The sequence below is a fragment of the Bos taurus genome, chromosome 21 (genome assembly GCF_002263795.3).
Source record: "Bos taurus isolate L1 Dominette 01449 registration number 42190680 breed Hereford chromosome 21, ARS-UCD2.0, whole genome shotgun sequence".
NCBI lineage: Eukaryota > Metazoa > Chordata > Mammalia > Artiodactyla > Bovidae > Bos > Bos taurus.
In genome coordinates, this window is record NC_037348.1 from 10,473,156 (window position 1) to 10,617,334 (window position 144,179).

The 144,179-nt window shown below is 45.5% G+C and overlaps 1 protein-coding gene and 1 long non-coding RNA gene across 5 annotated transcripts; both read right to left on the minus strand.

The window, feature by feature from the left end:
• Positions 1-35,801: 35,801 nt before the first annotated feature.
• On the minus strand, positions 35,802-73,497 carry LOC101907944 (uncharacterized). 2 transcript variants are annotated; one of them, XR_813935.4, is made up of 3 exons: positions 73,339-73,497; positions 36,749-36,894; positions 35,802-36,331 (listed from the first exon to the last, which is right to left on the minus strand). It is a non-coding gene; the product is annotated as an uncharacterized lncRNA (long non-coding RNA). The 2 variants fall into 2 exon arrangements; XR_813932.4 differs by having other exon boundaries at positions 36,749-36,898.
• A 15,723-nt stretch (positions 73,498-89,220) lies between these two features.
• On the minus strand, positions 89,221-102,069 carry NR2F2 (nuclear receptor subfamily 2 group F member 2). Of its 3 annotated transcripts, XM_024981611.2 has the most exons (4): positions 101,763-102,069; positions 95,573-97,172; positions 93,437-93,964; positions 89,221-90,715 (listed from the first exon to the last, which is right to left on the minus strand). In XM_024981611.2, the coding sequence occupies exons 2-4, from the start codon at positions 96,012-96,014 to the stop codon at positions 90,441-90,443; spliced, it is 1,245 nt and encodes a 414-aa protein (XP_024837379.1). In that variant the 5' UTR covers positions 96,015-97,172; positions 101,763-102,069; the 3' UTR covers positions 89,221-90,440. The 3 variants fall into 3 exon arrangements, with proteins under 3 accessions (XP_024837379.1, XP_005221767.1, NP_776827.1); XM_005221710.5 differs by lacking the exon at positions 95,573-97,172; NM_174402.3 differs by lacking the exon at positions 101,763-102,069 and having other exon boundaries at positions 89,223-90,715; positions 95,573-96,299.
• Positions 102,070-144,179: the final 42,110 nt, after the last annotated feature.

Below are 144,179 nucleotides of genomic sequence, written 5' to 3' on the forward strand. Positions count from 1 at the left end.
GTCCACTATCATCCAGAATTTGCTCAAACTCATGTTCATTGAGTCAATGATGCTATCCAGCCATCTCAACCTCTGTCACCCTCTTCTCCTCTTGCCCTTCATCTTCCCCATCCTCAAGGTCTTTTTCAGTGAGTCATCTCTTCATGTCAGGTGGCCAGAGTTTTGGAGCTTAAGTTTCAGCATCAATCCTTCCAGGGTTGATTTCCTTCAGGATTGAATGGTTTGATCTCCTTGCAATTCAAGGGACTCTCAAGAGTCTTCTCTAGCACTACAGTTTGAAGGCATTGACTCTGTATTATTCAGCCTTTTTGATGGTGCAAGTCTCACATCCATACATGACTACTGGAAAGACTGTAGCTTTGACTATATATATGCCCTTTTGTCAGCAAGATGATGTCTCTGCTTTTTAACACACTGTCTAGGTTTGTCGTAGCTTTTCATCCAAAGAGCAAGCGTCTTTTAATTTTGTGGCTGCAATTACCATCTGCAGTGATTTTGGAGCCTAAGAAAATAAATCTGTCACTGTTTCCACTTTTCCCCCTCTATTGGCCATGAAGTGATGGGACTGGATGCCATGATCTTAGTTTTTTGAATGTTGAATTTTAAGCATGCTTTTTCACTGTCCTCTTTCATCTTCATCAAGAGGATGAATTTACTTTTTAGTTTCTCTTCACTTTCTGCTATCAAAGTGGTATCATCTGCATATCTGAGGTTGTTGATATATCTCCCAGCAATCTTTTTTTTTTCCTATTTTATGCTTTGGTTTTCTTTTTTTTTTATTGAAGAATAATTGCTTTACAGAATTTTGTTGTTTTCTGTCAAACCTCAACATGAATCAGCCATAGGTATACATATATCGCCTACCTTTTGAGCCTCTATCCCATCTCCCTCCCCATCCCACCTCTCTAGGTTGATACAGAGTCACTGTTTGAGTTTCCTGAGACATACAACAAATTCCCACTGGCTATCTATTTCACATATGGCAATGTAAGTTTCCATGTTACTCTTTCCAACATCTCACCCTCTCCTCCCCCCTCCCCACGTCCATAAGTCTGTTCTCTATGTCTGTTTCTCCATTGCTGCCCTGTAAATAAGCTCTTCAGTACCATTTTTCTAGATTCCATATATATGCATTGCTGCTGCTGCTGCTAAGTCACTTCAGTCGTGTCCAACTCTGTGTGACCCCATAGACGTCTGCCCACGAGGCTCCCCCGTCCCTGGGATTCTCCAGGCAAGAACACTGGAGTGGGTTGCTATTTCCTTCTCCAATGCAGGAAAGTGAAAAGTGAGAGTGAAGTCGCTCAGTCGTGTCGGACTCCCAGCAACCCCATGGACTGCAGCCTACCAGGCTCCTCCATCCATGGGATTTTCCAGGCAAGAGTACTGGAGTGGGGTGCCATTGCCTTCTCCAATATATATGCGTTAGAATACGATATTTATCTTTCTCTTTCTGACTCACTTCACTCTGTATAATAGGTTCTAGGTTCATTCACCTCATCAGAACTGACTCAAATGTGTTCCTTTTTACGGCTGAGTAATATTCCATTGTGTACATGTACCACAACTTCTTTACCCATTTATCTGTCAGTGGACATCTAGGCTGTTTCCATGTTCTAGCTATTGTAAATAATGCTGCAATGAACAATGGGATACATGTGCTTTTAAAATTTTTGTTTCCTCAAGGTATATGCCTAGGAGTGGGATTGCTGCATCATATGTCGGTTTTATTCCTAGTTTTTTAAGGAATCTCCATACTGTCTTCCATAGTGGCTGTATCAATTTACATTTCCACTAACAGTGCAAGAGCATTCCCTTTTCTCCACACTCTTTCCAGCATTTATTGTTTGTAGACTTTTTGATGATGGTCATTCTGAATGATGTGAGGTGATATATCTCATCATAGTTTTTATTTGCATTTCTCCATGCAAATGGGAAGCAAAAGAAAGCTGGAGTAACAATCCTCATATCATACAAAATAGACCTTAAAATAAAGAAGATTGCAAGAGATAAGGAAGGACACTACATAATGATCAAGGGATCAATCCAAGAGGAAGATATAACAATTGTACATATCTGTGCACCCAACATAGGAGAACCTCAATACATAAGACAAACACTAACAGACATAAAAGGAGAAATTGACAGTAACACAATAATAGTAGGAGACTTTAACACCCCACTCACACCAATGGACAGATCATCAAAACAGAAAATTAATAAGGAAACACAAGTCTTAAATGATACATTAGATGAGATGGATCTCATTGATATCTTCAGTACATTCCATTCAAATGCAGAAGAATACACCTTCTTCTCAAATGCACATGAAACATTCTCCAGGATAGACCACATCTTGGGTCACAAATCAAACCTCAGTAAATTTAAGAAAATTGAAATCATGTCAAGCATCTTCTCTAACCACCATGCTATGAGATTAGATATCAATTACAAGAAAAAACTGTGAGAAACACAAATATATGGAGATTAAACAACATGCTTCTGAATAACCAACAGGTTACTGAAGAAATCAAAAGGGAAACCAAAAAATTTCTAGAAACAAATGACAATGAAAACATGACAACCTAAAACCTATGGGATGCAGCAAAAGCAGCTCTAAGAGGGAAGTTTATAGCAATACAGTCCTACCTCAAGAAACAAGAGAAACATAGAATAGACAACCTAACTTTATACCTGAAACAACTGGAAAAAGAAGAACAAAAAAACCCCAAAATTAGTAGAAGGAAAGAAATCATAAAGATCTGAGCAGAAATATATGAAAAAGAAAAGAAAGAAACAATAGTAAAGCTTAATAAAGCTAAATAAAGTTTAATATTAACAAAGCTTAATAAAACTTAATCAAGTTTAATAAAATTAATAAAGCTTAATAAAACTAAAAGCTGGTTCTTTGAGAAGATAAACAAAATTGACAAATCTTCAGCCAGAATCATCAAGAAAAAAAGAGAGAAGAATCAAATCAACAAAATTAGAAATGAAAAAGGAGAGGCTGACAGACAATGCAGAAATACAAAGGAATTTAAGAGACTATTATGAACAACTATATGGCAATAAAATGGATAACCTGGAAGAAATGGACAGAATCTTCCAAGACTGAACCAGGAAGAAATAGAAATTATGAACAACCCAATTACAAACACTGAAACTGAAGCTGTGATCAAAAATATCCCAGCAGTCTTGATTCCAGCTTGTGAGCCATCCAGCCCAGCATTTCTCATAATGTACTCTTTGCCCTTGAACAACAACAGCAACAAAAAGCTTCTTGTTTTGTGCTTATCTTGTTTCTTTCCACGGCTCTTATTTTTTCTTTTTCCTCTGAAATCATCTACACTGAAGCCCGCGCTATGTTTCAACCAACAAAATTTACTGAACATTAAAACAGATAAAAGACCAAAGAAGGACTTTAGTGTTGAAGTGTGTGATGGACAAGATCAGACACTTGATTGAAAGCAATTAACCTGAAGCACTATCATCAATATGATGACACTGTTTTAACTAAAAAAATCCACCTAGCGTGCTGTGCCAGAAAAATTATGGATGGAATCAAGTGGACAAGATCCCAGGCTTCAGATTATAATCCCATGCTGTTTGCTTTAGATCAATTGCAACAAGTCTTCTTTGGCATCACCCATCATTTCTCCATGGATCTTAGGTGCAGGTAGACCTGTGAACATCCTCAGTAATTTTTTCAGGTAGTCACAAACCCAAAAGCACATCCTGTAGTAAGGATGGAGACAAGGTCAGGACCCTTTTCGGGAAATGAGACTGTTTCATCCACTTTGCTTCCTCTCTGCCTTTGATGGCACAGCTCACCCCATAACATGGTATCCTTAGTGTCTAAGAGACTATCTTTTCTTTAAGAGCTCAGAGTCAAGTTCACAACCCACTACTAGTAAAGGAATAAGATTTTATGAAATGCCATGTCGTACTCCATCTGCGTTTCCTTTTTGTTTCCTTTGCTTCTAACTTGTTTTACTTAGCAATATTATATATATATATATATATATATATATATATATATATATATATATATCAATGCAGAGCTCCAAAGAATAACAAGAAGAGATAAGAAAGCCTTCCCCAGTGATCAATGCAAAAAAATAGAGGAAAACAATAGAATGGGGAAAACTAGCGATCTCTTCAAGAAAATTAGAGATACCAAGGGAACACTTCATGCAAAGATGGGCACAATAAAGGACAGAAACGCTATGGACCTAACAGAAGCAGAAGATATCAAGAAGACGTGGCAGGAATACACAGAACTATACAAAAAAGATCTTCATGACCCAGAAAACCACGATGGTGTGATCACTCACCTAGAGCCAGACATCCTGGAACATGAAGTCAAGTGGGCCTTAGGAATCATCACTATGGACAAAGCTAGTGGAGGTGATGGAATTCCAGTTGAGCTTTTCAAATCCTGAAAGAGGATGCTGTGAAAGTGCTGCCTCAATATGCCAGCAAATTTGGAAAACTCAGCAGTGGCCACAGGACTGGAAAAGGTCAGTTTTCATTCCAGTCCCAAAGAAAGGCAATGCCAAAGAATGCTCAAACCACCACACAATTGCACTCATCTCACATGCTAGCAAAGTAACGCTCAAAATTCTTCAAGCCAGGCTTCAACAGTACATGAACTATGAACTTCCAGATGTTCAAGTTGAATTTAGAAAAGGCAGAGGAACCAGAGATCCAGTTGCCAACATCCTTTGTATCATGGAAAGAGCAAGAGAGTTTCAGAAGAACATTTATTTCTGCTTTATTGACTACACCAAAGTCTTTGACTGTGTGGACCACAACAAACTTTGGAAAATTCTTTAAGAGATGGGAATACCAGACCACTTTACCTGTCTCCTGAGAAACGTTTATGCAGGTCAAGAAGCAACATGGACATGGAACAATGGTTCAAATTTGGGAAAGGAATAGGTCAAGGTGGTGTATTGTCACCCTGCTTATTTAATTTCTGTACAGAGTACATCATATGAAATGCCGGGCTCAATGAATCACAAGCTGGAATCAAGATTGCTGGAAGATACACCAATAACCTCAGATAGCAGATGATAACACTTTAATGGCAGAAAGTGAAGAGAAACTAAAGAGCCTCTTGATGAGGCGAAGGAGGAGAGTGCAAAAGCTGGCTTAAGTCTCAGCATTCAAAAAACTAAGATCATGGCATCTGTACCCATCACTTCATAGAAAATAGAGAGGGGAAAGCGGAAAAGAGTAACAGATTTTACTTTCTTGGGCTCCAAAATCACTTTGGATGGTGACGGCAGCCATGAAATTAAAAGATGCTTGCTCCTTAGAAGGAAAGTTACAACAAATCTAGACAGTATATATTAAAAAACAGAGATGGCACTTTGCTGACAAATGTCCATCTAGTCAAAGCTATGGTTTTTCCAGTAGTCACATATGGATGTGAGAGTTGGACCATACAGTAGCTAAGCACCAAAGAATTGATGCTTTCAAACTGTGGTGCTGGAGAAGGTTCTTGAGAGTCCCTTGGACTGCAAGATCAAACCAGTCAATCTTAAAGGAAGTCAGTCCTGAATATTCATTGGAAAGACTGATGCTGAAGCTGAAGCTCCAATACTTTGGCCACCTTATGCAAAGAGTTGAATCACTGTAAAAGACCCTGATATTGGGAAAGATCAAAGGCAGGAGGAGAATGGGGAGATAGAGGAGAGATGGTTAGAGAGCATTACCGACTCAATGGACATGAGTTTGAGCAAACTCTTGAAGACAGTGAAGGACAGAGGAGCCTGGGGTGCTGCAGTCCATGGTGTTACAAAGAGTTGGACATGACTTAGTAAAGAACAATAGCAACAACCACCCTAAGGTCTCATATAAATTCAGGGAAGGAGGAAAATAAAAGAAGCAGGGGACTAAGGGTCTGGGAGACTCCCTGAATTAATCCACAAGTGAATATCCAGAAATTACTAAGCCATTTTGAATTTCCATGTCATCTTGAAAAATCAAAAGCTGTGGTAAAACTGAATCATGCATTTCCACAAGGCCACATTTAACAAGCATCAAATAGAATGGCCTCTCTTTAAAACCTCCCTCCCCAGTTTGCACAGTCCCCATGACTCTCAATCATCACACTTGGTTGGCTCTGAATTATCCATCTGTAGTTCCCATTGAATCCCTGTAGGCATTTGGCTTGACCAATCCTGATCTAGTTCAACTTCTCCAACCCCATTCAGAAAAGTAAACAGTATCAGAGTTTAAGCAAAATCAGTTTGCAATTTAGGAACAGAATAATGTATTATATAAATGGTAGCTACTACTATATTATTCATTAAAAGGAAAAATAATTTGGGCCAGGATGTTAGTTTTTGAGATGCTTTCTGTATTATGGTTCTGCATATTTTTTCTTTTGTGACTATCCTCAATATGCATTTTTATCAGATTCCTCTCATATCAGAATGCTCTTTGGAAAAGGGAGACACAACGTGATTTGCTGCGTTTCACAGCAAACAATCAAAAAGGCCAACAATTTTGCTCTCACACTGACTGCATTCCATCTTGGTATTAGTCAAAGCATTTCCTTTCTAATAAATACCATGAAATTACACTTGTAAATGGTGTGCTTATGTCTGTGCAGAAACACAAGATGTTTCTAATGTATTTGTAATGTGGATATTTAAAGTTTCCCAGGTGATTCCATTTTATGCAAGCAGTTTTAGGAAACACTGATTTGTGAAGCCCCAGCATAATCCAAGTGCCCTCCCTCTGATGCCCCTGACAGATGACATGATCATTTTTGTAATGTCCTGAAACTAATCTAATTATTGGAAAGTCCTTGCTTATGGAATTGAAACCCACTACCTGCAGTGACTGTTTTCTACTTGGTTCCCTTTGAAAGCTCTTTGGGGACATTTTACACATCCCACCTCATCCGACCTTTGAATTATCTTGTTTCTAAATTGAGATCTATTGTGGCCACCATCCTTCATAGTTATATGAGATTCATCACTTCTGAAAACCTTATTCTGTGTCAGACATAGGACTATGAACTTTGGATCCTTAATCTCAAATTCTCAACAAACGAGAAAACTGGATTCTGTCACCTATTCTTCAAGTGGCAAAGCCAGAACTGGGACCAAGGCAGTCATGCTAGTAAAAGCTTTGTTGCTGTTCAGCCACTAAGTCAAGTCCAACTCTTAGCAACCCCATGGACTGCAGCTCACTAGGCTTCGCTGTCCTTCACTATCTCCTTGCGTTAGCAAATTCATGTCCATTGAGCAGGTGATGCTATCCAACCATCTCATCATCTGTTGTCCCCATCTCCTCCTGTCCTCAATCTTTCCTTTACAGGCCTGGAAACTTTCAGTGGCCAATGGTGGTGGTGGTTTAGTCTCTTGGTCATGTCCGACTCTTGTGACCCTGTGGACCCTGGACTGCCAGGCTCCTCTGTCCATGGGATTTTCCAGGCAAGAATACTGGAGTGGTTTGACATTTCATTGGCCAGATCTGGGCATAATTTTTTTTAATTGGGAGATTCTTGGTCTAAAATGCTATATTTTCATGTTTAGGTTAATAAGCAAAGCATTGCATAATCTGGTTTAGACTCAGACTTTTATCTGACTGGCTGAAAGATGCACCTTGGGAGATGCCAGCAGCAGCTTGCTAAAGGTATAATCCACTGCACACATCCACCTGAAAACACAGGGGTGGGAGATTACCTTGTCAGATTTTTAAACACAAGAGTCCTAACAGAATAGGGGAAAGGAGAGCCTTCAAGAGGAGCTGGTAGCAGACACTACATATGAGCTTTGACCATTAAAATCAGGGTTGCATTTGGGAATGTTAAAAGAAAAAAAGTAGGGGGAGGGAAAACAGCCTAGACTGTTCTGTTTGTTTTTTGGTTTAGGCTTCAATTTTGTTTTGTTTTTGCTAGCCCCTGTATTCCAGCCATTCCTTGTCCATCTTTGTTCTAAATATAGTGATCAGTTCAGTTCAGTCATTCAGTCATGTCTGACTCTTTGCGATCCCATGAATTGCAGCACGCCAGGCCTCCCTGTCCATCACCAACTCCCGGAGTTCACTCAAACTCATGTCCATCGAGTTGGTGATGCCATCCAGCCACCTCATCCTCTGTCGTCCCCTTCTTCTCCTGCCCCCAATACCTCCCAGCATCAGGGTCTTTTCCAACGAGTCAACTCTTCGCATGAGGTGGCCAAAGTATTGGAGTTTCAGCTTCAGCATCAGTCCTTCCAATGAACACCCAGGACCGATCCATCTCCTTTAGGATGGGCTGGTTGGACCTCCTTGCAGTCCAAAGGACTCACAAGAGTCTTCTCCAATACCACAGTTCAAAAGCATCAATTCTTTGGCGCTCACCTTTCTTCACAGTCCAACTCTCACATCCATACATGACTACTGGAAAAACCATAGCCTTGACTAGACGGACCTTTGTTGGCAAAGTAATATCTCTGCTTTTCAATATACTATCTATGCTATGCTATGCTATGCTAAGTTGCTTCAGTCGTGTCTGACTGTGTGACCCCATAGATGGCAGCCCACCAGGCTCCACCATCCCTAGGATTCTCCAGGCAAGAATACTGGAGTGGGTTGCCATTTCCTTCTCCAATGCATGAAAGAGAAATATACTCTCTAGGTTGGTCATAACTTTCCATCCAAGGAGTAAGCATCTTTTAACTTCATGGCTGAAATCACCATCTGCAGTGATTTTGGAGCCCCCGAAAATAAAGTCTGACACTGTTTCCACTGTTTCCCCAACTATTTCCCATGAAGTAATGGGACCAGATGCCAGTATCCTAGTTTTCTGAATGTTGAGCTTTAAGCCAACTTTTTCACTCTCCTCTTTCACTTTCATCAAGAGGCTTTTTAGTTCCTCTTCACTTTCTGCCATAAGGGTGGTGTCATCTGCATATCTGAGGTTATTGATATTTCTCCTGGCAATCTTGATCCCAGCTTGCGCTTCGTCCCACCCAGCATTTCTCATGATGTACTCTGCATAGAAGTTAAATAAGCAGGGTGACAATATACAGCCTTGACGTACTCCTTTTCCTATTTGGAACCAGTCTGTTGTTCCATGTCCAGTTCTAACTGTTGCTTCCTAACCTTCATATAGGTTTTTCAAGAGGCAGGTCAGGTGGTCTGGTATTTCCATCTCTTTCAGAATTTTCCACAGTTTATTGTGATCCACACAGTCAAAGGCTTTGGCATAGTCAGTAAAGCAGAAATAGATATTTTTCTGGAACTCTCTTGTTTTTCGATGATCCAGCTGATGTTGGCAATTTGATCTCTGGTTCCTCTGCCTTTTCTAAAACCAGTTTGAACATCAGGAAGTTCACGGTTCACATATTGCTGAAGCCTGGCTTGGAGAATTTTGAGCATTACTTTACTAGCGTGTGAGATGAGTGCAATTGTGTGGTAGTTTGAGCAATTTTTGGCATTGCCTTTCTTTGGGACTGGAACGAAAACTGACCTTTTCCATTCCTTTGGCCACTGCTGAGTTTTCCAAATTTGTTGGCATATTGAGTGCAGCACTTTCACAGCATCATCTTTCAGGATTTGAAATAGCTCAACTGGAATTCCATCACCTCCGCCAGCTTTGTTCATAGTGATGCTTTCTAAGGCCCACTTGGCTTCACATTCCAGGATGTCTGGCTCTAGGTCAGTGATCACACCATCGTGATTATCTGGGTCATGAAGATCTTTTTTGTACAGTTCTTCTGTGTATTCTTGCCATCTCTTCTTAATATCTTCTGCTTCTGTTAGGTCCATACCATTTCTGTCCTTTATCGAGCCCATCTTTGCATGAAATGTTCCCTTGGCATCTCTAATTTTCTTGAAGAGATCTCTAGTCTTTCCCATTCTGTTGTTTTCCTCCATTTCTTTGCATTGATCGCTGAGGAAGGCTTTCTTATCTCTTCCTGCTACTCTTTGGAACTCTGCATTTAGATGCTTATATATTTCCTTTTCTCCTTTGCTTTTCACTTCTCTTCTTTTCACAGCTATTTGTAAGGCCTCCTCAGACAGCCATTTTGCTTTTTTGCATTGCTTTTCCATGAGGATGGTCTTGATCCCTGTCTCCTGTACAATTTCACAAACCTCTAGCCATAGCTCATCAGGCACTCTGTCTATCAGATCTAGTCCCTTAAATCTATTTCTCACTTCCACTGTATAATCATAAGGGATTTGATTTAAGTCATACCTGAATGGTCTAGTGGTTTTCCCCACTTTCTTCAATTTAAGTCTTAATTTGGCAAGAAGGAGTTCATGATCTGAGCCACAGTCAGCTCCCAGTCTTGTTTTTGCTGACTGTATAGAGCTTCTCCATCTTTGGCTGCAAAGAATATAATCAATGTGATTTCAGTGTTGACCATCTGGTGATGTCCATGTGTAGAGTCTTCTCTTGTGTTGTTGGAAGAGAGTGTTTGTTATGACCAGTGCGTTCTCTTTGCAAAACTCTATTATCCTGGTGCATTCCGTACCCCAAGGCCAAATTTGCCTGTTACTCCAAGGTGTTTCTTGACTTCCTACTTTTGCATTCCAGTCCCCTATAATGAAAAGGACATCTTTTGGGGGTTAGTTAGTTCTAAAGGTCTTGTAGGTCTTCATAGAACCGTTCAACTTCAGCTTCTTCAATGTTACTGGTTGGGGCATAGGCTTGGATTACTGTGATATTGAATGGTTTGCCTTGGAAACGAACAGAGATCATTTTGTCATTTTTGAGATTGCATCCAAGTACTGCATTTCAGACTCTTTTGTTGACCATGATGGCTACTCCATTTCTTCTAAGGGATTCCTGCCCGCAGTAGTAGATACAATGGTCATCTGAGTTAAACTCACCCATTCCAGTCCATTTTAGTTTGTTGATTCCTAGAATGTTGACGTTCACTCTTGCCATCTTCTGTTTGACCACTTCCAATTTGTCTTGATTCATGGACCTGACATTCCAGGTTCCTATGCAATATTGCTCTTTGCAGCATCGAATCTTGCTTCTATCACCAGTCACATCCTCAACTGGGTATTGTTTTTGCTTTGGCTCCATCCCTTCATTCTTTCTGGAGTTATTTCTCCACTAATCTCCAGTAGCATATTGGGCACCTACTGACCTGGGGAGTTCCTCTTTCAGTGTCCTATCAGTTTGCCTTTTCATACTGTTCATGGGGTTCTCAAGGCAAGAATACTGAAGTGGTTTGCCATTCCCTTCTCCAGTGGATCACATTCTGTCAGACCTCTCCACCATGACCCTCCCGTCTTGGGTGGCCCCACACGGCATGGCTTAGTTTCGTTGAGTTAGAATACAGTGATAACCAAATGCAATTTCAACTTTAAAAATAACATAGCCCATAATTCCAATGAGTACCCCTCAAAATAAAGGATGAGAACTATAAGGTGGTCTGGTGTGTTCAACTAGTTTTCATCTTCTTTTTCAATCTTGTCTTATATGAGAGGGGCTTCCCAGGTGGCAGTAGTGGTAAAGAACCGCCTGCCAATGCAGGAGACAGAAGAGACATGGGTTTGATCCCTGGGTCGGGAAGATCCTCTGGAGGAGGGCATGGCAACCCACTTCAGTGTTCTTGCCTGGAGAATCCCATGGACAGAGGAGCCTGGTGGGCTGCAGTCCATAGCGTCACAAGAGTCAGACACGACTGAAGAGATTTAGCACATCTTATAACAGAGGTGTCATGAGACCTTATTCACTCTGGATATATGTTTGGAGTTCTGTGTCTCTTTGTCAATGTATTGACAAGTTAGCCTCAGAGACCTCACAGATTTCTGCATCTTTGGGGACTGTAATTTTATTGGAGAAGGATTTCCGTGATATGAATTTTCACTATTTGGAGAAAAGAGTCAAGCTTGTTGAACACTTGCCTTCCATTGTAGATACTATTTAAAATTCTGTCCAATGACTGAAGAGAAAATTAAATGTGAACTCCAATTTGTGTTTTTATTTTTAAATAGCTTACACAAATTGATTCCTTTTTAATTGAAAGTTACTTGGTTTGATTATGCAACCTCCATAACAATAACAAAGTCAGTTTGCAATCACTTGTTTTAGTTCATGTTTTGCCACTCTGCCATTATTGAATTAATTCACCTTCTAATAAAAGCAATTCCTAATGTTGAGAAAATACAGACAAGTACAGAAAAGCTTTATTAAGATCATTGTATTAAAACTAAATCCTTTTTTCTCATTAAAGAAGATAGTCAATTTAATTAATTCACATTAATCCCTAGTTGACACTAAATTCATCTAAAAATATACACTTATATAGATTATTAACACTAAGGCATAAAAATGTTTTAAATGATTAGTATATAGAAGAAATACACTTCTAAAGATTCAAGTTATTATATTTTAAAGTGTTCTATAGCTGAACTACTCTTTTGAGGCCATATTTTCAGTTTTCAAAGTATTTTTGATTTAGAAAAATAAGAAACCTGAAAGATACCTTTCCCAAAGAAAAAAATTAGAAAAATTTTACTAAGATATTGATTTAGAACTTATATTTCCTCCTAAATTAATGTAAAGTGATCCCAGCCTAAAAATCTAGCCCCAAATTATCTTTATATTCACATCATTAAAATTCTTATTTTGAGAAATAGCTCTATTTTGTGAAACTTCCTGATATTTTATTCCTTTAGTCTTCTAGAAAAGGGGAATTATTATAAGGCAATCAATAGTCCACCTCCAGAATTTTTAATCATTCTAGATTGTAAAGCTATTTTACTTTAAAACATCATTATGTATGAACTTATTTTAATTGACATTTTAGAACTGAGCCTAATTATAAGTACTGGATGTCAGAAAGTATATTTTCATTCTGGCTTTATCAATCTGTTTTCAGGCTATAGGTCACTTCATAAAGAATGTCATCATGCTGTGTTAACACTGATTTCAGACTGAGTTCTCATCTCAAGTCTATGCAGATCAACCCTCTAAAAGTTTAACTTCAATTCATCAACTCCTTTATACAGAGCTCAAAACTTCCACCAGGGCAAGGCAAGCCAAACAAAATAACTGTCCTTCCAAAGTACACTGACTTAACGAACTGAACTTTCACATCAAATAACAACAACAAGAAATAGACTTGTATTTTATCCAGCCTTTCAATTTAATGATAAGCTCTAGACCTAATTAATAGACTACAAGATGCCAATTTTCTTTATTTACCTTTTTTGTCTCGATAAACATGAGTGTGCCTGAATGGACACCTCTATTTTCCTTGGGGTTTTAAAGCTTCCTTTCATGTGTGTGAAAAATGGCTAAATATGTCAGGGTTTATCAAACAGAGCCTTGCTTTTTTGGCTGGTCCCCTTCGCCTTATCTAGCAAACACATTACCCTCTCCATCAAAATGTGGCAGTGCAAACACCGCAGTAGGCCGGCACACAGAACCGGAGCTACCTTTAAACAGCCTCCAGGCTCTTTAAACTCAGCTAGAAAGCTGATTAGGTCCCAGATCTTGGGCATTATCTTATTTTTGATAGCTGTGCTATGAAAAGCCAATAAAGAAAAAGCTGTCTAATAGGGAGGCAAGTTAAAGTGTCTGCTTACTTAAGAGCTGCACTTAAAAGGAAGGCTAAAAAAACGAGAACTGTGTAAACTAGTTTAACTATTTGCAAATCTCAAAGGGATCAATGTTTAAAAAAGAATGTATATTTTCCCTTAAATTTCAGCATTCACAGACAGGAAACCACAGATCACTGTGATGTGTTTTCCTTTCTGGGGACATTCTAATATCTTTGTTTAGTACCTTTTAGGCAACTTTGAAGCTATTATTAGTCCAAAAATGAGAAAACCAAAGTATCCTTCTAGCCCTATAGAACGATCATGAAAAGAGATATTGGAAGTTATGTTTATTTCACTAAAGTTACCTTTCTCTGACCTAAAAGAGTGAACTAATTAAAATGTGAAGATGCTTAACACTGAAGCTGAGTTTAAACATGTGAGATTCACTATTTTAATTACATAGGTCGATGACACATGCCATTTAAGAGTAAATATCTTAGTGGATGAGCAATGTACATGCCTGTTTATTGGACTCTTCGTGAAAAGTTCGGCTGCCAGAACTTCATGGATTTTCAGTGTGTATAGAGTGGGAAAAGACTGTCTCACACTATGGAGCAGGTTGAAAAGAAAAGATACGAAAGGGATATGGAATGGTGATTTAGGGAATTGAGGGGTGTGGTTCTAAGTGGCAAGGTCAATGTTAACACATGTAAGAAAACACTAGCTCCTGTCCGCCGTGTTTGTCATGATTTAGTTTGGGGAGTGGCATAAAATGAAACCTATTCATATCTGAGGTTCTGCGATCTAACAGTAACAAAGGCAAGTCATATTCTGTCTCCATGTCGGGTAACTTAAAGAGAAGGTGGGGGGGCATGCTGCTAGCAGCCTTTCTGGCACTCTGGTTTCACTTTAGCTCTGATCTCAAGTTACTCTCTGAAGTAGCAACAGATCAGCTCAAAAACAAAAAGTCAGATATTCCATAGTTGAGGTAATGCTGATGCTATTCCCCATTGAAACTGGTTTGTCTAAATTTCAGAAGTTGACATGTGGATAAATCCACACCCCTCTCCTGAATTTTATTATTTAATTCCATTCACCTCATCAAGATTCTAGTTATTGATCAATATCCTAACCTAGTATCAGGAAACATCACTTTCTGTTTGCCTTCTACAGTCGAACGGAGGACAGTGCCAGCACATACAAAAAGCATATCCTGAAACCCAGAGGATATTAACATAAGCTATGAAGGGCTTAGATATGTAAGATAAAATGAGGAAGGGCATGCTGACAGCCTTACTAGAGTGGCTGGAGAGATGCTTGCCTTTTTACAGACTTTTGGTGGAATCTTCTTGTTATTCGATGTACAAACACTTCAGTGGCAGTACCCACCACGCCCTGGAGTGGCACTTTAGCTTGGCATTTACGTGAAAGGCTCCTTAGTGTGTTTGGGGCCTAGGGAGACAGGGAGAAACATAGTGATCACTTTGCTCATTTGGGGACAATTTTGCACTTCAGTACAATGCAGATTTGAACACAATGCCTTGAAAGAACCATTTTAAATTTGGAGGACAGTCACAACAATCCAGGTGACCATAAGTAAAACTACTATTTTCAGTAATGATGTTAGTAAGACACTAATGTATACTATAGGCTATAATAATAGCAGATGCAAATCTAGATATAAGTATGTGGGGGGTACTGCTTTAAGAGCTTCTTCACACAGGTTAACACACTCCTTACAGCAATCCTTGAGGCAGGTACTATTATACTTTCTCCAGATGAGGAAACTGAGGGACAGAGAAATGAAGTGATTTGTCTGGGGCTGCACAGCTAAGAAGTGACTAAACTTCAAAGAAGTTCTTTTGTATTAATATAGGTGTCTCTCTGTGAGCTTACGAGCATGGTTAAAGGGGCCCCTTGAAAAGAAATAGGACCCAATTTATTTGAGTCCCCAGGAGACAGCCAACATGTGAAAGCATTTTCTTCCTTGTTGGGAGTGATGTACATTCTATTAAAGAAACATGGTGGTGGTAGATGGCTTTAAAAGATTTATTTTCAATGCAAACCAACGCAAAACTAAAACATTTTGGAAACATGGCTCCAAGTTGATTCACAAGGTATCTCAAAACTCCTTAGCGCAAGTGATTAAAATGTGTAGATTTGGTTCATCACAAACAAATTGGCCTTTTCTTCACCTTGCTTGATCTGCCTTCCTACCCCTTGGCTGCCTCTGAGTCAGAGATTAATATTTCTTTGTCATCCTGCCCTTTCTCCTACTCTCCAGATACTGTGTCTGTACTGACTTTTGATAATGGATGTTTTTCTCAGCAGAAAGATGCATCTCCTGGAGTTTTATAAATATTTTGGTTTTTGTCATCAAGCACCAACTAAGGGTAAATAGCAACATCGAGGGATAAAAATACATTGCTGAATATTATGCTATCAGCAAGGAAGATTTACCATCAGGGTCTCCTAAACCTGTTCCAAATAAAAGGGACATTCGATAAAAGGAAATATTAACTGGAATGGGAAGTGTGGATCACACTGGTTAATTTCTTTACCATCATTATAAAGTATACAATCAAGCCAAAAGGTACACTTTTGTGAATAATCATATTTAAGAATGAGGAAAAGTGAAGGATGGATGGATGCATGATGGATGGATAGATGAATGGGGAAGAAAGTGTTAATTATAAATGTTGGAATCCCTGCCATCACCAGATACATAATTTTTCCCCAGTGTTAACCTAAGAGCTGAAGGGAAAAAACCCTTTAAATGTGTTGCGTTATTGAGGGGCAACTATCCACTTGGCATCTTTTTTAAATCCTACCCCCACCCCAGCAGTGAAGCATTATGTAAATATGCAGTAAACCACTTTGGTAAAAATCTTCTCATCTGATCTAGAACAACAAAATGAGACTCTAATGGACAAAGAGATACAGTTCTAAGATTGCCTTTCCAGGCTTCGGGAGTCATTCCAAGAGTTTCTAAAGGACAAATATAAAAATAGCAAGCATAACAAACAACATTTCTATTACTAGAAAATAGCACACATTTTGAAATTTTGCTTTTACATACACACACAAAACCATTGCTAACCAGAATATAAAAATCCAAGAAGATGCACAAAAAATATGTCCCATTTCATTGTAGCAAAACATATATATTGTTTTTCAAGCTTAGTTTAGTTAGTACAAATATATGTGTACTCTGTTGCTGTTAGTTTAAAAAGAAGTCAAAGGGAAGTCTCCTTTTTATAAGAAACCACATAGGAAGTAATTATTCATGTGTCCTTCAATAGGTAATGCTAACTTCAGATCAAAAATTTCAGAACCACTAGGATGTGCCCAGATCATTGGGATTATTTATTTGAAAAGACACAAATATTAAGAAGTTTATTCCATACATTGAACAGGACATCACTTATTAAAAAATCTTGCCTTAACCACAGGGTACAGTGGGGACATATAGAAGTAGTAAAAATCTAGTCTACTGCCAAAGGATGCTTTGAACTCATTCCCAAAGCTACCTCAGGAGACTGTGCAAAAGAGCCACTTTGTCTGTCTTTCTACTGCTTCCACATCTCAAACCTGTTATTGAAAGAAAGAGAGTAAAGGGAAGAAAAGAAAAGCCCACACTATCTGACATTTTCACCACCACCACCCCACTTCCCGTGCCACCCACAGTTAAGGAAATGTTGGTCCAGCTACAAATTAAAATGAATAATCTGATCACACTTAGGGAACTGGGGTAAATAAAGGTTGTGTGCCCTGTAATTATACCAACTGAACCATCTCAGGAGGTATTTAAAATATTTGGGGGTTGCAGGTGGAGAAAGGTTTCTTGGCGGTAGTTGTTCATTGAAATCTCTTACAGGATTTTTTTGTTGTTGAAACCTAGTCTGTGATGCAAAACCTGCTGTGCTAAATTATGAACCAAAGGCTTTGGGGTGGGAACAATCAATCAAAATACCTGGAGTAGTGTGTAATGTGCATGCTCTTGTCAGCGTGAACAGGCTGCCCCTGAACACAGTCCCCCAGCAGGTTAAATAAATATGATACTATAGACAAACCGACAGGATCATAGGGCTGCATCAATCAGCTGCTGATAAAATACAATCTTCCTTTAATACACGCTGAGAAAGTTATTTAACACTTACAAAACCTATATCCACTTCTTGTCTTTTTTTTTTTTTAATCTTTTTTTAAAGTGCAACTCTTTTAAGGGCAAAAGGAAAAAGATGCACTATCCTGGAGGAAGGAAGAAGATTTAAGAAGAGAAAGAGTGAGGCACGGCTATTTAACTTGGTGGGGTGGGGGTGAGAGGGAACGGGGGTGGTACAAGGAACAGCGGTTGAGGGTGGAGAACTGTTCAGAGGCTCGGTGAGAATGCAAAACCCCACCTGAAGCTTTTCGATGGATCTGGAAAACGCGGATGCCTTGTTGAAACTATTCCCGCAGTGAAACCCCTGGTGCAAAACCAACCCACGCTATGTCAATTCCGTTCTTATTTCAGTTCATTTCAGCTCTGCAGTTTGTTGCATCTGGAGCGCATGAGAAACTATCCTGGATTAACTGGGGCGGGGGGCGGGGGAATAACTGGAGAGGAAATCATTTAAAAGTGGGGAACGGGAGATAAAAGTGATCCCATAGGGCTGATGGTAAGGGGGGAGGTGATAGAAGACTCCACAGCGATGACACCTGGGGGTCAGTCGAAGGAAAATAGGAAGACAGTTGCCCGGAGTTCTTCGCAGCCAGGGGATCTCGCCTGTGTGCTTGGTGACTTGAGAACAAGCTCCCCGCCCTGATCAAGTCCTCCCCTCTCTCCAGTTGCAAACAGGCAAAAAAGACCGGGTCAGTGGTGGGGGGCGGGGGCGGTGAAGGTGCCAGGACCCAGGCTTGGCTGTCATTTAAGTCGATTTTGACTTGAACCTTCTTGGGGCGTCTCGCCCTGCCCCCGTTTAGCCCCGGGGCGTCCCCTTATCCCGCGTGGACCCTCCACCCCCGGCGCCTGTGTCGGGCCAGGCGGGTAGTGTCGGGGTGCCTGGGGGGTAAGGATGAGGGGTCGCCAGAGAGAGGGAAAGGCCCGGGCCGAAGCTGACAAGCTATCTCTTAACAAGATTAATGTCCCATCTACAACTAAGCTCTCCGAAGTGCTGTCGGTACACCCTAAATACGGAGAGTGAGGAAAGGCGTCGCCTGCCACTCAAAGTGCCGACCTCTCTCAGCCTGTTGAAATCACTCGCCGGGGCAGCCCGAGGTGTTGACGGCCACGTTTGTCAGCGCGTCGCGCCTCCCGGGACCCTTCTCGGTGGCGACGGCCGCTCGGAACTGATCCAACCTGGGCGCCGGCGGCCGCCGCGATCGCGCAGCTGCTCCGGCGTCCACGCGCTCCCTCTCCTCCCGTTTGCCCAAGACCCACGCCCGAACCCGGGGGCAGTACTGGCGACCCAGCTCCTGGAGTCCGAGCGCCCTTAGATCAGTACTGACCGCCCCCTGAGCCCCCCGCCCCACCACGTCGCTGGATAGCCCTGGCGGCCTTTGCCACTCGAGCGCACGTGGGGACACGTCGAGACTCCGGGAACGCACGGGACCTGAACGCGCGGCCTGGACTGGCTTCCCCAAGTCCCTTCCCAGACGCCCTACCGAGCCGCGGTTCCCTTGCTGAGCCGGGTCCTCTGGGCGGGAGGTGGGGAGAGAATGGGGATGAGGACGGAAGGTACGGATCCGGCCAACCTTGACCCTGATTTCCATCCCCCCAAATTTGCGTGGGGTTCCCTCCATCTCCGGGCGGGGGCCCGTCCTGAACTGGATGCACCCGGGGCTGCCCCTGCTGGAGGAGGCGCTGGAATCCTGTAATCTTTTGGGGGTGGGGGGGACGTGGCGCTTTCCAGAGCTCTTTACCTGAAACTGACACCCGCAAGCACTCTCCCGGGGCCTGTTGGGCAGACGGAGTGGTAGGGCCGGGCGGGGGTCTGTTGGCGAGACACGGGGACATTTGTCAAGGGTGACCCAGCACCTCGGCTTCTGAGGCCGCGCCGGCGCGGGAAGCCCCGCGCTAATGTCATAAAAGGAGCGCGACAAGACGAAAGGCCCCTCTCGCCCCGGGGCCGCCACATGCTCGCTGGGTTTTACTGCCAGGGCTGGTCGAGGCTGTGGCTTCATTTCATATTCCATTAATATTTACAGCAGCTATTGAATTTCCCATTACAAAGTTCACCATACACACTGCTAATATGAAATTTTAATAGTAGTGTGCCCATTATGAAAAGGCCCACCATTAAGAAGGGAGGTGGGAGGGTCCTAAGGAGAAGTTACTCTAGGAAGTTACCGCCCGCAGAAGCCTGGAAACGCCCCCCCGCCCCCCCCCCCCCCGAGTCGTTAAATGTATTCATTTGCAGCTATTCCCAGAAAGACGTGAACGGGCGGGCATTTTATCAATATCGAAGTCAACAGTGAGGGAGGGAATGGAGTGGGTAAAAAGCTCGCTGGTTAAATCGAATCTGTAAAGGTGTGTGTGTGTGTGTGTGTGTGTGTGTGTGTGTGTGTGTTGGTGCTCTGCCCTCGCTCGCAGATGCCTCTTTCCTTCTTGGGGAGCAGGAGAGGGAGGAATCAGCAGGAGTCTCCGGGTGATGGCTTTGGGTTCTGGCTGCAGCCAGTCCTAGGAGAAGGGAGGGTGCAGGGTTGGCCCGGGTGTCTGGGGGGCTCTCTGCTACCAGCTTGCCGTCCCCACCAGCCCAAAGCCCCAGACGTTCCCAAAGCTGCAGCTGTGGGGGTGCGGTGGCCCCAGAGAACTAAAAGTCCCCGCAAAGAGCTGTGAGAGTCGCCTGTCTGAAACTTCTCAGGACTGCCACCCTTAAGGTCAGTGGTTTTACCACTGGCTTGGGAACCGAGGTTCCTTTTCCTCGTGTTTGTGTGTGACCAGGCTGGGGAGGATAAATGCTAATTTGGACTGAAGAGAGGAATAGAGAAAAGCAGATGGAGAGGGAGAATTTGGCCTGGGCCGTTGCGTGTGCTGTTGCACAAACCGGACCCCGGGTCCAGCCGCCTGCAGTGGTCCAGAGAAGCGCCAACTCGAGGCCCGCGGCGGCCGCACTGCCTCCCGGGCCGGTTCCGTCCCCGCCTCTGCAGGGCCGCGCGGTGGAGCGGCGGGGGCATGTGGGCGACCGCAGCCGCTCCTTCCAGCACCTGCGCGCCTCGCGACCTTGACCCCTCGGGCCAGCATCTTCTCCCGCATCCGGGCCCAGTCCCGCCTCTTGGGGCGCCTGGGGCGGGGGTGTGGCGTGCGATGTATGCCCACCCTGCCTTGGCCGATTAACCGCAGGTGCCCCAGTGACACCCGCTGCAATTCCCCCTTTATACAACTGCAAAGACAGTCAACTTCCTGGAAGACCCAATTGGTCTCCAAACTTCTGGCCTTTTGCACATAACACTTGTCCTAGGGTGGATGGTAAAAATGGAAGGGATAGCATGCCTACTTTATTAGTTGTCAGGAGGGCGTGCGATGCAGTTTCTCCAGTCTGCACCGGGCTTTCACACCCCCGGCCCACCCCCTCACATACACACACCATCCTCTGCCCACACCCCTGGGGTGTAAATTAAGACACTACTTTGAGAGCCAGGGTGGTGCTTAATAAGCTTCATTTCTGCAAAGAGAAGACAATTTCTGAATCTTTAGGTTACTTTTCAGCTAAAGGAAAATGATAGTGTCAGGAGGTAAAGATGGGTGACATTTCTGCAGGAAGATCTGATGTTGGTTTTCCTCCCTGGTTTTAAAAATCATGGCTATTATGATTATTCCCCCCCCATTTTGTCTCTCTCTGTGTGTTTTTTTTTACAGCCCCTAAATGTGTCATGCTTTGTCACATCCTCTGTGTGTGTTTTTAGAGAACATTTGAATAAAAGGCTCGATGCCAGGTATTGGTGACACAGGGGGTGGAATTTTCAGCCGCTCCACAAAGCGTTGGCCGCCTCTATTTGCATAAGGTCAGAGTAGTGCTTCTGATAGAACTTTAGCAGCATCCCTGTCTCTTAGCAACACCCTTGCACTCTTGGTCCCTGCATTAAATTGACTGGTCCCTTCCTTTTCTTCCTTTCATTGGGAGGCTTACAATAAAATGTCACCCTTCCAACCTGTGCCTGTCACCCAGTAGGTCATCTGTATCTTCCCCTCCCCCTCCCCTTCCCCTCCCCCCTGCTCCCCTTCTCCTCCCCTTTTCTCTCCAGCTCCAATTAGAGGATGAGGTGATTCGTTTGGTGGATTCTCAAAACTGTTTCATTTTATTGTGTTAATTAATATTAATACCATCTCTCCCTTTGTTATTAATAAAAAGCCCTCATAAACAGAGGCTAGATAAGGAGCAAATTGCCAGCACCTGCTGAACAATGGGCCTGGAGAGGGGTAATAAGGCGAGTTGGAGATAGAGAGAGCAAGGTTTGGGTCAGTCTCCCCATCCATTTAGTTGATGCGGGGTTGAGCACACCCTGCAAGCGCTTGAAGCGCTAGGAATATGCCAGGCAGCCCTCTTGGCTCTGGGATGGGACACAGTGACAGGATCCAGATGCTGATAGGTGGTGTTAATGGAGGGTCACGTTTGGACAATAGTATCCATCACTTGCCTCCTGGCTCTTCTGTCACGTAGAGTCATTTCTGACTACTCCATCACTCAGATTTGGGATAGATTCAATTATTGCCTTCACCCTGGCAACAGGATACACAAATCTATGCCCAAAGCACTAAGCAATCATTATTATTATTATTTTGACTCCAACTCTTCTCTTGTTCATTTTAAAAGAAGAAGACACCCCTAAGTGTTCAAAAATTCCTTCCTGTTTTAGCCTAACAACAGCTGGCGAGTTACTCAAGCCCCCCAGAATAATGGTTGCCTAATTAGTACGGAGAAACTTTTGTTTGAATGCCTGAATGATTATTCCTGATTTTTATAATATCAGTTGCCTAAATTAAATAGTCTCTGGATGTTTTCTAAAGTTTTGAAAGAGTTCAATTTAGGGTCTTTGAGCTACTTTAAAAGCATATAGAACAATGTTGCTTTCCTTTTGAGAAGTGTTTGCAACAGAGCAAAAACAGGAGTTGTATCCAAAAAAGGAGGGGGAGGAGGAAGAGGATTCAGAGAAGAGCTGGTTATATGATTACTGTTCATAAAGTGAAGACTTCATTTAAATCAGGTTAAAGGTAACAAAAATTAAAGTCCTGGGAAGCTCGTCAGAAGGAACTGAGAATCAGAGGGCTATCAGGAGGGGCGATCCTGGATTCTTTAAATGTTGTCTCTTTCAGGTTCAGAGAAATTGTCTTTTTTCTTGGACTAGGAGTGGTTTGTTTCCTGTAACATAGTACTCATCCCTTAAAGTGACATAAATAGGAAGGTAAAGCATTCTGCTTTTCCCTGATATTTGCACAAGATCCCAGCTTTGTTTTCTCCTCTCTTCCCCCCGCCTGGCACGCCCTGTAATTCTGGCAGTATATTGCTAGATAAACTTTCAGGTAATGGGGTCTGAGAAAGGTAATCAGGGTTAAAAGTCAACTGGCTCCTCTTTAATAATTCACATGTCATATTTCTTCCACTATGTCAGGTTTACTAAAGAAGATGGACAGGAGCTGAGGGGCGGCCACTTGAGTTTATTATTCCAGCCTCAGAAGTGAGGAAAACTGTAAAAAGAGATGCCCCTGCACATCTCACAAAGGGGCTGAAGCCGCGCCAGCCTCCCTCTGAGTTCCTCATCTCACCTTGCTCCCCTCGCTTTCCAGATCTTCTCCAAGCTGCTAGGGTGATTTGTGAAGACAGGTACAAAAAAATATCCCTAGGTAACCTCTTCTTACAAATTTGTCCTCTGTCCCCCATCACCAGTAACTTCATTCTTATTCACTCCCAAGGGGCGATTCCTTTCTTTTTTTCTCCCGGCCCCTGGCCACAATACGGAACACCTCTGCAGGGCAGTTTCACTTACAGGTAACGGCTCTGGCTTTAACTTACTTACCAATGACCTTTCTTATTTTTATAATTTTTTTTCTGGGGTGTTGCTGGAGACATTTTAATGTTCCTTCTACTTGAATCTCTCTATCCTCTTTCTTTTCAGCAGGGTGTACGGGAAAGTTTGAGATGTGCAGTTTTTCTTTATAGTCTCAACAATTCGCTGTTTTCAGAAAGGGGGTAGGGGACAGAGCATACAGAAAAGATGAGAATGTGTAAAAATCCATGAAGTTTTAAGCATATTTGAGTTTGATTCTGAAAGATGAATTGGTATATAACCCCATTCCAGAAAGCAAGACAGAAGAAAAAAAGAAACAAGGAGTGATCCTTATCTGTTAAAACTTTGCCAAATGCAAGAATGGGTATTGAGCTCAGTTTGCATTTTTCCTCTCCCTCCAGCATTTTTGTAAGGATTCCCAAATTACATGGACCAAGCCAAGGGGGTGATTTCGTTTACAATTTCTCTTTCCCAATCTTTTTAAAACCAAAACACTAGAGGAAGGTTTTCCACTGTGAGGGCTAAAATTTTTTGATATGTTAGTATTTTACCAAAAGAGTCCTACAATTCCGTAAAACGTGTAGCTGATGAGTTGCCAATGGACAGTTATTTGAAGAACAAGAATTCTATTTGTTTTTTTAGTTCTGAAGAAGTTTAAAACAAAAATAACACAAATAAATAGATCTCCGGGGAAATATGGTTTTATCTTCAAGGTACTATTATGGCTCATGATGACAGAAAAGTGACTAGCATCTCTCATTCTATTCATCTTGTGACTTCATGTCACACAAATTTTCTCTTTTCCAGGGGCCTTTCCCACTCATTTTCAACTTTGTAAAGAGCCTTCTGCAGCAGTTCCTCTGCACATGATGAGCACCCAGGACTTTTTCTGCAGGCTCAGCTGTTTTCATATGAACTTTCTCCAACTTCTGTCACAAATTTGAGGTAGAGGTCTGTCTGTGCATCCGAAACAAGTTGTTGGGGAGTGGGGAGGCTTTACTGAGAGTTCCAGGGGAGAGTCAAGAAGCAAAGTCTCTAAAAATCAGGCACACTGACATGAGGAAGAAAAATAGTTCTGCAAGAAACTTCCAGTAAAAGATTGGATCGAGGTGAGAAAAACGAAGTTGGGTTTGCACAGGTCTGTGGCACGGGGTGGGTGCTGTGGGGGGAGGAGGCATGTATGTTTAAGACCATCACCCCAAGAAACTGCCTCTCTACAATTTTAAGAGGTTGTTACATTTATCTGATTGGACCATCAGGCAAGCACTTGAGCTACTTTTCATTCACTTGAGGGGACCCAGCCTTCCATCAGGGGATGGGAAATGGTGAGGGATACCAGCTACATATTTGGTATGTATTTGTGGTTTATCTGCTCCCTCACCTCCTCAATAACAGAGGTTCAGAGGGTCCTCCATTTCTTATTTCCTTAGATTTTTTTTTTTTTTTAAGCAGGAGGGGGAAAGGGGAAGAAAAAGATCTGTAAGTTTGTTCATTTTAAATATCTGCCATAGTGTGCTACGTATTTCTGCCAGAAAGTTTGTTTCTGGCTTTGAGTTCAAATCCTAAAAATTACCGCACTTTGTAGGGAGGCTTGCTTCTGAAACTACTAACCACGTCTTCTTTAGATTTGAGTGCTAGAGATGGAATTTAGATAAACTTCTCTCCCTTCTGGGAATACGTTGCCCCCTCCTCCCCACTCTTCCCCTCCTGCAATTCTCTAGATAACTGCCCCTCCTGGAGATCAGCCGCCACCCTCAGACCGACCCACATCTGGCAAGCGCCGCTTCCATTCGGGGCGCTAGTTTTCTGTTCTGATGGAGGTCCTCCATTCCACCACGAGTTCAGAGCTGGACAAGGCTCTGCAGGTCTGAGCACTCACGAAGACAGAATTATTTTCCAAGGGCGATGACTGATGAAAAGCATCTGAAAGGCGGCCGGGGAGAAGGGGGTTGTGTTCCCCATTCTGCAGAATCAGCTCGGGTCAGCGGGACCCTGAGCAGCTGTTAGGACTGCGGGGCTGACTTAACCAGAAACCCCAAAAGGCGCATCTCCCACCTGGCAGAAAAAATTAGAACACTCCGTTTGAGGTCCTTTATTTCTGTTTTAACTAGATGGGAAGAGGTAAACTCCGAGAAAAACCGAAAGTGGAAGTGTATGGAGCACCACACAGGTTCTCAGAGGAACATCCCTGTTCTCCCAGAGGTTCAGAGAGAAACAGAACCCGAGGAGGAGGGGGAAAGTGTAGATATCCCTGCATGGATTCGGAAAACGCAAAGTAGCCAAGTTGGGCGGAGGGGCTGGCGGGAACCTTCTGGGAAGGTCGGTCGCAGCAGTGGCAGGACTCCGCGAGGAGGCGGAGGGGAGGTCGCAGGGGTCTCGGGCGGCGCGGGAGGCGGGGACCCCGACCTCCCCTTCCCCGCGCCGCTCCTCCCGCGCCGGCCGGCCCCTCAGATTCCATCTCCAGCCCTGCTAACACCTATCATTTGAAGCCATCTCCGCTCTGTCTCCCAAACATCTCGAGCATCTTTGATTCCGCTCGCCGCTCCTTCTTATTGAGTTCTGCGTGTCTCTCGGCAACTTGTCATAACCTGTAATAAAATGCCCTTTCTGGCGGGAGTTAAAGTCCAGAGGGCAGCCGTTCTATTTCCAACTGAGAGCCGAGAGAAGGAACCGCGGCCGCCTCCCTTTTGTCTGCCTCCGGGTTTAACTCCTGCGAGACCGGCCCCGGAACATGGGGCCCCGCGTGGATGCGCTCCGAGGACCCGGGTCCGGGGGTACCCGCCTTCCCAGCTCCCGGGCTCGGCCCCCCGCGCCTCTGCCAGAAAGTTCTGGGTCTGGGGGCTGCACGCTCATGCTGCGAAGGCGTGTTCCTCAAAATGAGAAGAGCCCTGTTGCACTTTGGGGTTCATTTTTTCATGGGAAGGGGGATTTGCCGGGAGGAACAGAACAGGATGGGAACAGATAGAATGGTACCCAGGTCACTTCCGTCAGCCTCCCATGAGCTTTTCGCGAGCCTGGTTATGTAACTGGTTGAAATCATGTCTTTAATTAGTCAGTCTCATAACTGTTTTCAGAAGCCTGAAATCAAAATGGAAAGATTTATTCGAGATTCCCTCTCCAGCCGGTGAACGTGAGGAGTTCACACGCATTGCCATTTCATCTCAGCAGAAATTAGGAGCTCACCTAGGACCCAGTTTTGCACCACCCACCCCCAGCCGCCGCCACCTGCAAAGGGCAAGGAGTTGGCGTGTCCTGTGTCCCGCAGGCCACCAGGTCCGTGGAGTTCCAAGCGAGGATGAGCGCCCCTGAAGGAGACCTCTGGCTTCCCATCCTTTTCAAATCTCTGGAACACCCCTCTTTGCCACCATTGTGTGTTTAGAGAGAGCTGCCGGTTTCTTACCTGCCTACCCCCGGAAAAGTCACCTTGGAATACCCTCATGTGCTGAGCCAGGGTGTCTTCAGCCATTTTTCAGTTCGTCCTAGGAGAATCAATGGCTGTGATGGCACCCAGGAGGAAAGCCAGTGTGGGGAGGGGGCAGGTACCTGGGAAAGGGGACCAAACCAGAAACCGACCAGCTGTCTTCCTGGTGCTTTATTTTGTCCTGAAAGTGTTAGTCACTCTGTCGCGTCCAACTCTTTGTGACCCCATGGACCGTAGGCTCCTCTGTCTATGGGATTCTCCAGGCAAGAATACTGGAGAGGATTGTTCCAGGAGATCTTCCCAACCCAGGGATTGAACCTGGGTCTCCTGCATTGCAGGCAGATTCTTCACCAGCTGAGCCACCAGGGAAGCCATTTTGTCCCGAGTTTGTTTAACAAGGAAGTAAGGAGTTTCCTCATAAAGATGGTGTCTTCATGGACATGGTCTCCCCTGTGACCTCTGGGCCCCATGTCCAACCCCAAAACTCTTCTTCAAAGACCCACAACTGGAGAGGTGCTGTGAGATTATTCTCATCCAGTTGTAAAGCAGAAACAGCCTATACTTGACTTACTCCAGGTGTGGTACCCTACCTCCTCAGAGCATGCCCAAGAGACTGATACCCTGATTCTGTCGTATGACCGAGGTTCCAGACTTCCTGTCTCCATCTCTCTCCAACTCACACCCTCTCTGCTAATTTTTTTCTGTACTGAGAAGCTAGTAAAACCTTAGAAACAATATCTTAAAACCCAAACCACATTCTGTTCCCTAAAAGAAACCTGCGGAAATTGACCAGCTGAACTCTGCAAGTGATCTCCCCTTTTTTTTCCCTAGGGGTGGAGGTAATGGTGGAGAGTGTGTGTCATAAACTGTGATAAGAGAGGGAAAGTAGAAAGATTTGATTTGAGAGTCTATGTTATTTGATATTCCTCCACACAGAACATTCTGTTCAGTTAAGGAAAAAAAAAATGCATTCCTGTCTTCTGCATCAGAACTTCTGGTGGGACACAGTGGGGAGAAGTTTAACACATGTAGGAAAATTTATGCAGTGGCAGCCCTTTATTCCCCAAAGAATAAAAATTAAGAAAAAATTAGCAAAAATATAGACAAATGCAATTGTTTAGCAGTCATTTTAGGAATACTCCAGTGCACTGCTTACTGCAGTCTCCCATTTCTCTTTGTTTATTTCTCGAGGTTGATCTCTGGGTCTCTTGTATAACCTTTGACACAAACATGTTCAAGTGGTAGTTTGCCCTCAGCCAGGCAGGAGCTGCTGCCTTTATGAAGGTGATGATTAGTGTCCCTTTTCATCTCTGGACAGGGCCAGACTCCTTTTCCTTGTGTGTCCTACTTTTAGAGAGACTATGAGGCCGTAGATCCTGGAAACAGTATGGGTTTAAAACCCTGTTCTGAAATCCTCGACATATTTGAAGATCCTGACAATTATAGTCCCATTCTCCCCAGTTAGCTCGTGGACTCTATTCAGAAGGAAGCTATTTGAGGGCATGTAAAAGCCAGTAAATTTCCCGATGCACAAAAGAAAATGGTGCTTTCTGCCTACTGCCTCTTTCCACTCGAAAGTGAATAATGCCCCAGTTACTACCAGGCCTGACTTGATTTATCTTGGTTAATAGGATTAACGTGTCAGCCCCTCTCAAGAATTTCCAAATGCAGATCTGGAGTGTCACTGACTCGCTGGTGTCTTTTTTCCTCTCTGATGGGCATAATGACGCACCTACAAGCAGAGGGCCTTTGTCCAGTGGGAGCAGACAGATTATCTGTCTCCAGTGAAATAAGGCGTGTTGTGGCCACCTTTGCCAAGACTCAAAGCCAGAACCCAGTCACTATAAAATAATTGTGTCACTACCTCACCAGTGCGCTGTTCGTGTTTCATTTATCTTTTGACTGTAATTGAATGGTTGAAAAGCAAAAATGTAGACAAATTCCAGCTGTATTGAGATCTATTTCTTCCTCCAGTACCTCGGCCCATCATTAGATACTTTCCCTCTCTGCACAGGAGGTCAGAGTGTATAAATATAAATTGCATTTTGCATTACTTCTAGATGAGTGAAGCTGTCAAAGCAATAATATGAGCTTTCAGTCCCACATTCTACCACTTCTTTCCCATTTTTTGGCCAGGAGGTCATGTGCAAATTGAACGTGACAACCCAGAAGACATGTCCAACAGACTCGTATTGTTACCCGGCTCAGCCGCCTGGCTCATAACAACATTAAACCCACATTAGTCTCCAGCCTCCGCCAGGGAGGAGCTCGTAAACTCGGGACCCAGGCTTCTCCAAAAGTTCACTTCAGTAGTGACATTTCATCGGAAAGTCGTAGGCAGCACTAACCTAAAATATTCTGCATCCAGGAGTCATGAAGTTGTCGTCCTTAGAGACACCAAGCCAGTGTCTTAACAGGACAAAGGACAAAGAACAAGATAAAGAGCTGAGAGCCCTCCAACACACAAATACACACACACACACAGAGGAAAATGCCCACGCTTGTATTTGAAATTATGCAAAATTTCCAGAGTCCAATAGTCATGCAGTTAAAAATCACTTTTGTTGTTGTTTGAACAATGAAGATGCCGTCATTCAGGCAGTTACCTTAAAATATGGATTGGCCTTGTACCCCTATTTGCAGGTTCTGCTTAGCAGTGTTTTAAAAAGCCTGTTGCTCAAGAGAAATTAAGGTTTTAGCAGCTTAGTATCACAGTGATTATAAGAGAACCCTCTTGAAACTATATTGCAGTGAAGGAATCAGGAACTTTCATCAATCTGAAGGAAGCTGAATGGCTTAGAGGATTGGTAATTGGCTATCGACGTGACCCGTTCATGTCTTGCCCAGATTGCAGTTAGCAGAGAGCTGTTGTTCCCTGACAGGGTGTTTGATGGTTTCTAGGAAATGAGTGGCTGTTTTCATTCCTGTTCCAAATGGACAGGTGTCTACATCAGAATTGGCAACCTGGTTGGCACGCTCAAAGAGTGGCCAAAGAGGGAATTGTTTATGGAGAATAAACTTCCCTCCCGCCTGTGATGCCTGCACATGCATGGGTGGGGAGGGGGCAAAATGGAGATGCTGGAGGCGGAAAGGTTGATTCAAGTCTGTGAGCGTAAGCTGGCTGAAGCCCTTTGGTTCCTAGTGGCGCCATATGCAACTGCATCTCTTCAGCTTTATCTTGTGCTTTACCACGTTGTGCTGTAAATGCACAAATAAAAATCCATGAAAGACGCTTAGGACGCTCTTATCAGTCTCAACAAGTAAAATGAGCCAAGAATTGTGTTTTTTCACACTTTGTTAAGTAAGCATTACTTTCATATATCTTTCTTTTCTCGACAAAATGGATCTTTTTTTTGTTCACCCCCTCCTCTGTAGGTCAGATAACTTGCATGTGTTTGGTACTGAATGTGAGGTAATAGAACCTGGTTCAAAGAAGGAAGTATTGCTCTTGTCCTAAGTGGATAATATTATATTTTATTGTATTATACCTAAGTGAAGACTCTCAAACCTATAAAAGTATTTATCTCTCCTTTCACTTCCACACATAATGCCTATTGTTCATGAAAATAATTTCTACTTCCTGAGTGTTATTATAAAATAGTATATGAGTCATATTCTTGAAGAAAAAAATCATTATAATACTTCAAACTCTGATGTTTTTTATTGTTTAACCTTTAATTTCACAAATATGAAAGTTAAAGTTTGGTATAAGATTTTTAAAAAAGAAAACAAAAGCTAAAAGACCTCAGACTATGAGACTAAAGCCACTGTTGTTGATACTGGAGATTTACATTTAATTTGGGGTAATTTTTATCAGTAAGAATGTTTAATTGTTCCAAACTTTAAAATTTAGGTTTCCAGTTGCAAGATTCTTTAATCCTTTTCCTTGTTCTAACTTTTCCCTTCTCTTCTTAATGAACTATTTCTGCAAATCTGACATTAATTTTTAGTTCATTTTGACCCATTGCTTTGGGCTCAGAAATTGTACCAACTGGACTTGAGCTCAAGTCTACCTCTTCTGATGAAGAAAGTGGATGAAATAAAACTCAGGGAAGTTGCCTCACTGATCCAAAATGAGTCTCAAAATCTGAAGGAGATTGTAGAATTGGAACGTATTGTTTCCTTATGGTTATATTAATCCACTTCTAGAAATAGAATCAAACCTTTCTTGAGCTTGCATGTAAGGATGGACCCAGGTGCCATTTAAAGATTCATCCTGAAAGAACCCAAAGGAACTCTGAAGCCAGCAGCCTCTAGCAGCTGCAGAAAGAGTCAGGCAGTTCTCAGAAAACTGCCTGGGAAGGAGTCATCAATGCTGGTTTTCTGGGAATATCACGTTGAATCAATGTGCGTGTGTGTGCTCAACCGCTCAGTCGCTCAGTCGTGTCTGACTCAGTGACGCATGGACTGCAGCCCGCCAGGCTCCTCTGGCCATGGGATTTTCCAGGCAAGAATACTGCAGTGGGTTGTCATTTCCTCCTCCAGGGGATCTTCCCAACACAGGGATCAAACCCGCGTCTGCTGCGTCTCCTGCATTGGCAGGCAGATTCTTTACCACTGAGCCACCTGGGAAGCCCATTGAGTCAATAATTCAATTCTATTAGGGTTTTGGGGGACCCATATATTGAAATAAAATTTCATGTTGAAAATAATATTCCATAGCTTGCAAGATTCCCTTACACCTCAGAGTTCATTGGTATAATCTTCTAGAAAGATGGGGAGTGGTAAGAACTGGAAATTTCCAATCGTAAATCATTTACATGTAATACAACTAAATAAAATCCTTGTCCTAGCTGATTCTATATATAAAACCAAACATTCCTTAAATGATTATATAGAAAACCAGTTTGTTCAGATAGCCCCTATACTTGAATCCTTATATGAGATTTGGTGTGTGTGTGTGTTTTTCTACTGTATCAACTGCCCAGTGATATTTAAAACTCTGATGTCTTTAGTTCAGCAAGGAGCCAAATGGAGTTGGGTTGATTCCATTCCCTCCAACATAACTGCCTCCTTCTGGAAAGCAAATGAGAAAATTTAATGAATAATGAAAATTAAAATGTAGGCAGAGGGAAGTGAGTTCTCTACCCAGAGTCACCACTGAACACCCACACAAGCAAGAGTTTGGCATTTGCCTGTCATCTGCTTTTCTGACCATAGGGAGCAGCTCAAGTGACAGGCACACAGATGGACGCCTTGTATGATTAATGGCATCAACCAGGCCTGGTGGTGAGGATGCTGGAGATGGCGACAGACATGAGCTTGTCCCCTTTTTGGTTTAATGGTCCTTCCAAGGTTTGAAGTTGAGAGGGATTAGGAAAAATTCCAGCCCCATTCTTTTTTACTAGAAAAATCTGAAGGCACCCCTCCTTTCTCCAGCATCACTTGCCAAGACCAGACCTTTAGTAGGAAGCTATACCAGCCTTCAGAATGGCCCACCAAAATTACATTCTCCTTCCACTTCCTTCCTTCCTTTGCTCCTTCCTCTCTCTCTTTCTTTGTTCTTTTCTCCTCCCATCCCACTTTGTTGTTTTTGTTTTGTTTGTTTTGTTTTGTTTTGCCTCTTTCTCCCAAGCATTGTCTTATTTCAGCAAGCTCAGGATACAAACTAGCCCACCAGAATGGGCTCTCCAAAATCTCTGATGAACATGCAGATTTGAGCAGGGCCCGAGTGGGCAGCGTGAAGCCCTATCATCACTCCCAACCTAACGTCTTCTGACTCTACCCCAGCCACCAAGCAGGTGGTTCCTGAGCATGGCTCCTCTGTTGCATCAAGAATACAGGAGACCAAGACTCCACCATTCAAAATAGGCCATAGCCTCAGGATCATACCTAAAGTTGAGAATTCTTTCCTTAGTCACTCAAATGTGTCCAGTTCTTTGTGACCCCATGGACTGTAGCCTGCTAGGCTCCTCTGTCCATGGGATTCTACAGGCCCAGTAGTGGAGTGGATAATGTCCCTTCTCCACGGATCTTCCCAACCCAGGAATCAAACCCAAGTCTCCAGCATTACAAGTAGGTTCTTTACTGTCTGAGCCACCAGGGAAGCCCCTATTCTTTCCTTTACTGGCTTTTAAATTTTAATTTACCTTGAATAGACATGTAAAAGGTAGGAAAGGGCAACAACACTTCCTCCTATCTCCCAGTCCCTCCCATCCAAGTTCACCAAAATCCTTTCTTTAAATTAATACATTTTTGGAGGAATTTTAGATTTATAGAAAATTTGAGTGAACTATATAAAGAGTTTCTGTATATCCCTTCATATCGCTTCCCAACCTTGCCCTGCTATTACCATCTTGCTTTGGTATGGTACATATGTTACAATTGATGCTCCAATACTGATACATTATTATTAGCTGAAGATCATAGTTTACATTAGGCTTCACTCAGTGTTGTATGTTCTGTGAGTTTTGGCCAATGTATAAAGACAAGTATCCACCATTAGGCATCACAGGAAATAGTTTCACTGCCCTAAATATCCCCTGTGTTTGGACCTTGATGTTCAGTGCATCACTGTTTACCATAGCTAGGACATGGAAGCAGCCTAAATGTCCCTCCACAGATGAATGGATAAAGATGCCATGATACATATACACAATGGAATATTACTCAGCCATAAAAAGGAACACATTTGAGTCAGTTCTAATGAGGTGGGTGAACCTAGAGCCTATTATACAGAGTGAAGTAAGACAGACAAATATAGCATATTAATACATATATATGGAATCTATGGAGAAGGCAATGGCACCCCACTCCAGTACTCTTGCCTGGAAAATCCCATGGACGGAGGAGCCTGGTAGGCTGCAGTCCATGGGATCGCTGAGGGTCGGACACGACTGAACGGCTTCACTTTCACTTTTCCCTTTCATGCATTAGAGAAGGAAATGGCAACCCACTCCAGTGTTCTTGCCTGGAGAATCCCAGGGATGGGGGAGCCCGGTGGGCTGCCATCTATGGGGTCGCACAGAGTCGGACACGACTGAAGTGACTCAGCAGCAACAGCAGCAGCAGCATGGAATCCAGAAAGATGGTGCTGATGAACCTATTTGCAGGGCTGCATTGGAGACGCAGACACCGAGAACAGACTTATGGACATGGGAGGAGGGAAGGAAGGAGAGGGTGGAAGGAATGGAGAGATTACCATGGAAACATACACATTACCACGTGTAAAATAGATGTCTAGTGAGAATTTGCTGTATGACTCAGGGAACTCAAACCTAGGCTCTGCAACAACCTAGAGGGATGGGAAGGGTGGGAAGTGAGAGGGAGGTCAAGAGGGAGGGGACATATGTCTACCTAAGACTGACTTATGTTGATGTATGGCAGAAATATTGTAATGCAATATTGAAAAGCAATGATCCTTCAGTTAAAAATGAGTAATTTAAAAGTGAGAAAAAAAAAAAAAAAAAAACTGTGTTCTACCTATTCATCCTTCTCTCTCCATGAAGCCTCTAGCAACATCTGGGGGTTTTACTGCTCTATAGTTTTGCCTTTTCCAGAATGTCATATAGTTGGAATTATGTACAGTACATGTAAGTTTCCTCCATGTCTGTCTACGAGCTCATTTCTTTTTATTGTCGCCTGACATTCCACTGTCTGGTCGTGCCATGGTGTGTTTATCCAGTCACTTACTGAAGAACAACTTGAAAAGGACTAAGTCTTGCCAATTATGAATAAAGCTGCTATATACGCTCATATGCAAAGTTTGGTGTGGACATAAGTCTTCAACTCATGTGAATAAATATCATTGCTAGATAATATGGGAAGAGTGTGTTTAGTTTTATAAGAAATGGCCAAACTGTCTTTCAACCCAATGCATCTCTTGTAGTTTTAAATGACATATTAGTTAGGTCCTATTACATAATAGGTCCTTAAGCAAACATGGGGACCTAGGCACTGCCAACAGCTCCTGGTGGACCCCAAGGCAAGAGTTGGGACCATTTGGAGGAACAAAGAGTCTCTCTTAAGACCATGAACTTGATCGAGCTACAGGGCTTCATGTCTTGCCTTTGTGACTTACTTGCTCTGTGACTTCAGGTAAGTTACTTAACCTTTCCATGCTTCTGTTACCTCAACTGAAATTAACTTGGTAATAGTGTTCTTGCCTGGAGAATCCCAGGGATGGGGGAGCCTGGTGGGCTGCCGTCTACGGGGTCAGACAGAGTCAGACACGACTGAAGCAACTTAGCAGCAGCAGCAGCAGCAGTACCCAAATGCTAGGGTTCAGAGGATTACCTGAGCTATCTCATGCATGTCTTAGTATCACTTAGTAAAAGTGCTCAAGAAATGTTCGTTATTCCTATATCTTATTAGGAAAACCAGTGTCTCTTCCATCACTACCACCATCACCCAATGTATAGCCAGTATATTCTTTAGTGACGATTTGTGTAACACTTCAGCCAGGCCCACCAAAGACAGAACAGTTGATATATTGTGAAATATGGTGAGCGAAAAAAAAAAATGTGCAGCAGCTAAAATACAAGGAAATCAAAACTAGAAAGGAAATGTCTTTAAGTGCAGAGGTTTTGGTCCACAGAATAAATCCACTCGTTCTTCCTTAGCCCTTGACTCCCAACACTGTCTTGTTGGCTCAGAACCCTCTCGGGTAAGTTCTTGATTATGAAATGCCCTCTCTCTGGTGGCCTGCCAAAGCCTGCTCCGCAGACTCCCAGGCTAACCTGGCACTGCTGCTGGTGAGAAGCCTTGTAACCCCGAGGGCCTGACTAATGCGTGTGTATTTTCCTTTCTCAGACAATTCTGCAGGCAGGCAGGAGGAGAGCCGTTCAGCAATCCACGTGGTAATTTCTTTTTTCTATTTCTTTGGGCAGTTCTTCCAGGATGACATAATGATATGTGCTAACAATGAAAAAAAGGCACCGTAGCTGTATCTCTTTATACTTGGGTTTACTTTGGAAATCAACAAACAAAAAAGAAATTCTCTCCTGTGCTTTCTTGATGAATAATCCATGGCTCCCACAATGCCCTCCCACCAGTGGGAATGGAAACATCTGAGGGCTTCTACAAGCTGATTTGCCTTCATGATATCAGATAACTAGTTTTCCTGTTTTAACTGCATGAGCAGGGTTTAGGTGTCACGAGGTCAGAGCGCATGGAATTTTTTTTTAAACTTAGGGTAAACAGTGAAACCCAATAACTTATTCAGGGCATATGGCTCAAGAACAAGCAGTCACTAATATGAGTCATATCGCATTAATAAAGCATGACACTAAGGGCATATTTGGATCAAAATATTTCAGAGTAACTGTAAAACTGAAATATGACAACAGAGCTCAGACTCCTACTTAGGAATTACAAAGAGGTAGGTTTGAAAAGTTGAACCGTAGGACATGTGGGTCTGCTGGAGTCTTCCACAGGGATGCTGACAGCCAAGCATTAAGTCTGTTTAGCCCATCAGTCCTGTGGGAAGAACAGGAAGAGGGCAGAAGATCAGAACGAGCAGTCTTTCTCAATCGGCCCTCCCACACCCACTCAAGTGTCTTGCAGCGCCTGGTAGAGCTTAATAGAGTCATGAGGAAAAGGAAGAACAAAGGAAAGAAGGAAAGAATTGGCCACAAGGAAAGGTCTCCCACTCTGAATTTGCTTTGGCTGTTCTGAGGTGCAGGGAAATCTTTCTAGATTTTCTAGAACCTTCTGTGCTTTAAGGTCTGGCCTGGTGAGTTTGGGAAATGATTAACAGCATGGTATCAAGAATCAGACCATAGAAAGCAACTTGAAGTTCTGACTCCACCCCGCACTAGTCCCATGACACTGAGCAGTTCCTCTCTAAACCTGGGCTTTCTTGGTTGTGAAACAGAAATAATAATAGTAACGTACCTCCTCCAGCTGCTGTAAGGATCACAGAAAATCACAGTGGGTGGCCAGGTCTCTGATGCATAGTGAGTGCTCAATCTAGGTCGTTACCACACTATTGTTGTCATCATTGCTATTTTGAGTCAACTACCCCAGTTATGGACACCTTTCTATCTGGAACAGGAAACAGGCAGGAAAGAAGTTAGTAGTAGCAGGGTTCAGGCGTGGACTCACAAGCTGAGCATTTCAGCATCCTTAGATGCCACCAGCTGTGCTGCTCCATTATTTAATTCAGTTCCGCAAGTGTGTTTTGAGTTCCTTCTCTATAGAAGATTCAGGAAAAAGTTCTAGGAGTGTTCTGGGATCCAAGGGACATAGTAATGTTCCTGCCTCACAAAGGGGTATTTAACAAATGTGCCTGTCCAGTTAGTGATGAAATTGGACATAGTCTTTCAAAATATCAGATTAGCCTCTTTGAATCTGAATTAACACACACATAATCCTGACCCCTATTCTCCTTCTCCCCCAAATATAGGTAGATAGATAGATATAGATATAGTATTAGTATGAAAAGTGAAAGTGTTAGTCACTCAGTCTTGTCTGACTCTTTGCGACCCCATGGACTGAACACCCTCCCCTGCCCCCGCCCAGGCTCCTCTGTCCATGGAATTCTCCAGGCAAGAATACTGCGGTGGGTTGCTGTTCCCTTCTCCAGGGGATCTTCCCAATCCAGAGATCAAACCTGGATCTCCTGCACTGCAGGCAGATTCTTTACCATTTGAGTCACCAGGGAAGCCCTTTAGTATAGTATTAGAATCATAAGTATAGTAGAGTATTATAGCTAGTATTAGTATAGTATAAAACAATTTCAGTTTTATTTATTTAAAATTTCAGTTTAAAATCCCTTGTAAGTTAAAATTTAAATATCAACTAACTGCATTAAATATGTCTAAGCAAAAGAGGTTTTTTTCCTAAATATCCTTTGAGGAAAACAGGGTTCCAAATGTTTAAACACTGTATTAACCTAAAACATGGTTGATCCCATTTAGGACCATGGTTGATCCTGGTCCCATTCTGCTTGTCTCTGTACCCAAAGTATTTGTCAGCTTCAGTGAGAACATGGATGAGTCATGCCTCTTTAATGATCTGGCATATAACTTCTGCATCAATGTTTAATATTTTTGGTATAAAAGCATATTAAGGTCAGAAACTGAATGGTGGTCCAGGACCCTACATTGACTCTCCAAACCAAATTTCAGAATATAGTCTTACATCAGCAGACTAGAACCTATATCTTAGATATCTCTCCTAACCACTTGCCTTCATTAGGCCAAACAAAAACAAAATCAGGGCATCGACTAAGGTAGATAAGCAGGTCGGTAAACCGAGATGTTGAGCTCATTCGTGAAGAGTATGTGGAAGAGGATGGGGGCTCAGATGGCCTTCCTGATGTCCAGCAAGTCACAGCTCCACATGGCAGAACTGTGCTGGGCTCCCAGGAGGCCCAGTCTAGCAAGGTGTCTTTTTCCTTGCAGCTGAATGGCCCTTGTCTCCTGTCAGTCGTGGAGACATGGATGGACGGATGGAGTTGCACAGGGCCTTTAGTCTTCAGGTGCAGTCAGGGCAATTATTTTTTGCACCAGTAGGAGGATGGGCAGGGGGATCTTGACTCTGACCTTTATTTTTTAAACTTTATCTTTAATTGGAGGATGATTACAATACTGCCATGGCTTCTGCCCCATGTCAACATGAAGCAGCCATAGGTGTGCACATGTTCCCGCCCCTCTGGAGCCTCCCTCCCACCTCCCTCCCCACCCCATGCCTCTAGGTTTTCACGGAGCACAGGCTTTGGGCTCCCAGCAAACTCCCACTGGCTCTCTATTTTACATATGGTCATGCATACATTTCAGTGCTGCTCTCGCAAATCATCCCACCCTCCCCCTCCCCCACTGTGTCCAAAAATCTGTCCTTTATGTCTGCATCTCCATTGCTGCCTTGCAAGTTGGATCATCAGTGCCATTTTTCTAGATGTGTTTCATAGATATGTGTTAATATACAATATTGGTCTTTCTCTTTCTGACTTAACATCACCCTGTATGATAGGCTCTAGGCTCATCCGCCTCATTAGAGATGACTCAAATGTGCTCCTGACTCTGATCGTTAATTTCCACTCATCAACAGACTGATACTCCCCCTGCGTAGGAAAGCAAAAACATCAATTTTTATGACAGTTGTGGCTTTTACCAGCAAAAAAAAAAAAAAGTTTCCAAGTTAGAATGAAAAGTACTACATACCTGGAAAGGTGTTTTCTGTGGTATCTCTCAGCTGTATGTGCCTGATGCTGAAAGGAGTGCTCTTAAAGAAAAAAAAAAAAAAATCTCTCTGCCCCAGGTGAGCCTCTGTTAGTTTCCAGAGAGAGTAAAGGCCATTACACCCAGCTAGTCTGCCAGGCTCCCCATATCCCATATTGTGGTCCCTTTCTAGGGAGGGGGATGCATGGATATAAATGTTTGGTATATTCTTGAATGTCTAATGTCCTCTTTTCTGAAGTTCCAAAGCTACTTCAAAGACTTTATTGTAATTATTTGAACTCAAACTAATCTTGATGAGATTTAGGGGAAAGAACACTTTCTTTTCCCCAAATAGCTTCCCAGGTACTGTTTTTAGTTTTGTTTCCAAAGCAGTAGCTGGCCCCCCTCCCCCGAGCCCTGGTGTCCTTCTTCACCAGTGAACTCTTCCCTGGAACCCTGCCCTGCAGCAACCCAGCCCTCCTGCCCACCCGGACTTCCCTCAGCTTGTCTGCCACGAGCTCCGTCTGTTTTACAGATGACCTTTTCTCTTCCTAACTCCATCTTCTTCAGGCTCGCTCCTGCGCATCCCTTGAGCATCAGTTTGAACACAGCTCCCCAGAGCAAGTCTTCACGTCTCGGACAGTGGCTCTTTACCCATGCTCCCGATTCCTGGACGATGACCTCTCAGGCACTTCATGCAATTGCTTCTTGAGTGCAGTTTTCCTGCTCTGAGTTCAGACACTATTTCTGTCTTACTATTGTATCCCAGAACCCAGGACCATGAGTACATGTGGTAGGTGCTCAATAATCTTTGATGGAAATAAAAGAGAGAGACGATAGGAAAAGAGAGAGAGAGACAAAGAGAGGGAAGGAAGGAAGGAGGGAGGGAAGAATGTGAGAGAAGGGGCAAAACAGCACCACTGCAGGGGCATTCCTGGTTTGTCATATCTCCTGCTAACAGCCTCCCCCCTTGTCTTTTTCCTCTTCCTCCTCTGTCATATTCTCATCATGGAAACACCATTAAGTAAAGCAAAAGTAAAATCATCCTTGCCTCAGTATGTACTCCAATTTGATGTGGGGTTTTTTTGGTCCTTCTGGGTCCTGCCTCCATGATCTAAACATACAATTTCAAAGCCAATTTATTCAACAAGCACAAAGCATCTTGTCTCTCTCATATACACCTCAGTAAATAAATGACAAAACATATTTTGTTAAGATACAGTTTTTTCACTTAAGGTTTGAAAGTCTTACACAAGTTTTCTTGTCATCAGATAAGTCCAATTTGATAGTGGCATTACAAAACTAAGACACTAGAAATAATATTATTTGGGGGTGCAGGTGAAGATGAGGTGTATCCTGGCAAAAATCTAGAGAAAAATGTGGAGTTTGAATAGTTAGATATTGTATTATCATTTGATTTCACGAGTGACTAATACTTGAAATCTCCATTTATTTAAAGAAATAGATGCCTAGTGTTTTAAATAAAAAGAAGGCTTGACCTCCCCCCCTCCCGCCGCCATGGGATGTAGAAATTAGAACAAAGATGTGTCGAAGCCCCTTTAGATCATTCTTTATAGGATAAAAAAAAATCCCAGGGTGTATAACGCTATAAAAGAGAATATTGCACTGTATGTGGATATGAACTAGATAAAAATTTTTCAAAGCAACTTTTTGTTGTCTTCCATGAATTTCCCTTTTTTTGTGTGCAGAGAAGATAGATATGAAAGAGCACAGTACCACAGCATTATGGAGGAGAGTCATACATGTTCATCTGCGTCACTGTCTCTATTTCTCACTTTCTCACCTGCAAGTATGTAGTTTAGGGATGGCAGTGCTCCAGAGCAGGGCAAGAAATTGAGTGCAGGGTAGATTCACCCATGACGAGAGATTTCAAAAGTTACAATTACAGAGTCAGGGCTAGAAAATAAGAGAGATTTACTTAGGCATTAAAGATAGGTACTGGGCAGTAAAACTGATACATCCTTATTACATTGTCCCATAAGAGACTGGGCCACTCGGAGAAGTTTATGCTAAGGAAATTTAAAGCAAGTTAGAGGAAATACTTCTTCACCTAGTAGAATTCATTCTGAGGAATTTGCTGCCAGCGGCAGTCATAAAATCAATCACTGGGTTGCATTTTTCCAAAGGGTAGAATAATATATGACCCACTCTTCTGACTAGTTGGGGAAGATAAAAGCAATCAATTCGCCTGCTTCTGGAAGATCACAGTTGATTACAAGTGGGGTCAGCAAAAAGATGTCCCCCACACTTGATCAGGATAATTAAAAACTGTTTGCCCATGCTCACATGTCCTAGAAGAAATGTCGAAATAGGATGCAAAGCTCAAATGACCTGATCTAATATGACAAATGTTTGTTGACAGGGACCAAAAATTAAACAATGAAAAAGAAAAAAACTATTCCAGGAAATAATTATAGATATTCCTAAAATATTTTTCATAAAAACATTTTTGTGATACTATAAATACGACATGATGCTTTTGTTTTTGAATCTGATTTGCTTGACTAGTACTCTCAGAGTAAATCTGCTAAGTTTGAAAACAGTTAGCAAGCATGACTTTCTTTTTCCCAATAGAGCATAGAGTTTAGTCAGAAGTTATACATACACTAGAAATGTTAGCAAGGCAATGTTAATTCTGAGGTTGTCCTGTAGCAGATCAGTAACAAACCCCTGGATAAAGGCATCTCAGTTTAAAATTAGCTTCTTTTTTTATGGAATTTGCTCCACTTTTTAAACTTTTTTTTCTTGAAATTGTAATGTATTTTCTAGAATTTCACATTTTGCTACAACCCATGTATCAAAAGTCGTATTCACCCTAACATATGAACTTCTGAACAAGACACCCAAAAAACCATTGTTGGAAGTATGGCTGGAGCCTGCATTTTCATTTGGGGACAAAAGAGTGTAATACAATCTACAAAAAAAAAAGAGAGAGAGAGAGAGTGAAATTGTGATAAAAATTGCAAAGTAAAATAAAATCCTGAATAAGTCATACTAAAAGCAGATCTTGAATTTCAACAAAATGTAGCCGTGCTGAAAAGGCAAAGAAGAGTCATTGTTGTCACCTCCTGGAAACCAGGAAATGTTACTGACTTTAACGGACAGTGACCTGTCTAGTTTCATTACTCATGTTAAAAAAAAAAAAAAAAGAAGTAAAGATAAAAGGTGTCTGGAAGTTCTTTCATGATAAACCTCCGTAACTTGCAATGGTAGTTATAAGTTGAGCTTAAGAACATCATTATTTTCATAACCATGTCTTATTAAAACATTATCCTGCCCCAAAGTTTCAACAATGAAAGAGTAAATGCCATATATGAATTTCAGGAGAGTTTTCTATAGTTGCCATGGCACTGTTGGAAGCTCTAGAGGAATTCCTGAATCGGCTCACGGGACAGCTTCCTGCTACAAGCACTCCTTGTGGAGGGGACATTCCCTAGAGCCAGCCTCCCTCAGGTTCAGTCCCAAGGAAGCCATCCGCTGAGTGCCTTGGGCAGGTCATATCCCTCCCCTTGTCTCAATATCCTTCTCTATAACACGGGTACAACAGTAGTACCTATGCCACAGGATTGTTTAAATCGATGCAAAGTAACTAAAACTGTGCCTGGTATATCAGAGTGCCCAGTCATTGTAATTTTCTTTCAATCCCTTGAAAATCTGGGCTTTAAAGGGAATCATCTTTCCCCTGTTTCCCCTTTGGCTCAGCTGAGAAAAGAATCCTCCTGCCATGTGGGAGACCAGGGTTTGATCCCCGGGTTGGGAAGATCCCCTGGAGAAGGGAAAGGCTGCCCACTCCAGTATTCTGGCCTGGAGAATTCCATGGACTATGGTCCATGGGGTCGCAAAGAGTCGGACATGACTGAGCGACTTTGACTTCACTAATCTTTCCCCTGGGAGAGAATGGGACATCAGAGGTCATTTCTTCCTTTGTGGAGTTGGGTGTAGGAATGGGAGAAATTTCCAAGGTTACACTCTCTCCTCATTCTGGTCCCTACCCTTTTTTCTGCCTTCTCTCCTGCCAGTGTGAAAAGTGAAAGTATCAATCACTCAGTCATGTCTGACTCTTTGTGACACCATGGACCGTAGCTTGCCAAGCTCCTCTGTCTATGGAATTCTCCAGGCAAGAATACTGGAATGGGTTGCCATCCCCTTCTCCGGAGGATCTTCCTGACACTGGGATTGAACCTGGGTCTCCTGCATTGCAGGCAGATGCTTTACCCTCTGAGCCACCATGGAAGCCGGCTTGCTCCTTAAATTCTGAGCTCCTTAATCCTGCTAAATTTGCTCACTCCTCACAGTCCTTGCATCTCCTCTGAGCCCAGAATAGTTGCCTCTTTTCTCCCCCACCAAATCCTGATGTGGCTGATTCACACTCATCCTCCAGCCCTCTCCTTGGATGTCATCATCCTGGAGAATCGCCCCCATGCCAAGTCTATGCTCAGTGCTCCTGTCCACATGCTCATAGCCCCCCTCTTTTAGTCACCACTTCTTATTTTCTGCTGACTCTCTGCCTCCACCATTACACTAGAAACTCACCTTGGCAGATAGTTGGATCCGCCATGGAGCAATGCTCCTCGTCGCTGAGCTACAGTTCTGACACACTGAGGCCACAGAAAGCATCAAGACCAACAGGAAAGCCTGCCCCTTTTCAGGAACATGCTTCCTATTTCCCTTTGCATTTACTCTACAAAATCACTCACTGATGAGGCTCTGCTCAAAAAAAATGGATGTTTTGGCTATCATATTCAAAGCCAGTGTTACAGAAGAACCATGCTGGGGCTTCATGGAAATAATTGGCCTACCTTTTATAAAACAAACACTGGGAAAATCTATAATGCAGCCTGAATTGGGAAAAGTTCACAACAAAGTAACAGGGGAGAAATAACTTTCTTTGAGGTTTGTTTAGTCTGAAAAACAGGACTCCAATGGGTGGTAGTGTTGTTTACGTTAGTCTAAACTGTTTAATCATATTGCAGAATTTATACTTATCTCCTAGAATATGCAGGATAGTATTAACCTTATAATCTATTGAGTACAAATAACAAACACTTGGCTTTATAGTGGATGATCAGAAATGCAAAAAAGATAGATCAAGCAATTAGATGCAAGCATGGTGAGGTAAAAGACTGATTCAGGCAATTTGCTCTCACGTTTTACCCATACCTAAAAGATGTAGTTAATAGAGACATAAGCGTGGAGCAATCCACATGAATGATTCAAATCTTTATTTCTCTTTGTGAATGAAGGTTAAGTAAGTGCTTAGAGATATATGATGAGAACAATACCTAGACTATTGAAGCATGAATTTACATACAGAGCCTTTGCTAAGCACTGTCCATGTATTATTCTATCACAAGAATCCTATGAGGTATGCAATGGTTAAAACAATACAGTTGAATAATTTGAGGCTAAATGATAAAGAAACTTGCCCAAAGTCATACAACTAACAATCAGCGGTCAGTCTTAAAACCCTTGTTCATTTGACTCCTGAGTTTTTTCTTGAACCTTCCAGTGAACACTACAGCCTTCACCCAAATTCAGATGCAAGATGTAGTGAGAAAAACCTGAGGTCTGGACTCCAAAAACTCACAGTAGTCATCAGTTTGAGCAGATCACTGAGTCTCTGTTTCATTAGTTTTGACAGGAGAGAAGTAATACTCTTATCTGTCCTTCCTGCCTTCCAGAGCTCTCATGATGATCAAGTGAGATGGTTTATGTGCAAGAACTTGGGAAGCGGGGGTGTGCTATACAAGCATCAGTTGATAGTTTATTTACAAGCATAGCCTGTTGATGGATTTGTATTGATTTAGTTGGTATTTAGGGAATATTTTATGTATGAGGGTTGCAAATGAGTTCCACCAAAACCAGATATGACAAGCAGATGAAAAGGATGGTCTTAGCCCACAGAGATAAGTGGACATGATTTGTAGAAGGAACTGGTTGTCCCATGACTGCACTCCAGGCTTGAGGCACCAGTAATTGGCATTTTTTGAAAGTTAGAACATCAAAGATAAGGTTCCTCTTCTGAAGGCAGTTGTACTTGGGATCAGAGCTGCTTACAAATTAAGCAAAGGTAAATCCAATTGAATAACAGGGATCCTGGGGATTGAAACGTGATCTTATCTAAAGAATAGACTAGCATCTCCATGTTTATTTACCTGGAGAAGACTGATCATTTACAAACTTTAAAAATTTTGTTTTATAGCTTATAGACCCCCCCAATATATTTTTCTATTAAAAAATTGTGAAAATTATTATCAACTTCTATTACATGTGTAAAGCTCTGGGAAACTGTAGTGTTAAAGAGAAGAAGGTAACTTGAGATCTGACTTCATCTGTCAGATTTTTCCACCTGTCCTTAGCATCCTAGCTCTCTTTGCTTTCAACATAAAATAACACCCATGGTGGTAATCATCTATTTTTCTCTCCTACATTTGTTGAGTACTTGAGAATATAGTTGAGAACTGCAATAGATATCTGTAATTTTTCTCTGCCCAGCATCCATTCTTTCTTTATGTAATAGAAGGTGGATTTTCTGTTAAGATACCACCTCTTTTCTGTATCTCAGTGCTTAAGGTTTAAATAGAGCTGACTCCACCCACTGGGTCCAGCAGTTGAATGATAACTGAGACCTGATCAATCAAAACGATGGTGACTTTTCCAAAGCTGGGCATGAGACCCAATCAAACCTATGGTTATTAACCCTGAAATGTTTGATGCAACAACTACCAAGAAAAAAAAAAAAGCTAAATTACAAAGCTATAATCTTTGAGGTACTAGTGGCCATCTTTGCTGCCACTTGAAAAGAACCTACTTGAGAATGACATCAATACAAAGCAGAACCAAAAGATAAAAAAATAATTTCCTAGGGGTATTATTTGCACACTTAGCTTTTCCCTTTTCTTTTCCATTACCAAAGGTAATATATTCTTTTTTTGATCAAGCCAGTTTCTACCCTGGTTCTATTAGCTGCAACTGGAAGCAAGCATTATTATTTCTATTAGTTGCAACCATTAGCCCAAGGTTCTATTAATTGCGACCATTAGCCCAAGGAGATGTATCAGTTGTACAAAGTTTCTACGTATGACATATACTGTCTATCAGTACTCTGATAGCTTCTAAGGAATAGAAAGTAGATATAGAAAGAGAAATTGTAGAGCTGAGTTTACTCCGTTTGTTTCATATTCCTCTTTGCTCTTGATTATCACAGAATATTGAGTAATAAGTAACAGCAAACATGCGTATAGTATATGGAATTTGAGAGGCATACTTTTAATCCCATGTCTTAGTTATATTATTATTCCCAACTAAGGAAAACATAACGAGCAAAAAAAAAATTTTTGTATTTCAGAAGAGTATTGGAGACATAAGTTGAGCCTCAATGTAACACCCTCCACATGTCAAAGTGTGTTATATTTTTCTCAACATAAGAATCTAGCAAAAGCATCCAAGGTTAAGAGTCAAATTATGCTCCTCCCCCTACCACGGAAAAGCTGCTGAAGCTTGGAGAAAGTAACCTAACTATTTATTTTACACCACAATGCTAGGAAAAAGAATGGAAGCAAACCAGCTTGTGCTTCAGTACCAGTTTTGAAAATCACAGCTTTGAATTTTAGTCCCAGGGTCACCACTAACTGGCTGTGTGAGCTTGTATGCATATTCTCATCGCCTTGGGTACCTGTAAAATTAAGTCAGTGACATGCAACCTCCTTATTTCTCATACATTATGTGTAAAGCACTTGAGAAAAGATACCTGAAAATGACTTCAGAAGTTTCTGTCTAAGTACATACAGAATATTGTTACTACTTGAGTGTAAAAAAAAAAAAAAAAAGTAGCTTTTGCTTAAGTAAGAAAAAGAAAACTCTCTACTAGTGAGATATGGCCTGGAACTCCTCTAAGCCACAAGAAGAAAATAAACTTTGCCTGGCATATGATTGAAAAGGATAATTTAAAGATCACAGCAAGGTCATCATTCTTCATTCACACCTGATGATTTATTCTGCATATGCTATGTGCTGTCACTTCAGTCATGTCCAAATCTTTGCTACCCCATGAACTGTCATCCACCAGGCTCCTCTGTCCATGGAATTCCCCTCCTCCAGGGGATCTTCCTGACCCAGGGATCGAACCCGCGTCTCCTACGTTGGCAGGCAGGTTCTTTACCACTACTGCCACCTATCCGTGTGCCATCATTTCCCAGAGAGGAAGGGGTTAACTGCTGCAAAAATAACCGCAGAAATAATAGCTGGTACCCAAAGACCTGAGTTCTAGTACTGACTCTGTCACTGGCTTATTTTGTGGCCTAGCACACAGCCCCTTCTAGCCCTTGGTTTTCCTGAAGGGATTAAATTTGTAATGTGGGAGACAACACGGGCACTCACCAGTATCTGGCTTTCCGCTGCTTTCCAACCACACAAAAGACTGTACTTTCTAGACTCCTGGCAGTTATGCTTAGCCAGATGACTAGTTCTGGCCAACAGGGTATGAGAAGAAAGACCAATGCTGCTTCTGGTCATGAAGCCTTTGAGTACTTTCTTCCCCTGCTGCAGCCACAGAGGATGCCATTAATTCAAGTGAAAGCATTAGTCGCTCAGTGGTGTCCGATTCTTTACGATCCCATGGACCATAACCCACCAGACTCCTGTCTGTGGAATTCTCCAGGCAAGAACACTGGAGTGGGTAGCCATTCCCCTCTCCAGGGATTAATTCAGGGTGGTCCAGTAACAGATAGTAGGGCCGCCCTCATCTTGGGCTCTGTGCAGGTACATGGAACAGAATCCCCTTGCCAACCTGCCACTGATATGTAGAAAAAAAAAAAACCTTCATTCTGTTAAATCACTAATACTTTACTGCTAATTTGTTACAGCAGCATAATCTAGTTTATCCTTACAAATAAAATAATTTCCATGTTTTCTCTAAACTCTTATTGATACAATTGCCATGCAATATGTTTTCTATGCTGAGATAATGGATTTAGAGCAAAAAGAAGCAATGAATCCCACAGATCTACTAGGATATTTTTCTTTATAAGTTGCAAGGAGAGATAGAGATATAAAGATAAGGAAAAGCTCCATGGAGTTTCTCTGCCCCTAGGAGGGGGCATTCTACAGAATTTTCTCGATTATGCTTTCCAATTCCTCCCACCAGGACTTTTAAAAAGTTAAAAGGTGTGTTTTATCTTACTAAATATCAAAAACAAATGGGAGTCAAACTTGGAAGACACGTTAATACAAAAGTGAACAGAACAAAAAAACAAACAAAAAATAGTGAACAGAACAGAAATGTAGCTTTAATATCATTAGATGTTACATTTAATTTGTTTGTCATATTTATTTGCAGATGGGTCCCAATATTCTAGTGGGATCTACCTATGAACTCACTTGCTGGGCAAACTCCAAAGTGCCTCTACAATGAAATCACACAAGAGTAAGAAGAAAAGCAAGGGAGGAACCAGCATAGCTCCAGGCCCATTCTGGGTTTTCTTCTCTCCTCCCGGAGTAGGAGGAGAGAGAAGGAGAGGAGAGAAGGGGGAAATTGAGGCAGATTATAGGGACGGGTGAGACCAGAAGAAGGAAGTGGCCAAGTGACAAAACTTAACAAGATAAAGAGAAAAGGAGAAGAGAATACGCACGCAAACGCAGACAATATCAAGCATGGCCAAGACGAGGTGACGCAGCCAGCGGTGAGTGAACCACTTCTTCACTTGTCTCTCAGTAAACAGCCTTGAAATCTTCTGGCTGAACTATTTCTGCAATGGCCCAGGTAGCTCAAACCTCAGAGTTAGCCCTTAGAGATATGCAAGACCAACCATCAAGGTCACACTGATGGTACAGGAGGAGCCTCCAAATGCATCTGGTCTCTTCAAGAAGCCAGTCAAAAGCTAGAACCTAAGAAGAAAGAACACCTAAGCAGAAAGCCATATGGAGCAGAAAGCACAGTAGCATGAGTGTTCAGCATCTTCCACAGTGTCCATCCTCAAAGACTGTAGACGTGTCCATGCTCCCTTTATCTCATCTTACCAGGCTCCTCCTAGAACAGCAGATGAATCCAACCATGTCCCAATTATACTCCGTGACTCCGTATTTTCAGATGATCTCAACATGTCACACATGGTAAAGAACCTCATAGGGAGGTTCATGTGTGCAGTCAAGTGGCTAACCGCGTAGGAGACACGACAATTCGTCGTAAGGAAAGGAAATAACAATTTTTAAAGGATTTACTACATTCCAGGAAGTGGACTAAACCTTTCACCAGTTTCATCTGTTTTAAAATCGTGCATCATACTCTTTGCTTGCTTAATGTGTGGATGAGATTTCAAAGGATTAAATGAGTTCCTTAAGTTCTCACAACTGGTAAATGGAATAGGTGGGGTTCTGAGGCAGATGATCTGACCCAAAAGGCAGCTGCTCAGGGCACACATCACACCCCAGAAAGGATGAGAGGCCACGTTCCCCCTCACTGTCCACACTCACTGTTGAACGTCTCACACTATTTATATCCCTCGATTCAGTGATGGTCTCATTCTCACCTATGAATACCTTGAGTTTGTCAGTGTAGAGAGAAATTTTGTCCTTCTCCTAATCCTTCACTTTTCTTGGTGACTTGTGTCTCCCCAACCCCAAACCTAGTTTTCAACTGCTTTAAACAGAGAGAGCTTCCATAACTACTTCTTTTTAAAAGCTTGGCAGATGCTCCAGTGGGCTCACAATATTCCACAGTGGAAGAGTTGTTCATTGACAAACAGCCATGAATATTTGTTGAATGACTCAACTTTTAATAATTGAAGAGACCCTTTCCTAGAAACACTCTGAAGCTAGTTAAAAGGTTGTTAAATAATAGGGACTGCTAGGGAAGGATCTAAATTCAACTTTTCATTTATTCATTTTAATTCATGCACTCCACAAATATTTTTTAGCCTCCTAGACAGCACCAGACACTGTGCAAGTTACTTCTGAGTGACGTACAAGCTATCTATTGTTGTACAAAATTAGCCCCAAACTTGGCAAGCTGCACAAACACTTGTGATCTCACACAGTTTCTGAGACTCAGGAATCTGAGAACAGCTTAGTGAAGTGGTTTTGCTTCTGGATCTCTTGTGAGGATGCAGTCTAGCTATTGGCTGGAGCTCAGGTCATCTTAAGACTGACTGGAGCTGCAGACTCTGGCTCCAAGTTCACTCTCCTACTTGTTGGCAGGCTCAGTGCTTCACTGGCTCTTGGCAGAGACTTCAGTTCCTACTCCTGTGGACCTTTTTGTTAGGCTTCCCAGAGCCAGAGATCCAAAAGAGAGAGAGCCTGCACCCAAATCAGAAGCCACCATTACTTTTTATTACCTAATTTCCAAAGCAGTTCTTTGTCACTTCTGGGAAATAGGTTCCATCCTTCAAAGACAAGCATCAGAGAATTCATGTATACAATTTGAAAACCATGGAGGGGAGTTGATTAGAAAGGAAATTGCTAAAAAAAAATTTTTTTTCATAGCTTTTTCATTTTTTTTACTAATTACAATTAACATGTGACATTTTGTAACTTAATTTGCTGCTAATAAACTAGATATAGCCATGTAATTTCTTTTAATTTTATTTTATTTTTAAACTTTACAATATTGTATTAGTTTTGCCAAATATCGAAATGAGTCCGCCACAGGTATACGTGTGTTCCCCCCATCCTGAACCCTCCTCCCTCCTCCCTCCCCATACGCTCCCTCTGGGTCGTCCCAGTGCACCAGCCCCAAGCATCCAGTATCGTGCATCGAACCTGGACTGGCAACTCGTTTCATACATGATATTATACAGGTTTCAGTGCCATTCTCCCAAATCTTCCCACCCTCTCCCTCTCCCACAGAGTCCATAAGACTGTTCTATACAACAGTGTCTCTTTTGCTGTCTCGTACACAGGGTTATTGTTACCATCTTTCTAAATTCCATATATATGCATTACTATACTGTATTGGTGTTTTTCTTTCTGGCTTACTTCACTCTGTATAATAGGCTCCAGTTTCATCCACCTCATTAGAACTGAATCAAATGTATTCTTTTTAATGGCTGAGTAATACTCCATTGTGTATATGTACCACAGCTTTCTTATCCATTCATCTGCTGATGGACATCTAGGTTGCTTCCATGTCCTGGCTATAATAAACAGTGCTGCGATGAACATTGGGGTACACATGTCTCTTTCCCTTCTGGTTTCCTCAGTATGTATGCCCAGCAGCGGGATTGCTGGATCATAAAGCCATGTAGTTTCAACCTTTTCATAGCAGACCCATAAAGCATCAATCCCTCAAGATATCTGTATCTTTAGATGAAGAATATCATTTTCCATTCACATGTCAGGAGTTACACAGACCCAAAGTTCTAGTTCCTGGAGAAGGGCATGAGAACCCACTCCAGGATTCTTACCAGGAAAATCCCACGAACAGAGGAGCCTGGTGGGCCACAGTCTAAGGGGTCACAAAGTATCAAACATGTCTGGAGCTACTTAGCACACATGCATGCATCCAAAGTTCTAGTTAGGCACCTTAATAGCTCAAAGTGAATGAGGAAAACAAGATGACATAGAAAAATCTATCAGAAAGATCATCAGGGAACCTAGAAGCTGCCATCTAAATGTATTTCCAAGTGCAATTCATTTAACTTTTCAATGGTCTGACTGTGTTTTGACCCTCTGCACTCTTTCAAAGATTTAAATTTTCACCATTATCTTCCATGTCAAATAATGAATTCTGAAGCAGAATTTCCATCTGTCAGTTTACAGAATGCTGCATCTCATTTCATCTCTGCATTGAAATCAAGTTCCCCTCACCTTTCAACAGCCAAAGCACCACTTCATCGTCAGCAGTGGGGAAAGCCACAAATCAATTAAACTCACCGTGGATTTGAGAGTACCCATGAATTGCACTTACAGTGGTCGTACAAAAAAGATGGCAGCACAGGGTTCTCAACAAAAGCACGCAAGTCAGGCAATGGCACATTTGGGGTCAGTGACACTTTCCCTCTTTGTCCTGTCTGTCACTTGAGCAGGGTTCTTCATTTTGTTTTCCTATGGCCCACTGCCACATCAGCATTTGCAATAGTCCACATCGCTTTATTTAAATCGAAGAAGCAAACCACACGCAGGTTTCTGAAGAGCCGCGTGTGGCTAAGAAAGCCTGGGGTTGGAAGGCAGCGCCCGTAATCCCCTCCCAGAGCTAAAGAGAAAGCTACTCCAGAGAGGGTTCCAAACACAACAAATACCCCTTCGAGCTCAATTTTGCATTTCGTTTTCTGCTTTAAAATCTCTATTGGCTGCACATCTGAGAAGGCTTAAGAACATAATTTATTCCATATAAAGTTCCCAGTAATTTATGCTCACCAAGTTGGCAGCATGGGAAGAAATTTTTCATTGGCTACCATGGAAGATTATTATAGACCTTCTCATGTAAGTAAAGATAGCACCGGCAGCCATACTTTATTATTTTTCTTCATGTATTTTTTTATTGAAGTTTAGTCGATTTACAATGCTGTGTTAATTTCTGCCAGACAGCAGAGTGACTCAGTTTTGCACATACATGCATTCTTTTTTGTTATTTCCCATTATGATTTATCTTGGGATACTGAAGACAGTTCCCGGGCTATACAGTGAGTTCTCAGTCGTTTCAGTTGTGTTGGACTCTTTGTGACCCTGTGGACTCTAGCCCACCAGAATCTTCTGCCCGTGGGATTCTCCAGGCAAGAATACCAGAGTGGGTTGCCATACCCTCCTCCAGGGGATCTTCCTGATGCAGAGATCGAACCCAAGCCTCCTGTGCCTTTTGCACTGCAGGCCGATTCTTTACCACTGAGCCACCCGGGAAGCTTGTGCTATACAGTACGGCCATTCTGTACGTAATAATTTGCACCTTCTGACCTCAAACTCTCAGCTCTTCTCAGCCCCCTCTTAATAAATGTGCATTAATTTTTTAAAACACCATCCTTGTAGAGAAGGGGGACAAAAAGGAGCAAATGTAGACAAATATGGGAAACCTATTGAAAATGTGCTCATTTCCCCAGTACCCCCCATCCTGCCCCCATCTGGCAACTCCCCCGATCCTGCAGCACAGAATGAGTGCAGCTCACTTTTTCATCAAAATTCCACTGTAACTCAAAAAGCAATATGGCTGGAAGTCTCCTGATCCCTACATGGGAGTGTAGTTTTTATAGATATTAAACAAAAATCTCTAAATTAAATTTGCCTTTATATATCCTTTTAAAATATAGAAGCCCCTGGCCCCAGGCAGCTGCCTTGGCAATCACAAGTCTGCTCTCTATGTCTGTGAGACATAGGTTCATTTGAGGCAGCCACAATTTAAACAAAAGGAAATGTACTAGCATCTCCAGTTTTAAATTCAAATGATTTTTATCTTTTTAATCTATAAATTTATAATTTCCTTTCTTGTTATTTCTTAGGAATGCACACATCAAGAATAATAAATTGATATGTTAGTTGTAATAATTACTTAGATTCCTCTCTGTAGGCATATGGATATGAACACAGTTTTCTAAGATGGAAGAGGTTACTGTAACATATTGGTTTCCTATCAGAATCTCAAAAGTGAAGTCTCTACTTTCTATAATCTTCACAGAGCCACCAGAATGCCAAGGGCTGGCAACTGACCTAAAATTGGATTCCCCATCCTTTGCATTTGTATCATATAATCCCATCTGAATCTCTTATCATGGGTTTTCTGGAATCATATTTTGATACTGCTAATAGGAAAGTTTGACACTCTCCTTGCCCTGAGAGGTCCACAGCCCTCAAAATTTTGCCTTTTTATGAGCAATGTAATCAAGATTGGATGATACTTGTATTGTACCTCAGCTGTACCCAGTATCACTGAGATGATTATCAAGGATAGAACAGCCTCCTCAACTCAAAGCAAAAAAAAAAACAAACCATAAACTTCCTTCCTGAAATATTCTACTGCCCCATTGAGCTAGGAACAACAATGAACATAGTGCTCAAAAATGCATTCTATTTCACCTACGAATTTCTTTGCAATTTGAATCCTAAAAAAAGAATTCACAAGACAGAAGATGGTGGGGAGGAAATTTTTTTTTTTTTTTTAAAGGAAGAGTGTATTTAGAAAAGAATGAGAAGATGTCTTGCCACTAAGCCAGTGGGAATTTGAAATTACTCCAAGCCAAGGAGCCAATAGACGGGCTAAAACATAAGGTAGAATTCAGAGGGAGCTGATCATGTTTTGATCTCATTTTATGCTTTTCTTCATGCTTGTTTCCAAGACCTAATTGGTGCCTATGTTGGAAAATGTTAACACAGAGCAGCAAAGCAAAAGAAGGGCATCAAAACATCTTAGATTAATCCTTCTTCCAACCTAGATTTTGCCCTCTCCCTGAGTAAATGGCCATAAGATATTGACTTTTAAGAACCCAGATGATTGCCATTCCTTGGGTCATCTAAAAGTTATACAGAAGCCTTGGGAAGAAGAAGGTATCTTAACCTTTCTTTAGTCCAGCTATGAAAGGATCTTGGCCAATATACAAGTCATACATGAAATGACGAAAACAACAACAGCAAAACGTATGCCAAAAGTGAGTTTTGGTTGTATGAAAGTCCACCACGACTCTGAATGGTAGGAAGACCAGCTCAGAGAGAACAGTTAAGTCAAAGCATCATGCTGAGAATAAGGAGAGCAACAAATTGGACAACGCTGATGTGAAGCCTCTAGTACAGTGGTTTTTCAATTTGTGGCTCTTGAGTGTCTTGTAAGTGAGCGTCCAAGGTCAAGGCAGGGGGTACAGTTTCATAACTATTGTGCTCAAATCTTTCACTTCAACAGGCTAGTTCTACCACGAATAAAAACAAGTTATTATCAGAACTAGTTGTTCCAGTGATTACTGTGTGCGATCACAATTAAAAACCCAAAATGATAAACCTAAAAAGATATTCAGAGTCTCCATCATGAACACAAACTAAAAGCCAACATCCTTACACTTGCAGCGTTCATTCATTCAGAATGGACTGAGCTCTTTTTATGTGCCTGGAGCTGTGCCAGGAGCTGGGAAGTAAGTGAAACAGTTCAACTCCCAGCCTCCGAGGGGCTTCCAGCCCCAAGGGAGAGAGAGACACAGAGAACTAACCAAAACAGCATGTTTCATCTGTTCTGAGAGAAGTGGAAGCTCTGAAGTGGAAGCCGACGGTACCCATACTTCTGGCACTCGCGCAAAGTTAGGAATTCATTCTGGAAGGATTTTTTTTTTGGGGGGGTCACTATCCGCCTTATACTAATGTCCTCTGATATTTCCACAACCCTATCCATGTCTGTGTGTCCTTCTCTCTATCTTAAACCTTCAGGTAAATGCCCAAGGGACAAGGAGTTCCACTTATTCACTCCAGAAGGGAATCTAAATGTGGCTCATCAGTTAGACTAAAAAGAAAACCATCTCAGATCCACTCCTCCCCCCATGAAAATGACAGGGAGGCAGAAGACACACTCTACATAAGAACTACGGGAGAAACCTCCAGCTTCTTTATACAAGCCCCAATAATCAAGGAACAGTGAACCTGAGTGTCCCTCAGAGAAATAAGAACCCTGGTCTGACCTTCCCTACCTTTACTCTGTGCCTCTTTCCAGCTGAAGTTCCCATTTCTCTCTCCTTCCTCTCCTTGCTCTGTCCTACCTCCCATACTTGTTGAATACCAAATGAAATCACCTATCTTGGACATCTGTCCCAAGCAGTTCTCTTTCAAACTTCCAAAGCCCCTTGTTCACATTGTCAGAGAGTATTATGCCCTGTTTGCTTGCCTCGCTCGTGCTGCAAACTTAAAAACTCCTCCAGGCCAGGGCCCATGAGTTACTAATCTTTGTGTCCACAAGTGCCTCATACCATGCTGGGAACATCCTACCTGCTTAATAAGTGGGCGTTAAGTAAATGCAAAAGTGAGAAAGTCTCCATGGTGAGCAGGAAGATAATCACTCTTCCTCCTCCTGGATTCCTGTATTTTCCATGCTACACTCATAGCCCACCCATGCTTCCACCTCCTCCCAACACTGACGATCCACTTCTCAAGCCAGGAAGCTCTAAATGCAGGAAACTGTAAATCCAGAAAGCCTGCAGTGTCAACAGGTAGGCACAGCTGATCTTGACTTAACAATATTCCCCTAGGACTGGCTGACCCAAGCTGACCATCTCCTTCCAAATAAGTAACACATACGCGGGAGGTTCCTTCCTACAAGCTGAAGATGTGAATACTATCTGTCATTTTTCTGTTTTGAATTTTTTAAAAAATGACTACCTCGGTACACTGATTTTTTTCCTACATCGACATTAAAAATATTGGATGCTTAGACTCATGGGGATGTAACTTGTATGTGTATATGGAAAGAGAGAGAGAGAGATTAAGCTGAGTATTTTCTTAAATTCACTTCATCCTCATGAGAAAACTGAGAAACAAACAAACAGAAAAATCTGAAAAAGAAAAGCAGAAAAGGTGAAGTCAAATACTACCCACACCAATTTGGCAGGAAAGTTTATAGTTTTTGTTGTGGTTATGCTTAAGGCATAGTATGTTTTTCTAGATGAAAAAAATAATCAATTCTAAAGTCTGATTCCTCATGAAATCCACAAAAAGAGCGTGGAGATAGACTAAAAGGAAAAATGGGTGAGATGCTTTCCTTAGTAACTTGCAGTTGTTCAGTCACTAAATGGTGCGGACTCTGTGACCCCGTGGAATGCAGCGCTCCAGGCTTCCTTGTTCTTCACCGTCTCCCAGAGTTTGCCCAAACTCATGTTCATCGAGTCTTAGACAACTCTCTGCTATACCTTGAGGACATTTTCCTGGGATCCCATGAGGAAATGGGACTTCTTAGCAAGAGGGAAGTTCTCGTGACTGTGTTCACATCACTGTCTTTCCCCATCAGAACAGGGAGCGTATCAGAATGTTTGAAATGAAACTATTTATTCCGATGTTGCAAATCCTACTCTTGGCCTCCATCAATCTGTGCTCCAGCTCCCAAGATGAATATGCCCAAGTATCTTAGGTGCTTTTTTTCCTTTTCCCCCTCCCATCTTTCCCTGACAAATCCAAGTGCTCTTTTAACAAGCTCTTTAAAAGGGATAAGGTCCCAAGCTTCTTTTGTGGGCACACGTAACACAGCAAGCACCCCCTGATTCACCTTTGAAATCAGAAAGCACAGAGGCATATTGTCTCCCGTCCCTGGAAGCAGCAGGCTGTGCCTTGAAGGGGAATCGCTGGCCCACTAGCTTGCTACCTGTCAGCTGAAGGGTCCACGGGCTAGAGCCTGCTAGAAAACCCTTTCCTGACCCCCTTGGCAAGGACAGATGACCGGGGAAGCACCACTTTTTCCCCGGGAGAAGCTCCATTTACCCTCCAAGTGAGCAGCTTTCTCTCCTAAATCCAGTGTGGAATGGAAGCTGACTTCCAACAAGTTGGCCCGGTTCCATCCAGGCCTGGTCTTTTGCTAGTGGGCTTAACGTAAGGTTCTTAACTTCCCTGAAGCTCAGTTTCTTTAGCAGCAAAGAGGAGACAATGGCAGTTCCTAAGTCCGTGGGGAGGTGGGGTGGGGCGGCTTGTGGGAATGTTAAGGTGCGGTGCTTAGCCGCGAGCAGGGCTCAGGGCTCGCTTCAGTCTTATTTCTTCTTTTTTTTGTAGGTCCATGCCTTTTCCTAAAGAATCTTTCTAGCTGTTGGCAATCAACTTTATTGCGCAAAGGTCAATATCCGGGGAAAATCACTCCTGAGCAGTCTAGAGATGGGAGGGTCAAACCTGCAAAGTAGATATTTCAACTGGGCGGCGAGAGTAGATAGAGCCGAACAATGCAGCGGGAACTCAATCGCTCACAAACCGAGCCTTGACTGCGCTCCCAGGTGAAGGGGAGTCTCGTACCAGCCACCCCCCTCCCCCGACCTTGCTACCGACCCTGGGTGAGCTGAACGAGCGCCCTTGACGCGCACCCTCTTAGTGCCCCCGCTTCGCCTCGAACCGGAAGGAGGCAGGGGCGCACCTCTTCCGTCTCCAAGATGCCGAAGCGCAAACCTAAAAGCCCGTAGTTTTCGGCAGAGAACACTGGGTACCGGTTACAGATACAGGAAGAACCTGCTCTTTTCTCCTGCCCTCAACTGAAGCTTGAGTCCCTTTACTCCCAACACTCCCGAGGCCTCCCCATCAAGTCACTTTACCGAGTTCGTGTAGATTTTTATCCCCTCCCCAACTCCATCCCAAACTGATCTCAGCTTCAGGAGGCCTTGGAGGACCAGGAGGCATGGCATTCCCCCACCCCCACCCCATCTCCTGGCCACGCAGGAGAGCCAAAGAACTTGGTTCTGCCGAAAAGTAGACTTAGGCGGCTAAGGGTTGTGTGTGGCTGGGGCAGGGTCAGGCGAATGCACTCCCACCTTGCAGGACCCCAGAGCACATCCCAGGGCTGGATGCCTCCAGGAGCACTAGATTTTTGGTTCCGGAGGAAACGTTGAGTCTACCAAGGTGGGGGGACTTAAGGGGGGCGCTGAAGATTTCCCAGGAAAAGAGAAGGTTAACTGAAGCCACAGTGATGAGTGAGATAGATGCCAACCACCCTTCCCCCACCGCGGCTCCTTCTTACCACCACCACCTCAAACATACACACACACACACACACACACACACACACACACACACACACACACACACACGCCCCTGTTCGGTGAATCCCAAACTAAGGCCATAAGACTTTCCCCACTCAGTGGCTCAGCGCCAGACCCCACAGCACTGTTTCTCCCTCCATCCCCAGGAGCAGTTTCTCTTTCTACACTGTTCTGCCCGCTGGTTTCAGTCCCAATTCCTCCTGGACAGTTCGTTCAGCCTGATTCCTACCGCGCACAGCACTGGGTGGTTGGGGGAGCCTAGCGTGGCCACTAGCATCTCAGTTTCTCTGGCTGACCTGGGTAGATGAGGCTCAGACCCCTGGGTTAGCAGCCCAGTGCGCTAGTCCCTCCCAGCCACACTGGGCTCACCTCCCCAGGCCTGCTGAAACACAGCCCAGCCTCTAGTTCTCACATTTCTCTTTTCGTAGTTTCTTTAAGCTAGCCATAAAGGTCTTACATGGTGGGTAAGGGTGGGGAGATCCCCTTGCACTCCTTCTACACACACACATTTTCGCACACTTCTGTCAACCTGCTACTGCCCAGGCCACTGAGCCAAAGGCTGTCCTGGAGCAGAAAGGGGTGGGGAGGAGGAGAGAGGGAAAAACCAATTAATCAAGTTTGCTCTCTCCACCTGGAGAGAGGAGTCAGCCTGGAGGGAAGGGTACCAGGGGAAAGAGTTGGCTGGCCCTGAGGTCTCAGCGAGGCCACTGCTGCAGGGTAGGAGAAACAGGAGAAGAGTTGGAGGAATACACCTTGAAAGAGGAAGGAGGCCAGGGCTGTTACCAAGAGACTAGAGGGAGGTGATGAATCCTGGGGCCTCCCAGGCTTTGCTGCAGCCCCACATGGCCAAAATCAGAGGCTGGGGAGGTCCTTGGAGTAGGGGTGGGGGGAACACACGATGGGGCATCTCAGCACGGGTCCCCAAACTCGGGTGCCTAGCCCTGGGCAGGAAACTTTCCTCTTTCTCAGGGCAGCAGGTACCCAGAGACGCCAGACCAAGGCTGGGGGAAGGGCACAGGCCAAGGGAGTGCTGTCTGAACCACCCTTGGCTGCAGGCAGCGCGAGAGAATCCGAATCCAGTGGAAGAGTGAAGGCAGAGGCCTTGGTGACGCTCGGATTACTCTGGATTGCATGTTGCTTTTCCCAGTTTCTACAGTTCCAGGTCCTGTCCTGATCTTTTATTCAGACGAGGCTTCGGGTTCTGGCTCTCGCCGGGTCCCCAGCAACCCCAGAGTATTCGCTGGACTGGGGAGGTGCCCCGCCTGGGCTGGATTCACTAGGGCCCGGGTCCCTCCTGTTCCACCTACGAGGCATCTCCCATGTCCCCAGTCCCCGAGGGGCAGCTCTGCCCGGCGGGCGGCCGGTGGTAGCAAGAGTAGGAAAGGCAGCCGCAGGCAGGCCGCGCGCAACTTTTTTTTTGAAACGCATTGCCGTCCCCCTGAAAGGTGTTATAACAGCAATTCAATTACCGTAAATGGCGCGCAGCGTCCTCGCAGCTGGGAAGTCGGTAACGAACTGTGGCCGAGGCGTGTAAAGGAATGGGGCTAAACGTACGCTATTTATCTCCCTCTCCTCTTTCTAATATCCTCTCTTTCCGCCTTTTCTTCGCTGTGTACTCATCATAGCTGGACCACAGGTTAATTAACTCCAAAGAGCTTAGTCTATCTGGACAGAAACACACTGAGAAATTGGCAGGAGATCCTGAAAACTGGAGGTGGGATCAAAAAGACCACCTGAAATTCCCTGCGTTTCCCTACAGGTCTGCAGCCTTGCCTTCAAGGAACAGAGTTCCAGGCGCATGTGGCGAACCGCCGGGAGTGTGGTCACCTGTGCGTGTGTGGAGTAAAAATATTCATGTCTGGTTTTAGATCGAGGAGCCGTGCCCACGAAATCCCACATGGCATGGTCTGCAGGCACCCAAGGAGACGTGGGGTCTGTTGCTGGTGTGTCGCCACTTACAGGCCACTGGAGACAACCCACACACTCGCCATTTGTGCCCTGGCACCGTGTATTTCCGGCTAAACTTTAAGGAGCGGTCCATGAAATTAACAATATCAACAAAAATGAGGCAAAGTGTTGGGGGAGGCAGGAGGCGAGCGGGAAGAGCTGCCTGCTTTCCGGAGTGGCGCTAAATCATTACAGTACTCCATATGTTAAAATCTAGAGGGAGGGCCGGAGGAGGGGGAGAACCCCTCACAAGGCAGCCTGGCAACCATTTAAATAAAGGTAAAATTAACATTTGCTCCTTTGAAGTTAGAGTACAGACAGCTTAAAAGCGGATTTTATTTAGTGGATGTCATATCAAAAGAGGCAGAAAGGCGTTGCCTCGCCTGGAGTTTTTAGTTTCATATATATATTTTTAAATCATTTTTAGAAAAGGCCAAGACGGCAACATGGGAATTCGAGTGCTTTCTCCCCGTCCCGCGGGGCCAGCCTCTCCCAGCCACCACGGGAGGTTTCCAACAGTGGAAACGCCGAGTTTTCCAAGCTCGTGGTAACACAGCCAGAAGATGCCTCTGGTTGCTCCCCTTTTCCCTACCCAGCTCTCGGGAAGGTTTGCGAGTTTCACTCCTGGAGAATGCCAAGAGCGTGCGGCCTGGCAGAGGGGTCGCAATGGGGCCCCGCCGTGCGCGCCAGCCTCCAGCGCCGCTGGGCTCCCTCTCTGAGCCCCGAGCCCTCCCTGCCCTGGTCAGCGCCCCCCACGGCCACCCTGTTCGGAAGGGTCCAGCAGCTGCGAACAGGGGTGCACTCTCAGGGTCTCCTCACTCGAGGCGGGACAGGCCGAGGAGCGCGGGGGGCCCAGCCCAGGGTTTGCCTGGGGATGATCCCAGAGCAGGGTGCTCGGCGCACGCGCTACCCTGAACGTCTCGAGATCTGGCTCAGGGGCTACCAGGGGCTCTGGGGTGGTTTTCGGCTTTGTTTACTTTAAAACCTAGAGGCGCGGGTTCCTTTCCCTCTCCCTGAAGCCTCTGACCTGCACTTTGCAGTTCTCCGCTCTGCCGCCCCTTTTTTTCCCCCAAGGCGAGACCAGGACGGGTTTCCCCTGTCCATAGCTCCCAGGGCTGGAGACCTTAGAACGTGGGGACCTGGAAGTCACCCGCAGCCTGTGGTTTGGAGCGACCCCCTCTTCTCCATCCCTTAAGTCCCTGTCTAATAGGCTGCTGAAGGGGCACTCCGCGCGGGTCCTTGGCGGGGCCCGCACTCGGGAGTTTCAGCTCCCTTCCAGGCGCTCTGTGGTGGGCAAAGCGGGAAGTCCTCAAAACCGCGTCCTCGTGGTGTTTCTTGATGGAGCCTCCTGCCAGCTCTGCAGGCTGCAGGGAAGACCCCCGACGTCCCAGTCAAGGCGCCCCTAGCCTTCTCCGGCCCAGGTGCAGCGGGGATGGCGGTCACTCGGCGCGCCCGCCGTGGGCTTGATCCCCGCCTAACCCTCGCCCCGCCGGGCCCCGGGCGCGGCTCCGGCTCGAAGGCGGCGCCGTTTCCTTTCGGCCGAGGGTCCTCTCCAGCCTCCCTGGCTTTCTGTCCGTTAGCCCGCCGGCCCTTTTTCCAGCGCTTCTCCTGGAAGCCAGGACAAGGCCCCGACGTATTCAAGGCACAAAACCCCCGCTTTTAAAGCCCGGCTGGGAGCCTCAGTCCCTCGTAGGAGACAGAGAAAGGGCAGATTGAGAGCCCAGGGGGTGGCCCTCTTGCAATGAAAAGGGTCCCCTTCGTTTGCATCTCTGGTCAAGTGTTTAGAAGTTATACTCAGGGCTGCTGTCTATTCCTTTCCTGTGGGTCTGGGAAAAGATTCAGACATATATATATATAGGACATGCCGATCTAGAAGAGCCGCTGCCCTGTAGATATAAGGCCACTGGCTCGCAAATCTCCGGGGCGGGAGGTGCCGAGTGTCTGCCAAGGGTCTGGATGTGAGATTTGAGGGGCACTCTACTTTTCCCCCGCCTTTCTTCCGGAATCCCAAATCCAGGGGGTCCGCAGCCGAGTGCCACCCCCCCCCCACCGCCCCCCGCCTCGGCCTGGTACAGGAGAGACAGTGGCCACAGCTGAAGCCTGGTTCCCTCCCCAGCTGCCACCCCGGTTCAGCCCCTGCTCCCCAACTAGAAGGGGCTGGCAGCCGCTGCTCGGGTGGACAGAAGCTAGAGCAGTCAAGGATTTGAACTTGTAAAACCAGTTAGAGCAACTCTTAACACTTTTCCCTTTCTGCCCACCTGTTAAAGAACACGTGTTCTTAAACCGTTTGACTTGGTAATTCAGAGAACAGGAGACATTCTTTACTTTGGCCTCTTCCTCCTCTGTGAGGTCACTGCTCTTAACGCATACACTTAAGAGAAGTTCTTAGGCATCTAACTTCTGCTCATCTTGGTCTCAGACTTAATGAAACCCAACCATGATTTAAATTATTTCCCAAAAGTACCTTGTTGTTTGTCTACGTTAGCTAAGTAAATAGGAAAACTGGCAAATTGATGATGAATCAGCCATTCTTTTTTGATCTTCCTAAAGTTGGCCAAACTAATAGAAATTCATTTTACATGACTCCCATTTTAGCATAACTGGCATTACTTCTGCTTGTTCACAGTCTTCTACAGCTGGGACTGTCGAACCAGCTTCTTCTACTCAGCCTGGTCCCATTTCAGACTTCCTTAGAACTGTTCTCATAGGATCCACCGTCCCTGTTCCTTTATTTTCTCCCTTCACCAGCCATGGATCAATCAGAGAGACAATTGATTTTCCTGAACCAGAAAATGCTGACATCTTGAGGGGTTGGATTAAATCTGAGTGAGCACGAAATCCCACAAAATATGAAGCAGCCAGGCCAATCTCCAGGTTTAACAAAGTTCTGTGTGAATATACATGTATATGTGTAAGTGTGTACTTATGTTTATCCACCCCAACTTGCATAAGGTTGACAGTGGGAAGAAATTTTACTGTAATGTAGGGACACAAGCTGAATGAGAAATCATCTTAATAATCTGGATAAATGAAGAGAAGACCCAGACCTACATGTCTAGGAGTAAATCGCTAATTATGAAATCCAAAACTCTTGAGCTAGGGTCCTATGCTTGCCAGAAAATGGTCATTTTTCCTCTCTTTTATTGGAAATAGGATCCTAAATGCCTTTTGACGGAAAAGAAGTTACGAGACAAGATGCAATTTTCTCTTTCTTTTCTGACAACTCTGTCATCCAAAGGATCACAGCTATGTCAGGGTGTCTGTCTTGGGAAGAAAAAAGGGAGGGGGGGTGGAGAGAAAGAGTGAGCTAGTGAGAGTAACCCTGCAGCCCGTGGCCATCTTTGCATCAAATTTTTCCAGACCTCTATTTTTGATTGTGATCCCACTGATCTGAGTTTGAAATGCAAGCACAGTGAAGCCCCTAAGCCTTCAATCGTGTGAAATTTTCAAAAGATCTCTAGAAGCAATCTCAGGCTGCCTGACCCCTGACAGGCGCCGATCTCTTTATTCCTCTCTCTGTCGGCACTTCATTTGTTGGAATATCTTTCAGATTTGCACCTCCAGATGACAAACCTGAGTGTTTATTATGTGTACATGAATCGGAAATCTTCAAGCCCGCAGAAAAGCACCATCTTAAACATAATATTTAATTTCCCGGCCTAAGTGTCTGCTTCTTTATTTGCTTTTCATTAGCTTAAATATTTTTTCCAGATCTCCCCATGTGTCACTTTGATATTTAGATGATTCTATCTTTTAATCATCATTTCCCCCTTGGAAAAAAAAAATCCCCTGTCGCCTGCGTCTGCGGAACTCACACTGCCACGTCACTGTGCGGCGGGCAGCGAGGCCGCGAAGCTGGACGCAGAGCCGATCGGAGTCTGGGGGGCACCTCTCCGGGACGGGTGGGGGGCGGCGGTGTCACAGAGAAACGTTTGCCTTGTAGCCGGCAGCCAGGGCTGGGCTGGGCCCGCTGACCATCTCGTGTCTCATTCCACCTCTCCTCCTTCAAGCCTGTTTAGATGATTCTTCTTCTCCTTTCTCAAAACAAAGCCTCAGGTGGCATGGAAAGGTGCTTTCACCGCTGGGAGTCGGGCCCGAGCTGCGTCTTGAGCCTGGGGCCAAGTTTAGACAGCTCACCCCAGTCATGCGGGCACTCCTTCCGGCCCCGCACCCCCTCCCACCAGGCTCTCTGTGGGCCCCAGATCTTGGGGGTCCGACGGTGCTAGAGGCAGAGGGAGTGTGGGGGAGGGCTTCCTGGGAGACGATTGCTTTGTTAAACTTCCCTCTGTCGAATAATTCCGCGGATAAGATTTTGGGATGGGGACGTTGCCCACCCTTCCCCCAATCTCAGCCCCAGAGTGAGCTTTAGAGCCCAGCCATGCACTCAGGTGGACTGAGACTCACCCTACCCTGCGTAAGCGGGAGGTTGAATCGCCACCCACAAGCCCAGTCCCAGGTCGCGGAGGTGGTGGGCTGAAGCCTGAACGCCCCTCCCTCTGTTTGGATAGGCCCTGTTGCTATGATTAACTTATTAAACCCCCTCGTAATTATTTTAATTCGACTCGAAAAAATACTTTGGGCGGCAGTTACGATGTGTTTGTATTTATTCATCCCCCCCATAAAACCTGTGTTAAAACAAATGTTACTTTTCTCTCTCTGTACATAGACCCTCCCTATTTGAAATAGACCGCAGGGACTGCCATTAGATCGAATGGCAAGTCTTTATGGAAAGTGTTTTGCATAATTACATACCAAAGCCAGAACAGTCACCTCCACATTTTATGGGTCACAAACCATCAACAATTGCCACATTATTGTCCACGAAACCTTAGTCCCTTCATTGATGGAGCGGACTCCATTGCTAATCTAGAACGGGAAAGGATGGAAATTTCTTCTAATAAGAACCCGAGAAGATTATGTCCCCACTGACAACGTGTTTACATATAGTTATAAAGTTCAGAGGACCGACAGGGGAGAGGAAAGGAAATCGGGGGAAGCCTGATTAAGAGCCACGCATCGGTCTAATATAGATAGCGCATCAAAAGGAGTGTCTGAATGTCCTCCCCTTTCCAGATCCGACCCCTTCCTACCTTTGTCATGCAGTAATTAAGATATTCTTATTTAGACAGACAGCGTCTCTAGTAACTGAATAATATTAGCTCCTTTGATGTCAAACTTTTGACAGTTATCACACCAGCACTGGGCAATTTAGCACAAATGCCCTCCTTAAAAAAAAAAAAACCACAGAAAACCCCCATTGGCTTTGAAGAAATCTAATAAGTGTGATCCTTATCACCAAATGATCTAAATCGCTGCCGACAGGCCGCCCAGCTATAAATTACATTTGGTGTTACATAATGAAGCCGAATTTGGGTTTTAGCTCATTGAGGCAGTGTTGGTGGGAACTGGGACGCACCCCCCCCCCCTCTGCAATTCCTGTGTCCCCATTCCCGACTCCCAGAGCCTCTGTCTACTGTAAGAGCAAAACCTCACGAAATCGAGGGGTCAGGGCAGAGATGGGGGATCCAGCCGAGGCGCGGGCGCGGAGCTCAGTGCCCTCGCTTCGGCTTCAGAGCGCAGGGCAGGTTCAGCCAGCCACCTACTCCCGGATGCCACTTCGCCGTGGCTTTCAGAGCTCGGGCGCCAAATTTGGGATTTGCCAGATGGCAGGATTATCTTCGCGTCTGTTATGTGTGTGTGTGTGCGCGCGCGTGTGCGTGTGGAGTGTCTCGGGTGGGGGCGAAGATGAGGATGGAAAGCAGAGCCGGATCCGCCTTTGCCCGAGCTGCCTCTAGCAGCCTGGCCCCGTTCCGGGGCTCGGGGCAATCTCCCGGCCGCCCCGCCGCAGGCAGCAGGCGGAGTTCCGCCACCCCCCGCCCGTACAGACCGAGGCCCCAAGGCCCAGACGCGCGGAGCTAGGGGAGGGGTGAGGAGAGCGCTTCCCTCCGAGGAGAAACGGGGGCGGGGGGGGGCGGGGCAGGCGAGTTGGAAGTGAAGGGGGCAGAGAGGGCTGGGGGGGAGGGCTGAGACGGCGACGGTGACACCTGGAAGGCATTGTCCTTGCGAGCGACACCTGTCAATCTCCGCTCTGGGGTCCCGGGGCCGGGGGCGGGGAGGCTGATGTCATCGTAGAGTCCCTTCCAGGCCGAGGGCGGGGAGGACTGGGGGAGGCGGGGGCGAGCGGAGCCAGGAGGCCTGGGAGACGGGTGGGGGAGGAAAGAGGGAAAATAAACAGCAGTTGCTCTCTCTCGCCGCGTGCTCTGCTCTGAATTTACACGGCCGTCAATATTCCAACTTTAGTTATTATTTCTCATCTCGAAGGGCCTGCCTAGCCTTGTCACTGGGGAAGGGGAACTAGTCCAGGGTCACACTGCATCCTCTATCCCTGGGAGCACCCCCTCATCCCAAAAGCCTGGAGGCGGACTGACCCTCCTTCCAGACCCAGCTCCCTCTTTGCCCGGCGGCTGTTCCCCGCCAGAGGCTGCGGGCTTAAGGAGGAAACACTTGGGATGAGTTGTGAAAAGTCTTGTGAGATTGCAGGGGGTGAGGGGAGAGTTAATTAACGTGGGGCTGGCTCAGCCAGTGGGAGAGCGGGCGGCGGCGTGGGTGGGCGGGCCGGGTCGAACGCGGGGATGCGCTCGGTGCGGGGTGCTTGTGATCTGGGGGCCCAGCTTGGAGGCCTGGGCTCGGGGGCGGGGGGGCGGAGGGGGTTGGCGGGGGCCGGGAGGAGCAATGTGAGGGGTCCTCAGCGGGGGCTGCTGGCGTGCTCCGCGGAGCCTTCGATTGGTCCCGGGGAAATTCTGATCTCCCACCTACCGGGCTGGCACCCGCACCCCCCTTAGCGCTCCTGGACTCTTCCTCTGCCTATTCTTTTCGGCCCGAGCTAATTAGCAGCCTGCCAGCGGCCTGATTTATGGAAACGCTCGGGCGGGCGGAGACGCGCGGCGAGCAGCGGCCCGGTGCCTCGGGGCGGAGAGGAGGAGGAGTCTCAGCGGCCCCCTCCGCCCGGCCGGAAACTGGGAGTTGCTCTCCCCGCTACCCACCCTCCCACCCCGGCGAGGCCGGGCGCCCCCGCGGCCCCCGAAGCCCTAGCCTGGGAGGCCGGGAACCCTGGCGCCAGCGGGGCGGGCAAGGGGCGGTGGCCGGCGGGGTCCCTGCCGCCGGGTTCCAGCTCGGCTGACCCGGAGGGCGGGCCAAGCGCGAGGATAGCCCGAGATTTGTGCGCCCGGGTTGGGGCACCTCCTTCCCCACGATGTGGTCTGCAGAGAAGGAAAAGCGACGGGAAGGGGGAGAGGACGCTGCACGGGGTCGACAGCAGGCCCCTGGCGGCGGAGGGCGGGGGCGTCTCAGGCTCGGGTGGGCAGCGTGGAGCCACCAGCCCAGCGTGGCCCCCACGTCGCTAGTGACTGTCCCCGGGAAGGGCGTGGTCCCTTTCCTCTCCCTTCCCCTGGGTCTCATCCTCAAAGTCGTGTGAGTCGGAGCCTCCAGACTAGAGTCGGAGCCTCCGGACTAGAGTTGGAATTTGGAGCTGGGTGTAGGCTGGGGAGCGGGGAACCACAAGACAGGTCTAAGAGCCGCCCCTCCCCGCACTTGCCCGCAAACTCCGGCGCTGTCTCCTCACTGGCCTTGAGTTGCCCCCGATGACCCCGAGAGAGAAGGAGAGGCGCTCCCAGGCTTCCCAGTGGACCCCAGAAGTTGAGGATGGAGAGAGCAAGGGGAGGCGAGTTCGGGGGACAAAGTGCAGGGACCTGTTGCTGGCACTCCCTCAGAGTGGCGCCTCTCCCGGGGGGACAGGGGCAAAGGAAACGGGGGAAACCTCTGGGCCCTCCTCGCCCGGGAGAATTGTTGGAGGAAAGAGATCCTGGCAGACCCAGAGAGCTGGAAGCCCCTGGCATGCTCCTTCAGACTTTAAGCGGGCGGGGATAGGGACTGGGGGTTGAAATCATTGGGAAGGGAACCAATCCTCCCAAGCCTGGGCCCAAAGTTCTAACTGTAGGGAACTTGAGATGTCCAAGAAAATGTGTCAACTTTCTTTTAAAACACCCTACCAGTTCACCTTCCTTAGAACCGCCTCTCCGACTCTCTAACTGGGGGAGGTGAAGAATTAAGACCTTTCTCCCCATCGCAAGACCACTGGATGCCTGTCCCGGGGGGCTCTGTCTTTTCCAGGTTCCCTCGTAGATAAGGCCATTTGATGTCAGTGAGAACCGGAAGCGCTCCCAGCGCCACCCACCCAGGGCCCCTGGGAAATTTAGTTTTCTGCTCTTCTTCACCTTCCAACTTCTGCTACCAGTTCCAAAGGGTTAGTAATATCGGGGGTCAGGCAGGCCCTGGTCTTTCTGAACCGCGGCTGGAACCCTCAGCTGGGTGGGGAGCTGGGCTGAGCACACATCTCTCTCACGCATAGCGTTTAGTCCCCTGGGTGGTGGCCCCTCTGAATTTCTAACCGTGCTGAGGGCTGAAGTCACCTGCCCAGACAAACTGCGGTGGCCGAAATCTGCCCAAGTCTAAGCGGAAAGAGAAACCCATCCCCGTCAAAGTGTTGCCTTTAGGCAGCGCGGGTGTCAGGACTGCTGGGTCACCCAAGGGCCAAGCTTCAGTCTCAGGGCCTCACCAGGCCACGGCTCACAGGGCAATCACAGGCCGATTTCAGAATCTGCAGCCTGCCCAGCAAACGCTGGCGGTTAGGCGCCCAAGTAATATTATTCATTCGTCATTTTCAAAGTTGATTTATCGCAATCGACAGGTTAAAGCCTCATCTGACTTCATTACTTTTAAAAGCTGTCTATTTCACAACTGTCACTTTTCATCGCTTAACTCAAATAAATACTTGAAGAAATGAATTGGAAGAGACTTTTAGATCATGTTTATAATTCTTGGTCGCCACGTTAACATTCTAATGACCTGACCCTCTGAATTTCTGTAGATTCCTAAATCGGACCGAAATTTCCTGCATTTATATCAGAAAATGTCAGGGAGGGTGAGGGAGCCGGAAATACGGACTAAAGGAAGTGCAGCTGGCGACAAGTCGGCGACCGCGTGCAGCTTCAACAGTCTCCCCAATGGGGGCGAGGGCCTAGGCCAGGTACCCAAAGCCCCTAGGTAAGGGGGCAACGCTCGGGGCAGGGCTCCGGGGAATCAAAATGCTGAAAAGAGGGCCCAGCCTGATGTTTGCGCGTGGAGCCCGGGTCCCAGAGAGCCGGGGGCAAACCGCAGAGGAAGTTCACGCAGGATAGAATTTCTGTTCACCGTGACTATTTATGACTATTATTATTTCTGACATTGTTTCCAAACTGGTTCTAATGGGCCCCACAACCGCAGGTTGAGCGTGACAGGGTGAAAGGCATTTCCTGCCCGTCGTCTTTGACTTAGAGCTGTGAGATACCCACGGAAGGCAAGTGTGGAAACGAAATCGTGTGGATGGAAATAGTTAAATAATTTGAAATAGTTTCTTCTTCCATTTTGCTGTCATTTGCCCAATGCTGGGTCTTCTGGAGCTAGTGTTAATCTCTCTCTCACCCACCAATTCACAAGGAACCAGCTCTCAGAAGTATTAATAGGTTGGGGGTGGGGGAAGAAGGGAACACAGAAAGGAGGGGGGAACACCACAGAGGGGAAAAGTTTTTTTAAAAAGAGAGAGAGAAAAGGAAAAGAAAGGAAAAAGAAAAACCTATCAAACTGGAAAACTGCCTAGTTTGGGGACAAACCAATAAGGAGTGCATTACATTTTCTTTCCTGTATTTTTTTTTTCTTAAAATATATGTATGTGTGTAAATGAAGAAGAAGAAAAAGAAAAAGAGAAGGAAGGCTCCCGAGCCCGGGGAGGAGCTGCCTAACCCTCCGCAGTGTCCGGGCCAGAGTTGACCCCGCGCGCGCTCACCGGGCCAGCGGACCCTGCGCCGCCGCGCCGGCCCCGCCCGGGTCCCGCTGCGAATACGAACTTCGCAGCCCCCGGGACCACGGCGCTCTAAACGCGCCCCGGCGGGGCCCCGCCGCGCTCCCCGACCCCGCCAGCTTCGCGGTCGCTGCCGTGGGCCTCCGCTCACCCCGAGAACCCGCAGGCCGAGCGGGTCTGATCGCTCCCCGCCTTTTGGCGCCGAGGCGAAAGGGAGGCGGCGGGAGTGACGCTCGCAGGCCGCGGTCTCTGCGGGAGCGAGGCCGCGGCTCTCGGCGCGGACGGCCGGGCGCTCTGCCGCGCCCTGGAGCGCCACCTCGCTGCGGAAACGGGAATTTCTCGGCCGCCCCGCGCAGCCTCCCGCCTCATTGGACCGTCAAGAGTTTTCCTTGCATCATCTAAACTTGAAGACAAGCCGAAACGCACAGGCCTTCTTCCCACCGATCTGTGACCAATATACCCCGCAATGTCTGCACTGGGCGAAAGGGCAAATCATAGGAGAAAGAGGAGCAAATATACAGCTACAGCAATACCGAATCTAAGTGGTGATGCTGCTTTCATAGGAAACATAAATGAGCGGTGTCTTCTTGGAGGCCACGGATTTGGGCCGTCGTGTGTTCCAGGGCCACTCAGCTGTGGCGGCTGCGAATATCTCCCAGGAGGCGGGTGCTTATGAAGTCAGACCTTCCCAATTACGATTTCCACCCATATCCACTCATTCTCATCAGATGAACATAAAGAGGGGCTGTGCCATGCCTGTCGCCAGCCTACTGGGACCTTGTCCCCTCCCCCCCCAACCTTCAGTTCTGCCGACAAAATAACCACAAAATGCCGCCCCTAACTTGTACACCTGTAGGCCAGTGAAAACAGGAAAGGCAAGAAGTACAAATCACACAGCAATTCTCTTCAAGGTGCAAGTTTGACCTTATTTTATCCGGTTGGTAACTTAACTGTTTTGTCCTACTCTTAAGCTCACACGACTAAAAATACACAGAAAATTTAACTCACTTATATGTGTATTTGTTCAATTTGTTGTTTCAAAGCGCACTGCCCCAGACACAAGGTGGTTAGTAAAATATTTCACAAAACAAGATTTTTTCCTGTTAAAAGTAGAGTATCTACTTTAGGGGTGATTAGTAAGATATTTCACAAAACAAGATTTTTTTTCCTGTTAAAAGTAGAGTATCTACTTTAGGGGTGATTAGTAAGATATTTCACAAAACAAGATTTTTTTTCCTGTTAAAAGAGAGTATCTACTTTAGGGTCCTGTGAAGATTTGTGTGGTTTCTTTGTTTTGAGGCAGGTACAGAACCTTTCTCTAATTTAGTTCTGACTGCAAGTTTGTTTTTGTTTAAAGGAACTCGGTGGCTCCCACATAGAACAATGGTTGGACTGGGGACTACAGGGTTGGGGGAGACTGTGCTCGTGGTGGTGGGTGAGCCCTGGCATTTCCCTGCCTGAGCAAAAGCAACATGGAGAGCCTTTCCCGGAAACTCTGCCCTCTCTGAGTTGGCAGGGTGAGTTCTCTAAGGGCTGGCAGGCAAGGAGGGAATGCTCCTTCTCCCTGTAACCAGCACTCCTCAGTGAAGATTAGGGGGCTCTCTGAGGGCCCTTGCTCGAAAATTATAGGGCTGCATCAGGAAAATAGCCACGTTGGCTTGCTGGGTGGTTGTTCCTTCTCCATCAAACCAGGAAAGATTCCTGAGAGACCCGATGGGAAAGAGGCCCCAATTTCCTAGCAGGACTTGAATGAGAATTCCTCACCCCAGCCAGCTGAGAAAGGGTGGCGCAGCCCCTGGGAGTTCTGGGGCTTCCTCACCAGAAGGGATGCTATGTTGGGGTAGAAGGGAGTAGCTGAGAGACCCTGGGAACTAGGAGATAATTCCTATCAGGGTTCAGGGGTCCACCGAGGGACAAGGATGAAAACAGAGGAGAAGAAAGCAGAGAAAATGATAGGCTTGAATCTATGTACCTCTAATTCTGAGAAGTCTCTAAATTGGAAAGCTTTTTCTTCTTTCTCCTTCCCTCCTTATCTTCCCTCTCTTCATTTCTCTCTCCTCCCCCTCAGCTTCTCACATTCAGATTTTCTGTCCCCCCCCCCACGTCGAATAATGCCTGGAGATGAAAAATGATTTTTATTGCTATTACACTTCCTACCGCAAGATGCAGTGCAAGGCGGCAGAGTTTGTATTACAACTATGTCACGGTGTTTCACTGATGCAAAACATGTAGCCAGAGGGTGTTGCTAATGACTCCTGGATTAGAGAGAGATTGAGACTGGAGAAGGAGAAAGAGAGAAAAAGAGAGGAAGGCAGGAGAGGAATTTCATTAGAGGAAAGGGGAGGGAGTGTCACCATATAATCAGGTCTAATAATCTCATCAGGATATTTTCGGATTTCGAGATTTTAAGAGTGTGAACTAGAGAGAGCAATATCCTTTTAAACACCATAAAGGTGGTTGTTGTTGTTGTTTTTGCATGTTAAATAACTATTAATTATGTTTACAGTCAGTTAAGTGAAGAACTCTCCTCTGGAAAGAATCAAACTTCGGAAAACCCTTAATATCAGATTAAAGGCTTTTCCAGGAGCCGCCCCGCTTGAGGGAGGTGGGGACCCGGTAATCAACCCGCAGTGTGTGGACCGCTACGGGGCCTGCGGAGGCTCACCGCCCTCGCCCGCGGTCGTGCACACACTTGCACACTTGCCCGGGACGGCCCGTCCGGGCCCGGGGCTCAGCCTCTGCTCGGTCTTGGCCAAACAGTCTCTCCGGGCTCGGAACTCCCCGGCGCCCTCCCCCGAGACCGGCTCTACTTAGGGAAGCGGGAGGTTTCGAGGTTCCTACCGTGGCCCGGGCCGGTCCCACCGCCCTGCGGTCCGCTTCTGCCCCCCGGGGCACAGCGAGGAGGGCATCCCCTCGGGGCCGCGGCCCTTTGAACTCGTGAGCCCCGGACTCCCGGCCGGCGGCGCGGAGCTCGCTCGGGGCCCGGCTGCGGAGCGGAGTGTGGGTGGCGGGCGGGGTGGAAGGGGAGTGGGGGAGGCGGAGGGGCGGGGGGCGGGAGCCGGGCGCTAAGCCTGGAAGCTTGGCTGTTTACCCAAACGATTTTCCTTTCAGGCCCGAGACACCAATGAGACAAGATCAAGCTCCCCTCTTCGGGGGGGGGTGTGTGTGTGTGTGTGTGTGTGTGTGTGTGTGTGTGTGGGCTTTGTGAATGGGGGCTCCGGGGTGTGTGTGTGTGTGTGTGTGTGTGTGTGTGTGTGTGTGTGTGTGTGTGTGTGTGGGCTTTGTGAATGGGGGCTCCGGGGACGCCGACGAGGAGGGACCAGAGGCCGACCCGGGCGCCAGCGCCTCCTCCCGGGGGCTGGGAGAAGCCGGGAGGAGGGCGAGGGGTCTGAGCGCATCGCAGGCGCCCCTGACGCTCAGTGTGGTCCCGATGGAGGGAAGCGAGCGACAGGGACACAGGCCGCGGAGAACCAAGGGCCGCATTCGCGAAGGCCGAGCCGGGAGGCGCCTGGTCGTGTGTGTGTGTGTGTGTGTTGGGGGGAGCGGTGAATAATGTGAATCACATCCTACTTCCAGTCCCTAATTTCCGATCCCTCCAAAGCCCCAATCTAACTCCTTAGGCCACTGATTTCTTCCCGACTCCCTTGCTTGAGATCTATTAGCTGTAAATTAGGCCAAGGTTTTGGCGTTTACGGTACAACGCAGGCCATGTAATCCGCGCCGCTAGGCTTGAGTCTGGGTCCATCCTTGCTCCGAAAAAAAAAAAAAGATTAGAAAGCAGGAGGGGAGGGATGGTCTGTACTGACAAGGCATTTGCCATTTTTAAAGGGCTCCACATCCAAGGATATCCATCAGCCTAGGGGGAGTGGGGAAGAGGCAAGGGACGCGGATGGGGCAAAGTCCCGGGCTCCGCGCAGCAGGTGAGCGCCCTCCTGGGCGTGGCCCCCGCTGCAGTTCCAAGGGGACATCCGCCGCCGAAACGTCGTTTGCAAAATAATAACAAGAATATTAGAGGTATTATTGATAATAAGAATCAGGAAGGCGGGGTGATATTTAATTGAGGTCTTAAGATGAAATCCAGCCTGAAGGTGTCTTATGTATATTTAGTGGCAGGTCTCCGACAGCTCAGCCCAGGCCGATGAAAGGCTTACCCAAGAATGTGTTTCTGGAAGAAAAGGGTGTCCTTCCGCTGCTTCTGACTCAGCTATTATTGCTCCTCCTGTCTCGGCCTGCCCCTGCTCCCCCCCAAACCCCACACTGAAGGTCGTCATTTTTTCTTGTTTGCTTTAAAAATCGCACCCCCCCCCCCCCACCTTTCCCAGCAAGTTTTTATTTAATAGAAGTTCCCATCTCCTGGCGCTGACCCGGGCAGAGCTCAGAAGAAACCGGGTAACACTTGGTTCGGGCCTCAGTGTCTTGGGTTCACGGTGGTTCAGACCTGGACAAACACACTCGGAGAGGGAGGAAGGGCGGAGGTCCCCGGGTGTTCTTCCCGTGTGTTAGGGGTGGAGGGCTGTGGCTCTGGGCTCAGAGGGGCCGGAAGCAGCTGTTGGGGATCTAGGTACGAGTTGGGGGCTGGGGGACCGCGGCTGTACTGTGGTTGATTCAGAATAAACGTGTATGAGAGAGGTGATGCTCACGGAGGAACCGGAAGTGCCTGATAATGCTAAGAGCCACAGCTAACATTTACTGAGTGCTTACTATGTACCAGACACTGTGTCCTTCCCCTGGGACACCTCGCAGTGGTCAGGGGTAGGCCGCAGACGAGGGGGGCCCGGAGGGAGGGAGCAGGTAGGTAGCCAGAGAGGTGGGAGCCCGTGGCGGCGGATAAGAGGTTCCTGCCTCGCAAGGCGTCTTCTGCCCGAGAGGAGGGGTCGCGCGGGGCAGCGAGGCCCGGGGCCCAGCCGGCCTCCCGCCCTGCTTGTGGTCCTCCACATCCGACCGGCCCCGCGCGGCCACGCACTGTGCGGGGCCCCCAACCTCCGGCCGGAGAGAAGGAGGGCTAGGAGTTCCACTGATGTGCCCACTTCTTCCTGCTGGAATTCAGGAGGCAAGGCGACTGGGTCGTGAGGAGGGCGAAGACCTCGCGAGGCCCGGGGCGAGCGCGGGTCGCGCCGAGACTAGGCCCGCAACCAGGCCCGAGGCCTCCTCCCGCCGCCCAGGCCCCGGGCGCGGCGGCGCTCCGAGCGAGGTGCGCCTCCCTCGCGGGGCCGCGGGCGCTGCACCGGCTCCGAGGCCTCCGCCTTCCTCGCGGCCCCAGGCGCGCCCAGGGGTCGGAGCGGGGCGCAGGCCCGGCCGCTCTCCACGCCCCACCCCGCCGGGGCGCCCCGGCCTCCGCTCCCAGGCGGCTCCGGGAAAGAGGGCTCTGGCTTCCCCCTGCACGGCCTCCCCTTCTCACCCCACCAAACCAGGGGCTGAGACTCGCCGGTGACCCCGTGCCGTGCCCCGCAAGGGTGGTAGAAAACAGACGCTGCGCTCTGCAGACAAAAGGCTTCTGCGTGCAGGCTCGGCTGGAGCACGTTTCGCACCCGCCTCCACCTAGGCGGAGCAGGTGGTCGGGGTGGTCGGGGTAGAGAGCCCCGACTGATCCCAGAAACGGAACACCTCCGAGGCCCAGGGCATCGGCACGACCCGGGTACCTGCTCCCAAAATACCCAGTCTGCCCCCGCCCGCCCCGATTGCCCCCACCCAGCCACCCTCCTATAAAAGGGCGCCCTGTTCTCTCTTTTTTTTTCTCTTTTGGCTTCTGGACTCATTGCGAATCACCTGGCAGCAGGGAAACACCGGCTCCTGATATCGACCAGCAGAGGTTACTTCTTTCTCTAAAAAACGACTCTAGCTTCTTCTACTAGACCCGAGGGAAAATTCACATTAAGAAACAAAACAAAACAAACTTTAAACCCTCTCTGGGTGCGAGACGTGGTGGGGCGCGCTGAGCTTCCGATCTCTCCACGCTGACTCACCGCCGCACCTGGAAAGCTAGTCCTGAGAAGAAGAAATAGTCTTATCCTGCAGTCTATCATTTTGGTATTACAAGTAACAACCGTGGAGCGAGAAATACCCCCGGCCTAAGAATATTGATAGATGATAGTAGCGATATTCACAATCGATCCTTTAATAGGCAGACGTCATAAATCATGTTCAATTCCCTGACAGCACAGTACTTCACTTAATAATATAATTAAGATGAAAACTCTGGAGGTATTGGAGGCAGCGGGTATTGATAGCTTCAGAAATTGCATTCTGAATATGATGATGGAAGGGAAAAGGACTTTTGGAAAATACAAACCCCTTCCCAAAGGATGGGGTTTTCAGGGTGCTCTCTTCTGGGCAGCCCTTTTGACCTTTTCGACCCCCAACGCTCAGCATACACCTTTTCCCCCCAGCAGCAATCCCCATCTCTGATTGGGTAGACGGGGTAGACCAGGTCTTTCTGAGAAAAGATGTAGAGGAAAATAAGGAGAAATTGGGCTTGGCTTGGGTGAATGTCCTGTGTTTAGGAATCCTATAGAAACCCATTCCTTCAGCCTGAATCTGGAGGGGGAAAATGTTTAGGAGAACTAGGAAATGAAGCTGTTTGGTTGTCTCAATAAAATTAATTTCCTCAACAATGTTTTCAAAAGTACACATAAATCACTGGACATACGCAGGTTTAACTGCCTATGAGCATTTCCATCATTGCTCTCCAGTCAGAATCATGGACCTCAGGACGGAAACCAAAACTTCACTTAAAAAGTAAAAGCAGAGGGGCGAGGTCCTGTGAGTGTGATGATTTGCTCCCTGCTTCATGAGTAGAGCTGATTTTAAGTGCGGCTAAAATTATTCCAAAGGACAGAATATTAATCAAATCAATCAGAGCTGACAAATGAGAAATATTTGAAAGTCAGGGGTAATTTACAACTTTGTTATTAGTTAAGAATCGCCTGCCTTGTAACAGTAATTAATAACACTTAGGAATGATTTGGAAATCCCCCTCCCATGCTCTTTATTTTCCTCTGTCTCTTAAGGAAGGAAAGAGAAAAAGGAAGCAAATGAGTGATCACTAGAAACAGGAAAAACACTGAATCGTTTGTGGGGAGAACAAAACTGGATAATATAAAAGAAAAGGAAAAAAAAGATTAGCCCCATGGGAGGCCATCAGGAAATAAAGAAAATACAGGAGGAGGGATAGTAAATCAGAAAATGAATTCTGTAACCATACCCCATGAGCAGGCTGGCTAAAGGTTGAATTTCAAATGGCCCAGAAACCCCATCAAAATGAACAGTGCTGCTAAAAAATCTTGAAAGTAGCTCAGCTCTGAATCAAGGCAGAGCTCAGGGCATTGTCTGTTTTGTTGTTGTTAACAATGTATTTCTTTATAGCCCAGGAGCAGACGTGTGCAGGCTCTTTCCCAAATTCTATCCCTGGAGACCCGACTGGCTTTCATGTTTCTGATGTTAACTCTCCTCTTGGTCATTGGCAATCCCCTCCCCCCATCTTAGGTTGATTATTAGATTGTCTCAACCCCACCTAAACAACACACCAAAATAATGACTTGTTGAAAAACTATAAATCATTTCAGTGTCTGAGCTTGGAAAACCACTTCAGTCAACAGGCTTGCTGCGAGAAGGTAAAGAAATCCCCAACCTTCTGCTGAGGAAAAGCTGCTACTTCCCTGAAGTTTTATTTGTTAGATGGGGGAATTTTTCAGGCTGGTTTAAAAAAAAAAAAAAAATGGAGAGGGGGGAGGAAAAAAAAAAATTTTTGGTAAACTTTATCTGGTCTTTATTATAAGCCCCAGTGTTGTCTCATTGAGCTCAGGCTGGGTCTACACAAGGTAGCTAGAGATTGAGATTTATTGGTCTCTAAATGAAAAGATTCATTTGATATAAGAGGTTAACTCAAAGTTCCTATACTCTGACTAGCTTCAGCAAATGTCTCTGTCGAGTCAGCACAAAAGCAGTTCAAAGAAATCTGAAAAACACACACAGATACAGACACACAAACACACTTGCCCACTTAAGCCGCAAATGCAATTCTCTTTTCTTTGTTGTTTCTCTGTCATTACAAACCTTCAGCTTCTTTCTAGGTGGCTGGGATGGTTGGCTCCCCCCACGCACATGCAGCTGAACTTTGCCATTTTGTATCTTTTCCTTTTACTAGCCCTGAATGAAAGGATAAGGGGAGGGGGAGAAAGTAAAAGAGGAGAAGTGAACTAATTCAAATAAAGCAGAATCCGTTTGTAAATGAGGTGCATAGAGGAAAGGGGGGGGGGCAAAGAGAGGGGCGGGTGGAAGCTAGGGGCTCTAGGATGAAAATAGGCAAACTGTCTAAAAATGCATGAGATGGGTTTTCAGAGATTAAAGTCCAGGAACCCAATAGGAACCTGGCAGAACGTGAGGTTGTGAAGAGAGGTCCAGGAGAGAGAGCGAAGGTGCCAGAGGCTTTTAGAAGGGAACCGGGAGGTGACACACGGAGGGCCCGAGCTCCTGGGCTAGAAGCAAACTATGGACATGCTAATGAGGGAAAATTAACCTTTGGGTTGGGTCTGTGACATGGGCCCTCTGCTGAATGCCTGACCCAGGGGCTGCAAGGCGCTTCACTCTGCACCAGCGCAATGAGATAATCGCCCTGAAATCCACCAGCCTTGGTGCACACAGGCGCGGAAACACTGTTGTGGAGAGGGCAGAGTAGCTAGCAGCTCCTCCAAAGAAAAGGAAAACAGAGGAGAAGCCACCAGAACCACGGCCAGGCATGAAGGGCAGACCTGCAGACCGTAGGTGCATCTGCTAAGTCCCAAGCCCCTCCAGGCTGGCACATAAAAGAAAGGAGCAGGGCCTGCAAAGTAAGAAGTGTCTTCCTCTCTCTTGCTCCCTTCTGTCTCCAAAAACCCTGGATAACTGGGCCTCGGTGAAGCAACACAAGGGATAAATGGATTTTTATCTCCAGGAACGTGGCCGGTGGGCCAGAGGATTATTGCTGAGACCAAGGAAGTATATTGGGGAGGGAGGGGGCAGGGATGGAGAACAGAAAGAAGTTGCAGAGGACAGACTAAAACAGACCAACAGAAAAGAAATTCAAAGGGAAATTTTTAGAGTAGAGTGGCTGTGGTTACACGTCACAGACACTGAGACAGTAAAACACACACACACAGGGATTTTATTAAACAAACAAGCCAACAACCAAACGCACATCAAAAACACATTGGCTCCTGCTGTCACAGGGAGAGGGGATTTGAAATGATTGCGGGGTTCTGGTAGGGACCCTTATGGCCTTTATTGCAGTCTCTCTCTCTCTCTCTCAGGGTGTTCCAGAAACCCTGAAAGCCTCGATGGAGAAGCGGCCTCCCAGAGGCTACGCAGGGAGGACTCCCCGTTGGAGGTGGAGGGGTCGTGTTTCCAAGTAGAGACGTCAACAAACCGCAATCTTAGTGACACTGACAGCACAAAATTATGTTTAATGTTGTGAGGGGGAAAGGGGAAATATAAAATTAGCACAGAGAAAATGCTTCCCAGACCTTCCTCACAATTAGGGCCACGGCATGGGGGTGGGCACAAGGCAGGGTGGAAGCGGAGGCCCAGGCGCAGCCAGGCCACATTGCTGAGTCCAGGCAAAGGTCCCTCTCCACCCCGGGAGGAAGAGGAAGGCTTCTGGAGGGAGGCTAATGACATCCCGTCCCATCCCTTCCCTGGGTTCAGAGCCTTTCTTTTGGAGAAGCGGGGAGGTTCTGGATGCCCCATCCCGGTGGAAATGGCCGTTCACGGACTGACCTGCACAATCCCAAGAGCCACAGGGGTTTCAAATCAGTCATGAAGCTGGCCAAGAGCTGCCCAGCCTAGAAAGCAGAAGAGGAAGTGGGCGGCGGTGGGCTGGGCTGGGTGGACAGACACAAAACCTCAGACACCCCCCTCCTTTTCAGAACCTGGGGTGTCTGCAAAGAGAAGATGCTAAGGGGAAGTAAGAACTATCTAATAAATTAGCAAGCTCCCCTCTGGAACTTGCCAGCAGCCCTGCCTCGGCTGCCTGGTACAGGTGAACTGGACCTCCCACTTTCTAATGATGCTCCAGGTCTCCATAGGCACCCCCAACCCCTGCCAGGACCAAGGACAGGCAGACTGCCACCAGGCAGTCAAGGGGATTGGCCCAGAGAGAGCCAGGGAGGTGGAAAAGGTGTCATTTTCAAGAAGGAAGCAGTTTCTGTTCAATGCAGATTGTTTCCTAAACTGCTTATTGAAAGAAGCAGAAGTGTGAGTGAGAGAGAGGGAGTAAGAGAGAGATAGAGAAAGGAGGAGTCCCCTATTCTCATCATGTTGTGGTTATAAAGAATAGAATTTTGTCTTTGTCTGGAAACCACTGTATTACTGTGGTTATTAAACAAGCCGGCTTCCCTTCTTAGTGTCAAGGCAAGGAGAGAGGGATAAAGAGAAAGGGTGAGCAGACAATTCATTTTCAAATAATACAAATTAAAAGTAAATGTGTTTTAAAAAAATTAAACCTGACTGATAAAGGCAGATGTGAGATGGCAGTAAGAGAGAAATGGGAGGAAAAAACACAGAAAAGAGTCTGAATTTTTAAAAAAGATCAATCTGTGCAGAGTAATCAGGAAAAACAGCCTGGGATGGAAAAAAATAACTGCCATTTCCTATGGGGTAGCTCCATGACCTTAGGAAAAATGGAGAAGCAGCTCTACCTTGGGGTGGTAGTTTTACACTTTGATTTTAGCAACAAGTATCAAAATATCTGAACTAATTGATTGTCGAGTTCCTTGGCCCTTCTCCAAACAGCAATATAGATTTAATTGTATGTTGTTTAAAACTCCATTTCTCGAACAGTGTGAAACATGTAATAAAAGTCATAAACCGTATCGGAGATTCCCCCCCACCTCCAGTAGCATAAATACCCGACTGACACTTGGAAATCTTAGCTAATACTTTTAATAGGCTAAAAAAAAAAAAAAAAGGCATCTGAGAAGGGTAGCCACATAATAAAATCTAAACTGTTAATCCATTTTAACTCATTCAAAAAGAACCTGTGGTTTTTGCAGAGGAGGGGTCGGGGTGAGGAGACCCCACGTCAGAGATCTGATTTGTTCGAACTCGGTTCAGCTAAACCACACTCCCCTGAAGCAAAGCAAGTAGTGAGTGGCTTTCCAGAAGACTACAGAAGGATCTCTACCGGGGAAAACGGAGCTGAAAGTTGCCAGCGAACTGCCTGGCCTGAGCTCCCCTCTCGCTCACCGAGGCGGGGAAGCCGGTCGGCGGCCGTGGCTCTCCGCAGGCCTGGGCCCGGCTTCCCCGAGGCAGAGAGGGGGGCCGGTGGCGGGCAGGAACGCTCCAAAGTGGCGTGGCCAAGTCCCCCCGCGGCCCCTCCCCGGCGGCCTCCCCGCATTGTCCGCGGTCATCCCCGACCGCCCCACCCCCACCCCCAGCGGCTGCTCGGGTCCCCAGGCAGCACCGGCGCCCCCCTTCCCGGCCCGGGGCATCTCGGAGGAGGAAAGGGAGAAGGGGAGAGCCCCGGCCACGCCTGCGATGTGCTCCAGGATCGGCCGCAGTCCCGGGTTCGCGGGCGCCATGAAGCCAGCGGCGGCGCGCGGGGCGGGCCGGGCCCTGGCGTGGCCACGCGGGCCGGCTGCTGGCGGAAATCTGCAAAAATCCACGTGAGCCGCCCCCTCCTCCAGCCGCCCGCGGCCCCTGACACGGCGGCATTGAAGCCGGCCCGGAGGTCCCCGAGGTCTCCGAGTGTGACAGTACTCAGCATAACGGGTAGATGGCACAATTTTCTAACATTTAGAGAGAGGAACCCACGCTGGGAGCAATAAGTCCATTTAAAAGCCCTTTATTTAAAAGGAACAAAGATAACTGACAAGCGAAGTACAGAGACATCTCAATGAAATTTCCAAAGAAGAAAGAGAAATCAGAGGCCAGAGCAAATGCGAACCGGGCTTGATGGAACAGGCCAGCACTTTTCCTCCCCTCTCCAGAAGAAAGATAAAAAGACAAAAAGAAAGAGGTGGTGGTCAGTGGGGGTTTGTGCACGTTAATGATCACAGTCCAAACCAAATTCTATAAAACCCACAGCCACAGAAACTTTAAAATGGCCGGGTGGGCTCTGCTAGGGCAGGTGGGAGAGAAGCTAGATCTGTTCAGGGGAAGACACTCTGAAGTTTTGCCCTCTGCCTTAGGGGCTCCATCCTAACCTTTTAGCCGCCTCTGCTTTGGCTTGGCTGGTCTGGGGAGCCTGGGGACGGCAGGCCCGCCGGGCACCCACTCTGGGCACACCGGGGCCCTCTGAGGACCTGGCAGCCCAGGCCTCTGTCCTGGAGCTGCCTCTCCTAGAATGGTGCCCAGGGCCCAGCGAGGATCCGAGGACCTAAGATGTGCTTGACAGCTGGGTACTCGAGAACCTAATCGCAGGAACAATTGCTCTCTCTTCAAAACTGAGGAGCGAAAGGCCGCTCATTGATGTCACCTGGCAAAACCAAGACAGCCCACATTTCATCGTGTGCTCTAACACTGCCATCATCCACTCCCCATGCCCAAACCTGCAAGCCGGGTCCCCCACTCGTCCAAAAGGTGAGACAGAGACCCGAAGGCCCAGAGGAGAGGCAAAAGGCCAGGAGAGGGGCGGTGCCCCTCTGGTCCTCCGGTGGCGCTGGCCCCGGGCGACCCTAACCGCCCCCCTGCCATCCCCGCCCCAAGCAGGCTGCGGAAGAGGTGAGGTGGCTAATGCCCGCAGGGGGTCAAATGATTGTATTTGGGTGGGTGCTCGCAGACGTATTTGCTGAGTAAACCTCCCTTGCTGAGTTGAAGGCGAATCCCCGTTGATAAATCCATCATTACCGTTCAGATTCAGGGAGGCAGCCGCGCCACTAAATTCATCTTACATTCGTAGCGCTTTAATAGACATTTATTAAATGCTTTTAGAGAGAGGCATGGGGCGCGTGATTACATCCTAGTTATAGACAGAACATAAAGACCCACGTTAACACCCATTTGCAGGAAGGAAGGAAGAGGTGGGGAGGGGGGAGAAAAAGCAGAGGGATGGGGCGAGGGGAGATGGGGCGGGCGGGGACACAGTGCCTGGGCGTTATTAGCCGGGGCTGCCTGGCGGGGAGCGAGGCAGGAGCCGCGGGAAGCCTCCGGCTGCGGAGCGGAGAAGCCCCCGTTCGCCTCGCAGTTCCCTGGGCTCCCGTTCGTCCCGCACCCCGACCCCGCTCCGCCTGGGGGGCTTGTGTTCTCAGTCTCAGCGCAAGGGATGCTCGCGCTGCCTCCGCTGACCCTCTGCGGTCCCCAGCCCCCAACTCCTCCTTGACTGTATCCTAGGCCTCTCCAACTGACACTCCTTGGAGCAAGCCAGGGAGAGGCGGCAGGGAAGCCCCGGCACTTGAGGATTCCGAGAGCGCCTTTAAAGCGTCCCCTCCGCCCCACCCACCCCCCAACCAGTTAGCCAGAGAGCTGAACCAGGCCTCCCTCGACACAAAGCAGACCGGCGCCTTGGCCACGGGGCGGGAGAGCCCCGCTCGCTCCAAGGTGTCCCTGGCCCGACCTGCTCGGCCTGTGGAGCCCTCCTCCGTCCGGCGCCAGGAGGGAGCCATGCCACCTTTGCACCTCTGACCATCATCCCGCCTGGGGACCTGCCCCAGGCTAGCCTCACGGCCCTCGACCTGGCCCTCGACCTCGATCTCAGGGAGCTGGGCCTGCGGGAATGCCTGGGCCTCCAAAGGGCCTAACCCTTCCTGAGCGCCCCAGGGCCTCACCTAAAGGCCCAGTCCCCGGCTCCCTCAGTTCTGCGCGCCTCCTCGCTCCCCGGGGACGCGGCCACCAGCCCAGGCTGAGGGCAGCCTCGGTCAGGGCTTATGGCCCTCCCGGCTCTTGGTGAGGAACACTTCCGCTACCTCAAAGTTACCATAAGAAAATAAATACAAGTGACACTGTGCTGGGCCAAAGCTCATTAGTTCGTTGTCCAGGCCTAATAAAGAAACAGAAGCGCAAATTACAGAGTTCAGCTTCCACACACGCTCTGTCACCCGATATCAGCGGACGGCGAGCCTGATTCCAATTGCTCCGAACTTGCTGCGCAGTTCGGCCCCCACCCCCTCCTCGCAAGCAGGAGGTAGGGTGGAAAAATATAGTTCCAGAGGGGGTAATGATCAAGCTTTTCCTCTCGGAAGCCTGCGCCACCTCATTTCCCATCAGTAATCCCAATAAAATTAACGTCGTGGCTGCAATTGAAAAGAGGAGGGCCCGCGACACTCCTGAAATAACACACTCTCCCCCAGCAAAAGGTAAAAAGCAAAACGGCCCTTTGTTCAGCTAATTAACGAAGGCCCAACTCCGAAAGCAGATGTGTTTGCTTAGCTAATCACAAGCATGTTTCTTTCAAGGAACGTCATTTCGAGGGGGCCGCTCAGGGGAATGGGAAAGGGGGACACAGCAACCCCCCCACCCACGTCCTCTCTGCCTCAGGGGTCTCTCACCCCCAGACTGAGATCCAGAGGCTAAACCAGGCAGCCCATCTCTCACACCTCTCTCCCTCTTGGTCCAAGCCCAGAGGCCCACTAGGCACCTCGGGGCTTGCCTGAATGCCAGGCCTGCAAGACGCAAAGGGGGAAAAAAATGAAAAAGTTTTAATGACACAGATGCCATATTAAATGAGGCAGTTTTACAGTTCACTTTGAATAAGACGCTAACTTATTACAAGTCTGTTATCAGAAGGACGATAAGATTTATAACTCCAAGAGTCAGCTTTTCCCCTTAATGACAATGGATGTTAAAGAGAGGAAATCTGTTCTCTATTAGAGGAGATGAGAGTCCCTTCCCTGTTTTCGGGCATTTACAGATGCGTCCAGGAGGGCAGATACCAAAGTCCCTTTGTGTCTCCTTGTGAAAAATTCGGCCTTTCCCCTTTGGCTATGAAACCGGGTCTCCTGGTTGGGTTAGCACCTCGCTCAGCCTTTCAGCTTGAGCTTGGCAGAAGGAAAAAGAGCGAGCGAGAAGGGCAGGGAGATAGATAGAAGTGGGGATGGAAATGGAGCGGGTGGGGGGCGGTCTCAGGCCTTCACGCAGGAAAACTATTTCCCCCTCTTTCTTTGCCATACAAAAGATAGCTTTCTCCTAAACCAACACAGTAAGCAAACTTTAAAAAACTGGGGTCCTATTACAAACCAACGCCCAGCACTAACTGCTTTAAAATTACTGCATAATTAGATTTAGTTGAATTTCACCATTAATTAGGCAGCCGCACTGCAGGGAGCCTTTGAAATCTGAGAAAATGGGAAAAAATCATCTGAAGCACGTTTTTTAAACCTAACTTCAATAAATCTTGACGAGGCCCGGAATTCAGAGAGTAACCTCACTCCCCTCCCAGGAGGCTGAGGGTAAGGGTCTCCAGGCCTGGGCCGGAGCTGCAGTGGGACGTTCAGGGCGATTTCCCCCGTCGGCGGAGAGCTCAGCCCGGGCCCAAGCCAGTCTCTTAAGAGGCCCTCAGGAGACCCTCTATGGGCGGCCGGATCTGTCCCACGGCCGACCTCCCCTGCTCTCAAACCTGTTCGATAAAAGAGATCCTCCCCCGCTACTGCAGAAGCGCTCCTGTCAGGGGCGCCGTCCACGCCGGCTCGTGCGCTTCTAGGGCCTGAGACCCCCGCCCCCGCAGCCCGCCCTCGACCCCTGAGCGCCCCCAGGCAGCCCTCCACCCGGAAAGCCCCCTTTCCTCCAAGTTTGCCACGGAAGCAGCAAGTTAGCTGTGCCCACGTCCTGCGGGGGGGATGGCCGGCCGGTCCCCACACTCCACCATCCCGCCCCCACCCCACCCCAACAACTCGGAGAGGCTCGCGGGACGACCCCCCAGCTGCAGCCCCTACATTAACGAGCGCGACGACTGACCGAGGTTTGTTCCTATGGCCTCGCCCCCTCCCCCTCCACCACTCATTGAAGACCAGCGGTCGTGGAGGCCGACTTTCTCTCACTCGGTTCTTGCTGAGGGGGCAGACCTGGAATAACCTCTCCTGGTCATGAGGGGCGGGGGGCGGACGGAGAAGGGGGCCACCGCGTCACCAGCGTGTCCCCTCGCAGTTCTGTCGCTCTAACTACAGGCACCACCGAGGCCCGCACTTACTCGCCGGGGAGAGTTTGAAAAGAGGGTTCTCTGCCTGCAGAAGCAGCGGCCTTTTGCCCCCACCCCCCCCCGCCCCCGCTTTTTTTTTTCCCCCTTTCGGATACCCAATGTGTTTCCCATTAGCCGGCCCCGCCGCGCCTGGCAGCCCGGCGCTCGCGGCGCGCTGGGAGACGCCATGTTGGCTCCGCTCACAGGACCCAGTCAGGAGCGGGGCTTCGCGGCCGAGTTTCGCACGCGCGCGCGCCCCCCGCCGCCTCACGCGCGTCCCGGGAGGGCGGCCCGGCGCGCCCGGCACCCCGGGCCTTCCGGGGAGCGCTGACGGGGCCCCGCCGCGCGTCGGCGGGGGGCGGGGGCCGGGGGCACCTCTCCTGCGGCTGCTCCCGGCCCCCGGCCCGGCGGCCGGCCGGATGCTCGCCCCGGCATCCCGTCTCCGCGGGGCCGGCCCCGGGCGCAGCCTGCGAACTTTGAGCCCCGGCCCCTGGCGAGAACTCGCTGCTGAAGGGCCGAGGCCGGGCGACCGCGAGCCGAGCGCACGGGCTAGGATTCCGCAACCCACCCCCCTCCACCACCGTCACCACTCCCCTCCCCAGCTCGGTCTGCCCCCGGGTTTGTTTGAAAGTGGCGAGAAGCAGCGGTCGCCCCTTTCTCTCTCTCTCTCTCCTCGGACCATTGTTGCATTTCGCGTCTAACTGGGTTCTCTCACACACCCCCCACCCCCGAGCACCAACAGGAGGAGGGGCAGCGGGGTTGGGAAAAGAAATAAAGCGAGCTCAGATCAGATGGGGGGGGGGGTGGTAAGGGGAAAAAAAGGCAAGGAAAAAGAGACACTTAAAGGGAAAGAGTCGCCATGTTTAGCAGCTTTTTAAAAAAGATCTCGTCAATTTCACACAGAACGCACTCGCTGGGTCCCAGCCCTCGTCTTTTGTCCAATTCAGTCGCAGCAAAGATCTTTTGTTCTAACTCAGCGTGAAAAGAAAAACTTTCTTTAAATGCTATAAACTTAAACCAAACTCAAGACTCTAAACAGATCCTCCTCCGGCCACTCTAAACATATACAAGGGGTTTTGTTTTAACCGTTTGAAAAATTTTGGGTCCTGTTTTTCTGCCTCGCAGATCCCAAGCTACATTGCTGAAACTTAGAGAGTGAGAGAGAGAGATTTCCAACGTCTAGAACACATGCTTAAAGCAGAATAAAACAGGGACTGTCTTTTGCTTTGAAAATCATAAATTATAATTTAATGCCAATAATAATTTACAACAAATGGCTGTTTACAATAAACTAACAAAACAAACAAGGCAAAGGGCCTGTGTTTTACTTATTAGAGAAAACTTCACACACTCACATGGATAGCACTTGCAGGAGGAGAAAATAAACAACAACCTACGAACCTCAATCTAGAGGTCAGCAATGTTCTGTCATAAGAACATACTTAGATTTATGTATGTATGTATCTACAGAAAGAAGCTGAGGGTCAGATGGAGAACTCCGCTCAGATGCACAAATCAGACAGATTTTTCTGGTCTACATGTATTGACTGGAACTGAGTATCAAAGTTTAATACACTTTACAAAATGATCCCTTTTCTTTCACATCCCCTTACCCACCACCCCCTTTTAAAATCAAACCACAACACAGTGATGTATGATGGTGGTGTGGGTACTGCAAAGCCTCAGTAAGAACAAAAATTGCAAGCTCCCACACACTGAGCTTCCTTCAAACCAGGACAAGAGAGAGGGAAAAGGAACAAACAAACAAACAAACAAACCTCCAAAACAAAATAGTTAATACTTCCAAATCCACACACCCTATAAAGTTTCCTTCTTTCTTTCTCTTCTTTTTCTTAATTTGGCTTTTAAGGACAAAGGATCCCAAGAGTAGTACAGATTGTATCTACACAATCTGAAATGTCAGAATGTCGCTGTGTTTTTATGTGCAGAACTCCAATGGAAAAGATTCCCTTGACCTGTGGTCATGCTCTCACAGAAGGAACGTACAGGGGGGAGGGGAAGGCAGGCCAACTGCAAGTTATCATATATACATTAAAAATAAACCCTTCAGCCACTCTAAGCTACATCACTGATTTTGAAATCCTCTCAACAACCACCCTAGATGAGAACCACAGAATATTTTTAAAAATCACGCCTACTTAAGGAAAAACTCATTGCAAACAACTGCCTTCTATTGACAAGGCTGGATTAGCTTGCTTGAACCGCCCTCTGCGTAACTGTCAGAAATGTACAAAACAGTATTTTTTCCTGATCATAAAATAGATACTGATCTCCAGATTTCTAATACTTTTCACAATACCTTCCCTAAGCAGGCACTTAAGTGTGACAAATATAAGGGCCTTTTTTTTTTTTCCTGGAAAATCCATTTTTAATTAAAAGAAGGATTAGGTGAATAGGGGTGGTTTACTATATCAGTATGGCACTTCCTAAACCATAGATAAACCATTAACTTCAGCTCCCCCACCCCATCACACCCAAATTAAACAGGCAAATACACTAGTCTACCTTTGAACAAACTGGCTGAGGGAAGTGAACAAATAGAGCGAGCCCCTGGCCCAGCTCAGAGAGAGCTAGCTCACAGGGGCTTCTCGATGGAAAGACAGTGGGGACAGCCAAACAGGTTTCAGATATCAAATAATATTTTAATTTCTGAATACTTTCAATTTCCTTGGAATATAACACACAAAGACTCGACCAAACAGTTCAGTTATTATAACTTTTACAGTATACAGAAATGTTGCACTTAAAAAAAAAAAAAACCTTCAGTTTTTTTTTTAAAAACACAAACTGTAAACTCTAAGATACTGAATCAATCACGTTACCTATAAGTGCCAACAGTGTTATTTTGTCATGCTGATTTCAATGGTATTTTTTAAAAAGGGAAAATATCAACAATTATAATACAAAGGGTTTGCAAATATACAAACAGATATAGGATTTTCATAACAATTCAAGAACTAAGCGGGACCCAATTCAAATTACAAAAGTTCACTTTTTATTCAAAACCTCAGCATGTGTCTTGGACACATTCCTTGGCTGCCAATAAATTCCACAGTTCATTCTCTTTCTTAAAATATTTTTAAAAAGCTAGGTTTGTCATGGTGTCTTTTGGGGAGCGGGGGTGGGTCAGGGTAGGGGAAGTTTTTTAGTGTTGTATGTGGTTCCTCCAGTTCTCAAATTAGAGTGCTCAACTTCATCTAAAATTTTTGGTCACCACTTGTAAGTGCGTTTCCATCATCTTTGAGTTGCCTTTTAAAGTTTTATGTCTTCCTATGATATTTTCATGGACTCAGTTTTAATTCTTGCAGAACATATATTTTAAGGATACACAGTTTTTAAGAAGCCAAGATTATATCAAAACTTATTATAGAACCACAGAATAAACTGGTTTGGAACCAGAAAAGTACAAAAAAGAACAGCTAGAGGTACATAGACACAGGACAATTAATAATTTGGGAAAAAAAAAAAAAGACTTACTTTCTCCATTCTGCTAATTTTCTCCCAATCTCCTTAAATGCACTTTTAGCAATATTTTCCAAAATTTACCCAAAAAAAGAAAAAAGACTAATTTCCTTTTTATACAAAAATGATAAGTAGCAAGTTGTTCTGACCGACACAGGAGTTTTTTTTTTTTTTAATGCATTCTGTAAAAGTTCATTCGACAGTCTTTTTTTTTTTTTGGAAATTCACAGTCCATTAAATTCTTCCCCTCTCTTCTTTTAGCAAACTTGTAACATCCTTTTATATCCTTTCTTAACAGAAGGAATTTAAGCAAACAAACCAGTCTTTTGCCTTTTCTTTCTCTCTGTTTCACTCCCCCTTCTTATTTTGATTGATTTATTTATTGAATTGCCATATACGGCCAGTTAAAACTGCTGCCAGACAGTAACATATCCCGGATGAGGGTTTCGATGGGGGTTTTACCTACCAAACGGACGAAAAACAATTGCTCTATGACTGAGGAGGAGACCGTGCGGAGGGAAGGGAGGCGAAGCAAAAGCTTTCCAAATCGTGTTGGTTGGTTGGGGTACTGGCTCCTAACGTATTCTTCCAAAGCACACTGGGACTTTTCCTGCAAGCTTTCCACATGGGCTACATCAGAGAGACCACAGGCATCTGGAAGAAAGTTTAAAAAAAAAAAAAAAAAGAAGAAGACGACGAAGAATTCAGTCATCAGATTAAGAGGTTTGAAATGGGTCACATGAAGTGTGTGTACAGTGCTCTGTCAAACTGCCCCAACCGGAGCTGGAGCAAATGCCTACGGACTGAAAACTTGGGGGCTGGGGAGGGGGGAACTGTGTGAGATGGTCCTGGGATATTAGCTTTAAAACAGAACACAATTCAGTGTACTGCAGGCTTTCTATGTCCCACTCCTCAGGCTTGGTGACCGGGAGGCCCAAGCAAAGTGCACCGGGTGAATCCAGCTCAGGTCAGTAAACAGACTGACAAACAGATGAAACCAAAACTACCAGTGCTCCGCCCCTCCTCCTCTGTAAATAATAGTTTGGCTTATAATTATATAGTGGGGGGGGGGGGCAACAACCTGGCCCAGCCCCGGGTAATGGCGCCCACGACCCAGCCTCAGATTCTCCCCAAAGAGGGCGACTCATTTTTCTCCAGTCTTTGAAACTGATTTAAGTGGCCCTTTAAAACTGATCTTGTCAGTTTAGCCTATTGAAGGGCAGCCATGCAAACTGTGATCTCTCTGTTCATTTGAGCTGTTTCTTTTCCCTCCTTTTCTTCTCTCTCCCTTTTTCTCCTACCCACCCCCCTGATTTTTTTTTTTTTGGTAAACCCAGGTCCCTCCGAGAAGAAGAAACCCCCTCCCTGTTATCTTCAGGAAAACACGTTTCTTTTTCAGATATGTGAAAATACAATAAGTGCCTTTGAAATGAGAGGCTTCTCAGTGAAGGCGGTGCAGGTTGTGACCTGACCTTTGGGGGCTCCTCAGGCAAGACTAGGGCTAACACATGCATATTGTCAATCCTTAAAGCAGATATTCAAAAAAAGCCACCACTGAGTCCACCCCAAGAACCAGAACACACATACAACCTCCTCATGTGTGGATCTAGGGCTCTGCATATCTACAGAATGCATAGGTGTCTGTGATCAGAAATTAAAAGATCTGTTTGCATTGGACTCCTCTCCGCAAGTGCACTGTCTCTCTCAGAATCAGATAACAGGGACCTTTATCTCTTTGTGAGGCCATCTGCATTCTCCACACAGGCCTCTACATTTTACAAACACTAATAAATTAAACTGTTACAAGAGTATCAGCCATTTCTTTCCCTGGAAGACTAAGGTAAGTCTAAGAGCTAACAATGAGCTCAAGAAAGGAACCACCGCCTGGATGGTCTGGGAACATGGGCTGGGTGTTGGGTTGCAGGAAGGGTTGAAGGTGACTCTGGGTTAGGGGACGATCCTGTCTGTACATTTGCATCAGGCAACCGTTCTAGTTGTGACAGGTCCCCCGAGAAAAATAATCCAGATCCAAGCCTCTGCATACAGCCCTTCCTTGCCCAGACACTGCCCTTTAATTGATTACCTAAGGACTTTCAAAGACAGAATTTGGGGGTGACGGTGGAGGGGATAGACTTTATGCAAAAAGAGGTAATATATAAAAGAAAGTGGGTTAAGGACTCAGAACCTACGACAGACAGACTCAGCTCAAGACTTGGGTCCCCAGATTTCCTTGGAACAATAAGGAAGAGACTGTGGATCTTTTTGTCTGCTACAGGAACTCCTCAGCTCTCCTGGTGTCCTGACTGCAAGCTGCAAAACCTGCAGTGGGTGACTAGGTTCCAAGCCCTACCCAGGTCCAAATTTTGTTATCTTGAACGGGGAGCCCCCTTCCTCTCTGAACCGTGACAAAGGGGGTCAGCTGACAACTCGGAACAAGCATGTGGAAGGGGTGATTTCCACCCACCTGGGCTCTGCTGAACTCAGCCTGGGGGGCCAGCCAAAAGGCTCAGGTGTGGCCCAAAGTGGTAAGCCAGACACCTTCCATGATCATTTGACCTCCAGAGTTAATTAACATTAGATCTATTACTCACACAGGTTAAACTACCTGCAAACTAATTAGATTTCATAATGCAGTCAGTGATGGTTTTATATCTCTGGCAACACTCATATCCAGCCCAAGTTGGCACACACTTTGGGGTGTTTAAAAATTGCCTTAAGTGTTTGCCTGGGCGGGGGAAACGACAGACCTGAGTCTTGAACCCCCTGCAGACATTCTGAAGAGTGATGATGGCCCCTTTCTTCCTCCTGCCCCTTCCTGACAGCTCTTTCCCCTCTCTGGACAGTCTGCATTGTTTTAAGAAAAAATATGCTTTTGAAAATTGCTGCCCTCAGGTTGGCCGGGCCTGGAGCTCCAACTTGCACTGAGTTAGCAGGCAAACTTTTCCCCCTCCCGCCAGGGGCAAACCTTCCCCTGAGGGGCTGATACCAGGACTGTTCCAGCGCCTACAGGCATCTCCCGGAGGCTCAGCCCGGGTGACAGGAGAGCCATGGGGGTAGAGGAGATTCCCGCTCAGCTGGCCCAGAGTGCCTGAGGTGAGGGAGGGAACAGGAGCGTGCATCCTGGTCTGGCGGAAGGGCAACAGGCCTGCGAGGCGTCCCCATGGCCCATTTTGAGACAGTCAAGTCTGAAGCATCCTTCCCGTGGCCCAGCCTTCCTCTCCTCTCCCCAGAACAAGCCTGCCGGAGCCCCACCGCTAGGCAGAGTTCCCATTCCAAGTTTCCCTCGACAGTGTGGCTCTGGGGGCTCCCAAGAGTTTTAGGCCCTAACTCTCAGCTAGGAGCCCCCAGGCACGAGAGAGCAGGGTTCCTTCCTACCTGAGGTGAACAGGACTATGGCCTTGAGGCAGCTGTACTCGGCGGAGTCGACGTGCAGCGCTTTTAGCTTCTCCACTTGCTCTTGGAAGATCCGTATGTGGTCCATAAAGGCGACCACCCGGTCGGCGGACATGGGCGAGGCGTGGAGGCCGGCGGCGGCCAGGAGCGGGGCGACGTGGAGGGGCATGGAGCACTGGGCCGCGTTCAGAACGAACAGCTCGCTCCAGGTGAGGCGGAGCAGGGCCACCTGGTCGGTGATCTGCAGGTCAGGGAAGAAGGGGATGTTCCGGGCCCACTCGACGGCGCTGAAGAGCATCCGCGCGGCCAGTTCGCAAATGTTCTCGATGCCCATGATATTGTTGGGCTGCATGCACTGGCTGCCGAAGCGCGACGTGGGGTAGGGCTCCGCGCGCAGCAGCAGGGAAATATATCCGGATAGGTAGGAGTGGCAGTTGAGGGGGTCCCCGTTGGTCAGCGCGAACTGCCCGTGGCTCGGCTGGGTGGGCGGCATCCTGCCCCTCTGCACGGCTGCGGGGAGGAAAGGAGACACTCTGCCGTTAATGCCCAGCCTCGTCTCCCCTGCTCCCTCGGCAGGGTCAGCCCCAAGCCCGCCCCCCTCACCCCCCAAAACCCCCGACCCCGACTCCGCGCGGCGCAGGAACTGGCAGGCCTGCCCCTCTCTCACCCGCGAGCCAGGGCCACCGACCCGAGGGGCTCCGGGAGCCCGGCCGCCCTCTCCTCCGACCACCACCCAGGCCAGCTCCGGCAATCAGGGCGGCCCACTGGCTTCAGAGGCCCGTTCCAGGCCGGGAGGCCGCGCACCCAGCATGGACCACTTTGCCTCGGGGTCCCCGGCACGTTGGGAGGGATGGAGCATTGTGGGGGGCATCTTTCTTCTTTTACTGCTGAACGGCTGATATTTTTATTGATTGGAGGAGAAGGAGCGCGGGGTGGGGGGGGGGGGCCGAAGCTGGGGGGATGGGGAGACGCTTTTGCAAAAGACACCGAGGAGCTTCACCCCGGACGGCCTTTGGCCACCCCAGCACCGTTCTCCATACCCCACACCCCCAAGCCCGCAGCCCCGGCCCCGCGGGCCACCCCTGGCGAGAGGCGAGCCGAGAGCCAAGGTCTGGCGGCAGCCGACTCGGTGTGCTCGCAGGAAGAGAGAGGGCGGAGAGACAGGCCGGCCGAGGCGAGAGGAAGCCGGGCGAGAGGCGGGGAGCAGGCGGCCGGCGGCGGCGCCGCCCGGGAGGGTCGGGGAGGGCCGGCCAGGCTCGGGCACGAGCGGTTATCTGACGCCGGACGGGGAGAGTCGCTCTCGCAGAAACACAAAGAAACCCGGGCGTTCGCTCGCCGCAACCCGGAGCCCGCGCCCGGCGCCGAGCGCGCCATTGGCCGAGCAAGGCTCGCGGCGCTCGGCGAATTTCATATCACAAAGACCCAACTCGCGCAGAGCGAAAGCAGCCGCCCCAGGCCCCTCGCCCACCCTGCTCCTACTCCCTATCGCGCTCTCCTCCTTTCAAAAGTGAAAGGAAAAAAGAAAACAGAGGTATTTTTTTTTAGCCGAATGTTAATCCACGGAGGGTCACATGAGCGCTGCCCGGGCGGCAGCGTTAATACGGCGAAGTGCATAAAATTGCCATTTGTAATTTGAACCTCCTGTACAAAAAGTACAATCTCAGGTTGATTTTTTTTTTTTTTTTGAGAGGGTGGGGGCTGGGGAGAGGGGTGGGAGGAGGGACATATGTTGAACATGCAGGGAAAACAAGGAGAGAGAGAGAGAAACGGAGAGGAAAGAGAAGTAAACCAGGCTTTAAAACAACCACCATCATCACCACCACCACCACCACCACCTCCCCATCCCTTGCAAAAAGGCGAACTCGAATGAACTGGCCATCAATGCAAAGGAAATGAAAACAGCCCGAAGAGAGTTGAGGAAATCAGTTGGCCAAAGCATGCGGATTTGGGGGGGTCTGGGTTCCACTGCAGAACTTGCTTCTAGTATAAAAACCCCTTTCAGCTGCAATACGAAGAGAAGAGCTTGGGGCGTCTGTGTCCTTACCCAGAGCAGGCTAGCCAAACGCACCCAGGGCCCCGGGACCCCGGGCGAGGGGAGGAGAAATGAGAGGCCAATACCTTCCCGTCTCATGCCCACTTTGAGGCACTTTTTGAGGCGGCAGTACTGGCACTGGTTGCGGTGGTGCTGGTCGATGGGACAGTTCCGGTTGGCGCGGCACGTGTAGCTCAGGTTCCTCCGCACGCTGCGCTTGAAGAAGCTCTTGCAGCCTTCGCACGTGAACTGGCCGTAGTGCTTGCCGCTCGACTTGTCCCCGCACACCACGCACTCGATGTGCTGCTGCTGCTGCTGCTTGTCGCTACCCGGCCCGCCAGGGCCGCCCTGGCCGCCGGCTGCCGTCTGGGCCGGCGTGCTGGCCGGGCCCCCTTGGCCGGGCGTCTGTGGCGTGTGCGGGGCGCCGGGCGGCGGGCCGGGCACGGGCGGCGCCTGCGAGGCCTGGCTGCCCTGAGAGCCGGGCACCTCGTCCTGGGGGTCGCGCCACGTGCTGACTACCATTGCCATATCTATGGGGGCCGCGTCCGGACTTCCTGCTCCCCTGGCTGCGGGCGGCGGCGGGCTCCCGGGTCTCGGGCTCCGGCGCGCCGCCTTTTGTGTGTGCAAAGGGTGCGAGAGGGCGCGGGAGGGCGCCCCGGGTGGCTCGGGGGGGCTGGTTGGTTGAGGTTGGTTAGTTTTTCCTTTTTTGTTTCTGCTTTTGCAAAGTTTTGTCGATGGCTCGTCTGGCCCGGTGTGTTTGTTTTGTTTGTTTCTCTCGGCTCAGCTTTGTTGCTTTCGGGGGGCTTTCCGCCGGGGAGGGGAGGGGATGGGGCCGGGGGAGAGCAAGTGGGAGCAGAACGTGGAGAGAGAGAGAGAGAGAGAGAGAGAGAGAGAGAGAGAGAGAGAGGGAGGGGAGGGAGAGCTGCAAGTCGATTGTCTGGCTTCAAGACAGAAGTAGGAGGAAAAAAAAAAAAAAATCTCTCCAAAGATCTTCCTCGCTCGCTCTCCCTCCCTCTCTGGTTTACTCTCTCGCTCTCAGAGCTGGTGTGTAGCCGAGGAGTTGGAGGAGGAGGAGGAGAGGCGACTGTCCGGGGGCCAAGTCCAGGGCAGCCCACAGTCAGCCATTCAGGAAAGCCATCGAAATCGGGAGGACTCGGAGAGCAGAGGCGCCGGTCTCGGGCGCGCCCAGAGAGCCAGGCAGGCCGGGGCGGAGGCCGGCGGCCCGCGGAGTGGCCGGAGCGCTGCCCGGGTCCAGGGGAATCAGCATGAAAGTGGTCCGCGTCGGGCGCTGAGCGGCGTCGTCCTGGCGCTGGGCCGCCGCCGCCGCCGCCTGCCCCGGGCGCCCCGGCGCGCGCCTCGCTCGCTCCGGCCGCGCCGCCCGCTTTCGCCGGATAGAGGCCGCTCGCTGCTCCCTGCGGGCCGCGTGGGCCGCCGCCGCCGCCGGAGCTGGAGCTGGAGCCGCCGCCGCCGCCGCCGAAGCCGCCGGGTCGGGCCCGGAGCCGCCGCGTCTAGCGCCGCCGCCGCCGCTGAAGGCTCTGCCGCTGCTGCCGCTGCTGCCGCCGCCGGAGCCGCTGCTGCTGCCGCCGGAGCCGCCTCACACACATAGGGAAAGAGTCAACTCGCCGGCGGCGGGGGAGAAATGATAAAAGAGAGAGAGGAGGGCAGATCACCAGCTAGAAGCACATCCTTCGTGCGCAGAGGGGGGAGAAAAAGACGGAGAGAAAGAATGAAAGAGGGGAAAAAAGGCAGCACGGCACCCGGAGAAAGAAGGCAACTCGGGGAGAGGAGGAGGAGGACGAGAAAACACACACGCGCGCACGCACACACACACCGCGGAGAGAAAAGAACAGAGAATCAAAGTGATCAAATATGCTAAAAAGGGGGGCGCGGGAGGGAATGCGATTTATAGGCGCCGGGGCTGGCAGAAGTGGCTTCTCCGCGATCAGCTCACTGAGCTCTCTATATAGTGAACTTTGACACGACTGCTGCAACTTAGCGCACGTTGCCATGGCGACGGCGCGCCTTATAAGGCAGCCGCCGGGGTTGGCCTGGCCAGGCGCGCGCGCGCCGCCCCCTCGCCGTCATTGGCCGGAGCGCGGCGGCCCCGCCATGGCGGCCGCGGGCGCAGCCCGGTCCTAGCGCGAGCGGCGTCGCGGCCGGGGCTCCGGGCGCTCCGGGGGCTCGGGGCGGGGGGCGGGGCGGGGGTGGCGATGCCCCCGCGGCAGCCAGGCGGGGGATGGGCCCGCGCCGTCCCCGGGCGCGCGGCCACAGCGTTCTGCGCACCCCGCACCCGAGGTTTCCGCCCCGGCGGGGTGAGGAGCGCGGCGCGCACGGAACGACGCCTCTTAAAGGCTCCGCGAGAGGCTTTGGATGGAATCGGGGACTTCGATTCTCACAACTTGGCAATGCCACCGGATCCGCAGCTCGCGCACCACCCGGGGCTCCCGGCGCATCTTGGTGCCCGCGGTGCCAGAGAAAGAGAAAAGTTGCCGGGTTTCTTTGCAGAGGGGTAGTGGGTGAGGATGGGAAGGTACCTAGAGCCCAGCTGGCAGGCATTTTCCAAACGAACCATTTGGTCAAATCCGGGAATAGACCCTTTCCTTATTCAAGTCTGATCACTTGCTTGGTTTGGTGGTTCTTTTTCTTTCTTTCTTTTTTAAATAAAAAGAGCCATTCAGTGGCTCTTTTTTCTTTTTTGTCCATGTAGGGTTAACATTTCACAGGTACGTGGCCTGACATTTTAATTGCTCAAATAAAGCATCTCAGATGCTGAGAAGCCGAAGTAGGCTTCATCTCATTGTCATGACGCAATTAAAATCAATTTTCTTCAACTTTATTCTCTCTCGTTAGTTTCAGCTAACTCCCAAGCCAGCGAGCGTCCTGACACACACCCAGTCGTGGGGAGAGGTGAAAAGACCTTTCTGCTGGCTGATGGACAAGTGGACGCAGCCTCCAGCGTCCCCTGTGCGTACCCTCTGTACACACATGTAAGCGCACATGTATCAGATGCACATTTGTCAACGTACACAGACAAAGACTTCAGCGACTATACTCCTAGGTCATAGAACAGTTGAGTAGGACTTCATTGTTCCTCAAGTTCCTTTTAAGCATTCATACAGCCATTAAAACACACACAGAGATTCTGCCCCAAATTGGCAATAATACCAAGTACAAGTCACAGGAATCACTGCACAAGCCATATTCTACCTCAAGAGATTCGCTGCAATGAGAACAACTTCATTGCCTGTGCCATTCTGCTCAATGTGCTAAAAATCATCAAGCCGGTTGTATCTCTGAATTCTGGAGCATTTAGTTTTAAACATCAAACATCTAGAATTGTCCCCCAGAACACGTTATATTCCAACGCAGTAATCTTTCTGTTCGCTTTTGACCAGCTAGTGGATCATCACTATTCAACATTTATAGAACAAAACTGCGACTCCATCATACACTCTTTGCACCAAGAAAAATCTATGGACTAGTAATCCAACCAGGTTTATGAACAATTAAGATATTTTACACAAAGCATGATGAGCTTTAGGAAACATGAACACACATAAAGAGTAAATTAATGACCACAGGAAAGCATCCTTAGTAGTTTGAGAAATCGAGGCAATGAAGAATTTTAAAAAATAAATTGTACAAATAATTGACATGTGTAGAATGTACTCTGTACTCAATACACTTTACACACAGGGGCAGAATACGAGCTAAAAACTAAAGGAAGATGTAGGCGGAGAGGGGCTTGGTTTTAGGGCAGAAAAGATCCTCCTTGCTTCGTTCTTGAAACCTTCTTAGCCCTCACCGTTTCTCCGCTGAAATTAGATATTTCACTAAAGCTGCAGGTGCTGGGATTATTTGGAGGTTTTTTTTTTTTTTTTTTTTTTAACCTTCAGTGGACACTGAACTATCATGAACCTGGTGTGTAATGAGATTGCCGTAGAGGGAAGCCAGGCAGCAAATTTCAGGATGATTATAGATACAATATAATTTTCTCCTAAAGAGGACAAGAAGGATGGAAGAGAAATCATTTCAGAGAAGGTTGTGTCTTTTTTCTTCTTTTTCTTTTCAATCTCTATGATTCGAGGAGGAATTGCCTAATGCTACAGATGTCAATAGATTAGGGGCAGACTCAGGAAAGATGTGGTAGGGCTGGGGTTGAGATAGAAAATCTAATGGGTATCCTTATCTCAATTTAATAGAAGATAAGAATAATTGATTACAGAGAAACCCTAAACTTGCCTCTTGGGTGCAGGCATTTCTATGGCAAGATAACCTTCTACAAACATGCAGTGGGAAAAATTTTGAGGAGCAAGAGTTACCCCGTCCACTTTGAGATTTTTGGTATTTGAAGTACGCTCTGATGGCCTCAGATTTTAAATGAAGGATTTCCCAACCATCTTCAACAGCTCTGGAGTCTGCTAGGCATACGACCCCAGGGCAGCTATAGAGTCAGAGGTGTTTTACTCTTTATCTTAGGACTCATTCAGTTATGGGGGTGCTATTAAAAAGCCAAAAACAAACCAAAAAAATGACTATCAATTGCAGTTAATTTTATTGTATGGAAGAAGAGAGAAGATTGCAGACTGAGAATGAAAAAGAGGGGAGCAGGTTTTAAAATGTCTTCTTCAGAGATGTTCGTATTCTTTGAACAAAACAGCTCTAAGGCTAAAATATAAATATTAATATGTTTTTTTTTTAATCCAGCCCAGTCTTTTATTGCAGATATAAATTTATTTTAATGAGAAGAATGGCAAGCTTAAATTTGGCCAGAGAAAGTTGAAAAAACATTTGTTTAACTGTAGGGGAAAAAAAAAAACCCACCCAGGAATATGATTTTCTTGCAGAAAGTGCCTGTAATTCTACACAAATTAAATCACAATATGAATACAAACCTCAGCAAATGCTGAGTTTAACTCTGAACTCAGTAGAAACCAGTTCTGTCCACCAGGATTCATTGAAATCCTCCTTCCCCTCAATCTAGTCCGTGTGTGTTTTTCTCTTCCACCACACTGGAGCTCCATGAATAGGGAAAGGGGCTTCCATTGTGTCTCTCTGAACTTCCAAGTCAATGCAATTTTTAACCACTGGCTTGTGGTACTTTGAAAATCACCAGGGGCTGTCAGAGTTGGGTCCTCTGAAAAATTTACAGTGCTAAATCAGAGCATATGCTGGGAGGGAAAAAATTGCTTAAGATTGGAGCTAGTACAGTATCTGTCTGCCCCCTAGTGTAAGAGTCCTCGCTGCCTAAAATTCAACTTTAAAAGAAAAGAGCTCTTAAAGGGAAACGACTTTGAGCTCACGTAGGCATAGCAGAATGAAACTTCTGTACATTTTAATCTGAATAATTCTTCAGGATTTAAAATTAATTGGCTTTGACTTGGTTGGACCGGACTCAGATCTCTGCGTTTCCCGATTCCCTGGCGGAGAGGTGATGATTTTTTTTTTTTCCTTCCTGAACTGGGTTTATGTGCGTCCCCCTCACCCCCTCCTCTCTTTTTCTTTCTCTGTCTCTGTCGTCTCTCTCGCTGGCTTTTTAAAAATGAGGAACTGTTCCTTGAACGTTTTGGATAGAGCACAGAATTGCTTAAGTCAGCCCGACGCGGTTGCAATAGACAGCAAAAAGGTAAACGTTTGCCTGAAATTCGCACGCCAGCTCCACCACCCCGCCCGATGGTGAGTACCCTTCTCGTCGCGCTTCTCCTCCTAGCTAACGTTGAACGCTCGCCTCCCCGAGCCGCGGCCGAGGGCGCCGGGCAGCGCTTTCCTCCCTCCCTGCCTGGCTGGTTGTCAGTTGCACAAGGTTGCAAAATGCAGCGCCGAGGCAAATCGAACAGTATATTCTGACACTTAGTGCGAGCCTAGCAGCTCCTTTGCTAGAAAACCGAGTCGTCTGTTGCTTGGAAAAGCACGCTTATAAGGACTGGCTTTTAGTTTGCTCTAGCGAAGGAAATGAGTTTGAGGAGATGGGAGGCACCGCAGTCTTTACGCTTCGGTTTAATCATATTTTGGCAGCTTTGCAATTGTATATTCCCCCTCTTCCCCCCTCCACCACCTCTCCTACCACACACATGTAATAAAATATGGCAATGCATTGAATTGACGGTCTCCCCTTCCCCAAACCCCTTAAACCACAGTCCTAGGCATTCCATACACGTTAGCAATCCGATTTTTTCTTGAAAAACCCCAAGTCATCCCCAACCCCACATAGCACAAGGAGAAAAGTGAGAAAGGAGAGAGAGAGAGAGAGAGAAAAAATACTGTAAGTAAACATACCAAAACCATATTTGCCTTGTTCAAGGTCCCAAACCGCTTGCATCTTCCTTCTAAACAGGAATAACTCTCCTTTAGTTTGGCGGGTGAAATAAACCGCTTTGTTGGCCCCCTGAAAAGATGTGTCTTTGATAATTAAAGAGAATCTCCTCCTCGGTGTTTATCTAAGCGATTGTGCAAACTGATAAAAAGTAGGCACTAGCCTGCAGGGAAAAAGAGGAAAGGTGAAGGGAAAGATCTTCCACCTCAAGGAAGTGCTTCCCCATGTATCAGACGCTCTCAGCCTTGGAAAGCCCTGCACAGTAACTTTAGAGAGACGAGGTTTCAGGGAGCTTTGTACATAGCTGCTGAGGAATGCAAGCCTCGCCTTTAAGAAAAAAAACCCCAAACCGTAGGTAGGAGATGTCTGGAGTGATCCTTGTCTCTCATCTCATTCCTTAGAAGGAAGAGTGCGTTGTTACACCTTGTTTGGGGCTGGAAAGAGGAGACTTTAAAAACACCCGTCCAATTGAAAAAAATCTCCCAACTTAATGAGTTTAGTCGGAGGCTGGGGCTAACGGCTCAGCCTCAGCAGAAAACCGCCAACAACTATAGGCGATAGTGCAGAGCAAAGACGACCCAAGGCACAGCCAAATTCCACTGTTTGGGGTCGAGAGGGATGGAGACTAATCCTAAAGCAAGTTGGAAAAAAAACAGAGGTGGGAGAGGAGGGGAAAAAAGCAGCAGCCTCACAGACTGGCAGACAGGCTCCCCTCACCCTGGATCAAAGATAGAACTTGAAACAGGAGGGCAACATTTTCCTAGGAATCCGTTGAAATCCTCATTTTCTACTTTTAACTATCCCCCAAAGTGATTTTTCCCTCTCCCCTGCGGATTCATGCCCACCCCCCTCTTCCCATTTCTGCTTCTAGAACTTTCCTGAAGCCGGAACCTATTTCTTTGGGGGGGGAGGGGTTCCCTACTCCAAGTCTTCAGATAATGAATGCTTAATTCACCCCCTCCCTCCATCCACCTCCCAAAATGAATAAAGGAAGCAGGAATACAGTAACTAGCGAAAAATGAGAATAAACTATGCTGCCTCTCAGAGTTTAATACAATTTTAACTAATGGATTTTTGTTTTGTTTTGTTTTAAGAGAAGAATAATGGGGGAAACACGGATCTTTTATTTTAGGAAACTGTTATGGTAAGATGTATGTCAGAATTAACAAATGGAACTAACGCTCTTCGGCTGCTTCTTGTCCTTGTCTTAAACAGGAATTAAGTTAAACACAGTGCTGAATGTTAATTACATGTTTACTGGCTAATGAAAATTACAAATGGTTTTGCCACCTCAAACAATGATGAAAACTCTGAAGACACTGTAATTATATACTTTGAGGGAAATAACTCAGAATATTGATCATAAGAAGTGTAAATCTTTTTTTAACTATTCATTAATACCATAAATATGGGCTACAGAAGTTTTTCCTTGCGGTTTGTCTCATCAGTTACACCGAGGGGATGGATGGCGAGGCTCCTCTGGGGAGGTGGTGAACTCATTCTCTTCGAGAAGGAGGCCACTTGTGTAACTGGGGGTGCCCCCCTCCCTTTCGCCCCCGCCCCCTTTAACCCCAGCAGAAGGTCGAGGGATAGCTGAACAGGGGGGCCGGGCTCGGGGCAGGTGAAGGTGATCACAGCCCAGCCTCTTCCCTCCCCTCCCCTCACCCTCGCCTCCCCTCCCCTCCTCCCTTTCCTGCCAGGTCTGATCGGTGACCGCCTTCCCCAGCCAGGGCGCCAGTCGGATAACCTGGCGTTGAGCTCCTAATGGAGGACAGCACATCGCAACCCAAGTTCTGACAACCCAAGTTCCCTCCTTTAGAGGTGACTAGGGCAGTTCATTGCAAAAGAAGAAAGAAGGGGAAAAAAAAAAAAGTTGAGGGTGGAGGTGTTTATTGGGTAAGATGGCTCAGGCAACCGAACCGGAACTGGTTTCTCTGGGTTTGGGAGTAAAGACATATTTTGCTGACTGAACTCCGGCCTGAGATGTAGCTCTGCACTCCGCAGTGTAGCAGCCACTTCGATCTCGGGGGTCAAAGGTGAGCTCTGCACTAACCCTAAAAGGCTGGTCTGGCCTGGCCAGAAGGCCGAGCAGGCGAAGGAGTGGGCCGCCTGCCGCTTCCGAGGGGGTGCCCGTGAAACCCGCACGCGGGGGACACAGAGCTGAGAGCGGGTTTTCAGTGCAATATTGAAGATTTCTCAAAAGTGCCCTAGGCTCGTGGGACTGGAGTCCTCTTTTCCCCTGAGAATTCCCAAGGCGCTGGTCTTTGTCTTGGAAGGAATGGAGTTTCTGAATGGTGTGAAAGCGACAGAGAGGGTCGCTTCAAATCGATTTTACTTGTCCTTTCTGTCTTTTCGGATCAACGCCCTTCAATGGGCACAGAGGTGCTCTTTCAACCAAAAACTTGTGCTACATTTTCTGCCTGTATTGGTGCTAAATACAATAAGCACTGGGCAGATTTTTTTTTCTTTGCTCTCCAAAGCCAGAAAGCACCCTAATTAAATTGTTTTATATGGACAGTCAAGACGGACCAATTAAGTATGCATTAGTATAAAGATATAGTCCGCAGATAAGGCGGTTTAGAAAAATCACGTGTGGGACAAAGGAGAGAGGGCTAGCACTGGGGAGGGGGTGCCTGGGCCAGCAGGGTCGCTCACCTCTCTCCCTGGGCTCCGGGGGATTTGAGGAACCCGGGCCTCAGGTGAGAGGGGGTCAGGGCCGATCACAGGTGGGCCGTGTTGGAGCTTTGCAGGCCCGCGCCCCCGACCGGAGAGCGGCGGAGCCCAGGGTGTTAGCATCTCTCACAACCTCACCCTCGGCCCGAGGTGGCGGTCCCGAAGCAGCGGGCGAGGGTGGTGCTGTGAGTCCAGGTCGGGCCCAGGGCTGGTGTCTAGATCGTGGGCGCGGCCCTGGAATAAGGAAGGAGTGTGCACCCCGGGGAGGCCCGCGGGGCCTGCGGGGGGGGGGGGACGGAGCCGCGGCCGCAGCCCTCGGGCATCCGGGATTAGGGTAGGAAGCCCCCTTCCAACTTGTCCAAGCTACGGGCTTTCTCTGCTTCTGAGGAAACGGGAGTTTCTCGGCGAGCAAAGCGAAGTTCCCGCCCGACGCCAGCCGGCCCAAGGGGCGTCGAGGGCCAGTCGCAGAAGTGGGGAAATGACCGGGGGTCGGAGACGAGGGCGCCAGGACAGTAGCTCGAGGGCCGGGTCCCCGCAGCCTCCCCGGGCCTCCCCACACCCCCTCCGCCCTCGGAGGTGTGGGCGGACAAAGTGCAGCGCGCCCAGAAGACGACCTCCGGGGCCGCGGCCTGCGCTTCCCCGCGTGGCGGCGCAGGGCTGTGATTCGTGGTCCCCGGGGCGCGGGAAGGGCGCACGGAGCGCCTTGGGTCCGGGTGGGGAGGGGGGAGTAGGGCGAGAATTAGAGCCTGGGGAGGCGGCTGAATGTCAAAAGTAAAAAGGTTGAAAAGCCAATTTTCCCGGCGCGCTTTCGTCCCCCACCCCCCTCCCCTTTGCTGGTTGCCGAGGCCGTAAATCAGCGGCCGGCGGCGAGGGCGGGAGGAGCCCCCTCGGCGCGGCCCCGCCCGGCCCGTGCGCACCTCCCGGTGGGCCCCGGATCGATCCGAAGCCTAGCTGAGGATGTCACCGCACTAAATATTTACTGATCACACACAAATAGCCGGGGCTCCAACGATTTTCCTCTGTGAGGAGAGCTCAGAGAGAAGGGTAAATCATTTTATTAGTGTGGATAAAGCCCAGAGCACACTCCGGGCTGGAGTGTTTTAAGATGTGTCTTCAACGGGATGAAAAGAGTTAGGGAAATCGATACGGAGTGATTAGAAGCCCCCGGGGTGACCGAGGGGGCCGGGGCTCTCAGGGATTTGGCGAGGCTGAGAGAGGGGGAGCAAGCCTCGAGGGGGGCGGCCCGAGCCCTGCCGGGGAGCTTGCGGGTGCAGGCCTGCGTCCCTCCGTCCTCGACGGGAGACGCGAGGGCGCAGCCCGGCTCGGCTGGGCCGGCGCGGGGTGAGCGCAGAGCGGGCCGCCGCGGGGCCGAGGGCTTGGGCTCTCGGGCTGCACGTCGCGCGGGCCAGCGGTCAGGTGGCCGCGCAAGGGGATCGCAGGCCCGGCGCCGGGATGCTGGCACGTTGGCCACAGCTCGAGCGCTCCAGGCAGCCTCCTGGAGGAACCCTGTGGCCCAAACGGTTGCGTTTCCCCCTCGCCGCGCCACGTAGCATCCCCGAACTTTCTCCTGGATGAATCTCTGGGCGCCCCCGTCTCCCTTAGTGTTCCCGGAGAGGACGCAGCGGCCCAGCCCCGCGGGCTGCCTCTCCTTCCCACCCATCCAGGGTCAAGGGCAGCCGCCGGGTGAGGGACCCGCTGCGGACCGTAGGGCGAGTGGATTCGGGGTTCGGGGCTCCTGGACAGGTGGGAGGGAGTCTGAAGGCGAGCAGACAGGCAGAGGCGGGGTGACACACACCAGCGACGCCCCTAAGGAGGTCTCCGTCCTCTCCAGGGCTGGGAAAGCAGTTTTGGGGGGGTGGGGGGGTCTCAAGCGACTGTCCAGCGAGGGAAATGGGTCTGTGGCCCCAAGGCGAGATGCAGGGGCCTGAAGTGCGAGGGCGCAAAGGCTTGCGGGGCTAGCTGAAGTTGGGGGGAGGTTTGCTGGGAAGAAGAGGAAAATCTTCTCCCCAAACTCAAACAGCAAAGTCCTGGAGTAAAAAAAAAAAAAAAAAAGTGGCTTTTCACTTCTGGAAGCTGAAGAGGCATCGCTCTCTCTTGTGGACAAACCTTGAGGTTCGAAACAGCTGCAAATAATCAAGAAGGCACAAATTTCGGGGGGGAAAGGGGGACACAGAAGGCAAGAAAGGGAAGAATCTCTTTCGTTTCTTCGTCCCTTTCTCGCTCTTAACCTTTCCCTAACAATCTGCTCTTCCTGAAGATGCTGATAGCTCGCTGGCTTATTTATTTACTTTCTCTCTCCCCAAATTTGCTCGATTTCCTTGGCAGCTTGAGGAATTCAGTTCAGGCTGCCCTACTTGGCTCCTCGGCGCAACAGGAAATATAACTGCAGATCCAATTAACCGTTTTTCAGAAGGGAGTTTTTTTTTTTTTTTTAATATGAATCCCAGTGGATTGGAGTGATGTGTTCAGGTGTGAAGCGATTGGTGCCTCGAATTCTTTCCTCGGTAATCCTTTAATTCCTGCCATGGAAGCTCGAGAGCATCGCTGACCTGCAGGCTGTCAGGAGCCGGGTCTCTATTAACCCTTCTTGGTCTCGGCCAGAGCGAAGGTTAACTACACTAATGTACCAAAGGGGATGTAGCAAGGAGGAAGGAAGTGTGGAAGGAAGAAGAGAGGGAAGGGTGGGAAGAAGGGAGGGAGGGAGGAAGGACAGAAAGGTAAATTCATTCTAGCTGCAAGGATTTTTAAAGCTCTCACTGGTCCTCCCCCACCCCCACCCTTCCTACGAAAGGGGGTTTCCACTGAGAGAGACCACAGTCTCATCCATCAAGGTACCTCAGTCCACCGAGAGGGACTTTGGGGAATAAGAAAACGCAATGTCGTGAAATATTTTCTTCTATTTAACTGACCACCCAGTTCACTTTAAAAATCATTCTAACATGTAAGCAACAATGAATTATTTGGGGAGGGGTTAAGCACCCCCTCAATCTTAAAACATATTTTACCTTCTTTAAGTAAAAGCTAATTTAGAATCTTGTCAGTAGTCAAATTATAGCCATAAAATCCAGATGAGATTTGGAAAATACATTCTGCAGTTTTCATACCTGGTGGCCTTTTAATGAGTACTTATATAATAGTTATGTGCATGAAGGTATATATGCACATGGGTGTGTATATATTCTTGGGGTGGTAGAAGTTCCATGATGGATTAAAGGTTTATATACTCAAGGACTAGATAGAGGCTGTCACTCATGTGTATATGCTGGAGTTCTGGAGAAAAACAGTACAAAAAAGAGTTTCGAATGAGTTCCTTAGAATCACTATCGTTGAAATACAAGCTAAAACAACTTAGTATTGATGAAGCTATTGTGCCTTGCAGAATCGTAGAAAGATACTTCAAAGTAAAAATGTCAGTTTTCAGTTTGGTAGCTTTGGCAGGGCATTTAAACAAAAGGTGAGCATCTTTTGTCTAATATATTTATTTAAAAATTCAACAATACCCTACTGTTTATTTTACTTTTCAATGAACTGAAGAATTAAAAAAGAATAGGCTCTAGCTAGAGATGATAGCATAAGGGTTTGTTGCCCATTTAACCAAGTCTGATGTGGTCTGTATATGCTTTTAATATTATATTGCAAGGCAACTCCTGTTGTAAAAGTTTTAAAGACATCTAAAACCATGTGGACATCAGTTCTTATTTAGAAGTGGATAGAGTGAGGAAAGATTGTTTGATTCTGTATTTTTTTTTCTCTTAAGAGACTGGTAATGAATTCTTTAAAATGACAGTTCATTTTTGGTATGTCAAAAAAGGCATTAATCAAATGGTATCAAGTGCCAGTCATTTAAATGTGAAGGTGTTAGTAAGGCAACTATCCAGATAAATTAATATTGTTAATTCGCTGCATCAATGTACTTAGAGAAAATACAAAATAAAACAACAGAGGGGATTTATCTTGTTTAATTTCCTTTAGCCACAAACTTAAGTTGAATTTCAGAAGGAGAAAATAATATAAGGGGTAATTTCCATTCTCTTGGCTTTTAGAAGGTTGAAAAACCCCAGTTTTAGAACAAAGCATATAATTAGAAAAGTAAGTAAATGGACAAAGATATACTGCCATAATAGAAAAGCATAATGTATGAATTTAGAAAACATAATTAATTAGTTAATTATCAACTGTACTTCTCTTAAAAGGATGGTTTCTTGAAATGGTAAAGGTACATATTAAAATAAAGGACTACTGTGCAAAATTAAGAGGAGGCTATATAACAATATTCAGTTTTATTTTTTTTGACTGTAGGAAGTATCGCTTGAGGTTTTACAAAGTGTGATGTTTAAATAAAATTTACACTGATCGTTTTTATTTTGAATACAGAATAGAGAAAGGTGCCTTTTCTATCTATTACAATTTATAATAAATTAGTCAACCTTATCAAAGGGATTACAATGTGCTTGACTGAGGCAACTTGACTGAGATGATATCACTTAAAATAGTTTAAAGCAAAAGTGAAAATGTAAAAGGAAGAGAATATTGACTTCAGTGAAAAATGTCACATTGGGTATTTCTTGACAGGATTACATTACATCACAGGTCAGGGAGAAGTTAAAAATTTAGGCACTCCTATTTCTCTGCGGAATGCATGTTAATAATATATTTATTGACTCCAAAAGGTATGGTGAAATTTTTTACTTTTCATATACTTTGTTGTCATATTGCCATCCAAATAGAAAGAAGTGAAATTTAAGTGAGGTTTAAAAAAAATCTTAAACAATATTTTTCTTTATAGTTTCCAAGAATTATGCTTATTTACTCACTGACTTTTTCCATATGATTTTGATTAATAGCTTTTAAAATCATGTACTATTGTGATGAATTCTACATTGTTTTTACATTGAAAACAAATTTAAAGGCATCGGATCTTTCTCGGAAAGTGTAATTGAATATTCAGTTATTGAAGAGCTACTGTATAAATTTCCCAGGTTCCAAACACCTAAACTTATTCTTTCCTACCAACTTTTAAAATTACAACTGGCATGGCTGTGGATGAATATTTTATATAAGAGCCTTTATTTCTCTTCTTGTTTATCTGGGAAATGCCTCTAATTTGTCTTTTATGCTTAAATACTTTAAAAAAGCATTAGTCCATATGCAAGAATTATTCATGCTCTTGAAAAATAGTGAATAAAATTCTAATTATAGAGAAAAGGTGTGATGTTTACTCTGAAGTTTCAGGAACATGTAAAGTTTTCTTCATAAACTGGAAGAAAGTCTATCCTAGATAAATTTAAATAGGGCAGCTGTTGGGTATGGTTTATATTCGTGTCCTTCTGCCTTTTTGCCTTTGGCACTAAGGTATCTGGGTTCTTGTCTTCACACACTGTCTATTGTTAGCAGATTTTGAGATTAAAATACTTTCAAGTGGTCTTGTCTTTATAGTTTCATACATTATTAAATTGGGAAGTAATATTCAGTTCTGTGTTCAAATTTGTATGTCCAGACAATAATGAGGAGGTGACTCTCTGCACTGCTCCGCCCACCCCCCCAAATCCAACAACAACAACAGAATTATTATATACACAATTTAAAGAGAAAAAAAAATAAACCTTAGGAATCAGTGTGTTGGAAATGTAGGACCATTGTTTTTCACAATGGAACTCTTTATAAGACTTTTTTCATCTTAACTATCTCCCAAGATGGGACACTTTAGTTTTATATATAATTTTTAAAGTCTGAGCAACTTTTAACACTATATCAAGTTTTAACAACATATCACAGGCTTTTTGAAGTGAAGGAAGATTTGAAAAATAAGCCTCCAAAGTAAACACACACACACACACACACACGTGACAAGGCATGAGGCTTGTCTTCGTTTTTAGGGATGTTATGAAAGTTTTACTTTAAAAAATTACAATAACATGCTTTCTCATCAGGTGCAAAGCAAGATAATTATAGGGAGAAAAGAAAAGGTTCCCTGTCATTCTTTTCCACCAAAAAACCAAAGCACCAACAAAAGCCAAAACAAACTCCAATCCTAACCCCCACATAAGAAGCCCCTTACCACTTTAGGGAAAGTTTCTGTGCTAACTGTGGGTCCTGCCTGAGTTCCTGGCTGGTCTACTTTGAAACTCGCCAGGCAGTGGTTACACTCCAGCCAGTAGCCTGGCAGCCTCAAAAAGGAAGCAGATTCTCTGAGCTCACTGCAGATGACCTACCACTTAGAGGGAAAGTTTGGAAAGCAACTGTTGAAAGTCAACCTCTCCTTTCCAAAGAAGGTTTTCAGAGGCAGGACCGTGAGAGTTGATATTACCAATTTTATTATTTTCTAAGGCATTCCTAACTTTTATGATTCCGCCGCCCCCCATCCCCCTTCCTTTACTATCTGTCTTGTGCCTCCAGGGCCAGTGAAAGAGCAGGGCAGATTCTAGATTGCTTTCAGAGTTTGCCTTCTCTGATGATGGATTACCATGTCAATTTAAACGGCATAGGATTAATTTGTTTCAATGATTTCTCTTTAGGCTGAATGCCAGCCGTTTTTCTATCTCTCCCCTTGCTCTTCAGAACAACAACCACCACCACAAAAAAAAAAAAAAAAAAAAAAGGCTTCTTTCCATATTCTAAGTTAGGAGACAATAATAGAAATAGACAAGTTAGGTGTAATGTTGCAACACAGTTATAGGTCTGAGTGTTTTTATCTCTGTCTGAGAGGCTGAAACATAGAGTCAGTCACATTAAAATGAAATTGGACTCAACATTTATTCAATAAATACTTGTCTTGTAGATAATCCAGTGCCGAGTGCTTTTGACACATAAGGACTTAATTTGTCTTGGATAACAAGTTATTAATATGGCACATTTAAACTTGCCACCTACAATAAGAACTTTGAGATCTATAACAACTCAAATGATCATTGTGAAAAATAATTTGTGTGAGGGAAGGAGATCTTTCTGAGAATGACTGTCTTTATTACATATGAAGATATGTACATACACATATATATGTAGCTACCTACATATACACACACAGAAGTAATACATATATATACATTTCAGATCACATACAAACAAAAAGGTTCAATAAATTAAAAAAAAATCCATTCAATATGCAGGTAGATCTAACCCTTCCAAACTAAGAATGTCAGCCAGTTTTCTCTTTTCAATGATTTCTAAAGTACACAAGAAAAATGCTATTCAAATGCACCTTCCTTGCAAGACCAAACCCATTATAAGGACGAAACGGCACAAAAAAGCACTTAGGTGCAATCCAGAATCAAACACCCCCTCCACATTTTTCACCTAGACTAACCTTGCAGCTAGAGGCAATTTAAGTAAAATAATCTACCCCTAAAGTGATTACTGTATTTCTTTCTTAACGGAGGTCCTCCAGCAGATGCAAAGGAACAGGAGAGGGGTTTGATCCTATAGCCTTACTGTGTTGAGTACATGTGGCTATTTTGAACGCTGGGCCTCTTTTTCATTTTTTGGTTCCGTTTTCATAATAACATCTCTTTTTCCCAGCATTCCCCTGCGCTGAAATTAAGCATCACAGTTCAGGATACTACCCTGCATTCTGAATATGAACACAATAGCTTTTCCAGCCTTCCTCTTTTCCTCCGGCCTCTCAAGGCACCAGTGGCTGCATTTGAGCAGGTTCTACTTTTTAAGGACATACGCCATCAGAGGCCAGTGATGATCAGAACTGGAATCTATATGCAATATTAATTTGTAAAAAAGTTGTTGGTTGTTAACCTTGAGGTTGTGCATCTCTAAGAAACCACATCTTTTGAGTGCTCTCCCTGGGAAATGATGTTACACATGAGCAGAAAATCCAGGCAAGAAAGGCTAATTGAATGAAGAGAGAGAATTAGGTTAAAAAATAGAGTACAATCTAGTATCACATTTTCACTAGTGTGACTTGAAATGAAGGTGTCTTCAAGTCGCCAGTGATACCAGAGTGTTTAGATGTTGGCCACAGATGGGAACACCTATTGAAATGTGTCTGAAGAAGATTAATAGGGCTTGTCACTGTTGGGAAAGCACTGCTTTGCTGTAAATTTCTACCAGCACAAGATGAATTACCGATGAATGCTCACTTATCAACCCCATCACTATCGTTCGACAGTAAATCAAATTGAGAAGTTATCTGCAATCAGAAAATTTCTTTTTAAAATAGACATACACCTTTAGGCCCTGACTCTTTACTAATCCTACTCACAAAACAATTACGCATCCCATGATGCTTCTTTAGTTTAAACAAAACTGTATCTGAATCATGTATATACTTTAAAGTTCACATGCAACGGACAGCTGGTCATTGGCAAAGTTTGCCAGTATTTTAACACAGTTATGAAGCCTTCTTGGAAGCGCTCAATGAATATTTCATAAAGTATGTTTTCTTTACTTTGAGATATTTCTTTCTTTCCCTTACTTGAAAGGCAAAGAAGAAAGTGCTGTTTTCAGTGTTCTAAACCCTGTCTCTGCCACTTCAACATCTCCTAATTCCCTGGTAAAATGAAATTATGAGAGAATTACAAGTTTAGGTAGAGAACAGTGGAACAGGGCCAAGTGGATAACAGTGATAATTGAGGAAATGCATTTTTTCTTTTATGATTTCATGGTATTGCATATATCTCATTTCTAAGGTGATTTATCTGAGAAACAAATCAGTCGCATTAGTTCCTTTATCACCTGTTAACTTGTGACCTAGGAATAATAATGTTTTAATAAAACCATCAACCCTTGCATTTTTATAGAGCTCTAACTATTTACAAAAGTTATCCTCACATGCCTAACTCATTGGATTTTTTACCAAAATCCTGCAAGACTGAGATTTTAAATTCCCATTTTGCAGATGAGTAAACTGAGGCTCAAAGACTTATCTGAGGCTATGGAGCTAATAGGAACAGAGTCAGAATTCATACCTTGGTTTCCTAGGATCCTTTCAGGGATTTTCATTATGTAAATAAAGAAAATGATGGTGATTGCTAACAGCGGTCAACATTTACTATATATATATATATACCAGAACTATAGTGAGTATGCTGCTGCTGCTGCTGCCAAGTCGCTTCAGTCGTGTCCAACTCTGTGCGACCCCATAGACGGCAGCCCACCAGGCTCCGCCGTCCTTGGGATTCTCCAGGCAAGAATACTGGAGTGGGTTGCCATTTCCTTCTCCAATAGTGAGTATAGACATGGATTATTATTATTTTTAAATTAATTAATTTATTATTTTTGGCTGTGCTGGGCCTTTGCTGTTTTTTCCGTGGGCTTTCTCGATTTGCAGCAAGCAGGGGCTACTCTCTAGTTGCCTTTCGTGGGCTTCTCCCTGTGGAGGCTTCTGTTGTTTTCAAGCACAGGCTCCAGGCACATACATGCGGTTCAGTAGTGGTGGTGCAGGGGCTCAGTAATTGTGGCGCGTGAGCTTAGCTGCCTTGTGGCTTGTGGGATCTTCCCCGACCAGGGATGGAACCCATGTCCCCTGCATTGGCAGGTGGATTACTGTCCACTGCACCACAGGGAAGTCCTACACATGGACTGTTTTATTTAATTTCTTATACAACTCTGAGGGAGATACTGTGGTTATTTTCCATTATCCATGAGAAAACAACACAAGCAAACCGAAGCTTATGGAGGTCAGGAACTTGCCTGAAACTCACATTGTTAGTAAGCTGGGACACATAATTCAAATCTAGGGAGTCTACATTCAAAGCCACTGCCCTATCTTATGTTCTTTTTTCCAATTGCAAGGAGTCTTCAGTTGCACTGAGTAGTCACAAGAAATTCTACTTTTTTGGTAATATAAAAATTTCTCAGACTCTGAGGCACTGTGTTTTACAAGAATAGATCTTGGTTTGGAAATAGACCTGGGTTTAAATTCCAGCTTTGCCAGTTACCAAATATTTGACCTCCACTGCTTTGGTTTGATCCCTGGGTCAGGAAGATGCCCTGGAGAAGGGAATAGCTACCCACTCCAGTACTGTTGCCTGGAGAATTCCATGGACAGAGGAGCCTGGTGGGCTACAGTCCGTGGGGTCTCAAAGAGTCAGACTTGACTGAGCGACTAACACTTTCACTTTCATTTGACCTTGACTTTCTTCATCTCTGAAATGGGGTGCTTTGGTCAAATGAAACTATGGGCATTGCTTTTGGGTGTTTCCTTCCATCTTGGTCTCTAAAAGAGAAGAAGTGAGGAACAGAAAAGTGACAGCCATGCCCGAGGAGAGCTGGGACCAGGGACATTCGAGGTGCTTTGAGAAGGTGTGACTACTGTCTCTCAGACACCAGCACTGGGGGCCCTCAGCATTGGACAAGGTCTCTGTTTTCTTCCTCTCTGCTGCCAGAGGACACTGAATATTTAAGACAAGCATTTTATTGTTGTTTAGTTGCTCAGTTGTATCGGACTCTTTTGCAACTCCATGGACTGTAGCCTGCCAGAGTCCTCTGTCCTTGGGACTCTTCAGGCAAGAATACTGGAGTGGGTTACCATTTCCTTCTCCAAGGCATCTTCCCCACCCAGAGATCAAACCCACATCTCCTGCATTGACAGGTGGATTCGTTACCACTGCACCATCTGGGAAGCCCTAAGACAAGGACAGTTCTTTACAAAACCTTATAATTTAAAACTTACAAGGAAAACTTTAACTCCCTTATTTCTCAGATGAAAGCAAGAAGAAAAACCTTAGGTCTGGAGAAGCTGGGTGACTCCTGTAAGTTCTCTTAGCTGATTGGTGACAGGGTTGAAATTTGATTCCTTTTCTCTTGGTTCCTAAACCAGAAATCCACCCTCCTCCTATATCTTCCAAACACTATGTTCCTATTCATAAATAAAACAAAGCAAAACCTATTTTAGATGATCTGGTCATGTCCTTATTACAACTATTTCTCTGTTCTAACTATTTTGATATGATAATTTGTGTGGGTTAGTATTGGTTATAACATGAAATCTTCCTAGATCTCGACCACAGTAATTTTCCATAAAATCTATTAAGCTAACCAGCCAAAGAGTTGAAGCTGCAATGAAGACTCATACAATAATAAAAATATTCTATAATCTCCATTAGGTCACTGTAATATTACAATCTGTATTTATTACAACCCTCCTCTGATGCTTACATAACCAAAATTGCTAGATTTATATTCTCTAATGGTTCCCCAATGGGAAAAACCTGTGTTTTTTATCTTCCTTTTCCTGTCCCAAATCACCCTTCCACATACATTGGCTTCTTTGGGAAAACCCGTCTGGGTTTAATCAGAAGTTGCAAGACAAAATGTGCATTATTAAGAAATATAAATATTTTCAGAAGCAATCAAAGGGATGAAAGATTGATTCAGCATGTAGATTGGACCTAATTCGAAGCAGCTTTTTTCTAATGAAGGCTACTGGGATACAGAGTCAGGAGTTCTTGTGGCCACCAGTTGGAAACACCGACCCATTAGAATAATGTCTGAATTTCTCCTGCTAGGCACAGTATGTTGAAATACTTTTTGCAAGGTGTATTCTTTAGTCTCTGGGCTGAGCCACCTTTCTTGCCACCCTTAGGGATTTGGAGTAGTTACCTTTGAGAAATTATGACTAATTTCTTCTCTTTAGAGTTTAGATCAGCAAGTATCTCCCTTTTTACAACTCGGAAGTTGGCTTTGCATTCACTTTCATAAGAACATTTTGGCCCGGAGGCATCTGTATTACAATCTCTTTCTTGGCTTAATAAAAGGTATCACATTATCTACCTGGTCAATCTCTATCGGCTTTCAAAATAGAGACATGGAAAAACCTAATAAGCCTCATTAAGATATCTGCTTTAAAAACAACAGGCCACCTCATTTAGCATGTTTCTTTGAAATGTCCCAGCAGAGCTGGGTGGTCATTGCTTGAATATAGGTATTGCTAATTTGGGAATTTTGTCAGTCTGATAGCTCTGGAAAAAAGCGTCTAATGTGTAGGTGGAATTTTAATATACAAGGGATCAAACCCTGATTGTTGTCTTTTGTTTTTGTTTTCTTTTTTTGTCTCCTTTAATCCCACTTTTTGTCCACAGGGCGCTATGTGTGAGAGATGGCTTGATTTTCTTGTTATGGTTTACCTATCCACAGATGGAATTCCAAAGATGACTGAAAATGTCTTTAAAATCAACACAACTCAGGGAGCCCAAGTGAACAAGTTTTCCTTTGTTGTAGGGTATAGTATTATTGGCTGTAGGTTTTTTGATATACATTCTAAATTAGGCCTGCAAAGGCATGCTTCATCTTTAATTCATCACTCTCAGCTGAAAGAGATTAGCAATGTCTAGCACGCACCCCTCGTATGGTGCTGACCTCATCAAGTATGGCCTGAAATTAATTAGCCTCATTCATTCCAAATGGAAAAGGATAATGGAGCAGCATTTTAGAGATGACCATCACAAATTGTATGCAGCATATTTAAAAAGGCTCCTATTTTCAATCCATGTATATTAAAATTCTTTCCAGGGTTTACAATATGCCAGAGTTATCAAGGACCCAGAGCGAAACCCGAGCAGGTTTCGGGTGTATGTATTTGAGTGTGCGCATGCGTGTGCCAGCATGCATGCGTGCCCGGTTGTTTGTTGTATGAGTGTTACAGCCTGTGTATAGATGGGTCCATATTTAGCTGACGTGCTGTCTAGGGTGATACCTGGAATACTTGAGCGACAAAAATCTGATGTTTCATGCTGTTTTAAATGATCCGGTAATAAAATATGTTAAGTGGTTTTTTTTTTTTTTTTCTTTTCTTCTTGTTACCATAAACTGGGCATGCCAGCACAAACTCGTTGCTATTTTCCAGTTAGATGCTATTCATCCTCGAATTTAGAAACCAAAAGCCTCTTAAAGAGATGCTCGATGTTTCTATTCGGAGTTATTTTTGAAACTTTCTTTGTCGTTTCCCAGTCTTTACTGTTTGATCATATTTCAAAACATGATTGAGGACTAACTTGGATTACAGATTCACTTAAATTTATCATCTTTCTAAGATTAGCTGATTTTTTTCCCTCTTGGGGATTGACTAAGGAAGGCTAAATTTTTGAGTATCAAAATTGCTTTCTTTTCTAGCCAAAATAATCTTTACTGGGGTTCTTTGGGATTCTCAAAGACGTTGTAAACTTTATTTTTATGACCGGTCATTTGGGGACTACAGATTAGAGGAAGGAAAAAAACCCATGACTTTTTGTTTATGTCTTTACAGGGATTTTTTTTTTTTTTACATAATATAAAATGTGATTAATTTATGAAAAGATATCAGCAGCACTTGGAGGAAATTTTATCTAATGCATAGTTCTTTAGGGAATTTTTTTTTTTTTAATCCCAAAGTGACTTTCTTTAGTTCCATTGAAAAGTAGGTATTCCAAGTAATGCAATTGCAAAGCTTCTACTTAACTATTGGAGTGAAAAATGCACTTTCAGGCAATCTTAATAGAGCTCATTGATATGTTAGTCTCAATTTGTAGGTTATTTAAGGTCATTTTGTCTTAAAACAGAAACGGGAAGCATGTTGCCCATATCTCTGAAAATGTAGGATTTGGAAATTAAGCTCATTCTTGCTTAATCTTCTCATCCTAAGGCCCCTTTATTTAATGGGCATATATCATTTATATGCCCAGGATCATCAATCACAAACTGTGAACCTATCATTTTGACATAAAAGATCTATCCTTAAATCCCCCCAAACATCTAGCATATAATTTGAGGAAATTAGCTAAAGTCTGGGCTTCTGACTTCTTGGGAGAAGATACGTAAAAATGGAGAAAGCTTATATTATACAAATTTGATTTTAAAGTCATGGTTTAGGTGAGCCAGGGATTAAAAACTGATGCAAGTGCAGATCTTTAAATGTTGACAGAAATAGATAATTTTATTAATTATTATCTGGTCAGCTTGGAATTTCATGGCTAATGAACACAGTATGAAATAAAGGAGAATATTTGCAAAAATAGCATGACTCATTAAAGCGTATATTACCAAAACTATATTTTTCTCACAGTTATTTATTATTGAGACAAGGAAATTCATATGCTCTAAAATATTGCAATTTGCTTAAATATTGAACAGCATGCCTCAATTTTTATTTTAAAAATGTTTTTTATCAACTGAGGTGAAAATGGCAGGAAAACCATAAATATAAGGATTAAGGCTGCATGAAATTTGAGTTCATTCAAATGACAAACCCAAAGTAAAACTCAGATGAACCTACCAAATTTCATTTGGTATCCACCTGAAACTATAAATCCTCTTTTGGCATTTGAGAGTAGAAAGGAGGTTCACCTAAAATTCAAACCAGGTTTTCCTAAAGCTAACCCAGACTCACTCACTTTGGGGTAAACTATAGTTGCATTTTGTGTTCATAATAAAACTTTCATCCCACTTTAGCTAATGATGAATAGATGATGGGCTGGGAAAGAGAACTAGATGTTTTTGGAATTACTGTTTTGTCTTATTTTATTTCATGTTTCCTGTCAGGTTCTGAGGTAGGGGAGAACAGTATGTGAAGCTCATTTTCAATGGTACATGTGGAGATATGACCACATAGGAGAGACCAGAGGGGGAATCAACAGTTAAATACACATATGAGTTTTTTTTTAAAGGAGAATCTATATGAAATATCAGTAATTTACATTTCTTGAGAGCTTACTATAACCAGGCACCATTTTAAGTACTTTGCACGTATTAACTCAACTTAGCTGACCATACGGAGAAGGTGATGGCACCCCACTCCAGTACTCTTGCCTGGAAAATCCCGTGGACTGAGGAGCCTGGTAGGCTGCAGTCCATGGGGTCGCTGAGAGTCGGACACGACTGAGCAACTTCCCTTTCACTTTTCACTTTCATCCATTGGAGAAGGAAATGGCAACCCACTCCAGTTTTCTTGCCTGGAGAATCCCAGGGACGGGGGAGCCTGGTGGGCTACCATCTATGGGGTCACACAGAGTCGGACACGACTGAAGTGACTTAGTAGCAGCAGCAGCTGACCATAACAGTACCAGACAAACACTATTATCTCCATTTTGCAGATAAGAAAGACTACGCACGGGGAAATTACGTAACCTGCCCAAGTTACACTGCTCCTGAAAGGGATTTGAGCCCAGCATGTTGGGTTCTGGAATCTCCGTACCTAAGCACAGTGCTCTCCTGCCTCCCTAGAGAAATTGTAATTGCAATGTTGTTTGCAGAACAAACTGCTACAGTGATTCGTGGCAGAAGCCTTTTCCCATTTTTAACTGCTGAGAACGGTAAAATGTAATGGCAGAAACCAAGGTAGAGAAAGCTCATTCTTGTCTAATCTCCTTATCCCAGAAGTAGGAAGGGAGTTGAAGGCTCAAATCTCCCTGAAGTCTTTGCTGAGCTTCTACTTGGAATGCTACATATGTAGAATACTTTAATGCCACAGAGATGGAGATAAATGGGGTGGAATTCAAAGGGAAAAAAAAAGACAAAATGACAGGGTGAGAGGATGACTGGGGAGAGAAGATCAAAAGAACTAAAAAAGGAAAACTTGGAAAAGCAAGAGTTAATCTAGAACTCAGTAGCACTCTAGAGATATTCAGAAGAAAAACCAAGGCCTACAAATGTCACCAGGGAGATTGGAAATAGGTGAAGAGGAAGGTCTGAGAAAAGAACAAATTAAGGGAACTCAGTAAGATTTTGTCATGTTCTTGAAAGACCAGTAATGAAAGCTATATTTTTTTTGGAATACTAAAGCCCAAGCCAGAAATTTCACAGGAAAACACAAATGGATTCCCTGCCTTGTGTAGGTGGAAGCAGAAAGATGTTGTTGCTGTTTAATCACTAAGTTGTGTGCAGTTCTTTACAACCCCATGGACTGTAGTCCTCCAGGCTCCTCTGTCCGTGGAATTATCCAGGCAAGAATACTTGCATGGGTTGCCATTTCCTCCTCCAGGGGATCTTCCCGACCCAGGAATCAAACCCATGTCTCCTGCTTGGCAGGCAGATTTTTACCCCTGAGCTACTGGGGAAGCCTGAAGCAGAAAGATAGGCTTATATATACATGTATATATATATGTATATATAATATAAAAACTGTTATATATTACTATATGATAGTAATATATATACATACTATTACTATTATATATACTATTATAAAGAATTTTTAAAACCATATATATGGATTTTAAAAAGTGCTTGACATCATAATCATATGTAGGGAGTAAAAGTCTCTCAGTTGTGTTTGACTCTTCATGATCCCATGGGCTGTAGCCCACCAGGCTCCTTTGTCCAGGGAATTCTCCAGGTCAGAATGCTGGAGTAGGTAGCCATTCCCGTCTCCAGGAGACCTTCCCAACCCAGGGATCGAACCCAAGTCTCCCTCATTTTAGGCAGAGTCTTTACCGTCTGAGTCATATGTGGCCTGCTCCCATAACCTTTATATTAACTTTCTCATTTAATCCTCATGGTGAGTTTGTCAGGTTTACATTATTAGCCCCATTTTGCAGACATGAAAACCGAGGAACCAGGAGGTTGTGCTACCTGCCCAGGGTCCTGCAGCCTGTGGTCCCCCCACGGTATCCCAAGCTTCGTCTCCTCCCAGAACATCACGCGCTGTCTTTTCTCACACAGCATCCCTAGGACTTCTCCCAGAAGATGATGTCACAGAACAATTGGTTTTAGGCCAAATGCACTGCGGTGCATCACTCCCGGGGCACACGCTGATAAGAACATGCTCTGCCGGAATGGGACATAGCCCGGTTTCTGGCGGGCATCCTCTAAGAGCTGGCCTGTCTGTTCAGCTCTTGCAGAAGCCGTGTAAAGTAAACCCTCTGAAGCTGGCTTGGATGGGGGAGCAAACGATAGATGGACGAACATTCGAACGTGGACTGGAACGCTCCAAGCAGACTCCCAGCCTCCTGTGTTTACAGGCCCCCAAATGAAATCACCTGGCTGTTTATAGGAGTCTTAGTGCTGATGAAAAGACTGAGTTACGCTCCAAACTTTTCCCTGCCAAAGGAGAAAAGTTCCAGGTTCTTTAAAAAGTATGTAAAGCATCTGATCTGAAAAGTGGCAACAACATTTGGGACCAATTACTCAGATTAAGAGGCAACAATGCTCTGTTTACACTTCGTAGCCAAGAGCCGTTTTGGCTCTGGCCCACAAGCTGGAGATTGTAAATTATAGAAATTTCAGCCTAACTTTGCCGTCTCTTTTGACCTGTGTGTCTGAGGGTAGAGAGAATCAGCTAGAAAAGCCCTGTTGTTACTTGCCTTAAAATGTCAATGAATGGGAAACTGAATGTTGTCTTCCAGGTAAGACATTTAACATAGATCCTCTGCGAGGAGAGCATGCATTTTCTCACTCAGGGAAGGGTCTAATTGACTGAGGATGCTGTGTCAGGATGTGGTTTTTCAGTTTGCTACTCCTCAAAAATTATTTTTGCAAAAGAAGTTAAAACTAAAGGCTCTCTGACATCTTCTGCTTCACTACCATTGCATTCCACTTTAACACTGTTCTCCAGTATGCTGTGGATTAATCATTAACAAGCGGGAGTTGGTGGCATTATTACTGTGAGAAGGCATAGACACAGCTCATGTGGGCAAAAAAGAGGCCTCAGTTGGCCAAAATGTGGAGGCTGAAAGGAGTTGGAATCATTTGGGACTGAGATTTCCTTTTCTCCCTTCACTAAGGAGGCCAGCCCCCACTGCATGTAATCCTGATGATTCCAGAAGTTTGAGAAAAATTCTCGTCTTTCTTTTAATGTAATCCTGATGTTAAGGGCTTGACCTTGCCGGGGGGAAAAGGAACCACAGAGGTCAGACAACAAGAAGAAATGAGAGGCATCTATTCCTGAAGCACAGACCTGTGGAAAAGACGAGTCATTATTTTACCAATAGCTGAAATGCACGTGTGTGGAGGTTTATAATTTAACCACTTTCAATATCATATTTAGACCATCAAGCTGGACACATCACAGGCAGGGAGTGAGTGGGCTCTCTTTTTGAAGTTCTACAGGTTGGATAGTCATTTAGGTGAAAATGTGATCGGGGTTTTGATTGTGAAGTATTATGGAAATCTTAGCATTGGAAAACTTTTTTGTTTTGTTTTGGAAAACATTTGTACCCAAGAATCCAGTGTCCACTTCACGGAGGACTCTCTTCTGAGGAAACTCCTTTGAGGACATTCCAGTCCCCTTGGATGTCAGCATATATATGTATATATTTTATAAAAACTGATCAACAATCAACTGTATTCATTTTGGATTCTTCTGACCCTGGCTGGTCTATCTCAATAATTTACCATTTTCTGCAGTGTCAGAGCTTCCTGACATCTACAATTAACTCACAAATTAACTTAGAAATGATAGTAAGCGCTCAGCCAAATGATATAGTGGCCACTGGGGACTAGGCCAATTTTCTAGAATAAGGTTAGGACCAAGTTCCTCTGTAACAATGCTAAGGTTGGTTGTGTAGGAGTAGTTCTTCAAATGTGAGCAGAAATCTAGGTGTGAGGGGGAGATGTTATCAGCATCTAATTCTGTTGGTTACTCAGCCCTCTGATATTTCTTCATCTATGAAACAGGGAAAACTGGTTTTTACAGTGCCATGGAAGCCTTAAATGAAGGCTCCATAATGGAATCAAGAAGTCATGAAACGGTTCCCTTGGAAGGAAGCTTGGAGAACACTGGTCCAACTTCCCACTAAAGCCAGACATCTGGAAATGGGCAGATGGGCAGGCAGACACGGATTTTTAGGAGTTGTAAACTCAAGTCAGGTCACATAAATATGTGAAGACCTGGGTGAAGCCTGCCAGTTAGTCCTGGCCGACCACCTAGACAGATGGGAGTGGGAGGGGTCCTTTTTCTGAGGCTGCCACTACTGGGGGCTTCGTTTTTAGAAAGTTTTGTTCCTTCTATGGGAACCAAAGAGCTTCCCAGTTGGTGCAGTGGAAAGAATCTGTCTCCCAACGCAGGAGATGCAAGAGATGTGGGTTCGATCCCTGGGTCAGGAAGATCCCCTGGAGGAGGAAATGGCAACCCACTCCAGTATTCTTGCAAGGAAAATTCTGGGGACGGAGGAGCCTGGCGGGCTACAGTCCATGAGGTCGCAAAGAGTCCACGGGGTTGCAGAGAGTTGGACATGACTGAACACACACAAAAGGGAACAAAAACCGTGTCCCTGGAGCATCTTTCTACAGAGTTGGAGTCTGTCCTCAGAAGCAGTACAGCTGAACCTCATCCCTACACCATATGGCAGACTTTCAAACCCTTCAAGGTAACTTTCATTCTTCCCCCATCCCCTTGGCTAAATTGGACTCAGAAGGTTTGTCTTCCTGAGTTGGCCTTAGTTTCTCAGAGTCTTTTAAGAAGCATCCAGAAACAAAATATTCAGAAGTCTCGTGTCCTGTGCTGTGTACCATGCGTGCCATGTGACTTTAATCAGAACCCTGGTCAGGGAGGAATCCCATACTGTGGAGTCAGATCTCAATCATCAAGGAGCGTGTAAGGAGGGATTTATTGCATTTAAGAATGTCTCATGTTTATCCCCATTAAATTGCATTTTGTTTTGGCTTTTTGGTGGCTTTTAAAGTCTGTCCCTCTCATCTTTTGTTCCTTTACAAATTGCATTAGCGTGTCTCTTACAGTTTTGTCCAATCATTGATCTGCATATTACAGAAGCCAGTGTTTCTGGGGTTTCTAGGTTCTTTGATGTCACTAGTAATTATGTTGAAAATAGAAGTTTATTTCTCAACTAGCTCATAAGCAGTGGTTAACAGTAGGACCTCTGCAAACTAGATTTGTCAGGATTTAAATCCTGGGTCTGCTGATATACCAGGAGCATGGCCTTGGGCATGTTGATTTGCCTGTGTCTCAGTTTCCTCATCTGTAAAATGGGGGGTAATAATATATGGCTGTTTTGATGATGAAATGAGTTAATATATGTAAAGCATTTAGACTAGTTTCAGGTACATAGCATGCACTGTTTATTATAAGACAAAAATAAATCAAGACAAGGTTCCTAAGGACAGGGGCAGTTTCTCATTGATATCTGTTATCTCCAGAGACTAGCACTGTGCCTGGAATATACTTAGGGCTAAATAAATTGGGTATATGGATGAGTGAGTTTCCATAGTGTTCTGGAAACTAGGTGCAGACAGATAATATAAGCAATGCTATGGTTTCCAATGCTAACAGATTTTCAGTTCCATTCAGTTCAGTCTTGTCTGACTCTTTGCAACCACATGGACTGCAGCACACCAGGCTTCCCTGTCCATCACCAACTCCCAGAGCTTGCTCAAACTCATATCTATTGAGTCCGTGATGCCATCCAACCATCTCATGAAACTGTACACCATTCAACCTCAGGCCATCATCAGACTGGTTATTTTGTCCCTAATTTTTCTAGGAACTGTCATCATTGTCACCAGTGTCTTTACTGATACTAATCTGTTATGTCTCGGTTTAGCTCAGAAGACCAGAAAAATCAGACACTGAAGTTTACTCTCAACACAGAAAAAGGGCAAGGGTACTGTTAAGTTTTGCCTGCACCAAGGGGAGAGTGAACACTATTTTTGGCATGCAAAGTCTCCTAACCCAAGAATCCTAGCGTTCCTCACTCAGATCTTTGTGTTTAAACTTTTGTAGATTACTTAGCCATAGGCAAACTCATTCCAGAAGACATGCTAAACAATTTAAACGTTTGAAAAGGCGTCCACATCCACAGCGTGGAAGTTTCCGCATCTGCGTACCTTTCCATTAACACCCACAACGAAGTGCTAACATCAGGGTAGGTCTTGTTTTAAGTGCATAGCAACATAATGCCCGCCCCTCCTCCCGCCCTCCTCCCTCTTCAGTTTCCGGGTGTTAAACCAAGTTCTCCTCGGGTTGCAAATTTAAATCGTTCAGAGATACCTTTTACAGGGAGTTCTCTTTGAACTTCTGTCCAGGCTAATTCAAACCCGTTCGGTATTTTCCTCCTTCTCCATTAATACAGTGGAGCTCAAAGAAGAAAATTCACCAGTGTTTTCTCCTTTGTACGTGTTCAATAGGTACCCCTGCAGCAATAACCTGGAGGAGGAGCCGGTTTGCGAGAGCAGGGGCCACCGGTAATCGGATCCGGGGTTGTTGTGTGTGTAAAGTGCTAACACTTTTGACAGCCACCATCCTAAAGGGGTGTAGCAAGTCATTGGGAATTTGTACACAGACTGCCCTATCCATTACGCATCGCCCATATCATACCCATAATCTCCCAAGGCAGAGATGCTATTACACTGAGCGGGCCAAGGGCTGCCCGCGCTTAGATACACACAACTCCCACTGACTCTGTGCTACCGACGTACTTCAATGGGACTTGTCAGCGGCATAAATTTAGCTCAGTACAGTCACCGCCGCAGCAGGCGCAGCCAAACAGAGAGACCAGGCTGTGGGTTAAAAAGGCTGAGGAAGAACAAAAAAGCTGCCAGTTTTCATAGGAAATCTTATCCCTAGAGCATGAAGAACTGGAGCCTGACACCCGCCACACCACCCTCATCTCACAACCTGCAGATTTCAGCCTGGAACTTGGAAGCAGCGGAAACAGAGAGGGCATGAAAAAAAATTTTTTTTAATGTCCTGCTACAGGGCATAAAACTGTGCTTTGCATCCAACCTGATTATGTGAGGGGAAAATTCCCCATAGATGATTCTAGGAACATTTATCAAAATTTCAAGGAACGTGTTGGAACAAACGACCCTCTTTAAATAGAGAATATTTAAAACACATACCACAAGGTCACCAAGATGGCCAGCTCTTGAAAGCCGCCGCTCTATTTGGAGTCACACACAGGTGTCGTGGGCCTTGTGGTATACAGGATAGCGTTTCTTTTTGGCCCTTTCATAATGTCTGTGCCATGTTATCTAGTGTAATTCTTTGAGAGGTCTGTCTTGGCTTTTCAGACAACCCCAAATCATACCTGGTAAGTGATGAGTGTCACTGACCACAAGGCCAGCCTACAGTAAATTCCAGGGTTTAACCTGTATTCTGAGCCCTTACCACTGCAGACAATGAAGTCTATTCATAATCACAGAACGTTTGGCGAGCAGGGCCTGGGTGCCAGTCTATGCTTCGCGTCACACTAATTGTGTGTCTTGGATGTATCCCTTAGCATCTCTAAGCCCCGGTTTTCTCACTTGTGCAGAGAGTACCTGAAAAGATGTGCGAAACAGCATGAAAGCTCCATCAAATGGGTGAATCCATGTCATACTGTGTGGTATACCGTCATAGTGTCTGAGCTTCCCAGGTGGTGCTAGTCATAAGGAACCCGCCCGCCAATGCAGGAGATGTACGCGATGTAGTTTCAATCCCTGGGTCGGGAAGATCCCCTGGGGGAGGGCATGGCAACTCACTCCAGTATTCTTGCCTGGAGAATCCCCAGGGACTGAGGGGAGCCTGGCAGGTTACAGTCCATGGGGTCACACAGAGTCGGACACGACCAAAATGGCTTAGCACACAGCACACAGGTACTCAAGAAAAGCCTCCTCCTCCTATTTCTTTTTCCTCTCTTCTTCCCCAAGACAGTCTAAGAAGTTACTGCTCATGCAAACCCAGGTCTATTAAGAAAAATACTGCATTTCAAGAAAATAAATATTACCCCACGAATGATAAATGGTCACATATGTAACAGAGCACATTTAAAGCTATCCTCATCCTTTGACAGTTGTTACAGAACAGATAAGATTAATCTATTCAAAAGGAAAATAAAAAACTATAGGGTAAGGAAACGAATTAGACATTTACTTAGGTCTGATTAGTGGCTCCTTCCAGTGGTGATTTGAGCTGAGTTTAGGATCCCTGAACTGTTAATGTGCACTGCTGAGAGGTGACCAGATTAAGAAGCTGAATGCATAATTCATTCAAAGTTCACATAGACTGTCTTAGTTTGGGAAAGAACAAACTCAGGTGCAATTCCATTAAAGCAGCAAAACCAGTATGTTTCATGATAATAAGTTTAGGTATAGAAAACTATCTTTCTCCTGGATACATTTGGTTTTCTTATCATTGCTTAATTTTTTTTCTTTTCGTTTTTTTCAATATGAGGACCCTAGTTCAGAGTAGAATTAATCATGTTAATCATGTGTTAGAAAATTACATCACTCTAAAAGACTTCCATTCATTCTAAAAAAGGTAGTCTTGGTCCTTGGTCAGATTTTTATAAGAACGCATTCTTGAAGAAGGGCATGAGGTTAAATTCGAAAAGTATGAGTAATTCAGGAAAAAAATCATACATTTCTTTTTATGTTTTCCCATATAAAAATATTGCTCTACCATTGATAAGTAACTCCCATTGGCACATTTAACTCTCTGAAGGCTCTGATGGGAGATGCAATATCATGTCTATTACAAGAAAGTAACAACTGAAGCTTAATAAATTTGGAGAGAGCACATGCAAGTTTGTGTGTGTGTAGGAACTGACTTTTTTCAGTTATTTCTGGTTTGAAGTTTTGCAGTTAGAAATGTTGTAAGTGAAAAGAAAAATTGAATTTGCACCGCGTTCAGGGGATCGGAAGAGCTTGTATGTAAAAATTTGGTAGTGGTGGTGACCATGCAACCAGTTCTATTTGTGTAAGAAAATCAGCAGAAATACAACAAGCTTTACTCTAAATATAAGCTGAGGTCATAAATCAGGCTGTAAATGGAAAATAAAATAGATATACACACATCCAAAAATACATGATAAATTCTTTAAATTCTCTTTGTCTCATGAAAGAGAATAGAAAAATACTAATAAAATTAAGCTGCCTTTCGCCTTCCTCCTTTCATGTGGACCTGATTGTAATAGTGGCCTCTTCAATCTGGCTAAACTTTGTGGTTAGTAAATTTTGTTTAACAGAAATTCTTTTTAAAAAACAAGGTCTGTCCCCCGTTCATGCACACATTTGCCTCCATCTGACTGATCCCTGCCGTTCGTCTCAGGCAGGTCAGGTCAGAGCATCGCACCAGCCTGCGACGAATGGATTTAGGACACGAAGCATTTCCTCAAAAATAAAATTCCCTGTGAAAACTTTGCAGGAGCAACAAATACATCAGAAATGTGATATGGGAAGAGTGCCAGAAGTCAAGCTAAAATGAAGGCCGAATCCTTGAGATCAGGGAGAAGGGGAAAAGGGTCAGAGAGAGAAGTGAAAGGAAAAGCAGGGCAGGAGGAGAGAAGGGACCCAAATTAGAACAAGAGGCGATGCTTATTAATAACCTTGCTGACCCACGGGCCCCTGACACAAAATGCACTAGGTATTGTTGGGACACTCTGCTCCGTCACTCACAGGAGAAGCGTGTGAAATGGTGTTGGAAGCTGCAAACTCTCGAGAAGAGCAAAAAAAAAGCCAGGGTAAGGAAAGGGTGCAGACTCACGGGGTTGAGAAGTTCCCATTCTTCTCCTGCGGCATCCTCTCTGGGCAGCCTATCTCACACTTCCATGCTTCCAGCCAGCTAGAATTTAAAACACACACGTGAAACCATGTTTTTCTTGAATGCAAAAAATAACACACATCCTGGAATTCCGTGGCGGTCCAGTGGTTAGAACTCCGCGCTTCTGCTGCAGGGGCCCTGGGTGGATCCCTAACTGGGCAACTAAGATCCCACAAGCAGAGCAGCATGGCCAATTAAAAAAAATAAAAATAAAATAGATACACGTTCATCGCAGAACAGTTGGAAATTACGGAAAAGCAAGAAGAAGTCAATAATTCTTCTAGTCCCGCCGCTTGTGTATAATGATTGTCAGCACGTGGATACACATTTTCTCATCATCTTCCTCTGCTTTCTTGCATGCATATATTTGCATGTTGAAAAAGTACAACTGAGGCCCTGGTGTCATCCATTGTTTTGGAATCTGGTTTTCCTATCTGACTAGTCCTAAGAGACCTTTGCAAGGGTTATTAAAACTATTATAAAAAACGATTTTTACCTTGGCATCATAATTCCTTATTTGATGGTGAATTCATTTGACCTCTAGATATTCATGGAACGTTTTAAATTTTTGCATTTTAAGATGTTCTTGTGCATCTCTGTTCACTCTGGAAATACCTGTGAGTGAAATTCCTGGGCCAAAACCTTTTGGGGGGCTATAATGTGCAGAGATGCCCTCTGAAGTACTTATGCCAGTTTATATTCCCACCTGCCATGGAACAGAATCCAGAACTCACAAACCATCATTAATTCTTCCCAAACTGAGACAAGAAACTTAGAACCTACTGTGATCCCTATTTCCTTGATTATTTGTGATGCTAACTTCATGTTTATTGGCTGTCTTGTTTTGTGTGCATGTTATTTGCCTGTTATTTTAATTCCTATTTATTTAAAATTGGAAAAGTTGTATTTAATTTTTTTTAATGGTGTTAGATCTTTACCTGTTAAGATGTAAAAGTTCTTTGCATAGTGCATTTATTCACCCTTGCACTCTTGCCCATTGCAAACATTTCTCCATTTTGTCACTAGATTTTTAAAATTGTTAATGGATTTTTAATGTATATGTTTATCAATTTAAATATATAACTATTTTCATTTAGTCTTTCTTCCTCTGCTTTTGTGCTTAGATAAGGCTTGCACACCTCAGGGTCAGAGAAATATTAACCTGTATTTTCTACTAGTATTTTTGTGGCTCTTGTTACTTAAAAGAAATACTTAAATCTCTCATATATTTGGTCTGTGTGATAAGAATCTATTTCCTCACTGATCTAAATGTTGCTATTTATTGGACCTATTTCTGTATTTTAGAATTTTATTTATTATCTTTCTGTCTTTATCACTTCTTTTGCCAAAACCCTCCTTTTTTTTTTTTTTAAATCACAATTTAAGGATATGCTTTCATATCTAGTGATGCAAGTTTTTTTTTTTTAATCTCTTCTTTACAATTAGTTTTCTGGGTTATGCCTCCCTATTTGTTTTTTTTTTTTTTATGTTTGTTTCTATTCTTTTTTTTTTTTAACTTTATTTTTAAACTTTACATAATTGTATTAGTTTTGCCAAATATCAAAATGAATCCGCCAGCGGTATACATGTGTTCCCCATCCTGAACCCTCCTCCCTCCTCCCTCCCCATTCCATCCCTCTGGGTCGTCCCAGTGCACTAGCCCCAAGCATCCAGTATCGTGCATCGAACCTGGACTGGCATCTCGTTTCATACATGATATTTTACATGTTTCAATGCCTATTTGTTATACCATAAGAACTCATCAAGTTCAAAATGTAAGAGAAGACAATTGGTACATCAGTGTGTGAGAATTTGAAGTCTTTAATACTGAGTTTTCTCATTTAGAAGTAAAGCATGCCTTCTCATTTATTTTTTTCATATGAACTCCTGTTAAAGTTGTAGTTTCTTCATGTATTTTTCAATGTGCATGGTGTCAAATTTATTCACTGCTATTGTGAATACAATTTCTCTGTTAAATCCTGTAACTGTTTTCTGAGGAAAATGATTTACTTATGCATTTTTATTTTGTATTTTCCTACTTTACTGGTTTCTTATTCAAAAGAATTTGCCAATGGATTCTTTTGAGCCATCTAAGTAAATACTTTTATCTGCAGATAATAATTTTGTCTCTTTCCTTCAAATTATTTAATTTCTTAATTTTCCCAATCTTTTTACAAAAGGGTCAACTTCCACAGAATTTAAATTATTCTTTATTCAGAATGCCAACAATATTTTACTACCATGTATAATGGCCTGAATATAATGTAGTTTGGAAAGACTCTGGCTTTTAGAATGTGTTCAAGGCTTCAAATTTTGATCTCCCTTCCTGAACCTCCTGTCCACTGGTCTCACTGTATACCTCCCAGCCTTCTCTGCCCAGTACCGAACAAATCTTACACAAGTCAATACACAAGTGTTTTATCTCTATATAGATAGCCTCATCACTTACCTACCTAGTCTAAACACCCACATTTCACTGTGGGAAGGTTCCCCTTCAATTCTCAGACCAACACATCTAAACCACTATTGTTTACTTGGGGCCTCCCATGAAACTGCCAGGCTATTTTCTGTCAACTTCGAAGTTAGAGCCTTGTGTGAGAATTTTTTTTTTTAAGTTTGCATTTTAAGAAAATGCTAAACTATTTTCTCACGTAGAAATTATCATTTCATTTGAATTTGCTGACTTTTTGCCAGTGAAAAGTAAAAATAACCTGGATTTTGCATATGCCTTGCAAAAGGGCTTGGCTCCCTGGGTTCCACTGGTTAGAACAACGTGTGAAAATAAGAGTGAGGAAAGGAGTTAAAAGTATATATAGTTGGGGATCTTGCCCGGGGTTACCTATGAGGAGGACGAAGGGTGAGTCCCTGTAAGATGGGAATGGAGCTGGTCTCTGAATCACCTGAGTCTTCATTTCTTCAACTCTAATTTTGGGCCATCACCTGCCTTGCAAACGTAATTTGGGAATGAGACAACATGTATAAGGCATTTTGGAGGCCACTTGGCAACTAGTGGGCACTTACTGAGACAAACTGTTGGCTTCTGGCTAGGTTTGAAGGGAAGGATTTGGGCCACATTATAGGTAACAAAATGGAAAGAAGATATCCTTCTTTACTATAAATTTCTACATAGTTAACCCCAAGTCCACTCAAGGACTCAAGATCTAACTTACTTCTTTAATGTGTCCAGTAGCTATTTATAGTTTCAGCTAAGATTACTGCATTTAGGATTTAGCTAACAGTCGGTGCTTCCCTAGGGGTGCCATTCTTAAACAGTGTCTGCCCACCACCACCTCCCAAGGAGACAGACACGGTTACTTGTTTCTTCTCTTCTGTCTGGTGTGGTCTTTGCCGTGAATGCCAAATATCACTGGAATCAACCTTTCATCCCACCTTGTTGAAGCAGGGGCTCCAAATGTTTAGATTTCCTTGTCCACTAAGGGGTACCAGAAGGGCTCCTCGTTTTGATAATACAGTAGATAGTCCTTGTGGCCATGTGTCTGGCATTTAAGAACTTTCTTGTCAGCACGCCTTCACTTTTCCAATTTGTTAGCCTAGAGAACATGCTTATTAGTATCAAACTTAATCCTTGCCAAGGCAGAGTGAAAAATTTCTTCTTTCTTTTCCAAAGTGAAGCTAGAGATCTGAATTTCTTTTTTTTTTTTTTACGTGGTGGGAGGTTTCTGTATTATTATTGTTTAAAATCAATTTCCTTTACTCCATATTCTTTTCCTGTTGTTTATTTTATCTGTCCCTCTCTCCCAAAGGAGCAGCATTAAGGCCCCCATTTGGTTTTTATTAGTGTAATCAGTTAATAGCTGTTCTATAATGCTTTACTTATTGTGTTAATTTTCTGTACTTATGTCCAGAGGCAGCTTCCTGGAAGACCACATTTAAAAAAATAGAAGATCTAACTTACTTCTTCTTTAATGGGTCCAGCAGCCATTTATAGTTTCAGCTAAGATTACTGAATACTGTTGATTTACAAGGTCATTGAAAAGATATATAAACTGCAGCTACAATTTTTTTTTTTTTACTAGAAAAAATATTTTTTCAAATACATAATAGATTCTTTACCTTCAATTATTTCTATAATAATTTTATCTTTTTATTAAGACTAAATACATACAAATATTAATACATTTCATCTTTTCTCAAATTAATGACAATGGTATAACTGTGATTATCTTTTAGCAACCAAAGTCTATTTCCAGAGGTTTGAACTTGATGTGAGAAAAACACTGTATCAAGTCCATTGAACCTGATTTGGTGCTGAGGTTGAACTGGTATAACGGTTTGCTCCAGGATCCAGAGGCTATTGTAAGCTTGAAGGCAAAGTGAAACCCTTAGGTTGACCTTAGCTGCTTAAGGATCCTCTGGGTGAGGGGTGACTGGTTCTGTTTTGCACAGGACGGCTCATCCTCAGGCTAAGCTGGAATCTCTAGGAACAGTGTGTGTGTGTGTGTGTTGCTCAGTCGTGTCTGACTCTTCGCGATCCCATGGACTATAGTCCACCAGGCTCCTCTGTCCATAGGATTCTCCGGGCAAGAATACTAGAGTGGGTTGCCATTTCCTTCTCCACAGCTACTATTTTAAATATATCTCTAGGAAGTCTTAATGGAGAAGGAAAGGGCAACCCACTCCAGTGTTCTTGCCTGGAGAATCCCAGGGATGGGGGAGCCTGGTGGGCTGCCGTCTATGGGGTCACACAGAGTCGGACACGACTGAAGCAACTTAGCAGCAGCAGCAGCAGGAAGTCTTAAAAACCCACTAGTCTGATAAAAGTACAGACACTAACCTCAGTATCTCAGTCTCTATTATTCCACTTCTCTGTGTTTGTCTTGAAAAAGTCAGAGCTGTGGGTATATGCTGGTCTGTGTACTTGTCAGTTTCCATGTTTTAGCCCAGACCTTGGCGGGACCCAAGAGCCGGGAATGGAGATTCCATTCATCATCTGCTCCTCTTTCCTGAGACTTCCCCAGTCTCTGTCCCTTGGGGCCCATGTGTATACTGTGCCGGTCACCGCATGCTAAACTCTGGGTCCCGGGACTACTGTCTGCTGTTGGGGATTTTAATGGAGTGTACCTTACATGAACTTTAGTACTCATGGGACTAGTTCTCAAATTAAAACACAAGCTTCAAAGCAGAGCACAGGGACAAACTAACTTACCTGAAGGATGACAGAGAAGATATGGGTAATCCATGAGACAGGTTGGGCTCCCATGTTAGGTTGCAATCAGAAATTAGGTGGAGGCATGGAAGTGAACACAGCTCAGGGATTAGCATTGTAGGTTCTAGATCTGCCTCTGGGGTGAATTAGCTTTTAAGGTTTTTAGGGGCCTCGATTTCCTCCTCTGTAAAACAAAAGTTAGGAAGAAAGTTCTAAAGTTCCTCCACTTACAGTCTAGGCAAGATTCAGTCAGTGATCTGTCTGGGCATCAACTCAGGGAGGATGGATTATCAACAGGCGATTGGATCAGGATTAGACTGCTTCCCACTCATTGCTGAATCTCTGTCTTTGATGAGCAAGCTCTTGGCACAAAACGGAGCCCATCCACACTTTTATCCTACGTTAGTTTTTATTGTGAGGCCAAAGTAAATTTCTGTTTGAGACGTGGTTCCTACAGTACTATGACTGTGAGTTGCAGAGAGGGGAACACTCTAAGGAAGTCCTAAGTGCTAACTGTGTGACCCGGGGAAGTCAGCTCCTCACTCTCAGTCTCTTCTCCTTCATCTGTCACATAACGTGTTTGGAGATGAGTCAGCAAAGTAGCTTCAACTAAGAAAGTTAGTTACTTTGTAAGAATTGCCTGCTGTGTCAAACAAGTGCAAAGGGTCAGATGCGCCTCGACATCTGGTACCCACAGCCGGCAGAGCGTGCTACCTGTGATTCAGTGCTCCCTGAGAAGCTGTACACGACCTACTAGGGGACAGGCTGAGAAAGAGAGGATGGAAAAAGGATCTGTAGGCAAAGGGTTGACTGAGAATTCTAAACAAACAAGGAAATGACACCTCCCGTAATTGCCTGTTTTTGAGCTGCAGAATGTATCAAATGCTGTTTTTAAATCCGTGCAGTGCCCAGCTCTTAGCACCATGCCCCACGGGTTTTATGTGTCTGTATCATGCCGATGATGGTGATGTTTGAGGACTTTCCTTTCAGGCTGTGCCATCAAAGAAGGCGATGGAAGCAACCCAACAAAGTCAAAGCAAATTCAACAGAAAGAGGGGAAAAGCCATATACATTTCAGTGGAAGTACTTTAATGCATTTCAAGTAGGAGTCTGAAAAATAATTACAAAGTTTAAAAAGAAGAATCTTAACTTTGATCTGATTTTCTTCTGTAAAGCAATTAAGCACATCATTTTTCAAATGTGAGACCAAAAAAATTCTAGTGGTTGGACCCAAATGCTTTCATTTGTGTCTTTGGATTTCTATAATTCCCCGCTTCCCCAACCAAAAGTTAAAAAAGTTATTGAGGTGATTTTCCAGAGGGATTAATACATAAAGCATCTGCTGGTCAGCTCTCATAAAAACTATAGCAGCACAGACTAGCTAGATTCAAATGATACAAGCATCCAGTTAACAGCACCAAACTAAGAAATCTGTTAAGTTGATTTGATGGAAATGAACTGTCAAGGTACAATTGGAATTTTCCCCTCCAATCATTGTTGGGGTTTTAATGGGAATTCACCCAACATGGACTTTAGAAATCCTGGCAGTAGTCCTCAAATTCAAAGAAAGCTTCAAAGCAGAATAGGGACAAACTAACTTAATTAAAAGATATTAAGGGAGCTAAATACAAAAAAGGAATGTGATAGATTGAGCCCCAATGTTAGGTTATTTCTTCTCAAAATTTTAAACCTTAAATCCTCCATGAAGAGTGAAAGTGCAAGTCATTCAGTGGTGTCTGACTCTTTGTGACTGTACAGTCCATGGAATTCTCCAGGCCAGAACACTGGAGTGGGTAGCTATTCCTTTTTCCAGGGGATCTTCCCAACCCAGGGATTGAGCTCAGGTCTCCTGCATTGCAGGCAGATTCTTTACCAGCTGAGCCACCAGGGAAGCCCAACAATACTGGAGTGGTTAGCCTATCCCTTCTCCAGGGGATCTTCCCGACCCAGGAATCTAACCAGGGTCTTCTGTATTGCAGGTGAATTTTTTACCAGCTGAGCCACCAGGGAAGCCCTCCATAGTTCCTGTATATACATGCTAGTCTGTCAGTTCCTTGATGGCAGATAAAAGGTACTGTTCTCTTTTTGCTTCCCAGTACCCAGGCTTCCCTTGTGGCTCAGCTGGTAAAAAATCCTCCCGGAATGCAGGAAACCTGGGTTCGATCCCTGGGTTGGGAAGATCCCCTGGAGAAGGGATAGGCTACCCACTCCAGTATTCTGGCCTGGGGAATTCCGTGGACTGTATAGTCCATGGGGTGGCAAAGACTTAGACATGACTGAGTGACTTTCACTTTCACCCAGCATGTAGTTCTTCGCACATATTTCTGTTAAATGTTTGTGAAATAGTGGAATAAAAACACTGTGATAATTTTTAAAAGATGTGGCATGTTTCCCCCCCGCCCCCAGTAACTAGATGGATCCACCACTTGTGCACCCACTAGGAATCTGAGCAGAGTTGGCCTCTGGGCTCAGTTTGGCCAGTGCTTGTCTAACCTTCAGAAAGGGAGAAACTTCAGCTTCACATAGCAGTGTGGGTTTCTGGATTCTTATGACACCTGAGATGCAGCAGGCTTTGGGCCACAGCTGCACGTGGTGAGGCTTAGCTGAGGCGCAGGAGCAGCTGCCCCCATTCCTCAGGGCTCCTTCCAAGTTGCCACCATTCCCTAGCATATGACTCCAGGCCAGTTTCACTTTTTAATTTACCAGCCTGGTCCACGGGACAGGCTTTCAGATCAGGAGGGAATCTTTGGTCTGATTTGCATCAATGCTAGTTTCAAATGGAGTTACAGATCTAAGTGTGGGCTTAACTGTTTTCTCCAGGTCCATGAAGAGAAAGTGCGCTTCTAGGTACTAGGCTTGGAGGGTTGGTCTTTACTATGTTTATTGCTATGACTTCTCTGTGCTCCAGGGGCATTAGAGTGGTCTTGGAGTTCTGGATAATCCTCGTGGTATCGGATAGGAGCTCACTGGGGCTCTAGTTTGTCAAAGCATATTAAAACGCAACACCCTCACATCATCAAAAAGGGTACAGCAGTCCATCTGCCTACACCTTTCTTTCTGATATTATGTTTGTGCGGGAACTTTCCAAAATTATATCTATTCTCTTACAGTGAATCAAAATGGGGAAAGAATGGAGAGTAAGTCAGAATAATGCCCATTGGTGAAAGTCCAATAATTGAAATCATTATTGCTTAAGATACCATTGCTTTAATCAGCCCTATCATAAATCAATGCTTTTCACAAATGAAGGTTTAAAGTAAAGTGCTATTAAATCAGGACTCTTAAAAGGCATGATGCAATCGGGAAGCTCCGGAAAATGGCTAAAAAAGTGGTTTCTGAATGGATCCACTGGTTCAAGCATTTTATCTTCCACTTAATTAAAAAAAATATTACCTGGTCCTTTCTTAGAAATTACATATTGGAGGTCTGTAATGGCCAAGCCTTTAACCCATTAAAAAAATTTACTCCCAGGAACAGTTCATATTTGACATTTAATTGATTTTTCTTGGAGAGGAAAATATGTTTCTCTCCTTCCTTTCTTGATTGACTTTTCAAAACTCACCTTACGAGCTGTAAAGAGGGAGAGGAGTAATTGATTTTCAAAAACTCAAATGCATGTACACATGTACTCACATATGCATGTAGACACACGTGTGTGGACATAAAGTGAAGTTGATCAGTCCTGTGTGACTCTTTGTGATCCCATGGACTGTAGCCTACCAGGCTCCACTGTCTGTGGAATTTTCCAGGCAAGAGTCCTGGAGTGGGTTGCCATTCCCTTCTCCAGAGGATCTTCCCAACCCGTGGATCGAACACAGGTCTCCAGCATTGCAGGCAGACGCTTTACCCTCTGAGCCACCAGGGAAGCCCGTGGACATAAAGATCTCCCCTATACTGGGAGCTGGCACTTTCCTGATATAACTCTGCGAGGCAGGTGTTGCTGTCTCCATTTAACAGAGTAGAAACAAAGGCCCAGAGAGGTTCATTGCTTGTGGAGGGTCATGCAGGTAGTATTGATGGGAGGCTGAGTCTTTATCCCTTCTACCATGTTGCTTGCTTTTGGGTGTACTTCATACCCAGATGTGCAGGCATCCATGCCAATGATCCCCACCTTTGGAGTCATTAATCCTTTCAGCCTGTTTACCCGACACCAGGTTCTGGAATTTAACAAATAACGCTACGCCATCTATAAATGTCAAAAGAGCCCAACTCTGGTTTTTACTTTTTCTGTGAATATTGCATTGTGAGTGAGCCAGGAGATGCTGCTGAACTAGCCTCCTAAGTGATAGCATCTTAAAAGAGATTTCTTGTTGAAGAGTTTGGTGTGGATGAGCAGGGAGGTCAGATGGTTTCTTGTTAGAACAATGCCCACATAGATTTCAAGTGAAAACTGGGGCTCCTCAAGATTTGTTTAAAGAGAAAGAGGGAGTCAGCAGGACACTGATGTGGAAAGGGAAGAAAAAGCCTCTATTTGGTCACCTTGAGGAAGAAAATTTCCATTTCGACGTTGTCAATCCCTCAGCTCTCACATGCAGTAACTCGCCACCAAAGGCCAGAGTATTCTCTTTCTTTTCTTTCCTCTCCTTCCACAAACCCAGCTATTATTTAGTCTCTAGCAAAGCTGCACAAACCAACTGTTCCTCCTCAGATTATTCCTTTCAAGGCTCAAGTGATATGCCTCCTTGGGTTACACCTTCCAGGTTTTGTGGTCAGATGGGGCTGTCAGTCTCCAGTATTCCACCTTGCAAGAAAATATTTATATATGAGTCTCACCAGGTCCCATTTCCTCTGGGAATGGTCCTGCATGCCGTGCCTTCATGCTAGTGGTGACAGTTGGATCGCTGGTTTTCATGGGACCACTGGACAGCTGGCGGGAAAACCAGGAAACTGCCTTCCCCTCTGTGACTTCACTCAGCCTGAAAACTACAAGGTGTGTGACTGTGAGCTGGAAAGTTTCTGAGCGGTTATATGCAACACTTTGAGAAAACACTTGGAAGGAAACTCACTGATGCTGAAGCAATGGAAACTTGTACCATTCACAGAATATTTATTTTCCTAGATCTGGAAACACCAGAGCTTGCTTGTACAGAGTCTTTTCATTATTATTTTGTTACTGGTAAATAGTAATTCCCGTTATTCACCAAAGGGTCGTGAAACTGACACTTCTATATGGCTGAGAGGGGGGTACATTTGCAAAACCCTTTTGGAACCTCAATTGACCACATGTGTCAAGAGCCACTGGCTTTTTTTTAACAACGCTTGACTAAATAATTTTACTTCTAGGAGTCTGTTCTCAGAATTAAAAAGATAATGCTTGAAGATGTTCATCAAACTATTGCTTACAATAGTTAGAACCTAATATAAACCTACCAATATGGAAAATGGAAGTATAAAATATTTTCTTTATATTTACTGTTATGCAGCTGATATAATAACATTGAAATAGGATATGCATTCTTAATGATTACAAATATGTAGGCAAAATATCCACAGTTATAAAGTAGATGAAATTTATTGTCTGCTTAATATATGATAGGCAATGTGGCACATGCTTTATAGTCGTGTTTCCTTTAATCTGTTCATCAGATTAAGCCAAATTTATTATAGCTCCAATTTACAGAGGAGGAAAGAGAGTCATAGGAATTGGTTTATCTAAAGTAATACTTCTGGAGTGAAATTTGAACCCCATCCTAGTTGGCAACAGACCTTCTACAACATACAATTCCTTGTGCTATGTGATTAATTTCAAGTAAAAAACAAGCATTAGCCACCAAAAATAGAGAAAAAAACACCCCAAATCAAAAACAACCCAACACCAATAAATAAAAATCTGACGAGCCCTAATCTTAATGGTAACCACATGAAAAAGTAAGTAGGAAAACTTAAACCAAGAGAAAACATTCAAACTTGAAAAGATTCATCCTACACTAAATAAAATGACAGATAGCTGTCTAAAAGAACCCTTAAATGTTTAAGGTGTTTCCTCTGGGTGGGAATTAGATCCCATGTATCTGATTTTCTACTAAGAGAATCTAAGTATTAATGATTGAATGTAAGGAAGCAAATCTTATGAGAGCAACTTTTGTACACAGATGGAAAAGATTGTGTCCAAAATGACTTGAGAATTTTGTTGTAGGATGGGTCCTAGACCAGTGATTCTTAACATACCTTGTGTGAGAACATATTTGAAAATACTAATGATAACTACGGTCCATCTCTGATTCTTTCTCTCCAGAAAAAAACCACGAATACAGTTGTTTCTCCGTCTCCATCTGGGATAGTTTCCTGTATTTCTGAGGACACCAAAATCTGCAGATGCTCAAACCCTTTATATAAGATGATGTAGTACAATTAGCCTTCCATAGCAGTGGGTACTGAACCCACACATTCATCTAATTGTGGATCAAATTTTGATTGAGTGAACACACAGATGAGGAATCCGTGAGTAACAAGATCCCATCGTATTACCATATGTACACTTTATTGTATATCTATCTACTCTTATTTAGAGATCTTTGAAACCTTTTGGGTTCATTTCTGGTTTGAGGATTTAAATTAAAATTACCCTTTATGTTTTGGCTTGCAGAATGTTCTTTGTCCCGCAATATGGGAGATATTTTTTCTTAAATTATTCAAACACTGATACCATTTCTTTGGAGTCTTGTCTGCACGTGCATAGCTAAGATTTGTAAAGTAAGTTAGTATAATGAATAATTTAGTTTTGATGTTTTCTTTAATGTGATCACATGTTATTAAGGAGACTTGTATTCCAATGCATGGCTAACAACTGCCTTTTTGGTTTTTTCACATTAGGATGAAGAAAAAATGGAGAATATGCATTTTAAGGGGCTTCCCAAGTAGCACTAGGGGTAAAGAACCTGCCTGCTATTGCAGGAGATGTCAGAGACGCAAGTTCGATCCCTGGGTTGGGAAGATCCTGGAGGAGGTCATTGCAACCCACTCCAAGGTTCTTGCCTGGAGAAACCCATGGCAGGCAAGTCTGTAAGGTTGCAAAGAGTTGGACACTATTGAAGCGACTTAGAGCACTCGCATGCATGCATTATAAGAATTAAAGGAAGTGCCTGGCAGTGTAACTGATTCTCTAACAAAGAGAAAAGCTTCACAATGTGAGTGGACTGCATTATGAACAGCTTTCCTCCCACATCTGCAAAAATGCACTTTCATTAAACACATATGTGTTAAGTGCACACGCAGAAGGCGTAGTGTTAGATGGCTGTGAAAGATGGATGGATGATGCCCTTATACACGATTTTCCCAGGACTCCTGCTGAGGTTTGGAATTGCACAGGTAGCCTCCTAGAGCTGTTGGCTATGCCACTAATAAGATTACAGCTAGAGTACGATTTCATTTTCTGAGATAGTTTCATCATGAAAAAGAAGAAAGTTATTTTTACCTTTTCTGTTTTCTGAAGTTGAAAAATCTTCAGGTAAAAATCCCCTCCAAATTTATGTGTTTTCTCTACCTTCTATTCAGGACTGTATAACAGGAAGACAGAAATAACCATGGTAAGAGGTCATTGGTCTGACTTCTGCAGAAACTTCCCCTGGGCAGTGGTCTCTACCTCTGTTACAGAAGACTGCAAAAATACCAGCCATTGTGCATCTGGCCAATTATGCAATGCTCTATCACAAGGGGAAATTCCTTCCTCACCCCAGCTGGTGAGCAGTTATGCCCTGGAGCCCAGGACGGACATGCCTTGTAACTTTTTAACCTAGTTAGTGTAACTGCCAATATTATTCCTATTCATATAAATGTCTAATCCTTTCTTGAATCTTGCTAGACTATTTGCCTCAATAATATCCTGCGGCAGTGAATTCCACAGGTAGATTATATGCTGTTTTAAAAAAGTGTTTCCTTTTATTCATTTTAAATTTGTTACCTTTTATTATCACAAGATGGCTCTTGTTCTTGCATTAAGTGGTACAGTGTACAGGCATTTCAAATTGAGCTTTAATTCTTCCAGGTCCTTTCTCTGCCATTATTAAAATCCCATCTTCTTCATGTACTTTCTATTTAGACATGTATAATCTTGATTAAATTTTAAGCCCCCTTGGACTGGGGCTGAGGCAAACAGTCTCATACTGCTTTGGACACATAGTAGGCACTGGAAAAAGTTCTCTGTGATTTTCAGCGTCATTTATTACACAGATATTTTAAAGCACCTATTCTGGGCAGGAATTGTTTTAAGTGTTGGAGAGACAGCTTTGAATAAGAGAAGGTCCTTGTTCTGAACGACCTCATTTTCTAGAGAGAGAGAAGACAAGTAGTAAAACAGTGGATAAAGATAGGATCTACATTGTTTCAGATGTCTTACACATTCTGGGGAAATTAGACAATTGTCACTAGGAAAGGATGCCAGGGGCCACTTGAGGTCGCCTGGCAAAATATCCATCTGTAAAGGGGACATTTGAGATTGACCATCATGGAGTCATCTATGTGAAATCCCCACGTAGGTGCATTTCAATTCCTAGATCAAGGCCTGGCTCTGGTTGAGATTCAGTTGTGGCTGAGTAAAAAAATGAATCAAGGCTAAGAAGGGAAATCTTAGTTACAGAAATCATCAGTGTATTACCAACAGACCCAGGAGGAACATTTCTTGAATCCCTGGGTTCAGTAACTCCAAAGACTATTAGAGTAGAAGGAATAGGGCATTTATTCAGTTAGACTCAGCTTTCGAGACCTGTCCATGTCCCTAAATACCCAACTGTATGACTTTGGCCAAGTCGCCGAATTTCTCTCATTCACCGTGTTCTCATTCATACAAAGAGGACTAAAACTTCCTTTCTTCACTGAGGTGGGAGGACTGGAGGTCAGGTTAAATGACAGCCCTTTATAAATGGCCGAATGGTGTGAACACGTTTCTCATTCGCAGCACTCTGCTCTCTTTCCTTGTCTTTCACTTTTATCCTTCTACTGTTCCCTATTTGGAGTCTTGCCTCTACCTAACGCTCATCCATGGCATCCATGTACTTGGCTTTCTGCCCCAGAGGTAGCTTAAGAAAGGAGGATGGGGGCGTACCTTTCTGACATTCTTGTCTATATTTTAAGGACTTTAAAGATAGAAGAGGATGGAGCTGGTTGTTGTTGGGACAGTAGACTGGAGGTCTACAAATAATCAATAGTGATTATTTGTTTTTATTTTGCTTACAGCTTAATCTTCTAGGGTCAGGTTAATCAAACTTTTGTGTGTAAAGACAGAGGCCTTGCCTGAATTTCTGAGGACATCTTGCCCCAGAAATGGTGCCTTTGATTGAGGATGGTCTGATTACCTGCCTGTAGCTTCCTTTTGTGTGCCAGTCTGACATTTTCTCTGTTTCCTCTTGTTATACTTTCTAATCGCCCGTTCATTTGTTCCCCCTCCCTCCGCCTGCCCTTCCCCACCCCTTACCCCACGACCCTTTGAGCAATTTGAAGCAGAGGCGTGTCCAGCTCTGCATAATGATATATTATAAAGACATTTCAAGGAATGAATGATTTGAATTGTTTACATGCATGGTTCAGATTTACTGGCAAATCGCTCAGGCCTTGGTTTTATGATGTAGCTGCCAGCTAGCTTCCTTCTGGGTAAAACTCTGAAATAGGAGAAGTTTCCTTTTGGTATTCCTCACCAACACTTCCTTTGCCTTGTTCCACTCCTTTCAACACCTCCCTTCCTTTCCCGCCCCCACATAACTCCCCGAGCTGTCAGGCCTTTTACACCTTTATGTGAAGACATATGGGTGCCTGTCCCTGCCCCCACCCAGACTGGCCCCCAGGGAAAGTGAGGTGTGCAAAGGAATAAATCTTCGATGGTATAATTTTAGACCCAGCGGCAACTGGGGAGGGTGTCTATTTTGGGCTGTGGGTTTTCTCCTTGACCTGAGATGATATTACTTTGCCTGCTGCTGGTGTGCTGGGCCAAGCCTGCACGTGGTCCTTTTAGCAGCGTGTTTGCCATTCCTGGGGGTGGCTTTTTCCTTTCTCTGCTGGGCAGCTCCATGCGCCTCCGGAATCCCCGTGCGTTCCTGCAGCCGCAGGGCTCCGTCAGTGTGCGCCCACATGGGCTTATCACAGGTGGTGTTTCCAGGTCCCAGCGCGGGCTGCTCCTCGGGGGGCAGCACAGATGGAACGCACACCCTTGCG

Coding starts and splice junctions, on each gene's coding strand:
- NR2F2 (XM_024981611.2), bottom strand. CDS start 96,014: ATGGCAATGGTAGTCAGCACGTGGCGCGACCCCCAGGACGAGGTGCCC. Junction 93,965..95,572: donor AGTGGGCATGAGACGGGAAG/GTATTGGCCTCT, acceptor TCCTCCCCGCAG/CCGTGCAGAGGGGCAGGATG. Junction 90,716..93,436: donor CATAGTCCTGTTCACCTCAG/GTAGGAAGGAAC, acceptor ACTTTCTTCCAG/ATGCCTGTGGTCTCTCTGAT.